Source organism: Dama dama, chromosome 20 (genome assembly GCF_033118175.1).
Source record: "Dama dama isolate Ldn47 chromosome 20, ASM3311817v1, whole genome shotgun sequence".
Classification (NCBI taxonomy): Eukaryota; Metazoa; Chordata; class Mammalia; order Artiodactyla; family Cervidae; genus Dama; species Dama dama.
Window position 1 is genome coordinate 83304012 of NC_083700.1, and position 135349 is coordinate 83439360.

The 135349-nt window shown below is 40.4% G+C and overlaps 3 protein-coding genes across 10 annotated transcripts; all 3 read left to right on the forward strand.

The window, feature by feature from the left end:
* The first annotated feature begins 1148 nt into the window (after positions 1-1148).
* LOC133041274 (cytochrome P450 2J2-like) lies at positions 1149-27407 on the forward strand. Of its 4 annotated transcripts, XM_061121737.1 has the most exons (9): positions 1171-1447; positions 7333-7495; positions 9992-10141; positions 10529-10689; positions 13236-13412; positions 15092-15233; positions 15580-15767; positions 18482-18620; positions 26896-27407. In XM_061121737.1, the coding sequence occupies exons 1-9, from the start codon at positions 1238-1240 to the stop codon at positions 27072-27074; spliced, it is 1509 nt and encodes a 502-aa protein (XP_060977720.1). In that variant the 5' UTR covers positions 1171-1237; the 3' UTR covers positions 27075-27407. The 4 variants fall into 4 exon arrangements, with proteins under 4 accessions (XP_060977721.1, XP_060977723.1, XP_060977722.1 ...); XM_061121738.1 differs by lacking the exon at positions 13236-13412 and having other exon boundaries at positions 1149-1447; XM_061121740.1 differs by lacking the exons at positions 18482-18620; positions 26896-27407 and adding an exon at positions 16305-16471 and having other exon boundaries at positions 1169-1447.
* A 7471-nt stretch (positions 27408-34878) lies between these two features.
* On the forward strand, positions 34879-71231 carry LOC133041275 (cytochrome P450 2J2-like). 3 transcript variants are annotated; one of them, XR_009689208.1, is made up of 10 exons: positions 34882-35181; positions 39579-39741; positions 42226-42375; positions 42763-42923; positions 46454-46630; positions 61730-61871; positions 62220-62407; positions 65087-65225; positions 67457-67579; positions 70719-70796. XR_009689208.1 is itself a non-coding variant. In XM_061121741.1 (9 exons), exons 1-9 carry the CDS (start codon positions 34972-34974, stop codon positions 70895-70897), a joined length of 1509 nt encoding a protein of 502 aa, XP_060977724.1. In that variant the 5' UTR covers positions 34883-34971; the 3' UTR covers positions 70898-71231. The 3 variants fall into 3 exon arrangements, 2 of the variants coding, with proteins under 2 accessions (XP_060977725.1, XP_060977724.1); XM_061121741.1 differs by lacking the exon at positions 67457-67579 and having other exon boundaries at positions 34883-35181; positions 70719-71231; XM_061121742.1 differs by lacking the exons at positions 46454-46630; positions 67457-67579 and having other exon boundaries at positions 34879-35181; positions 70719-71231.
* A 25513-nt stretch (positions 71232-96744) lies between these two features.
* Positions 96745-133349, forward strand: LOC133041278 (cytochrome P450 2J2-like). 3 transcript variants are annotated; one of them, XR_009689209.1, is made up of 10 exons: positions 96747-97046; positions 101444-101606; positions 104024-104173; positions 104561-104721; positions 106944-107120; positions 123833-123974; positions 124321-124508; positions 127206-127344; positions 129575-129703; positions 132837-132962. XR_009689209.1 is itself a non-coding variant. In XM_061121743.1 (9 exons), the coding sequence occupies exons 1-9, from the start codon at positions 96837-96839 to the stop codon at positions 133013-133015; spliced, it is 1509 nt and encodes a 502-aa protein (XP_060977726.1). In that variant the 5' UTR covers positions 96748-96836; the 3' UTR covers positions 133016-133349. The 3 variants fall into 3 exon arrangements, 2 of the variants coding, with proteins under 2 accessions (XP_060977727.1, XP_060977726.1); XM_061121743.1 differs by lacking the exon at positions 129575-129703 and having other exon boundaries at positions 96748-97046; positions 132837-133349; XM_061121744.1 differs by lacking the exons at positions 106944-107120; positions 129575-129703 and having other exon boundaries at positions 96745-97046; positions 132837-133349.
* The last annotated feature ends 2000 nt before the right edge of the window (positions 133350-135349 follow it).

The window sequence follows — 135349 nt, forward strand, 5'->3', positions numbered from 1 at the left end:
CAGATAGGTGAGGTGCCTATCAAAGGAATCATTTCAGTGAGCCCAGATTCTTGCATCTTCCCATATATAGAAAAGCGCTAAATTCCTTAACTTGAGATATCTGGTTTTACTTTAATTAACAATAATCTTTTGCCATTCAGACTACCTGTTCCCCCACCAACTCCTCTGAGCAGTTCTCTCACTGTTACTTGAAATGCTGCCACCCTAGCTGGTGACTGCAGTCATGAAATAAAAAGATGCTTGCTCCTTGGAAGAAAAGCTATGACCAAACTAGACAGCATATTAAAAAGCAGAGACATTACTTTGCTGACAAAGGTCCGTCTAGTCAAGGCTATGGTTTTTCCATTGGTCATGTATGGATGTAAGAGTTGGACTATAAAGAAAGCTGAGCTCCAAAGAATTGATTCTTTTGAACTGTGGTGTTGGAGAAGACTTGAGAGTCCCTTGGACTGCAAGGAGATCCAACCAGTCAATCCTAAAGGAAATCAGTCCTGAATACTCAATGGAAGGACTGATGCTGAAGCTGAAACTCTTAATACTTTGGCCACCTGATGTGAAGAACTGACTCCTTGGACAAGACCCTTATGTTGGGAAAGATTAAAGGCAGGAGCAGAAGGGGATGACAGAGGATGAGATGCTTGGATGGCATCACCAACTCAGTGGACATGATATGAGCAAGTTCTGGGCGCTGGTGATGGACAGGGAGGCCTGGCATGCTGCAGTCCATGGGGTCACAAAGAGTCGGACACAACTGAGCAACTGAAATGAACTGAACTGATTTGACGTCCTAAACTTTTCATGGAATAAAACATAACTCTCCCTGTTTAGGTTGTGAGTATTCTTTCAGTGCACACAAAAAACCTCCCAGCCTAGCCTTCTCTCAGATCCAAGTATGTTCTCCAGGGAATCCCATACCTGACATCTAGTGGGTAGCAGGCAGGCTGGGCTCCAGCCCAGAGAAGGACAGATACAGGTGGGGGAAAGTTGGGGCGAGGGGAGGAGGAGGCAGGACCTCGGGAAGAACAAGGAGAGGTAAGGTGGACCCGTGCCACCTGGAGCCAGGGGTGGGGCTTAGCTGAGCTCTGGGGGAAGGGAAGAGCAGTGGTGGGAGGAGGGAAGGGCGGGGTGAGACAGTAGGATGGGGCGGGGCCTGGGAACACGGCTGAGAGCCCAGAGGCACAGAGCCTCGGGGACTTTCGCCGCTCAGAGCACAGAAGAGGGACAAGACGTCGCAGCCATGTTGGAGGTACTGGGCTCCCTGGCGGCGGCCCTCTGGGCGGCTGTCCGTCCTGGCACTCTCCTCCTGGGGGCTGCCGCTTTTCTCTTCATTGCTGATTTCCTCAAAAGGCGGCGTCCAAAAAACTTCCCGCCAGGGCCTGCGGGCCTGCCCTTTGTAGGCAACTCGCTCCAGCTGGACCCTGAGAAGGTGCACCTGACGCTTCAGCAGGTAGGACTGGGTGAAGGTGTCGGAACCGCGACCTGACCCTACCTGCAGGACAAGGGCCATTCCGGGTACCGAGGACCGGAGCACGGGGGTTTCTGAAGCTAAATCGGGAAGCGGGTACACCCTGCTTTGAGCTTCTCTTTCCTCACCATCAACCGGAATGATTCCAGGTGCGCTTTCTAGGGGTGAACTATTGTTAACTGTTTACTATTTAAGTGTCCCGACACGATCTGTTTTGGGGGAGGTAGGGGATGCAGGTTTATTGTACAAAACAAAAAGTGTTTCTTGATCCATATAGCTGGTGGAAAAAAGTGTAAATATTGAACTGTAACTCTCATCTGAAGCCTCACATACTTCCAGGAGCTTAAACGTCTACGTATTTTCTCTCATGTCAGGGATCCTTGGATAGAATATGCTTCAGAATCCCCTCTATATGCTCACTAAATGTTTTTGACTGACCAAGTGACTCTTTGTCTCTTCTGTTTCTTTTATTAGAGTCTGGAGTGTGACAGACACATGTTTTAAAGTCATTTCAAAAAAATAGTAATAAAATAAAGTCATTTTGTTGTGTCTGGTTACATACTACTGGGACATTCTATTTATAGTGTGATCACTTGTCTTTTCAATAATTTTATTCTTGATGTGGGTATGGGTGAGTGCTATACTTCCCCTCTTGGAGGTTCCGTTTTCCATCTGTAAAATGAGGATGTATGTGCATGTGCTTAGTGGCCCAGTCATATCCAGCTCTTTATAATCCCGTAGACTGTAGCTCACCAGTGTCCTCTGTCCGTGAGATTCTTTTCAGGCAAGAATACTGGAGTGGGCTGCCATTTCCTTCAGGGGATCTTTCAGAATTGGGGATTGAACCCGAGTCTCCTTTGCCTCCTGCATTGCAGGTGGACTCTACCTGCTGAGCCATCCCTACCTAAATCCTCATGATTTTTCAACTGCATTGCTTCCATCCACACAAGGACAGAGTTCCTCATCTTCAGGTTCCTCCATCTGCAATTCACTCTCACTAAAGTATTCATTTAAAAATGTCATCCTCTGCCTAGATTTTCTTAGTGCTTTCTGCTGCTTCCTAGAGTTCATATTCCTTAGGGAGCCACATGGATCCCTTCTTGTAGCCTCTTTCCACTTTATAGTCATCTCCCATCAAGGCTCCCTAACTGTGGCCGTTCTGAATTCCTTAAAACTCACTTCATCACTCAACACTGTCTCAAGAATCAACTGCCTCCCTGCCTCTCAGCACAGGCACCTTCCTGACTGACAACACTGTGGTAAGTGGTTGTGATGATTAAATAAAAGTAATGCTCAGTGTTAAAATAGCTTATAGTTGGTGCTCAAAAAAGAATAGTTCTGGTTCCCTAGAAATTCCTGGAACACTTCCAACACAAGCCTATATTACAAACTCAAGTTCAGATGGAGATGGCTTCATCACTTTCTGGGAGAAACAGCCAATTGGTTGCACCAAGTGATAGGATGAGTATATAGAATTTTAAAGCTAAGATGCCAAGATTCTAAACCTGTGCCTTTCTTTAAGAATTGTGCTGTTTAATTTCCAAGTTTTGGAAGATCTTCCTGATTTCTTTCTGTTAATGATTTACAGTTGGCATTCATTAGGGTCAGAGGATATATACTGTATTTCAACTTTGAACTGATATAAAAAGATTGGTTTTATGACCTAAAATGGAGTCCATGCATACTTGAAATAATGTCTTCTGCTATTGTTGTTGGAGCATTCTGTACTATATATCAGATAGACTTGAAGAGGTGAGTGTATTGTTTAGTGCTTCTATACCTTTGTTGATTTTTTATCTGCTAATTCTGTCAATTATTAGGAGAGGCATGTTAAAGTTTCCAACTGTAATTAGAAGTTTATGTGTCAAATCAGTTCTGATAGTTTTACTTTATATATTTGGCAGCTCTTTTTATTTGGCTCATGCCCATTAAAATTGTTATGTTATCTTGGTGAATTGGCTCTTTAGTTATTATATGTTCTTCTTCATCCCTGATGATTTTCTTTGCCTGAATGTTATCTGATATAATATAGCTACACCAGCTCTCTTTTAATTAGGATTTGCATACTATATGCTTCTCCATTCGTTCACTTTTAACCTACTTATATGATTATACTTGAAATGAGTTTTTATATAGAACATATAGGTGGGTCATGTTTTCATTGTGCCAATATCTCTTTTAATTGGTGAATCTAGATCATTTGTATTTAGTGTAACTTTTGATGTCTGAGGGATTCCCTGGTAGCTCAGCTCTCCTGCAATGCTGGAGACCCTGGTTTGATGCCTGGATCAGGAAGATCCCCTGGAGAAGGGAAAGGCTACCTACTCTGGTATTCTGGCCTGGAGAATTTCATGGACTGTATAGTCCATGGAGTCACAAAGAGTTGGACAGGATTGAGAAACTTTCACTTTGATGTGTGAACACTTAACTATGCCATTTTACTATTCACTTTCTATTTTTCACAGTTTTTTGTTCCTCTGTTTCTCCTCTCTGGTCTTCCTGTGGGTCACTTGAACATTTTTAAGAATTCCTTTCTAATTTAACTGTAGTATTTTTAGTACATTTCTTTGTTTGGTGCTTTAAGTGTTTGCTCTAAAGTTTACGTGCTATGCATGCACAGCTTATTGTATCATCTGAGGTTATTTCTCCATTTTAAGGCTAAGGAAACTGAAAGCTAAGTGATTTGCCTAAGTTACTCAACACTGAAAATGGCCAAAGAAGGACTTGATTCTTAATGTGGTCACTACTTATGCTACTTGACTTTTCATGATATAGTTAGCAGATAATTGATTTGTCCAGGGTTGCACTTATCCAACAGGCGTTTAGGAAGTGCTTATCATATGACAGGTATAATACAAGAAGAGTATATGGTGAAATGTGTGGTATAAATTTTTGGTAACCAAATGAGATGTCATTAGGTGGGTTCATTGTGAATGGGAATCCATGGGGATACCCTCCATAGAATGTTGAAATAAATTTGGCTGAACTTGAACAGAGACAAGTGGCTCTGTGGAGTAAAGTGGACAGGAGATTTTAAATTGGAGAAGCGACTTGAGCTAAAACAAAATAAGAAGGCAGTGAAGAAACAGGCTGATTTGTTTAGCATGATTTTTCCCATTTTCTCAACATTCTCTACCATAGCTGTCTGGCTTATTATAGAACATTTATGTGAATAAGAAAAATTTCTTATTGGACTAAGAAGGGAAAATGGTAGATAAGGTGGTTAAATGCACTGTGAGGGTTTATATAGAGTTGCTTGTAACAAAAAGATTCCAAAATACAGTGGTGTAAAAAAGATTGAAATTTATTTGTCTCTCACAAGTAGGTTGAGATGTAGGCAGGAAGACCAGGATAGGAAGACTGCTTTGCTTCACAAGGTCATCTAAAACTACAGTGCTTTTGTCTTGTTGCTCTGGTCCTGCAACAGTGTCATGTGCAAGTTCTGTTCCATGAAAAGGGGAAAGTGAGAGGTGGAGAGAAGCAACTTTCCTTTAAGAACACGACCCAGAAGATGCACACGTCACCACTACTCACGTCCCATTGGATTCACGTGAAATTAAGTGAGGGGTAATGTGACCAGTTAATCATTAGGGAGTTCCATCACTCGGCAGAAGAGAGAATCTGGCCATGCTTTCTTTAAGGATAAGACATACAGAGCAAATTAGAAACAGTCCTACTTTATGCCCATCAGCTATGCACTATATCTCTGTGCCTCTTTTTCTAAAAACTGGGCATACATTATAGAGTTGTTATAAGAACCAAATTAGTTAGGATTATCAGCTTACTGCCAGGGTGCCTAGCATACAGTTGATGCTCAGTTTATATATCTAACTCCCTCCCCCTCTCTTCAAACATTTATAGTAACCAATTCAAGAAAAAAAAAAGTTTTTGATTGCAAATGAGGCATCACTTCTCTGGCCTGATTGCTGCATGGGCTCCCTTCATACACTCACTGGCCACTTCCCCTCCATTTCTTTGTCAATATCTTACAAGAAATCTTTTGCTAAAATACACTCCCAAACATATCAATAAAAATACATAATTTTATTATTAACCTTAGTATTATGATTACTAACCCCAGAATCCTAAAGATGACAATTTGTAAGAGCCCTCATTTTATATATTTGGAAACTGAGACAGAGAGAAGTTAAATAACTTGACCAAGTATCACATAGAAAATAACCAGTGGAAGCTGGATACAAAGGGATTTGTATGCCTTCAAAATCCAAGTACTAAGCGCTCACCTTCCCTCTCCTATTCAATTTTTAATTGCAAACAAAACAAGATATAAAGTGTTTCACTTGACATTAAGACATTCTCGGTCTAGCTTATAGTACGTTTCCGGCCTTGTATTCCATCTCCCTACACAAGTGAGAGGTATTCTTTCCAGGAACCTATCCTAGCCCCAGGACCCTTATGTGTGTGTGACACACCCAGACACTCTTCCTTTCACTCGCACTCTCTCTCTCTCCTCTCACTGCCCCTTTACTCTCATTCTCAGTTTATTGCTGTCACATTCAGTAAACTCTAAGTTCCCCAGTGCTATTTCAGCTTTATGTCTTTGTCCTTAAATCTTACAAATACCTCCAGTCCTTATATCTTTGTCACTTTGGCTAAGTTACTTCTCCATGACTCATTTTCCTTAGTAAAACATGAATAATATCATTACTGCCATAGGGTGGATGGACGAGTGGTTAAGAAAATGAGCTTCCACTGCAGGACCCACAGCTGTGTGGTGCAGTCAAAAAAAGATAATCTTGGTCTAGCTTCCCTAGTAGGGAATGCACACCGTCATAGGATGGTGTGAGGGAAATGAGACAAAAGGTGGAAGGTGGTTAACGTGGCTGCCAGTGGATGTGGTTGTCTGTGGCCACCAGCGCCTTCCTCCTGTACATTAGCCCTTTGCTCTCTCCTGTCTGCCCCCTTGAGCCACTGCACTTACGCTGCTTTTCTCACTGAGCCCATTCATTCCCCAGAGTCTAGAGTGGCTGTCTGCCAGTATCAGAAAACAAACTGTCTTTCCCATTGCTATTCTCTTTCTTCCTCACAGAAATTTTCTTTCCCCTTTTTTGGGGCTGTAGAGAGCACACTGCCCTGCTTGTGAGATTTTAGTTCCCCGTCCAGGGTTAAACCTGTGTCCGTGGAACTGAAAGTCCAAGTCCTGACCACTGGACAGCCAGGGAATTACCCCTCCCAGAAACTGTAAGCGAAAAATCATTTTCTCCCTCTTATAATGGGGAGTGGAGGCTCCAAAAAAAAGTGAAACAACTTTCCCGATCTCACAGCTAGCCAACCATAGAGTTAACATGGCTCCAGCTAGTGAGCTCTTTTCTATGACTGGTCCTAGCCCTGTAATGACTTTTTTTGCCACCTAGAACCTGATGAAGAAGGGGACACTGTCTTGTGGTTAAACAGATATGATTTTCTATGAGGTCCATACTTTCTACACCAGACATTCACTAAACATATCTCTTCCTTCTCTGGTGAGTCACATGGGCTGAATTCTCTCCCTTCACTAGACTCCAAGATGCTTGAGGTTAGAGACCTTGCTTATTTTATTGTATCCTTATGCCTTATTCTCAGGATACATATGCTCACTCAATCCAAGTAAGATGAACGTATGTATGAGTATTTATAATTTTAATGTCTACATCCTGTAGTGGATTGAACTGAAGTCAAGTTGACAGCAAGAGAAATGGAAACAAGCAGAAATATTTCCAAGAGCCCAAGGTACACACACACACACACACACACACACACACACACACGATTCCCCTCAATATAATCTCCCGCAGCTCTACATACCCTCCATTCCAGGACGCACAGACATGTGCATGTATAACTGTGACTCTTCTACTATTTTTCAGTTTGTGAAGAAATATGGGAATGTTTTTAGCTTGGATTTTGGTACATTTCCTTCTGTTCTTGTAACTGGATTACCCTTAATTAAAGAAGCACTTGTCCACCAAGGCCAAAACTTTTCCAACCGCCCCGTAATGCCTCTCCAAGAGCATATCTTTAACAACAAAGGTAAGTTCTTACATTGGTTAGCATATGTTTCATATTCTTATGGTCTGCAGAAAGTGTCTCGAACAATCCCAGGGACCAAGCTCCCCATAAGGAACCTGAGTGCCCACATTTCCCTGTTGAAGGCACTCCCTCAGGACACCTGGCAGAGTCAGCTCTAATGTCAGGGATTTGGAAGAAGCGACATCACCTGCATGAACTCACTCTGGATGCTTTGATAAATGAGTATCCTCATCACTCAGTGATGTGATGTGTTGTTCAAGCAGAGAAAAGGCAATGCGTCCTCAGGCTCTCTTTCTGCTTTCCCACTCAGATCTCTTCCCCTAGAAAACGATGTGGATCAGCTTGTTCCTGTTGATTAAGTGATTCCCTTCTTGCCTCCAGTTCCTTATGCTCTATTATTAAGGCTGTGCCCCAAAGGTATCTCAAGCCTTCTATCTATGTTAAAAGAGTTTGGCATGAATACTTAGCATGGTCACTAAATTAACTTACATTTTCAAAAAACTAAATGAAAAACTTAAATCTATACTTCTACAAAAACACCATTTTTTCAGGTATTTCTCAATCCCTCTTTAAAATACTTCACCCATTATACTACATCCATTCACTCGATCATCTGCCATGAGAACCTAGGACTAGAGGCGCCAGTGACAGAGTAGTGAGTAAAACAGAAAAAAATTATTGATTTTTGTGTAATTTACATGCTATTAAGAGAGACAGTATCAAGTACTAAAATTTAACACCTCAGTTTTATGAAGATAAGAGCAGGGTTCACTTAGTATGGGTATCAAATCTGGTCCTGAGACTCAATAAAAGCTATTTTAAGTAAATAACAAATAATAAAATGAAGAAGCAATCCACTAGAGGGAATAGAATACGAAAAGTTTCTAAGATGGGAAAAAGGACAGTGAACTGAAGAATTGAAAGGTATCCAATGTTAGAAGAACAGAGTTTAAATGGAGATAATTAAATGAAGATGAAGATGCTAAGTTTGGCCAAAAAGAGTTCATGTTTAAGGATATAGTTTTTTATCCTAATCACAATGCAGGCTTCTGAATGTTTAAGTAGTAAAAGGAATCAATATACTTACATGGTAAGTTTTAAAGACTTCTCTAAGCTTCAGTGTCAAGAATGGATTAAAAGGACCAAAAGACTATTGTAGAATTTTAAGGGAGAAGAGGTGGTGGCCTGAACTAGGGAGGTGGCAAGAAATGGCAGTCCAGTAGATTACACTAGGAGAGTGACTGTGAAGACAAGTTGATTTAAGCTATTCAGGAGGCATATTCAATAGGACATGATGACCTAGATGGATGGAGAATGAGGTAGACACCCAAATGGGTAGGTAAAGGGAAAAAGGAAGATGTGGAGGAGAAAAAGGTGTTCGTTGGCCTGGGTGGTGAGTTGTATGGAGCAAATCATTAACTGAGTCATGAATATGCTGAGTGTGAAGCCAAGAGAGTCAAGCAGAAAATTGGTTACAAGTCTGCAGCTGAGGCACAGATATAGACATTCACATCAGTAGATGTCATTTGAAATATTTGGAGTTGCTAAGATTTAGTAAAAATGGAGGATAAGGGTAAGAAGAGAAGAGGCTTTGACCCAAGCTTGAAAAGGTCCATCATTTCAAAATCTGATAGGAGATAAGTTAACTGAAGGTGTGATGATTTCTGTGAAGTCAGAGAATTAGCAAAAGAGTCTGGAGAGCGTGGTGTCCTGAGCACCACTGGAAAAGAGTGTTTCAAGAAAAAAAACATCTCATGCTGTTGACACATCAACATGAGGCTGAAAAGGATCCTGGACTGAACAGCAGGGAGGGCCACTTCACTAAGGTGGTGGAAGTGAAAGGGAGATATTGGAAGGAGTGGAAGAGTGTACTGGAATGAAGAACTGAGAGGGTGGTGGTCTCCCCTGTGTTATAAAATAAATGAAGTTCTCTGCACCCCTCATGATGGATTTTTTATCCTTTGCCTGTGATTTTCTTTCTGCACACCATTCACAATTCTTTATTTTCTTGGGTGATTCATCTATCTTTTTAGATCTTTAAGCACTTTCTCCTTATGAGTTTTCATTTTGTCTAGTCAATTAGTGCATGCTTAGTATGTAGCATAACAAATATAGTATGTGACAAGTAATCAAAGCATGGGCATTGGAGTCAGGCAGACTTGAAAATGAATGCCTATTCTGCTGCTCCACCTCTGTGACCTTGCAGAGTGTACTTTTATCTCCTGTGCCTCAATTTTCTCATCAACAAAATTGGGGTGCTGGTTTGGCAGTAGTGATATATATAGAAGTATATCAGAGAGTAAGTACTAAATCCCAGAATGCATTAAAAATACTGTCACCAGCATTGCAAGCAATCAGTAAATTCAACCCATTATATCAAGTGCTTTGAAATTATTTCTCTGAATAATTTCAAGCACCTTAAAGCCCTTTTTCTTCCTTTTGATACATCACGGGTCTTGTTGGCTTTTTTGCATAATGTTGGCTTTCTTTTCCCAGGCTTGATCATGTCCAGTGGCCACATATGGAAGGAACAAAGAAGGTTTGCCCTGACAACTCTTAGGAACTTTGGTTTAGGAAAGAAGAGCTTAGAGGAACGCATTCAAGAGGAGGCCACCTACCTCATCCAGACGATAAGAGAGGAGAATGGTGAGCATATCATAGGACAGGTGCAGGGACCGTGGCTCATACATTCATTAACCAGATGTTCATCAGTGCCTACCTGCCTTTCCTGAGCCCAGAATTGTGTAGGGTGCTGAGGGGATAACAGGGAACAGCTAACCATGACCTGCCCCTGTGTGGCTCATGAATTAAGAAAAAGATTGGTATTAAACACGTTATTGGTTTTAAATACTGGTCGTCAGTTTGACTTCCCAGGCATTGACAGAATACTTGTTAGACCCTGGGGTTGTCAAACCCTGGGGTCACAGTCTCAGAAGTGGTCTGTAGTCGATGTGTCATATGTCACACAGAGTAGAATCTCTGTAAAATAGAAACAATCCTATCTGAAGTCTCCATCTCTTCTTCCTCCTCCAGGACAGCCTTTCGACCCTCACTTCACAATCAACAATGCCGTTTCCAATATTATTTGCTCCATCACCTTCGGGGAGCGGTTTGATTACCAGGATGATCAGTTCCAGGAGCTGCTGAGGCTGCTGGACGAGGTCTTAAGTCTGCACACATCAGTGTGCTGCCAGGTAAGGCAGTTGTCACTTTCTATCTTGCATAAAGACATTAGGCTAATGTCTGTCACAGATTAGATGGGGTCTTCCTTTTCTTTGTAGCTAAAAGATAACCTTTTGAAATTGACTTCGGCACAAACTTGTTTGAAATCAATCTGTTGACTTTAATGATTATAATATTGTCAGATATTTACTATTGATAAATAACATTACTAACATTTGTGTAAAGTACAGTACTTTACATGACTTACAGGGATACACTACATTCTTTACCTTAAAAAACAGAATACTGCCATCACTATTGAGTCCCTTCTGTCAATGTCCCTCCCTAGTCCCACACCTCTGTGATCCTCAGATGTATGCTTCTGTGCCTGGCTCTAACTCAGCTCATTGTTTTGAAATTTGTTTATTGGGTCTTCTTATTTACTCTGTGTAGTTTTCCTCTGCATGCAGGTGCCGCTGATTGTTATTCTCTTGAATAATGCTTGCAGATTTATTGAACATATGAGGGATTTCTAATTTGAGGATGTTATGAATAAAGCTGCCATGAACATTCCTGTTTTATTGTTCATGTTGACACATCCACTCATTTCTGTTGCATATGCACCTGTATGTAAAAATCCTTAATGGTTTCCACCTGTTGGTCTATTTCCATGCCCATCCACACTTGTTACTACCAGTTTTCTAACTGTCTAGGATATTGATTTAAGGGATTCAACCCTCACCCTGTCCTTGGTAGTCCCCGCTGTCTCCTTTTGTCCTGCTAGGGTTTTAAGTCTGTCAAAAGCTCTGCTATCTGCTTGGTCTCTCAGCCCCTTTTGTTTATTTGGAAGGCACTGTTAGGGGAAAATCAGCCCTAAGTGTTGGGGTAAACCCTTGTGTATGTAAAGGAGGATTTACTTGTAATCATTTTTAACAAGTAACATTGCCTGGAGATTTTTGAACCCATCTCACCTAACCTGGTGAATCCTGGCACAGAAAATGGACATAATGAGTGTGAACTACTATGATGATTATTGTCAGTATTATTTTTGAACAACATTTCTTATTGTCACTTCTAATCATGGTAACCCCTCCATTCAGTAATTCCATTTTCTTCCTTACTATTAAGACAAAACTTAGGAAGTCTGGGACCTCAGTGAGCATGTGTTGACTATTCCCAGGGAAAAGAAATTCCTGAGAAGGTTGGATGAGGCAGTGAGGCAGGGGGTAATATGCATTTTTTAGAGACCCAAAATAGATCAGTCAGTAAGACTGACAATTGCATATACTTTATTTCAGTCAATTTTTGCAACAACCCTTTAAAGATGAAATGGAGCATCCTAAAGTATGCAAGTAGATATGGGAATGCTTAAGCATATTCACATAGTGATCCACTGGCTGTGTGTTAAGTGTGGAATAGATCTCATGTGATTGAGTAAGGAAAATAACCATGGTGCCCCAGTGGCAGCAGATTATACTAAGCCCGGACAAATTACATCGTCATCTTCATTATTGTCATTATTACCATTGTTATTATTCCCAAAGCCTTATAGCTAGAAAGCAGTAGAGCTAGTATTCAAAGGCATGTATGTTTCATTTTAAGTCTAGGCAATTTTCCATTATGTTGGGCTGTTTTCTATCAGATATTTTTAGGGAAAATATATCCAAAATACACTTAATTTTATTAAAAATGTCTTAGCCACATGAAGAATACATCATAATGGTAAGATAGATAAACACATATCTATGTTTAACATAACTAACTAGCTAGCTAGAAAGAGGTGTTTCATACACAAAGATATATACACACATATTAGAGGAAAATATCATGAAGAAATATAAAATAAGGGAATGGGAAGAGGTTCCAGAAGTACTGCATTATAGGATTATCAGGTAAAATATCTCCAAGCAAGAGCCAGCCTGAATGAAATGAAAGGCTAGGATTATACAAATTCCAGAGGAAGACCAATCTTCGTTGAAGGAATAGTGAATGGAAAAGACTAAACATTGTCATTCTTGATGTTGTCACAGAGACCAATGGAGCTGAACTAAGAGAGAGTAAGATGGTAGCGAGTGATAGCAGAAGAGGGGACAGAAGTGGAAGAGGCCAGCTCATGTAGAGCTCCAGGCCAGGAGAATAATGTAGAATTTGTCTAAATGTCATGGAAAGTCATTGGAGGATTGAAAGATAAATAGTGGAATGATCTGATTAAACTGTTAAATGATCTCTCCGGCAGCTCAGTGGAAAATAGACTGGGAAAGGGGTTGAGGAGAGAATCAGGGAAATTGTTGGGAGGCCTTAAAGAATCTAGGTAAGAAATGCTGGGGCTTTGTCCTAGAATGACAAACACATGGAGCACTGAGAAGTGGTCTGAATATGGTTCTATTTTGGATGGAGTGTTGAAATGCTTTGCCAGAGGGGAAAGAAAAGGGGTGTGACAGAGAGGATGAGTCAAGGGTGACTCCAAGGGTTAATGTAAGCAAAGAAAATACATATAGAGATACAATGGTTTCCTTGTCTTCAAAAGCAGAAAATGGGTACCTCCTTGTCTCCATGACTCTTTTGTTTTCTCCATCAGCTCTACAATGTCTTTCCAAGGATAATGAATTTCCTTCCGGGTCCCCACCAAACCCTCTTTAGTAATTTGGAGAAACTGAAAATATTTGTTGCCAAAATGATTGAAAACCACAAGAGAGACTGGAATCCTGCTGATGCAAGAGACTTCATTGATGCTTATCTCCAGGAAATAGAAAAGGTGAAGGAACCTGAGTGTTTTCCTGAGTAGTGTTCTTAAAGAGCAAATGAGGTGATTCTGATATCTTATTGCTGCTGTCAGAGATCACCACAAACTTGGTGGCTTAAAACACCAACATTTATCAAGTCAAGGTTGGGGCAGGCTGGCTCTTTTGAGGCTCTAGGGCAGAATCCACTGATGGGCTTTTCCAGCATCTAGAGGCTGCCTGTACCCCTGAACTCACGCCCCTTTCCTCAGTCTTCAAAGCCATTGATGTAATGTCTTCTTTTCCACTGTCCTCACATCTTCTCTTAATTTGCTCCTTGTCTCCTCTTATACTCTTCTGATTACAATGGGCACGCTAGGATAATCCATATCAAGATCCTTAATTTCATGATATCTACAAAGTTCCATCTGTCAAAAAACATTTACCCGTTCCAGAGATTAGGACATGGACATTTTTGTGGGTCATTATTCAGCCTAGCACAAGGTTGGAAAAATAGAGACACTATTTCAGAGTATAGAAATATCAATAGCTCAGAATTGATGATACATTTGAAATAAAGATATTGGTTTAAGAGTATTCAGCTTGAGGTCTTTGGAAAGCCCACATATACTGCCTTTTGATAGTCTATTTCTATCCTCTACCCATATCTGAAAGACCTGTACACAACAGGGAAAAGAAGCATTGTTTCATTATTACTTGTACCAATGTCCAGTCCCCTACCCCTTCCCCAGTTCCCCAGTGCAAGTATAAGTGAAGCTGAGTCAGATGCCAAAGGTTAGTCTCAAGTGGAGGACTTTTGCCTTCCTCCCTCCTCCCTATTTCATGCACTTTCAAATGTTGTTTATGAGATGCAGGGAAAAGGCCAAATTAGATATAGATCCTTTAACATATTAAGTCCTGAGGTTAATACTCATCATTGCATCAGTGTCATCGTTTTTGACTCATTTTCAACTTTTAGAGTTGAAAGAATGGTGAATTTTTTTTTTCTGTCTCCTCTCTTATTTCACCTTATTGTTATACCATTAATAGAAGTATTGATTCCTCCTGAGAGGAGGAGACTTCACTTGTTACAAGGTGTGCAGGCACACAGAGGAACACTGACACATTGAAGCTCCTATAGCAAAGTGGTGAAGATGCTGGAGTGCCATGAGGAATGATTGTTGGAATCAGAGAAGTTTAACCTAAGGAGGATGTTAATGGGGAATCGTGAGAATTGTACTTTAGAGAAATTCATTTTATTCTTTCTGGTATCAATACAAACATTTGTTGAGGATTTCTTATATGACCTTTGCATCTCACATAGTTCATAATGCCAATTGAGGAGTGAATATTGAACACAGAGTGTTTGAGAGGTTTAGTAACTTGGTCAAGTTGTACATATAGTGAAAGGTGTGGCTAATATTGGAATGCAAATATTATTATATTTCCAATATAATAATAGATTCTCCCAAAATATGGAAATAAAAAGATTCTCTCAATTTTCATCCATCTAAGGTGACAAAAGCTTCCAGCACTTGGAGCACGAAGATGCTAATGATACTGCAATAATAAGCCTCTACATGCTGAGATGGTCAAAGGAAAAGTCATTTCTCTTAGGGGAATCTCTCCTCCTATGTTCTCTCTAGGGTGAAGCCTTCTATGTTGTGGCAACTAAGAACCATCTGGATAAGCCAATAATCACTGTATTTTCTAGCATAAGGGTGATGCTGCTTCAAGTTTCCGTGAAGAAAACCTCATCTACAACACCCTGGACCTCTTCTTTGCTGGAACAGAGACAACTTCAACCACCCTGCGCTGGGGGCTGCTCTACATGGCCCTGAACCCCGAAATCCAAGGTGAGCTCATTAGTGGATGGGCCTAGGCCAGGTCAGTATGCTTCCATAAATTAGTTCATCTATGTCTCAATATTCCTCAAGGGCATGTTGATTCACCCTCACTAATGAGAGGAACCTGAGGCTCACACAGCTTTAGGAACTCGCAGCAGGAATGTGGTTGAGCAAGAGTTTTCCACCTAATTTGTCTCACACCAGGGCCCACTTCCCACTCTCAACCTCCATGAGAAGCTAGTCTGGAGAGCCTAAGATAGCCATTTTGATGCTGGTTATTTCATTCCTTAACTCAACCAGACTCAAGGAGAGTTATGGAAAAACAGAATAATAGAACCACCTCTGCTTTTTTCAGAAAAAGTCCAAGCTGAGATTGACAGGGTGCTCGGCCAATCACAACAGCCAAGCACAGCCGCGCGAGAGTCCATGCCGTACACCAACGCTGTCATCCACGAGGTGCTGCGAATGGGGAACATCATCCCTGTGAACGTGCCCCGGCAGGTGGCAGTGGACACCACCCTGGCCGGATACCACCTGCCCAAGGTAATTAGGGGCTCACACCAACAGCCTCAGATCTCCAAGCTCGTATTTGTAAATGATGGGAATCTCAATGGCAAATGTGATGTGTTTTCTTGTCTTAGGGAAACGCTTAATTGGAGAGGGAGATATATTACCACTAATGTAATTCTAGATATTTTTCTTTACATGGGGTCTTTAGAATATTAGTTCAAATAAATGTTAATAGTCGTTCTAGAGGAGAAGGGGGATTCCTACGTCAAACATGTTCAGACAAAGGCTGGCTTTTCTCTGCTATGAGATTTCTCATTCTTTTTACTACCTGACGTGCATTGTTAATTCTTGTGGGGAAACTGCAGGCAGCAATTCTCAGTCAGACTTTGCCATGAGGTCCTTTTCTTTGCCATGGGAGAGCTTTTCACAGGATAGGGATCTGCCAGACTTATTTTGGATAATTCTGTTTCAAAATCCTGGGGGTTTAGAATGTTGAAATATGAGAGACAGTTGAAATCTCCTGGGCCAACATCACATTAAACTGGTGTTTCTAACATAATATCCCCACAGGTATTGCTTCCAGCCTTGACTTACAGTCTCTTGATGGGACTACCTCACAAGGGAATCAATCCAAGCCTGTGCACATTGAATATCCAAAAGGAGTGAAAGAACGAATGGTTTTTAAGCAGTGACCATGTACTATGGACTATATAGGTTCTTTCAACTTAATCAGTCCTCAGAATAATTCTTTTTTTTTTTTAAACAAATTTATAATGAAGGCTCAGAGCTGATTGATCTTGTATAAAATCTCTGGTGTACAAAGTGACAAGAGTTGAGTTAAAGAAATAGATGTGTTCTGGGCCCCAGGCTCATCTTTTTTGTACTATGCCATGTTTTCTCCACAGGAGTTGCTCTATTTTGCTTTAAAAGAAGCTCCTTAAATTGTTCTCAGTAAATTGTCTCTCAGGACCCTGTTAAGTTCCCTGTCCTCACAAAGGCAGTTCTGTGCTCTACCAATCACTCTTAGGATCTCAGCAATCAGCTCTCCTGTCCTCACAAGTGCCCTCTCTGCACACCGCACATTCACAGTTTTGCTTTCTCAACACCTTAGTCCATTTCCATAGATCCATTTCAGTTTGTCTGAGTCCCTCAGAGTGTGTCGAACCTGGTGTTGATTTCGAGATAAAACCAGAAGAGCCTCTGCTTTAGTCTCACCTAGGTCATGGTCCCTGCAGCTCTTGGAGAAGCAGCTATTCCTGCAGCGATTTCATTAACTATTTTCTTGCTGATTGACCATCTTATGGATGAATTCTGAGGTCTAGGTGATATTACAGGTGATCTTCACATATTCATAGCAAGTCATTTAGCTCCGGAGAACCATCCTAGCTCAAGAGATTGGTTTTGTAAGATTTTTTTTTTTTTTTCTGATGTACTGTTCTGCAAGACCCTTACCCACTGAGTGGGCAACTTGCAAGCTGGAGAACAATTATACTACAGAAGTTCTGCCACAGGAGTGAAAGTCCTGAGCCCCAAGGCAATCTTCCCAGCCTGAGGGTCTGGCATCAGGAGGATCCCCCGAGCATCTGGCTTTGACTGTCACCAGCCTTTTATTGTAGGAAGCATCAACTCTACTCTTGGGTCATGTGCACACTGAGACCCATGGAAAAATAGCAGTGACCTCATAAGAGTCTGGACCAGATCTACCTACTAATATTGGAAGGTCTCCTGCAGAGGCAGGGGGCAGCTGGGGCTCATGGCAGGGACAAAGACCCTGGCACTGGCAGGTCTAGTGAGTAGTCACTGGCATGAAGATGCCCAGAGGCCACCAAGCAAAAAGGTATGGGAACAAGTGGTATGATAGAGAAACTGAAAAAGGCTTGATGTAGTGGGAGTGTAGGCAGAAGGACTGTGACTCAGATAGAGGGCTGGTGATATGTCCTTAATCTGAGTGATGAGAACTATTTGGATGGTTTTTATCAAGTTCCAGGAGTGTTGGGTGGATAGGAGTGACATAACTAAATCATGTCCAGAGCTAACTCTGCTTTCAGTGTGTGAAGCACTTTGAAGCGGGGAGAGGATATAGAGTTGTAGTTAGGCCTACTTTAGGAGTGTGGACAACCAAGGTGGTATCTTGGACCAGGCAGTGGGGGGAAATAACATGGAGGTGATATAATCAAGAGGAATTTCAAGGAAAATTGACCTCCTGGAAAAGGATAGAATTAAGGTGGAATGAAGTAAAGAGGGGCGTTAAGGAGGACTCTTGGGTTTCTTGCTGTAAGCTAGGAAGGATAGTGGTTCTTTCCACTGGGTGACCTGATTCTATTATTAAACCTTCTCTGGAATGTGTGAGATAATGGAGGGAAGAGAATGGGAGAAACAGATGAATGAGACATTTTTCATGTTGGGGAGGCTGCCATATTTACCACTTCACTGAGCAACTGGGTTGATTTTGGTCCAGAAGTGCCTGCCCACTGTCACATTATTCTCTCATCAATGCACATACCTTCCCATTCTGCACTGAGTAGTCACATTTTGCTGATAAAATTCCCAGCAGACAATTCCAGTCCATCATTGTAAGCTGTCCCGTGGCAAAGAGCAGGGTCCTAGGGGTTGAGCTCAGCAGGTACAGGGGTGGGGAGGCTGAAGAAGTTCAATCAGCCTTGATGTGGGAGCCCGCGGGACGGCTGCCCCTCGGCACACATCTGTCGTGTGTGTCGTGTCTTGCATGAGTCTCCTGATTTCTCCAGGGCACCGTGGTCATGACCAACCTGACTGCACTGCACAGGGACCCCGCAGAGTGGGCCACCCCTGACACCTTCAATCCAGAGCATTTCTTGGAAAATGGACAGTTTAAGAAAAGGGAATCCTTTCTGCCTTTTTCAATAGGTGAGTATCTGGAAATAGGAGTGGGGGAACCCAGAGTTCTTCTCTCAGCCCTTCCCTCCTCTTCTTGTGATGCCTTGCTTTAGTTGGCATGTCTCTAGATAGCCCTGCCTAGCGTGACTCACTCTTGCTGTGGGTGCATTGCAGGTTTCCCTGGGTTAAGCATCACCAGGATTCATTCTCTTACCTCCTAAGCCCTGGCTTGACTCTGATGGAGATTTCAGCTTTAAATTGTTCAGTCCCCAGGAACTTTTGGGAGAGGAACTTTGCCTTTGCCTGTTACCCACAAGAGAAGGTTGGGCACTTGCCATCTTTATAGAACTTAAAGTGTTTCAAGATCTTTTTAGTGCCTCCCACTCACAAAAACATAAAGCTAATTGCTAAGAAAGGGGTAGGGGAGGTTCCAGTAAAGGGACTGCTTCCTTATCACTATGGGCATTACAAGTGACTCTAGGTGCCATGGGCTTAAGTAGATGAGATTCTATCTATACGTTCTTCCTGAAGCAGTCCTTTTACTTTTTTAAATGAGATGGTTTGATAGCATTACCAACTCTATGGACATGAGTTTGAACAAACTCTGAGAGATGGTGAAGTACAGAGAAGTCTGTGTAGTGCAGTACATGGGGTTGCAAAGAGTCAGACACAACTTAGTGACTGAATAACAGCAATCCTTTACAAATCTAGTTAATACATTTACATGGTGTATAACTTGAAGTATATGAAAGAGAATGCAGAGCAAACTCTTTCTCTCATGTTTCCCAGCCAGCCAGTTCCAAAGGGGTGTTTTACTCATAACTTTGTGAAATGAGGAAGGAAAAATCTTATATATACCAGGTAATGAGTTAAGTATATTGCTGAGATCATTTTAAATAATTTCCAAAATCCTTAATTCTATAAATGTTTTCTGAGTACCTATTATATGTCAATTATGCAGCCTTGAGAATATGACAATGATTAGGTAGAAAAAAACCAGTCCAACTTTTATGGACCATGTGTTCTACCTTTAAGTTACAAGGTCCAAATTTCAGTCACCACACTGGGGATAAGGGATAAAGCTTAACAGGGTCAACTATGGTATCTATAGTCATAAAGCTCATGGAGCAGAGGTTGAACTCAGTGTTGACCAGGTTTATCAAATAAAGCCTATGCACTTCCTAGAAATGTCTCCCAAGAAAGTAACTAAATGCTACAGTGAGTAAATGCTCTGAATTTCACAACAGTTTTCTTATCATTAAGTTAAATTAAATATACATTGACTTTTTGTAGCAGTATAATCTAATTGATCATGCCACAAAGGCACAGAAAGGGAGGGACTGGAAATTGACCCCATGTAGGCATGATACAGAGCCCAGGCTTTTCTGCTATAGGGTGCTGTCCTGCGTGTATTTGGACTGATTCCAATTAGATCTTCTGTCTTTCTTTCTCTGGTTCTATGTCACCTTTGCTCACTTGGACAAGTCACTTTTTATATGAAAGCAGACATGAGATGTAGGAAAACCTTCCAGACTTCTTGTCTGCCTTGGTGTGTACTAAGTCGCTTCAGTCATGTCTGACTCTTTGCAACCCTAAGGGCTATAGCCTGCCAGGCTCCTCTGTCCATGGGATTCTCCAGGCAAGAATACTGGATGGATTGCCATGCCCTCCTCCAGGGAATCTTCCCAACCCAGGGTTTGAACCCATGTCTTCTAAGTCTACTGCATTGGCAGGTGGATTCTTATCACTAGTGCCACCTGGGAAGCCTAGACTTCCTGCCTACAAGATCTTTATGTTTCTTATTATAGTAAGGAGTTTCAGCTGTTTTATCTTAAATGTTATAATTTTTCTTGCTTCACTGTATTTTTTGTTAGAGTTGAAACACCTCCTTCCTATTACAGATTTCATTTTCAAGCAAATTATTTTATTTTATACTTACAGCAACCCAATTATTAACAGTTAGGAAAACGATTAGTATCTCCTTTCTCAATGAAAGGAAATTAGGATTAAGAGAAAGTTATTTCTCATCCAAGGTAGTGTGCCCAAGGAATTGGCATAAAAGGGCCGAAGACTCGAGTTTCTGGTTTCTTTTAAATTTTTGTTGAAGTATAATTGATTTACAATATTGTATTAGTTTCAGATGTACAGCAAAGTGATTTAGTTATGTGCTTAGATGCTCAGTCATGTCCGACTCTTTGTGACCCCATGGACTACAGCCCACCAGGCTCCTCTGTCCATGGGGATTCTCCAGGCAAGAATACTAGAGTAGGTTGCCATGCTCTCCCTCTGCCAGTGGGTCTTCCCAAACCCACGGATCAAACCCAGGTCTCCCACTTTGCAGACAGATTCTCTACTGACTGAACCACCAGGAAAGCCCAAGAATACTGGAGTGGGTAACCTATCCCTTCTCCAGGGGATCTTCCTGATCCAAGAATCAAACTAGGGTCTCCTGCATTGCAGACAGATTCTTTACCAGCTGAGCTACTGACTCACATGGTAAAGATTTAGTTATAGATAATATATATCTTTTTCTTTCTAGGTTTCACCTTACTGGTTATTACAAAATATTGAGTATAGTTCCCTATGCTATACAGTAGGTCCTTGTTGGTTATATATGTAGTTCTAATCTAGTGCTCTCCCTAACACACTTAGAAATTTCCTACTTAAAGGCCCTTCCATTTTAAGATTCACTAAATTCATATCATATGTATCAATTATTACATTGCTGCATTACAAAGATGGCAAACTCAATGACTTAGAACAATAAGTGTATATTATTGCTCACAAGGCTACAGTTGAACTGAGAGCTCCACTGTTCTTAGCTGGGCTCTCTTGCCCATTTGGGAGGTCAGTTGGCTGAAGGCTGATCTAGGATGACATCAGCTGGGACAATAGGGCTCTTTTCCAAGTTTCCTTCTCTAGCAAGCTATCCCATCTGATGTACATGTAGAAGACAAGACCCCAGGAGGGAAGAAAGCACACAGTGCCTCCCAAGGGCCAGGCTGGGAACTGGTGACCATCACTCCCACTGCATTCTTTTGCCCAAGCAGGTCATACTGTGAGCCCCAATTCAAGGGAAAGGGAAAATAGCACAATTTTTATGGGAAGGGTTATGAAATCACATTGCAAATGATGGGGGTACCGGGAGAGGGGGGAAATTGGAGCCAGTATTGCAGTCAGGTGATCTCACTATCTTTCTTTCTGCCCAAGAAGAGTGATTCAGACCAAGCTAGCAATTTGGGGATTCCCTCAACTGTGACTAAATGAGGACTAGCTAAACAGAACAGGAAATAGAAACCAGAAAAATCCACTGACTTAAAGTGTCAACACTGCTGTCAGGTTTATTCCCACCATACTCCCATATTTAGGGCTCAGTTGCTTTGCCTCATACTTGATCCAGCACTTTATAAAGAAAGCTTCCCTGAAGGAATGGGGTGTGAAAAGCACCCTCCCTTCTCTTGGAAAGGTCAGGTGTGGAGTTAGGAGATATGCACAGTTGGGGAGATTACAAAGGTATTATGCAAACATATATTTTCTTTTCTTCATTTAAGTTTTCCCTTTTGATCCAATAAAGCAGCAGATATCTTCATGAAAGGCAAGAGTCTGAGTCCTCAATTTTCAGAAATATCACTGAATCATGGAGATATGATTAGGAAGATAGTCTCTCAAAAACCCTAGATCAGTCCTCTCATTTCTAGTAACTGGCCTGGTTAGTTGGTGATGGTGAGGTAGTGCATGCACCAAGAAGAAAGTCCGTGTTTCCCATAATCCAGGATGAAGCCTTGAAATAAGGTAGTCCTTCTTTTCATGACTTATAAATCAAACTCAAATCTCCTGTTTTACTGGTATCCTTGAAGAACCATATATTGTGCTTAGGAGAGCAATTATTTTACCAGTTTGAATAGTGAAAATTGTATATGTCGATGAAAATAAGCTATTTACTCAAAGTCCAGAGCTGGTTACTGATGGAACCAGTAATGTAACCCTGGATCCTGACTCCAAGGGTCCACTTTTATCCCACTATATGGATTATTCTAGGAGAATTTTGGGTATTTATAATAAAGCTGACTTGATTCCATCTAAACAAATTTTCTCATTTGCTGAAATTTAAGCCAATTCTTCATTTTTTCTGTTCAGTTCAGTTGCTCAGTCATGTCCGACTCTTTGCAACCTCACGGACTGCAACATGCCATGCCTCCCTGTCCATCACCAACTCCCAGAGTTCACTCAAACTCATGTCCATTGAGTCGGTGATGCCATCCAAACATGTCATCCTCTGTTGTCCCCTCTGGTCCCACTTTCAAACTTTCCCAGCATCAGGGTCTTTTCAAATGAGTCAGTTCTTTGCATCAGGTGGCCAAAGTAATGGAGCTTCAGCATCAGTCCTTCCAATGAATATTCACGACTGATTTCCTTTAGGATATACTGGTTGGATCTCCTTGCAGTCCAAGGGACTCTCAAGAGCCTTCTCCAACACCACAATTCAAAAGTATCAATTCTTCAGTGCTCAGCTCTCTTTATAGTCCATCTCTCATATCCATACATGACTACTGGAAAAACCATAGCTTTGACTAGATGGACCTTTGTTGGCAAAGTAATGTTTCTGCTTTTTAATATGCTATTTAGGTTGGTCATAGCTTTTCTCCCAAGGAGTAAGTGTCTTTTAATTTCATGGCTGTAGTCACCATCTGCAGTGATTTTGGAGCCCCCAAAAATAAAGTCAGACACTGTTTCCACTGTTTCCCCATCTATTTGCCCAGAAGTGATGGGACCAGATGCCATGATCTTAGTTTTTCGAATGTTGAGCTTTAAGACAACTTTTTCACTCTCTTCTTTCACTTTCATCAAGAGGCTCTTTAGTTCTTCTTCACTTTCTGCCATAAGGGTGGTGTCATCTGCATATCTGAGGTTATTGATATTTCTCCTGGCAATCTTGATTCCAGCTTGTGCTTCATCCAGCCTAGCATTTCTCTGCATATTAAGTTAAATAAGCAGAGTGACAATATACAGCCTTGACATACTCCTTTCCCGATTTGGAACCAGTCTGTTTTTCCATGTCCAGTTCTAACTCTTGCTTCCTGACCTGCATACAGATTTCTCAGGAGGCAGGTCAGGTAGTCTTGTATTCCCATCTCTTTCAGAATTTTCCACAGTTTATTGTGATGCACACAGTCAAAGGCTTTGGCATAGTCAATAAAGCAGAAGTAGATATTTTTCTGGACTCTCTTGCTTTTTTGATGATCCAATGGATATTGGCAATTTGATCTCTGGTTCCTCTGCCTTTTCTCAATCCAGCTTGAACATTTGGATGTTCATGATTCACGTATTGTTGAAGCCTGGCTTGGAGAATTTTGAGCATTACTTTGCGAGCATTTGAGATGAGTGAAATTGTGCAGTAGTTTGAATATTCTTTGGCATTGCCTTTTTGGGGGATTGGAATGAAAACTGACCTTTTCCAGCCCTGTGGCCCCTGCTGAGTTTTCCCAATTTGCTGGCTTGTTGAGTTCAGCACTTTCACAGCATCATCTTTTAGGATTTCAAATAGCTCAACTGGAATTCCATCACCTCCACTTGCTTTGTTCATAGTGATGCTTCCTTAGGCCCACTTGACTTTGCATTCCAGGATGTCTGGCTCTAGGTGAGTGATCTCACCATCATGATTATCTGGGTCATGAAGATCTTTTTAATATACTTCTTCTGTGTATTCTTGCCACCTCTACTTAATATCTTCTGCTTCAGTTAGGTCCCTACCATTTCTGTCCTTTATTGTGCCCATCTTTACATGAAAAGTTCTCTTGGTATCTATGATTTTCTTGAAGAGATATCTGGTCTTTCCCATTCTGTTGTTTTCCTCTGTTTCTTTGCATTGATACTTGAGGCTTTCTTATCTCTCCTTGCTATTCTTTGAAATTCTGTATTCAAATGGGTATATCTTTCCTTATCTCCTTTGCCTTTTGCTTCTGTTCTTTTCATAGCTATTTGTAAGGCCTTCTCAGACAACCATTTTGCCTTTTTGCATTTCTTTTTCTTGGGGATGGTCTTGATCCCTGCCTCTTGTACAATGTCATGAACCTCCATCCATAGTTCTTCAGACACTCTGTCTATCACATCTAATGCCTTGAATCTATTTGCCACTTCCACTGTATAATCATAAGGGACTTGATATAGGTCATACCTGAATGGTCTAGTGGTTTTCCCTACTTTCTTCAATTTAAGTCTGAATTTGGCAATAAAGAGTTCATGATCTGAGCCACAGTCAGCTCCCGGTCTTGTTTTTGCTGACTGCATAGAGCTTCTCCATCTTTAGCTACAAAGAATATAATCAGTCTGATTCTGGTATTGACTCTCTGGTGATGTCCATGTGTAGAGTCTTCTCTTGCATTGTTGTAAGAGGGTGTTTGCTATGACCAGTGCGTTCTCTTAGTAAAAGTCTATTAACCTTTGCCCTGCTTCATTTTGTACTCCAAGGCCAAATTTGCCTGTTACTCTGGGTATTTCTTGACTTCCTGCTTTTGCCTTCCAGTCCCCTATAAGGAAAAGAACATCCTTTTTGGGTGTTAGTTCTAGAAGGTCTTGTAGGTCTTCATAGAACCATTCAACTTTAGCTTCTTCAGCATTACTGGTTGGGGCATAGACTTGGATTACTGTGATATTGAGTGGTTTGCCTTGGAAACAAACAGAGATCATTCTGTCATTTATGAGATTGCATCCAAGTACTGCATTTCAGACTCTTTTGTTGACCATGATGGGTACTCCATTTCTTCTAAGGGATTCCTGCCCACAGTAGTAGATATAATGGTCATCTGAGTTAATTTCACCCATTCCAGTCCATTTAGTTTGCTGATTCCTAAAATGTTGTCATTCACTCTTGCCACCTCCTGTTTGACCACTTCTAATTTGCCTGGATTCATGGACCTAACATTCCAGGTTCCTATGCAATATTGCTCTTTACAGCATCAGACTTTACTTCTATCACCAGTCATATCCACAACTGGGTGTTGTTTTTGGTTTGGCTCCATCTCTTCATTCTATCTGGAGTTATTTCTCCACTTTTCTCCAGTAGCATATGCACCTACCGACCTGGGGAGTTCATCTTTCAGTGTCTTATCTTTTTGCCTTTTCATACTGTTCATGGGGTTCTCAAGGCAAGAATACTGAAGGGGTTTGCCATTCCCTTCTCCAGGGGACCATGTTTTGTCAGAACTCTCCACCATGTCCTGTCTGTCTTCAGTGGCCCTACACAGCATGGCTCATAGGCTTGAGTTAGACAAGGCTGTGGTCCATGTGATCAGATTGGTTAGTTTTTTGTGATTGTGGTTTTCAGTCTATCTGAAACTCTAATTTTATTTCCTCAACAACTGGTTACAGGCAGATGACAAAATAGAGGCATACTGCATTAACCATTTTCTAAGAATATTTCATTACATGGGGAAGCAAAATGTAGCAAAAGTCATGCTCAGAACTAACGTCAGAGGATAATCCCACTGATGGTGTCCAGGAGAATCTTTATTGAGATAGTGAGGAACTATGTCAGATGTTAACAGGGGTTTTTCTGGATTTGGGGATTAAAATATGTTTTAATATTTTTATACTTTTCACACATTTTTTATTTTTCATTTTTGCTGTGAACATATACTGATTAGGGAGAAAGTGATCTATTAAAACACCCATAAGAGAGATGATGATAAAGCCTATTGTGGGGTGGTGTTGCCCAAGTTGGGGAAGAAGGCATCATGAAGAGGAGAGGCTGGGGGAAGCCTGGAGCAGGTAAACACAGGTGGGATGAGTTGAGGTTGGCCCTGCATGGGGAACCCTGGCAGGGAGATTCCCGGTCATGATGAAGGGAAACTTGACATAGGGAAAAGGTGCTTCATACTTGAGAAACCTTGCTTTGACATTTACTTTCTTTTAATTTTCAACAATTTCTTTTTTAAATTGAGAGAGGTAAACACAGAGTTTTGCTTTTGTCTGCTTTTGTCCTTATCGTTTGCTAATGGATTTTTGTAAGACTTTTGGCTCGACCACATTTATAGGTCAACCTTGGCCGCTCACTTGTTTCATCCACAGCCTGCACCTTCACTGTTGCTGAACCATCTGACCCCTGAAGGCACTGGAGTGTGTCATTGTGGAATGATCTCTCCGGGCTTAGGTTACGCCAGGTGGTTGTGATCAAAAAAGCTGAGTGCATACAGGCCCAGGGCCAGGGAGGCCTGCCGTTTGCTCAGGTTTTGCAAGATGTGTTGGAAGATTTCAGTCCTTGCTGGCACAGACCACCTGAGCAGGTACTCATATTTTTGTCTTTCAGGAAAGCGGATGTGCCTTGGAGAACAGTTGGCCAGAACTGAGTTGTTTATTTTCTTTACTTCACTTCTACAAAAATTTACCTTCAGGCCTCCCGAGAATGAAAAGTTGAGCCTGAAGTTCAGAGTGAGCTTGACCCTTGCCCCAGTCAGCCACCAGCTCTGTGCTGTTCCTCGGGGCTGAAGTATTGGGGTGGGGGTGTGAAGGAAAGCAGGAAGAATGAGCTTTCCCACACCACCCCAAGGCAGGGCACCTGCTCAGAAGTGAGGGGACAGCATCCAGTGCCTCTAGGTACATCACAGAAACTAGACTCAGAGAAAACTGGAACCAAACCCCAGCTTTGCCATCTCCAGTGAGGCCTTGAGCAAATCAGTTATGTTGTGAGTGATTTCATTTTCATTCAGAAGATTCAAGGTGGACAATGATTCCATCTCTAAAGGAAAAGCTACTATAAAGATCAGAGGAAATAATGGACTTTAAGTGGCTTGGAAACCATAAAGCACATCATAAAAGTCATACCTGTGATCTGCCTCCTCCCTACTTCCTTCCTTAGCTAGGTTTTGCTTCTGGTCTGTTGAGATGGCCTGGGTCAAAGAGGTGCCACATGGTAGATAAGAGTTAGAAGTTGGGCCTGGGACAGCCATGGAGGTCAGCCAGAAAGGCCCTCACACTTGGTAGCCCTGGGCAAGCTTATCCTGCTTCTCCTCAGACTGACCCCTGGGAAGTAGCAGGGCAGGTGGATTCCTGATTTGTCGGCAGGTTTCTACGGAGAAACAGTTTATCTGGTTTATCTAAGGAAGCACTACCTTGGACACCAGAGCCAAGAAGAATGTCACCACAATAACCAAACATGGAAATCAGGGTAGGGGAAACAAATGTGGAAATATTTGCTGCCATTACTGTGCCTCCTTACCTTAAATCCTCTCATGCATTTACTCCAAGCCCCATGACTGGTGTTAACAACATGGTGGTTGTGATCTTTTTGTATATATTGATTGTCAGCTTTTGATTGACAAGTATTCCCAGCCTAAACACAACTGATGAGCTCTGGTAAAGTATAGTATAGGAGGAAACAGAAATGCCAGAATCCTGTTAGCCCTCCTGTGTGTGGTCACTGAGGGGAGAAAATAACATCAACGGAAAGCCAGGTGCCACTGAGAGTCCCTGGAGTTTGGATGCCAGCCTCATGCAGACAAATAACACACCTAGTAAAATGGACTAATACTTATAGAAGGTTATTTTTCTCAAGTGTTACAATTAAGAAATTTAAATATCTCAGAACAAAAGGCACTTGATGAGGTGGGCCTTTCGTCCCTGCCGCCTGGGATTCAGAGAAAGGCTAAATCATGGCACCGTTAGAATCACAAATAGGAAGAGAAAGCAAGAGAGAGGGAGTGAGAGAGTCTGGCTGGAGCTAGCCTGAGCCTGTCAGAGTCAAGAGTAAGTCTGGGAGAAATGGTTGCGTGTCCTGAAGGGCAGGGAGATGATTTGCTCTAGAGTAGAAAATGAGAACCCCAGCTGCCCACCAGAGTGCACTTTCTCTGTATCCTCTTGAAAAGTTGCATCTCTAGAAAACACCCTAAATGATATTTCTGAAATGAAACCAATCAAACCAGACCTTGAACTTGCTGAGCATCTGAGCCCTTGTCATCCACTCTGTTTTTCTGCTGTCAGATCATCCTCATAGGAGACTGAAAATTGGCCAAAATACTTTCCCTTATCTACTCAGTCTCAACTGTTAAATGAACTCTGTTGAGTCATCTCCAAGGTCCATTCATGCTCTGCTGTGCATGTTGCGTGATTTACTAGAATCATGTTTACTAGAGTCAGTAGGGCAGACATTTACCTACTCCCTGTGGAATCAATGGAAAACTCCTGGACACTCATCCTGCCCTAATAGAGGCAGTGGGACCCAGACTCAAGTAACATGTGATCACAATTAACCAGAAAGCTACAGGACACAGGGCTGGGAGTAGCTGAATTTCTGAACTTGCAAAATGTCTCCTTTTTTCCTCAAAGCTCATATTTCAGAGACCCTTAAATATGAATTCTCTACTGTAAAAGCATTACATGAGGATTTTGTTTTCTGTCCTTTTGTAACTCTCTTATTCTCATCTATTTTGGAAGCTCCAGGTCATCTTTCCCTCTTCCTTTGTGTATATATCTGACACCTAGTGTGCCAGCATAGGACATGTTCTGTGACATCGTGGATGAGATGCAGATTTTACTGGAAAGCACCCAGGCTGTGAATATTCCCTTCACCCTTGTCCTCCCCTAGAGACACTGACATGCACAGGCTGCTGTGTTATTTAAAGTCAGGTTGGAGGCTGGCCTTTTACAAGGAGACGAGGAGCAGGGCACTCAGGTTACCCTGAGTTGCATAGAAACATACTCAGGTCAGGCATGACTGGAGGACATGCACCACAGAGGGGGCCCAGCAGAGGAGCCACTTCCCAGGCCCCTGTGTGTTTACAGACAGGAGGCAGGAGCTGGCAGATGACTAAGAAACAAGGCCAGTGTCCTAGGTGAGTTTCTATGTTTGCCCTGGGAACCTGAGAGCCTATGTCCATGACAAGCTCTTCTCCCTGTGATCTAACTCAAACTTGCTTATGGCTAAGCTACCAAGAAGGAAGGAGGCGAGCACTGAGAATGAGTGTCCAAGGACATCGGTCCATGTCAATCATCCCAAATTCCAATGTATTTTCTCTTCTTAGCAAGATAACACTACTATGTTGCAAATTCCCACCCCCTCCTTCTTATAAGAGATTCAAGTCAATGCCTCCAGGAAGCCAATTATTGTTCATATTTAACATATTTTGTTTAATATATTAAATATTCATATATAATCAATTAGATTTCAATTATATAGTATATAAACATATTTTATTGTGAATAAATATAAATGTAATATATATATTAAATCAAGTAACAGTTTACTTTGCATATAATACCTTAAAGTATATCTATAGTCTTAGAAAAGTACAGCTTGCCAATAATGAACCAGGAAGAAATAGAAATTATGAACATGCCAGTCACAAGCACTGAAATTGAAACTGTGATCTAATAACAAACAAAAACCCAGGGCGAGATGGCTTCATAGGCAATTTCTATCAAACGTTTAGAGGAGAGCTAACATATATCCTCCTCAAATTCTTCCAAAAACACTGCAGAGTGAGAAACACTCCCAAACTCATTCTATTAATATAAGGCCACCATCACCCTGGTACCAAACCAAGACAAGGATACCACCAAAAAAGAAAATTACAGGTCAATATCACTGATAAACATAGTTGTAAAATATTCTCAATAAAATACTAGCAAACAAAATCCAACAGCACATTAAAAGGATCATATACCATAATCAAGAGGGGTTTATCCCAGAGATGCATGGATTCTTCAATCAATGTGATACACCATATTAAAAATCTGAAACATAAAAACCATATAATTTCAACAGATGCAGAAAAAGCTTTTGACAAAATTCAACATCCATTTATGATAGCAACTCTCCAGATAAAAACTCTCCAGGGCATAAGAGCAACCTACCTCAACATAATAAAGGCCATACATGACAAACAAACCCACAGGAAACATTATTCTCAGAGGAAAAAAACTGAAAGCATTTCCTGTTAGATCAGAAATAAGACAATGGTGCCCACTCTCATCACTATTATTCAATATAGTTTTGGAAGTCCTAGCAATGGGAAGCAGGGGGGAAAATGATATAAGAGAAATCCAGATAGAAAAAGAAGTAAAACTCTAACTGGTGGCAGGTGACATGACACTATACACAGAAAATCCCAAAGATACCATCAGAAAATTACTAGAATTAATCAATGAATTTAGTAACATCACAGGATATAAAATTAAACACAGAAATCCCTTGCAGACCTATAGACCAACAATGAAAAATCAGAATGAAATTGAGGAAACAATCCCAATCACCATTGCAACAAAAAGAAGAAAATATCTAAGAATAAACCTAAGGAGACAAAAGACATGTTTGCAGAAAATTATAAGACACTGATGAAAGAAATAAAAGATGACGTAAACAGATGGAGATATATAGCATGTTCTTGGATCAGAAGACTCAACATTGTGAAAACAACTATACTACCCAAAGCAATCTACAGATTTAATGCAGTCGTTTTTTACAGAACTAGAATAAAATTTTACCATTTGTGTAGAAACACAAAAGACTAGAAATACCCAAAGCAATCTTAAGAAAGAAAAATTGAGCTGGAGGAATCAGGCTCCCTGACTTCAGATTATATTACAAAGCTCAGTCATCATTATAGAATGGCACAAAAACAGAAACATAGATCAATGAAACAAGATAGAAAGCTCCAAGATAAACCCACTATGGGCACCTTAACTTTGACAATGGAGGCAAGAATATACAATGGAGAAAAGACAGACTCTTCACTAAGTGGTGCCAGGAAAACTGGACAGCTACATATAACAGAATGAAACTAGGACACTTCCTAACACCATACACAAAAATAAACTCAAACTGAATTAAAGATCTAAGTATAAGGCCAGAAGCTATAAATTTTTTTAGAGGAAAAGCTAGATAGAACACTCTTTGACATAAATAGCAGCAAGATCCTTTTTGACCCATCTCATAGACTGATGGAAATAGAAATGGAATCGAATCATACTTAAAAGCTTTTGCACAACAAAGGAAACTATAAGCAAGATGAAAAGACAACCCTCAGAATGGGAGAAAATAATTGTAAATGAAGCAACTGACAAAGGATTAATCTCCAAAATATACAATCAACTCATGCAACTCAATATCAGAGAAACAAGCAACCCAATCCAAAAAAAAAAAAAGGACAAAATACCTAAACAGACATTTATCCAAAGAAGACATACAGAGGGCAAATAAACACATGAAATAAATGCTCAACATTGCTCATTATTAGAAAAATGTAAGTCAAAAGTACAATGAGGTGTCACCTAACACTGGTCAGAATGGCCATCAAAAAATCTACAGAAAATGAATTCTGGAGAAGATGTGGAGAAAAGTGAACCCTCTTGCACTGTTGGTGGGAATGTAAATTAATACAACCACTAGGAGAACAATATAGACATTCCTTAAAAAAACTAGGAATAAAATTACCATATGACTTAAAACTCAAATTCAAAAAGCTAAGATCATGGCATCTGGTCCCATCCCGTCATGACAAAAAGATTGGGAAAAATGGAAAGAGTGACATTTATTTTCTTGGGCTCCAAAATCACTGTGGACATTGACTACAGCCATGAAATTAAAGACGCTTGCTCTTCAAAAGAAAAACTATGACAAACCCTGACAGCGTATTAAAAAGTAGAGACGATATTTTACCAAGAAAGTCCGTATAGTCAAGCTATCAAAGCTATAGTTTTTCCAGTATTCATGTATGGATGTGAGATTTGCACCATAATGAATGCGAAATACTGAAGAATTGATGCTTTTGAGCTGTGGTGTTGAAGACTCTTAGAAGTCCCTTGGACTGCAAAGAGATCACATCAGTCAATCCTAAAGGAAATCAACCCAGAATATTCATTGGAAGGACTGATGCTGAAGCAGAAGGTCCAATACTTTGGCCAACAGAAGTGAAGAGTTGACTCTTTGGAAAAGACCCTGATGCTGGGAAAGATTGAGGATGGGAGGAGAAGAGGACAACAGAAGATGAGAAGTTCAGGTGGCATCACTGACTCTGTGAACATGAGTTTGAGCAAACTCTGGGTGATAGTGAAGGACAGGGGAGTATGGTGTGCTGCTGTCCATGGAGTCAGAAAGAGTCAGACATGATTTAGTGACTGAACAGCAACAATGACCCATCAATCCCACTCGTGAGCATATACCCTGAAAAAACATAATTCAAAAAGATGTATGTATCCTAGTGTTCACTGTAGCACTATTTACAATAGCCAGGATGAGGAAACAATCTAGATGTTCATCAACAAATGAATCGTAAAGAAGTTGGGGTACATGTATACAGTGGAATATTACTCAGCCATTAAGAGGAATAAATTTGATTCAGCTGAAATGAGGTGGATGAACCTGAAGCCTGTCATACAGACTGCAGTAAGTTAGACAGAGAAACACAAATATCCTATATTCATGCATGTATATGGAATCTATAAAAACAACACTGATAAACCTATTTGCAGAGCACAGATAAACACACAGATGTGGAGAATGGACTTGTGGACACCGTTGAGGAAAGGAAGGGTGGGACAAATTGAGGGAGAAGTATTGAAATGAATACACTACCATGTATAAAATAAATAGCTAGTGGGAAGCTGCTGGATAACACCGGGAGCACAGCCAGTGCTCTGTGACAACCCAGAAGGGGAGGCGGGGAACTCAAGAGGGAAGCGATATGTGTATACTCCTGGCCGATTCATAGAAAAAGCAGGAGAGTTCCACTGCTTTTGTGACTACGCCAAAGCCCCTTTGTGTGAATCACAACAATCTGTGGGAAATTCGTCAAGAGATGGGACTACCAGACCACCTTACCTACCTCCTGAGAAATCTGTATGCAGGTCAAGAAGCAACAGTTAGAATTGGACATGGAACAATGAACTGTTTCCAAATTGGGAAAGGAGTATGTCAAGACTATATATTTTCACCCTGCTTATTTAACTTCTATGCAGAGTACATCATGTGAAATGCCAGACTGGACGAAGCACAAGCTGGAATCAAGATTGCCAGAAGAAATATCAGTAACCTCAGATATACACATGACACCAGCCTTATGGCAGAAAGTGAAGAGGAACTGAGGAGTCTCTTGATGAAGGTGAAAGAGGAGAGTGAAAAAGTTGACTTAAAACTCAACATTCAAAAAACTAAGATCATGGCATCCCGTTCCATTACTCCAAGGCAGATAGATGGGGAAACAGTGGAAACAGCAAGGGACTTTATTTTCTTGGGATTGAAAATCACTGTAGATGGTGACTGCAGCCATGAAAGGAAAAGACACTTGCTCCTTGGAAGAAAAGCTATGACCAACGTAGACAGCATATTAAAAGGCAGAGACATTACTTTGTCAACAAAGGTCTGTCTAGTCAAAGCTATGGTTTCTCCAGTAGACCATATATGGACATGTCTACTGTGGACATGTAGACATGTGAGAGCAGGACCATAAAGAAAGCTGAGTGCCGAAAAATTGATGCTTTTGAACTGTGGTGTTGGTGAAAACTCTTGGGAGTCCCTTGGACTGAAAGGAGATCAAGCCTGTCAATCTTAAAGGAAATCAATCCTGAGTATTCATTGGAAGGACTGATGCTGACGCTGAAGCTCCAATACTTTGCAGAAAAGCACTAAACTCCTTAACTTGAGATATCTGGTTTTCCTTTAATTAACAAAAATCTTTTGCCATTCAGACGACCTGCCCTTTGTTGCAAGACTGCTGCATAATCTGGTTCCTGCCCACACCACACTGCTGCTGCTGCTTAGTCGCTTCAGTCGCGTCCAACTCTGTGCGACCCCATAGACAGCAGCCCACCAGGCTTCTCTGTCCCTGGGATTCTCCAGGCAAGAATACTGGAGTGGGTTGCCATTACCCATCCCCCAAATCATCCCCATCCTCCGAGAAGTTCTTTCAGGGTTAGTTGAGATGCTGTCTCCCAGGCTTGAAGTCCTAAAATTCGCATGGAATAAAACTTAACTATCAATGTTAAGGCTGTGAATATTCTTTAGTCAGAAATAAAAAACCTCCCAGCCTGGCCTTTTCTGACATCCAGGCAGGTTCACCAGGGAATCCCATGCTTGACATCTAGTGGGTAGCAGGCAGGCTGGGCTCCAGCCCAGAGAACAGACTCAGGTCGGGGAAAGTCGGAGAGAAGGGAGGAGGAGGCAGGACCTGAGGAAGGGCGAGGAGGGGTAAGGTGGACCGGTTCCACAGGGAGCCCGGGGTGGGGCTTAGCGGAGCGCTGGCGGAAGGGAAGAGCAGTGTGGGAGGAGGGAAGGGCGGGGTGAGACGGTAGGGTGGGGCGGGGCCTGGGAACCCGGCTGAGCGCACAGACGCACAGATCCTCAGGGGCTTGTGCCTCTCTAAGGACAGAAGGGAAACCAGACATCGCAGTGATGCTGGAGGCCCTGAGCTCCCTGGCGTCGACCCTCTGGGCCGCGCTCCGTCCTGGCACCGTCCTGCTGGGGACACTCGCCTTTCTCTTCTTTGTTGATTTCATCAAAAGGCGGCATCCAAAGAACTACCCGCCGGGCCCCCCACGCCTGCCCTTCGTAGGCAATTTGTTCCAGCTGGACCCTGAGAAGGCGCACCTGACCATTCAGCAGGTAGGAGCGAGCGAAGCTGTCAGGGCCACGTCTTGACCCTGACCTGCAGGACAAGGGCCATTCCGGGAACCGAGGACAGGAGATTGAGGGGGCGCTGAGGTTAAATCGGAAACCCGGTACACCGGACGTTGAACTTCTCTTTCCTCACCATCAACTGGAATGATTCCAGCTGTGCTTTCTAGGGGTGAACTATTGTTAACTGTTTACTATTAAAGAATCCGACTCCATGCGCTTTGGGGGAGGGAAGGGCAGCTGGTTTGATGTGCAAAGCAAAACTTGCTTCTCAGTCCTTCTAGCTGATAGAAGTGTAAATATTGAACTACAGCACTCATCTGAAGTCTCATATGCTGCCAGGAGCTTGGTTATCTGCATAATTTCTCTCCTGTTAGGGATATTTGGATAGAGTATGGGTCAGAACCCCCTCTGCATGCTCAGTAAATGTTTTTGACTGACTAGGTGACCCTGTGCCTTCTCTTCAGTTTCTTTTGTTAGAGCCTTGAGGGTGACAGATATAATACATTTGTAAGTCATTTAGTTGTGTCTTGTTACATATTACTGGGACATTCAATTTATAGTATGATAATTTTGTCTTTTTAATAATTTTATCCTTGGTAGGGAGCGGGGGGACGCTATACTTCCCCTGTTGGAGGTTCCCTATTCTAAGTGTAAAATGAGGATGTGTGTGTGTGTGCCTAGTAGCTCAGTCCTGCCTCTCTCTTTGTGACCCCATGAGTGGTAGACTGCAAGGGTCCTCTATCCATGGGATTTTTTCAAGCAAAAGTGGAGTGGGTTGCCATTTCCTTCTCCAGGGGATCTTTCAGACCCAGAGATCGAGCCCGAGTCTCCTGTGTCTCCTGCACTACAGGTGGACTCTTTACCTGCTGAGCAATCACCACCTAAATCTTCATCATTTTTCAACCACATTGCTTCCATCCCCACAAGGACAGAGCCCCTCACTTTCAGGCTCCTCCATAAACAGTCCGCTCTCACTAAAGTATTCAATTAAAAATGTCATTAAGTAGCGTTAAGTGATGTGATTCGTATATAGAATTTTAAAGCTAAAATGCTAGGATCCTGAATCTGTGCCTTTCTTTAAGAAATGTGTTTTTTAATTTCTAAGTATTAGAAGATTTTCTGTTCTTTCTGTTAATGATTTACAGTTGGCGTTCATTAGGGTCAGAAGACATATACTATATGATTTCAACTTTGAACAAATATGCAAAGGTTGGCTTTATGACCCATGATAGACACTTTAAAAAAAGAAATTCTTCTGCTGTTGCTGTGTGGAGCGTTCTGCACTATATGTCAGTTAGGCTTGAAAAGATGAGTGTGTTGTTTAGTGCTTCCATACCCTTGCTGACTCCTTATCTACATATTCTATCGATTACTAGGAGGGGCATGTTAACTTTCCAACTATAATTAGAGGTTTATTTCTGTGTTTGGTCAGTTCTGGTAGTTTTACTTTATTTATTTGGCAGCTCTTTTACTTGGCTTATGCACATTAAAGTTGTTATGTCATTTTGGGGAATTGGGTCTTTAATTATTACATAATGTCATTCTTTATCCCTGATGATTTTCTTTGCCTGAACTTTATTTGATATAATATAGCCACGCCAGCTGTCTTTTGATTAGTGTTTGTGTAGCACATGCTTCCCCATTTTTTCACTTTTGACCTACTGATATGATTATACTTGAAATGAGCTTATATAATAACATATAAGTGACTCAGTGTTTCATTCTACCATTATCTCTTTTAATTGGTGAATCTAGATCATTTGTATATAGTGTAATTTTTGATGTGTAAACACTTAAGTCTGCCATTTTACTATTTTCTATTTTTCACTTTGTTTTTTGTTCCTCTATTTCTCCTTTCTCCTATGGGTCACACAAATATTTTTTAAGAATTCCTTTTTAATTTATCCATAGTTTTTTTTTTTTTTAGTACATCTCTTTATATTGTGCTTTAAGTGCTTGCTGTAAACCTTCTATGCTATGCAATCATTCAGTTCAGTCACTCAGTCATGTCTAACTCTGCAACCCCATGGACTGCAGCAGGCCAGGCTTCCCTGTCCCTCACCAATCCCGGAGCTTGCTCAAACTCATGTCCATCGAGTCAAAAACTAAGTGATTTGCCTAAATTATTCAAAATTGACAATGGCCAAACAAGGACTTGAAACTTACATCTGGTCCTTACTTATGCTACTTTTCATGATATAGGTAGCAGGTAATTGATTGTTCAGGATTTCATTTATCCAGCAGGCATTTATGACATACTTATCAAATGACAGCATAATACAAGAGAGTGTGTGATGAATGTGTGGTATAAATTTTTGGTAACCAAGTGAGATGTCATTAGGTGGTTCACTGTGAATAGGAAACCTTGGGGGATAACCTCTATAGAATCCTGAAATAAATTTGACTGAACTTGGACAGAATGGTAGGCGAGTGGTTGTGTGGAGTAAAGTGGACAGGAGATTTTTAAACTGGAGAAGTGACATGAGCTGAAAGAAAGTGAGAAGGCAGTGAAGAAACTGGCTGATCTGTTTGGCATGATGAGAACCTTCCTAATTTCCCATGCCCCATTTTCTAAATATTTTCTACCATAGCTGTCTGGCTTATTATAGAATCATTTATGTGAATAAGAAAAAAATCTTATTGGACCATGATAGGGAAATGGTATCACTCTCTGGCCATTTCCCCTCTATTTCTTTGTCAATATCTTACAAGAATTACTTGCTAAAATACACTCTAAATATATCAATATAATACATAATTTTATTATTAATTTTAGTGTTATGATTACTAACACCAGAATCCCAATGATGAGATTTGTAACAGCCCTCGTTTTATACCTTTGGAAACTGAGACAGAGGGAAGTTATATAGCTTAACCAAATATAACATAGACAGTAACCAGTGGAAGCTGGATACAAAGCAATTTGTTTGCCTTCCAAATCCAAGTTCTTAAGCACTCACCTTTTGCCATTAAGACATTCTTGGTCTAGTTCTAGCACCTTTCCGACACTGTATCCCAACTCCCTACACAGGTGAGATGTACTCTCTCCAGGCACCGTTCCTAGCCCTGGGTCCTAGGTGTCTGTGACACACCCACACTCTTCCCCTCATTAGTGCTCGCTCTCTCCTCTCGCTGCCCCATTGCTCTCATTCTCAGTTTATCGCTGTCACATCCAGTAAACTCTAAGTTCCCAGTGCTATTTCAGCTTTATGTCTTTGTCCTTAAATCTCACAAATACCTCCAGTCCCATATATCTCTGTCACCTTGGCTAAGTTACTTCTCCATGACTCACTTTCCTTACCAAAACCTGGATAATATCATTACTGCCATAGGGTGGTGTGAGGGAAATGAGACAAAAGGTGGAAGGTGGTTAACGTGGCTGCCAGTGGATGTGGTTGTCCGTGGCCACCAGTGCCTTCCTCCTGTACATCAGCCCTTTGCTCTCTCCTGTTGCCCCCTTGAGCAACTGCACCTATGCTGCTTTTCTCACGGAGCCCATTCATTCCCCAGAGTCTAGAGTGGCTGTCTGCCAGTATCAGAAAACAAACTGCCTTTCCTATTGTTGTTCTCATTCTTCCTCACAGAAACTTTTTCCCCTTTTTCAGGGGGTGTAGAGAGCACACTGCCCTGCTTGTGAGATTTTAGCTCCCCGTCCAGGATTAAACCTGGGTCCATGGCACTGAAAGTCCAAGTCCTGTCCGCTGGACAGCCAGGGAATTACCCCTCCATGAACTGTAAGGGAAGAATAATTTTCTCCCTCTTATAGCTGGGGAGCAAGGATCCAAAAAAATGAAACAACTTTCCCGATCTCACAGCTAGCCAACCATAGAGTTAACATGGCTCCAGCTAGTGAGCTCTTTTCTATGCCTGGTCCTAGCCCTGTAATGAATTTTTTGCCACCTAGAACCTGTTGAAGAAAGGGACACTGTCTTGTGGTTAAACAGATATGATTTACTATGATGTCCATGCTTTCTACCCTGGATATTCTTAAACATATCTCTGCCTTCTCTGGTGAGTCACATGGGCTGTATTCTCTCCCTTCACTAGACTCTAAGATGCTTGAGGTTAGAGACCTTGCTTATTTTATTGTATTTTTATGCCTTATTCTCAGGATACATGTGCTTACTAAATCCAAGTAAGATGAACGTATGGTTGAGTACTTATAATGAATGTGTGTCCTGTAGTGGATTGAACTGAAGTCTAGTTGAGACCAAGAGAAATGGAAACAGGCATAAATAGTTCCAACAGCCCAAGGTACAAACATAAACACACAAACACACGCAAACTCCCCTCAATATAGGCTGCCCCAGCTCCACATACCCTCCATGCCAGGATACATAGAGATGTGCATATGTAACTATGACTCTTCTACTATTTTTCAGCTTGTGAAGAAATATGGGAATGTTTTTAACTTGGATTTGGGGTTATTTCCTTCCGTTCTTTTAACTGGATTGCCCTTAATTAAAGAAGCCCTTGTCCACCAAGGCCAAAACTTTTCCAACCGCACTGTAATGCCACTCCAAGAGCGTTTGATAAACAAAAAAGGTAAGTTCTTACATTGGTAAGCGTGTGTTTGATATTCTTGTGGTCTGTGAAAATATGTCCAACAACCCCAGGGAACAAGCTCCTCATAAGGAACCTGAGTGCCTGCATTTTCCTGTTGAAGGTCCTCCCTCAGGGCACCTGGCAGAGTCAGCCCTAATGTCAGGGATTGGGGGAAGTAGCATCAGCTGCATGAACTCAGTCTTGATAAATAAGTATCCTCATCACTCAGTGATGTGATGTGTTGTTCAAGCAGAGAAAAGGCAATGCGCCCTCAGGCTCTCTTTCTGCTTTCCCACTCAGATCTCTTACCCTAGAAAACAGATGTGGATCAGCTTATTCCTATTGATTAAGTGATCCCTTCTTGCCGCCAGTTCCTTATGCTCTATTATTAAGGCTGTGCCCCAAAGGTATCTCAAGCCTTCTATCTATGTTAAAAGAGTTTGGCATGAATACTTAGAATGGTCACTAAATAAACTTACGTTTTCAAAATTCTAAATGAAAAACTTAAATCTATACTTCTAACAAGATACCGTATTTTCAGGTATTTCTCAATTCTGCTTTGAAATAGTTCACCCATTATTTTACTTTCATTTACTCAATTATCTGCCATGTGAACCTAGCGAGACTAGGCACCAGTGACAGAGTAGTGAGTAGAACAGAAAAAATTCTTGATTTTTCTGGAATCTACATGCTGTTAAGAAAAACAGTATCAAGTAAGCTAGTAATTTAAGTCCTCAGTGTTATGAAGTTAAGACTAGGGTTCACTTAGTATGGGTATCAAATCTGGTCCTGAGACTCAGGAAAAGCTATTGTAAGTAAATGACAAGTAATAAAGTGAAGAAGCAATCCAGCAGAGGGAATAGAATATGAAAAGTTTCTGAGGTAGTAAGGACAGTGAACTGAGGAATTGAAAGGTATCCAGTATGGGTAGAACAGAGATTAAATGGAGATAATTAAATGAAGATAAAGATGCTAAGTTTGGCCGAAAAGAGTTCATGTTTAAGGATGTTGCTTTTATCCTAGTAACAATGGAGACTCCTGAATGGTTTAAGTAGAAAAAGAAATCATTGTATTTACATGCTACGTTTTAAAGATTTCTGTAAGCTATAATGTAAAGAATGGAATAAAGAGAGTAAGAGACTATTGTAGCGTTTTAGGTGAGAAAAGGTGGTGGCCTGGATAGGGAGGTGTCAAGAAATAGCAGTTCATTAGGTTAGACCAGGAGACTGACTGTGAAAATACATGGATTTAGGCTATTCAGGAGGCATACCCAATAGGACATGATGATCTAGACAGAGGGAGAATGAGGTAGACACCCAAATGAGTACGTAAAGGAAAGAAGGAGGATATGGAGAAGGACAAGGTGTTGGCTGGCCTGGGTGGGGAGTTGTATGGAGCAAATCATGAATATGCTGAGTATAAAGCCAACAGAGTCAAGCAGACAATTGGTTACATGTCTGCAATGGAGGCACAGATATAGATGTTCACATCAGTAGATGTTATTTGAAATATTTGGAGCTGATGAGATTTCACAGAAATGGAGGACAAGGGTAAGAAGAGAAGAGGCTTTGACCCAAGCTTGAAAAGGTCCATCATTTCAAAATTTGATAGGAGATAAGTTAACTGAAGGTATGATGATTTCTGTGAAGTCAGAGAAATAGCAGAAGAGTCTGGAGAGCATGGTGTCCTGAACACCACTGGAAAAGAGTGTGTCAAGAAAAAAGCATCTCATGCTGTTAACACATCAACATGAGGCTGAGAAGGATCCTGGACTGAACAGCAGGGAGGGCCACTTTACTGAGGTGGTGGAAGTGAAAGGGAGATATTGGAAGGAGTGGAAGAGTGTACTGGAATGAAGAATTGAGAGGGTGGTGGTCTCACCTGTGTTAAAAAATAAATGAAGTTCTCTGCACCCCTCATGATGGATTTTTTATCCTTTGCCTGTGATTTTCTTTCTGCACACTATTCACAATTCTTTGTTTTCTTGGGTGATTCATCTTTTTTTTAAAAGATATTTAAACTCTTTCTCCTTATGAGTTTTGATTTTGTCTAGTCCATTAGTGCATACTTAGTATGTAGCATAACAAATACTTAAATACAGTATGTGACAAGTAATCAAAGCATGGGCATTGGAGTTAGGCAGACTTGAAAATGAATGCCTGTTTAACTCTTCCAAGTGTGTAACCTTGTAGGATGTAGTTTTATCTCCTGCACCTCATTTTTCTCATCAAAAAACTGGGGGGGCTGATTTTACAGCAATGATTTCATCAGAGAGTTTCTGTGAATACTAAATCCAAGAATTCATTAAAAATGCTAATGTGCACAGCATTGCAAGCAATCAGTAAATTCAAGCCATTATATCCTTGCTTCGGGACTATTTCTCTGATTAGTTTTCAAGTACCTTACAGCCCTTTTTCTTCCCTTAATCTGATACATCATGGGTCTTGTTGGCTTTCTTTCATAATCTTGGCTTTCTTTCCCCAGGCTTGATCATGTCCAGTGGCCAGTTATGGAAGGAGCAAAGAAGATTTGCCCTGACAACTCTTAGGAACTTTGGTTTAGGAAAGAAGAGCTTAGAGGAACGCATTCAGGAGGAGGCCTCCTACCTCATCCAGACGATAAGAGAGGAGAATGGTGAGCATGTCATAAGACAGGTGCAGGGACCGTGGCTCATATATTCACTAAACAGAGGTTCCTCAGTGCCTACCTGCCTTTCCTGAGCCCAGTATTGTGTAGGGCTCTGAGGGAATAACAGGGAATAGCTAACCATGACCTACCCCCATGTAGCTCATGAATTAAGAAAAAGATCGGTATTAAACACGTTATTGGTTTTAAATACTGGTCGTCAGTTTGACTTCCCAGGCATTGACAGAATACTTGTTAGACCCTGGGGTTGTCAGACCCTGGGGTCACAGTCTCAGAAGTGGTCTGTAGTCGGCGTGTCTTATGTCACATAGAGTAGAATCTCTGTAAAATAGAAACAATCCTACACGAAGGCTCCATCTCTTCTTCCTCCTCCAGGACAGCCTTTCGATCCTCACTTCACAATCAACAATGCCGTTTCCAATATTATTTGCTCCATCACCTTCGGGGAGCGGTTTGATTACCAGGATGATCAGTTCCAGGAGCTGCTGAGGCTGCTGGATGAGATCTTAAATCTGCAGACATCAGTGTGCTGCCAGGTGAGGCAGTTGTCACTTCCTATCTTTCATAAAGACTTTAGGCTGATGTCCATCACAGATTAGATTGGGTCTTCCTTTCCTTTTAACAAATGTAGCCTTTTGAAATTGACTTCAGCATAAACTTGTTTGAAATCAATCTGTTGACTTTAGTGTTTTTGATGCTTATTCTGTTGTTCATGTGGACACATCCACTCATTTCTCTTGCATATTCACCTGTTTGTAAGAATCCTTAAAGATTTCCATGTGTTGCACTATTTCCATGCCCATCCACACTTGTTATTACCAGTTTCCCTTAATTTGTGGGATATGGGTTTAAGGCATTAAACACTCACCCCATCCTTGGTAGTCCCTGCCATCTCCTTTTGTCCTGCTAGAGTTTTAAGTCTGTCAAAAGCTCTGCTCATCTGCTTGGTCTCTTAGTCTCTCTTTTTTATTTGGAAGATACTTCCAGGGGAACATCAGCCCCAAGTGTTGAGGTAAACTCTTGTATACATAAAGGAAGATTTACTTGTAATCATTTTCAACAAGCAACGCTGCCTGGAGTTTGATGGACCCATCTCACCCAAACTCGTAAAGCAGTTAGCATGATTCCTGGCACATTAAAGGAACATAATGAATATGAGCTACTAGGATTACTTTTGTCAGTATTACTTTTGAATAGCATTCCTTATTGTCACTTCTAATCATGCTAAACCCAAGCCCCCATTCAGTACTTCCATTTTCTTCCATCCTATTAAGACAGAACCTAGGAAGTTTGGGACCTCAGTGAACATGTGTCGACTATTCCCAGGGAAAAGAAATTCTGGGGAAGGTTGGATGAGGCAGTGAGACAGGGGGTAATATGCATTTTTTTAGAGATCCAAAATAGATCGGGCAGTTTAACTGACAATTTCATGCACTTTATTTCAGTCAGTTTTTTACAACAGTCCTTTAAAGATGAAATGGAGCATCCTGATGTGTGCAAGTAGATATGGGAATGCTTAAGCAAATCCACATAGTGATCCCCTGGCTGTGTGTTAAGCGTGGAATAGATCTCATGTGATTGAGTGATGAAAATAACCCTGGTGCCTCAATGGCAGTGGGTTACACTAAGTCCTGCAGATTACACGATTATCTTCATTATTGTCATTAATATCATTATTATTCTTCCCAAAGCCTTGTAGCTAGAAAGCGATAGAACTAACAGTCAAAGGCATGTATGCTTCATGTTACACCTAGGCAATTTTCCATTATGTTAGGCTATCCGTTTTCTACCAGATATTTTTAGTGAAAATATATCCAAAATCCACTTAATTTTATTTAAAATGTCTTATTCACATGAAGAATACAATCATAATGCACAGATAGTCAAACACGTGTCTATGTTTAACCTAACTAGCTACCTAGCTAGAAACAGGTGTTTTATGCACACACAAAGATATATACACACATAGTAGAGAAAAATGCCATGAAAAAAATAATAAAATAGGGGAATGGAAAGAGGTTCCAGAAGTACTGCATTATAGGATTACCAGGTAAGATATCTCCAAGCAAGTGCCACTTGAGCCAACCTGGACGAAACAAAGGCTAGAGTTATACAATTTCCAGAGGAAGACCAATCTTCATTGAAGGAATAGCAAATGCAAAAGACTGAAAGAATGCTCAAAGTACGCACTATTGCACTCATCTCACATGCTAGTAAAGTAATGCTCAAAATTCTCCAAGCCAGGCTTCAGCAATACGTGAACCATGAACTTCCAGATGTTCAAGCTGGTTTTAGAAATGGCAGAGGAACCAGAGATCAAATTGCCAACATGCACTGGATCATCAAAAAAGCAAGAGAGTTCCAGAAAAACATCTATTTCTGCTTTATTGACTATGCCAAAACCTTTGACTGTGTGGATCACAATAAACTGTGGAAAATTCTGAAAGAGATGGGCATACCAGACCACCTGACCTGCCTCTTGAGAAACCTGTATGCAGGTCAGGAAGCACAGTTAGAAGTGGACATGGAACAACAGACTGGTTCCAAATAGGAAAAGGAGTACATCAAGGCTGTATATTGTCACCCTGCTTATTTAACTTCTATGCAGAGTACATCATGAGAAACACTGGGCTGTAGGAAGCACAAGCTGGAATCAAGATTGCCAGGAGAAATATCAATAACCTCAGATATGCAGATGACACCACCCTTATGGCAGAAAGTGAAGATGAACTAAAAAGCCTCTTGATGAAGGTGAAAGAGGAGAGTGAAAAAGTTGGCTTGAAGCTTAACATTCAGAAAACTAAAATCATGGCATCTGGCCCCATCACCTCATGGGAAATACATGGGGAGACAGTGGAAACAGTGTCAGAGGTTTTTTTTGTTTTGTTTTGTTTTGTTTTTTGCTCCAAAATCACTGCAGATGGTGACTGCAGCCATGGAATTAAAAGCTGCTTACTCCTTGGAAGGAAATTTATGACCAACCTAGACAGCATGTTAAAAAGCAGAGACATTACTTTGCCAGCAATGGTCTGTCTGGTCAAGGTTATGGTTTTTCAGTGGTCATGTATGGATGTGAGAGTTGGTCTGTGAACAAAGCTGAGCTCCGAAAAATTGATGCTTTTGAACTATGGTGTTGGAGAAGACTCTTGAGAGGTCCTTGGATTGCAAGGAGATCCAACCAGTCAATCCTAAAGGAGATCAGTCCTGGGTGTTCATTGGAAGGACTGATGCTGAAGCTGAAACTCCAGGGCTTTGGCCACCTCATGTGAAGAGTTGACTCATTGGAAAAGACCCTGATGCTGGGAGGGATTGGGGGCAGGAGGAGAAGGGGATGAGAGAGGATGAGATGGCTGGATGGCATCATCGACTCAATGGGCATGGGTTTGTGTAAACTCCAGGAGTTGGTGATGGACAGGGAGGCCTGGTGTGCTGCGATTCATGGGGTCGCAAATAGTCAGACACAGCTCAACGACTGAACTGAACTGAAACATTATCATTCTTGATGTTGTCACAGAGGCCAATGGAGCTGAACTAAGAGAGAGTAAGATGGCAGCGAGTGATAGCAGAAGAGGGGACAGGAGTGGAAGAGGCCAGCTCCTGTAGAGCTCCAGGCCAGGAGAATGATGTAGAATTTGTCTAAATGTCATGGAAAATCTTTGCAGGATTGAAAGATAAATAGTGGAATGATCTGATTAAATTGTTAAATGATCTCTCTGCCAGCTCAGTGGAAAATAGACTGGGAAAGGGGTTGAGTAGAGAATCAGGGAAATTGTTGGGAGGCCTTAAAGCATCTAGGTGAGAAATGTTGGGGCTTTGTCCTAGAATGACAAAACATGGAGTACTGAGAAGTGGTCTGAAGATGGTTCTATTTTGGATGGAGTGCTGAAATGCTTTGCCAGAGGGGAAAGAAGAGTGGTATGACAGAGAAGATGAGTCAAGGGTGATCCCAAGGGTTGAGTGTTAGAAAAAAAAAAAAAAAATGTATAAAAATACAATGGTTTCCTTGTCTTCAAAAGTAGAAATCTGGTACCCTCTTGTCTTCAAGACTTTTTGTTTTCTCCATCAGCTCTACAATATCTTTCCAAGGATAATGAATTTCCTTCCGGGTCCACACCGAACACTCTTTAGTCATGTGGAGAAAATGAAGATGTTCGTTGCCCGTATGATTGAAAACCACAAGAGAGACTGGAATCCTGCTGAAGCAAGGGACTTCATTGATGCTTATCTCCAGGAAATAGAAAAGGTGAGGGAACCTAGGTGTTTTCCTGAGTAGTGTTCTTAGAGAGCGAATGAGGCAATTCTGACATCTTATTGCTGCTGTAAGAAATCACCACAAACTTGGTGGCTTAAAACAACCAACATTTATCAAGTCAAGGTGGGGGCAGGGCTGGCTCTTTCCAGGCTTTAGGGCAGAATCCATTGATGGGAATTTCCAGAGCCTAAAAGCTACCTGTACCCCTGAATTTACGCCCCTTTCCTCCATCTTCAGAGCCATCAGTATAGTTTTTTCTCTTCCACCATCCTCATGTATTCTCTCAATGTGCTCCTTGCCTCCTCTTACAGAGACTCTTCTGATTATAATGGGTTCAGTAGGATAATCCATATCAAAATCATTAATTTCATCACATCAACAAAATTCTATCTGTCAAAAAATATTTACCAGTTCCAGAGATCAGAATATGAGCATCTTTGTGAGTCATTATTCAGCCTACCACAGGGTTGGAAAAATAGAGACACTATTTCAGAGTGTGCTGCTGCTACTAAGTCACTTCAGTCGTGTCTGACTCTTTGCGACCCCATAGACAGCAGTCCACCAGGCTCCTCCGTCCCTGGGATTCTCCAGGCAAGAACACTGGAGTGGGTTTCCATTTCCTTCTCCAATGCGTGAAAGTGAAGTCGCTCAGTTGTGTCTGACTCTTCACAACCCCATGGACTGTAACCCACCAGGCTCCTCTGTCCATGGGATTTTCCAGGCAAGAGTACTGGAGTGGGGTGCCATTTCCTTCCCCTATTTCAGAGTGTAGGGATATCATTAACTCAGAATACAGATATATTCAAAATAAAGATATTGGTTTAAGAGTATTTGCCTTGCGGTCTTTCAGTTCAGTTCAGTTGCTCAGTTGTGTCCAACTCTTTGTGACCTCATGGGCTGCAGTATGCCAGACTTCCTTGTACAACACCAGTTCCCGTAGCTTAAACTCATATCCATCGAGTCGGTGATGCTATCCAACCATCTCATCCTCTTTTGTCCCCTTCTGCTCCCGCCTTTAATCTTTCCCAATATCAGGGTCTTTTCAGATGAGTCAGTTCTTCACATCGGATGGCCAAAGTATTGGAGCTTTAGCTTCAGCATCAGTCCTTCCAATGAATATTCAGGACTGATTTCCTTTAGTATTGACTGGTTTGATCTTGCAGTCCAAGGAACTCTCAAGCGTCTTTTCCAATACCACAGTGCCACAGTACCAGTTCTTTGGCCCTCAGCTTTCTTTATGGTCCAACTCTCACACCCATACATGACTACTGGAAAAACCATAGCTTTGACTAAATGGATCTTTGTCGGCAAAGTAATGTCTCTGCTTTTTAATATGCTGTCTAGGTTGGTCACAGCTTTTAATCCAAGGAGCAAGCATCTTACTTTTTTTTTGCACATGGCTGCAGTCACCATCTGCAGTGATTTGGAACCCCAAGAAATGAAGTTTGTCACTGTTTCCATTGTTTTGCCATCTATTTGCCATGAAGTGATGGGACCAGGTCCCATAATCTTCACTTTTTGAATGTTGACTTTTAAGCCAGGCTTTTCACTCTTCTTTCACCTTCATCAAGAGGCTCTTCAGTTCCTCTTTGCTTTCTGCCATAAGAGTGATATCATCTGCATATCTGAGGTTATTGATATTTCTCCCAGCAATCTTGATTCCAGCTTGTGCTTCATCCAGCCCAGCATTTTGCATGATGTAATCTAAATATAATTTAAATCAGCAGGGTGACAATATACAGCCTTGAGAAGCTCCTTTTCCAATTTGGAAACAGTCTGTTGTTCCATGTCCCGTTCTAAATGTTGTTTCTTGACCTGCATACAGATTTCTCAGGAGGCAGGTAAGGTGTCTGGTATTATCATATCTGTGAGAATTTTCAACGGTTTGTTGTGATCTGCACAGTCAAAGGCTTTGGCGTAGTCAATAAAGCAGATGTAGATACTTTTCTGGAACCCTCTTGCTTTTTTTTAAAATGAATCCACCATAGTTACACATATATCTCCTCCCTTTTGAACCTCCCTTCCATCTCCCTCCCCATCCCACACCTCTTGGTTGATACAGAGCCCCTGTTTGAGTTTCCTGAGCCACATAGCAAATTCCCATTGGCTATCTATTTTAAATATGGTAATATAAGTTTCCATGTTACTCTTTCCATAGATCTCATCCTCTCTTCCCCTCTCCCCGTGTCCATAAGTCTATTCTCTATGTCAGTTTCTCCACTGCTGCCCTGTAAATAAATTCTTCAGTACCATTTTTTCTAGATTCCGTATATATGTATTAGAATATGATATTTATCTTTCTCTTTCTGACTTACTTCACTCTGTATAATTGGTTCTAGGTTCATCCACCTCATTGGAACTGACTCAAATGCATTCCTTTTTATGGTTGAGTGATAGTCCATTGTGTATATATACATGACTTCTTTATCCATTTGTCTGTAGATAGATATGTAGTTTGTTCCATGTTTAGCTATTGTAAATAGTGCTGCAATAAACAATGAGATACATGTGTCTTTTTCAATTTTTGTTTCCTCAGGGTATATGCCTAGGAATGGGATTGCTGGGTCATATGGTGGATTTATTCCTAGCTTATTAAGGAATCTGCATACCATCTTCCAAAGTAACTGTATCAATTTACATTCCCGCCAACAGTGCAAGAGTGTTCCCTTTTCTCCATACCCTCTCCAGCATTTATTCTTTGTAGACTTTATGATGATGGCCATTCTGACTGATATGAAGTGATATCTCATTGTAGTTTTGATTTGCATTTCTCTAATAATGAGAAATGTTAAGCATCTTTTCATGTGTTTTTTATCCATCTGTATGTCTTCTTTGGAGAAATGTCTGTTTAGGTCTTTTTCCTGCTTTTTGATTGGGTTGTTTGTTTTTCTGGCTTTGAGTTGTATGACCTGCTTGTATATCATGAAAATTAATCCTTTGTCATTTGTTTCATTTGCTATTATTTTCTCCTATTCTGAGGGTTGTCTTTTCACCTCGCTTATAGTTTCCTTTTCTGTGCAAAAGTTTAATCAGGTCCCACTTGTTTACTTTTGTTTTTATTTCTGTTGCTCTAGGAGGTGGGTTCCAGAGGATCTTGCTTTGAGTTACATCATTGAGTGTTCTGCATATGTTTTCCTCTAAGAGTTTTATAGTTTCTGGTCTTACGATCAGGTCTTTAATCCATTTTGAGTTTATCTTTTTGTATGATTTCAGGAAGTGTTCTAATTTCATTCTTTTACATGTAGCTGTCCAGATTTTGCAGCACCACTTATTGAAGAGGCTGTCTTTGCCCCCATTGTATATTCATGCCTCCTTTGTTAAATAAGGTACCCAGGTGTGCGTGGGTTTATTTCTGGGCTTTCTATCTTGCTCCATTGGTCTATATTTCTTTTTTGAGCCAGTACCATCTTTTCTTGATGACTGTAGCTTTGTAGCATAATCTGAAGTCAGGAAGGGTGATTCCTCCAGCTCCATTCTTACTTCTCAAGATTGCTTTGGCAATTTGGGGTCTTTGTGTTTCCATATGAATTTGTTCTGGTTCTGTGAAAAATGTCTCTGGCAACTTGATAGGGATCACATTGAATCTGTAGATTGCATTTGGTAGTATAGTCATTTTCATAATATTGCTTATTCCTACCCAGGAAGATGAACTATCTCTGCATCTATTTATGTTGTCTTTGATTTCTTTCATTAGTGTCTTATAATTTTCTGTGCACAGTTCTTATGTCTCCTTAGGTAAGTTTATTCCTTGATATTTAATTCTTTTTGCTGCAGTGGTAAGTGGGACTGAGTCCTTAATTTCTGTTTCTGATTCTTCATTGTTAGTATATAGAAATGCAAGTGATTTCTGTGTATTGATTTTGTGTCCTGCAACTTTGCTAAATTCACTGATTAGCTATAGTAATTTTCTGATACTATCTTTTGGGTTTTCTATGTACAGTGTCATGTCATCTGCAAACAGTGAGAGCTTTTCTTCTTTTCTGATCTGGATTCCTTTTGTTTCCTTTTCTTCTCTGATTGCAGTAACTAGGACTTCTGGAATGATATTGAATAATAGTGGTGAAAGTGGACACCCTTGTCTTGTTCCTGATCTTAAGGGGAATACTTTCAGTTTTTTGACATTGAGTATAATGTTTGCTATAGTCTTAAAATTTATGGCCTTTGCTATTTTGAGGTAGGTTCCTTCTATGCCAATTTTTGAACCATTTTAATCTCAAATGATTTTTTTTAAATCATAAAAAGAAACACCTGGAGTAACAGGCAAATTTGGCCTTGGAGTATGGAATGAATCAGGGCAAAGGCTAATAGAGTTTCGTCAAGAGAACGCACTGGTCATAGCAGACACCTTCTTCCAACAACACAAGAGAAGACTCTACACATGGAAATCACCAGATGGTCGACACTGAAATCAGATTGACTATATTCTTTGCAGCCAAAGATGGAGAAACTCTATACAGTCAGCAAAAACAAGACCGGGAGCTGACTATGGCTCAGATCATGAACTCCTTATTGCCAAATTCAGACTTAAACTGAAGAAAGTAGGGAAAACCACTAGACCATTCAGGTATAACCTAAATCAAATCCCTTATGACTATACAGTTGAAATGAGAAATAGATTTAAGGGACTAGATCTCATAGACAGAGAGCCTGATGAACTATGGACGGAGGTTCGTGACATTGTACAAGAGATAGAGATCAAGACCATCCCCATGGAAAAGAAATGCAAAAAGGCAAAATCGTTGTCTGAGGAGGCCTTACAAACAGCTGTGAAAGGAAGAGAAGCAAAAAGCAAAGAAGAAAAGGAAAGATATTCCCATTTGAATGCAGAGTTCCAGAGAATAGCCAGGAGAGATAAGAAAGCCTTCCTCAGTGATCAATGCAAAGAAATAGAGGAAAACAACAGAATGGGAAAGACTAGAGATCTCTTCAAGAAAATTAGAGATATGAAGGGAACATTTCACACAAAGATGGGTTTGATAAAGGACAGGAATGGTATGGACCTAACAGAAGCAGAAGATATTAAGAAGAGGTGGCAAGAATACACAGAAGAACTGTACAAAAAAGATCTTCATGACCCAGATAATCACGATGGTGTGATTCCTCACCTAGAGCCAGTCATCCTAGAATGTGAAGTCAAGTGGGCCTTAGAAAGCATCACTACGAACAAAGCTAGCGGATGTGATGGAATTCCAGTTGAGCTATTTCACATCCTGAAAGATGATGCTGTGAAAGTGCTGCACTCAATATGCCAGCAAATCTGGAAAATTCAGCAGTGGCCACAAGACTGGAAAAGGTCAGTTTTCATTCCAAAACCTAACAAAGGCAATCCCAAAGAATGCTCAAACTACCACACAATTGCCCTGCTCTCACATGGTAGTAAAGTAATGCTCAAAATTCTCCAAGCCAGGCTTCAGCAATACGTGAACCATGAACATCCAGATGTTCAAGCTGGTTTTAGAAATGGCAGAGGAACCAGAGATCAAATTGCCAACATCCACTGGATCATCAAAAAAGCAAGAGAGTTCCAGAAAAACATCTATTTCTGCTTTATTGACTATGCCAAAGCCTTTGACTGTGTGGATCACAATAAACTGTGGAAAATTCTGAAAGAGATGGGCATACCAGACCACCTGACCTGCCTCTTGAGAAACCTGTATGCAGGTCAGGAAGCACAGTTAGAAGTGGACATGGAACAACAGACTGGTTCCAAATAGGAAAAGGAGTACATCAAGGCTGTATATTGTCACCCTGCTTATTTAACTTCTATGCAGAGTACATCATGAGAAACACTGGGCTGTAGGAAGCACAAGCTGGAATCAAGATTGCCAGGAGAAATATCAATAACCTCAGATATGCAGATGACACCACCCTTATGGCAGAAAGTGAAGATGAACTAAAAAGCCTCTTGATGAAGGTGAAAGAGGAGAGTGAAAAAGTTGGCTTGAAGCTTAACATTCAGAAAACTAAGATCATGGCATCTGGTCCCATCACTTCACAGAAAATAGATGGGGAGACAGTGGAAACAGTCAGAGTTTATTTTGGGGGGCCCCAAGATCACTGCAGATGGTGATCATAGCCATGAAATTAAAAGCCGCTTACTCTTTGGAAGGAAAGTTATTACCAAACTAGATAGTATATTAAAAAGCAGAGACATTACTTTGCCAACAAAGATCCATCTGGTCAAGGCTATGGTTTTTCCAGTGGTCATGTATGGATGTGAGAGTTGGACTGTGAGGAAAGCTGAGCACTGAAAAATTGATGCTTTTGAACTGTGGTGTTGGAGAAGACTCCTGAGCGTCCCTTCGACTGCAAGGAGATCCACCCAGTCCATCCTAAAGGAGGTCAGTCCTGGGTGTTCATTTCAGCTGAAGCTGAAACTCCAGTACTTTGGCCACCTCATGTGAAGAGTTGACTCATTGGAAAAGACCCTGATGCTGGGTGGGATTGAGGGCAGGAGGAGAAGGGGACAACAGAGGATGAGATGGCTGGATGGCATCACCGACTCAATGGGCATGAGTTTGAGTAAACTCTGGGTGTTGGTGATGGACAGGCAGGCCTGGCGTGCTGCGCTTCATGGGGTGTCAATGAGTCAGACACGACTGAGCGACTGAACTGAACTTAACTGAATCATATATGGGTGCTGTATTTTATCAAAATCTTTTTCTGCATCTATTTAAATGATATGGTTTTTATCTTTCAATTTGTTAATATGGTATATTACATTGAATGATTTCAGTATATTGTAGAATCCTTACATCGCTGGAATAAACCCAACTTTATCATGATGTATGAGCTTTTTGATGTGTTGCTAAATTCTGTTGCTAAAATTTTGTTGAGGATTTTTGCATCTATGTTCATCATTGATGCTGGCCTGTAGTTTTCTTTTCTTGTGTTGTCTTTGCCTGGTTTGGTATCAGGGTGATGATGGCCTCGTTGAATGAGTTTGGAAGTGTTCCTTCCTCTGCAATTTTTGGAAAGAGTTTTAGAAGGACAGGCAATAGGTTTTCTCTAAATGTTTGATAGAATTCTCCTGTGAAGACATCTGGTCCTGGGCTTTTGTTTTTTCGGGAAATTTTTGATCACAGCTTCAATTTCAGTGGTTGTATTTGGGTTGTTCATAATTTCTATTTCTTGCTGGTTCAGTATTTGAAGATGGAACTTTTCTAAGAATCTGTCCATTTCTTCCAGGTTATCCATTTTATTGCCATAGAGTTGTTCATAATAGTCTCTTATGATCCTTTGTATTACTGCACTGTCTGTTGTAACCTCTTCTTTTTCATTTCTAATTTTGTTGATTTGATTCTTCTCTTTTTCCTTGAAGAGTCTGGACAAAGCTTTGTCAATTTTGTTTATCTTCTCAAAACCAGCTTTTAGTTTTATTAATCTTTACTATTGTTTCTTTCATTTCTTTTTCATTTATTTCTGCTTGGATCTTTATGGTTTCTTTCCTTCTACTAATTTTCAGATTTTTGTTTTGTTTTGTTTTTCTTTTCCTAGTTGTTTTAGGTGTAAAATAGGTTGTCTATTTGATGTTTTTCTTGTTTCTTGAGGTAGGATTCTATTGCTATAAACTTCCTCTTAGTTTATGGGATGCTTTTGCTGCATTCCATAGGTTTTGAGTTGTCGTGTTTTCATTGTCATTTGTTTCTAGAAATTTTTTTATTTCCCTTTTGATTTCTTCAGTATCCTGTTGGTTATTTAGAAATGTATTGTTTAATCTCCAAGTGTTTGTGTTTCTTACATTTTTTTCTTGTATTTGATATCTAGTCTCATAGAATTGTAGTCGGAGAAGATGCTTGATATGATTTCAATTTCTTAAATTCACTGAGGTTTGATTTGTGACCCAAGATGTGGTCTGTCCTGGTGAATGTTCCATGTGTACCTGAGAAGGTGTATTCTTCTGCATTTGGATGGAATGTCCTGAAGATATGAATGACATCCATATCATCTAATGTATCATTTAAGACTTGTGTTTCCTTATTAATTTTCTGTTTTGATGATCTGTCTATTGGTGTGAGTGGGGTGTTAAAGTCTCCTACTATTATTGTGCTACTGTCAATTTCTCCTTATGTCTGTTAGTGTCTGTCTTATGTATTGAGGTGCTCCTATGTTGGGTACATAGATATTTACAATTGTTATCTCTTCCTCTTGACTGTTCCCTTGATCATTATGTAGTGTCCTTCCTTATCTCTTGTAATCTTCTTCATTTTAAGGTCTGTTTTGCCTGTTATGAGGATTACTGCTCTGGCTTTCTTTTGCTTCCCATTTGCAAGGAGTATATTTTTCCATCCTTTCACTTTCAGTCTATATGTGTCTTTAGATCTAAAGTAGTTTTCTTGTAGACAGCATATATATGGGTCTTGTTATTGTATCCATTCAGCCAGTCAGTGTCTTTTGGTTGGAGTATTTAATCCATGTACATTTAAAGTAATTATTGATATATATGTTCCTATTGCTATTTTCTTAATTGTTTGGGGTTTGACTTTGTAGATCTTTTTCTTCTCTTGTATTTCTTGACTATATAAGTCCCTTTAACATTTGCTGTAAAGCTGGTTTGGTGGTACTGAATTCTCTTAACTTTTGCTTGTCTGAAAAGCTTTTTATCTCTCCATCAATTTTGAATGAGATCCTTGCTGAGTACAGTAATCTTGGTTGTAGATTTTTCCCTTTCAGTACTTTGAATATATCCTGCTGTTCCCTTCTGGCCTGCAGTTTCTGCTGAAAGATCAGCTACTAAGCAGATGGGGTTTCCCTTGTATGTTACTTGTTGCTTTTCCCTTACTACTTTTAATATTCTTTCTTTGTGTTTAGTCTTTGTTAGTTTGATTAGTATGTGTCTTGGTGTGGGTCTCCTTGGGTTTATCGTAAATGGGACTCTTTGTGCCTCTTGGAATTGACTATTTCCTCTTCCATGTTGGGGAAATTTTCAACTATAATCTCTTCAAAAATTTTCTCATACCCTTTCTTTATCTGTTCTTCTTCTGGGACCCCTATAATTCGAATGTTGGGATGTTTGTTATTGTCTCAGAGGTCTCAGGGACTATTCTCAGTTCGTTTCATTCTTTTTACTTTATTCTGTTCTTTAGAAGTTATTTCCACAATTTTGTCTCCCAGCTCACTGATTCCTTTTTCTGCTCAGATATTCTGATATTGATTCCTTCTAGAGTATTTTTAATTTTAGTAATTGTGTTGTTTGTCTCTTTTTGCTTATTCCTTAATTCTTCTAGGTCTTTGTTAATTGATTCTTGCATTTTCTCCATTTTGTTTTCAAGGTTTTTGATCATCCTTACTATCATTATTCTGAATTCTTTTTCAGGTAGTTTGCCTATTTCCTCTTCATTTATTTGGACTTCTGTGCTTCTAGTCTGTTCCTTCATTTGCATAGTGTTTCTCTGCCCTTTCATTATTTTTTTTTTTAACTTATTGTGTTTGAGGGCTCCTTTTCTCAGGCTTCAAGGTTGAATTATTTCTTCTTTTTGGTTTCTGCCCTCCTAAGGTTGGTCCTGTGGTTTGTGTAAGCTTTGTATAGGATGGGATTTGTGCTGAGTTTTTTGTTTGTTTGTTTTTCCTCAGATGGGCAAGGCTGAGTGAGGCGGTAATCCTTTCTGCTGGTGATTGGGTTTGTATTGTTTTGTTTGTTGTTTAGATGAAGCATCCTGCCCAGGGTGCTACTGGTGGTTGAGTGATGCCATATTTTGTATTCAAGTGGCTTCCTTTGTGTGAGTTCTCACTATCTGATACTCCCTGGGGTTAGTTCTCTGGTAGTCTAGGATCCTGGAGTCAGTGCTTTCACTCCAAAGGCTCAGGGCTTGATCTCTGGTCATGAACAAAAATTCCACAAGTGGTTTGCTATGGTTAATATTAAGTGAGATTAACACAAATACTGCAAACCAAGAAACCAAAGATGAACCCCTGACAAATGGTGGTTACAAAATCAGGTAAATAATAAATAAAATAACAGAATATACACATATACCCATAAGTAAAGTCAAAACAGTCCAACAAAAATCAAGTAGAGTAGATTGACCAGGTGAACAAAGGAAATAAAAAATTATATTTACCAGTTAAGAACAAAACTAAAGCACAAACTGGAAAACAAAACTAAGTCAAGGTGCAAATAAAGCACTGAAAGCAAAAGTAACAAATATGTTGAGAGAAAAGTAAAGAAAGAAAGAATAGATATGCAAAGTTAAATAGACATGGATGCAGAAGATTTATATACATTAAAGATTAACTGCAAAAGGAAAGAAGAGTAGGAAAGGCAAACCAATGAGTAAATGTAGAAAAATATACAGTAGGTTTAAAAAATTAAAATTATAAAGAAGAGAAGAGAAAAAAGAAAAAAAACAAGATTAAAAAAATGAAGAAGAAAGAAAAAGGAAAACTCCACAGAACTGCAAAAGCCCAATATAGAGGCAGAGGTTTATAACAACAGTAAAAAGTGTCACTGAATACTCACACAGACACACACACACACACACACACACACACACACACACACACACCCATAAGCAAAATCAAAACAGTCCAACAAAAATAAAGTACAAAATTAATAGATTAACCTGGTGAACAAAGGAAACCAAAAATTATATCTACCAGTTAAGAATAAAACTAACTAAAGCACAAACTGGAAAAGAAAACAAAAGCAAGGTGCCAATTGGGGAATAAAGCAATGAAAATGAAACTAACAAATATACTGAGAGGAAAGGAAAGGATGTAAAGAAAGAAAGAATAGATATGTGAAGTTAAATAGAGGTAGATAAAGAAGATTTATATACATTAAAGATTAACTGCAAGGGGGAAAGAACAGTAGGAAAAGAAAACAAAGGAATAAATGTAGAAAAATAATAATAGATTTAAAAAGTCAAAAATTAAAATTAAAGAGAAAATTGTAAAAAAGGAAAACTCCACAGAACTGTGAAAGCCCAACATAGAGGCAGAGGTTCATAACAACAATAAAAAGTGTGACTGAGAAAAAATAAAGCTCAAAAGCTTAATTAGATTTCATAGTGTCAATAAAATCAACAACTACAACAGAAATGGGGGGGGGGGGTAGGGAGGGGAGAAAAAAAATCCAAAAGAATCTACAGAACAAAACACAAGAATAATAAAGGTTTTCCTTGAGTCACTGCTGTCAGAGTCCTTTCCCTCACTGGGAGTCACAGTCCACCTCACCTCCACAGGATGCCCTCCAACACTGTGCTGATCTCTGACCTGCTGTGGGGGCAGCTCAGGTTCTAATCTGGTCCTACTCCTGTGTGTTCTTCCCTCCAATGTCCACAGCTATTGGAACTAGTGCATTTTCTTCTGTGTGAGCTCTCAGTGTCCTTTTATATATTCCATAGACACAGAGTCTGCCTAGTTGATCCTGTGGGTTTAATCTGCAGCTTGTACAGCTGGTGGGAAGGTTTTGGGTCTTCTTCCTTAGCCACACTGCCCCTGGGTTTCAATTGTGGTTTTATTCCCACCTCTGCATGTGGCTCATCCACCATTCACTGGGGTTTGCTTCTGAGGCTGCCCTGGAGGACTTGGATTTGCCCTTGTGAGAGCCAGCTGCTTGGGTCGCAGGGGTTCTGGCAGCACCAGGTACTCAGAGGAGTTGTCAGCTAGGGCAGCAGGAAATATAGTCCTCTAGAAGGGTATGACAACCAGTATTGGCCAATGTGCTTCAGTATTCTTACCTGGAGAAGCCCCCCAACAGAGAAGCCTGCCAGGCCACAGTCTACAGGGTCGCAAAGAGTTGGACATGAATGAAGTGATCCTGTTTGCATAGATGCAAGACTTTTCTTTTTTTTTTTTTTTTTGGCCTGTGGCAGCTCTGCCCCAGTGAGAGCTGAGCGTGAAGGTGGCGCAGCTTGTGGGGACCCTGGCAGCACCAAGTGTGTGGGGACATGGACTGCCTCCATCTCAGGAGTTATGGCCCTCTCAGAGTCTTTTTCAAGCCTCTTGTAGCTGGTGCTCCGAAGGCCTCTTTGGCCAGCCTTGCTCTGTAGATCTGCCCATTCAGGCACTCAGAGGGCCCCCTCACCTGCGGTCCTTTTCTGTTGTTGGGCACGTGAGGCACACAGAGGGGCCCACCTGGCTGGGGTCCTACTCTGTAGATCCGCGCATCAGGCACTTAAACAGGCACCCTGGGTAGGGTCCTACTCTGTAGTTCAGTGTCTCAGGCATTTGATGGGCCAGCCTCTCTACTGTTCAGCTGGGGATGCTGGTATGTGAGGAAAGAGAGAGGCTATGGTGATGGCTTTGCTTTCATGGCTGCCCGGGTTTTCTCCACAGGCATTTCCCACCATAATCTTCTTGTTCACATTCCCTCGATCTGTCTCTCTGTAATCAACAGCAGCCCTCACCCTGGGATTGCTCCACAATCCCTAAACTCCATCTCCCAGCCGTTGCAGCTTCCAGGGGAACTGTGTCCCTGTCCAGGGTATGTATGGCTGCAGCAAGGACTGTCTGGTTCTCATTCCATTTAGGCTGCCACAGATCAGCTGTTTCACTCTCAGCCTTAAATGTTTCTCCTCTGACTCAGACAATTGCCCCAATGTGGGGATCAGACCCCTGCTTCAGTTCCCCCACAGGCTAAGAGCAGGTCCAGTCCTACTGACACTCCTCTTTTTTCCCCTCATTCCCTCATCCTACTGAGTTCTGCATGGTTCTGTATATTGTTTTCTGCTGGTCAGGTCCTCCTGTCCACTCTCAACTGGTATTCTACATGCACATCTGTGTCTGAAGGTATATTCCTGATGTATCTGTGGAGAAAGATGTACTCCATGTCCACCTACTCCTCTGCCATCTTATTCTCTTCCTCAAGCTTCCGTGAGGTTTCTTTAAAGAGAACCATAAAGGTGTGTGTCATGAGCTCTTCAAAGCATTTTGCCTGTGGATTGGAGCTTACAGATGTCCCCTGCCAGTTCCCAGCTAGGGGTGGGACGGTGCTGCATTGAGCTCCTCATAAGCGCCCCCGGTCTTGCTGATCTACTCAGAAGTGGTCAGTGTGATTGGTCTCTCTTGCTGTTTTGATGATCCAACAGATGTTGGCAATTTGATCTCTAGTTCCTCTGTCTTTTCTAAATCTGGAACATCTGGAAGTTCTTGGTTCACGTACTATTGAAGCCTTGCTTGGAGAATTTTGAGCATTACTTTGCTAGTGTGTGAGATGAGTGCAATTGTGCAGTAGTTTGACATTCTTTGGCATTGCCTTTCTTGGGGATCGGAATGAGAACTGACCTTTTCCAGTCCTATGACCATGGCTGAGTTGTCCAAATTTGCTGACATATTGAGTGCAGCACTTTAACAGCATCATCTTTTAGGATATGAAATGGCTCAACTGGAATTCCATCACCTCACTAGCTTTGTTCATAGTGATGCTTCCTAAGGCCCACTTAACTTCACATTCCAGGATGTCCGGCTCTTCGTGAGTGATAACACCATCATGGTTATCTGGGTCATGAAGATCATTTTTGTATAGTTCTTGTGGGCATTCTTGCTACCTCTTCATAATATCTTCTTCTTCTGTTAGGTCCATACCATTTCTGTCCTTTATTGTGCCCATCTTTGCATGAAATGTTCCCATGGTATCTTTAATTTTCTTGAGGAGATCTCTAGTCTTTCCCATTCTATTGTTTTCCTCTATTTCTTTGCACTGATCACTTAGGAAGGCTTTCTTATCTCTCCTATCTGTTCTTTGGGAACTCTGTATTCAGATGCATATAGCTTTCCTTTTCTCCTTTGCCTTTAGCCACTCTTCTTTTCTCAGCTACTTGAAAGGCCTCCTCAGACAACCATTTTGCCTTTTTGCATTTCCATTTATTGATCACCGCCTCCTATACAATATCATGAACCTCATCCATAGTTCTTCAGGCACTTTATCAGATCTAATCCCTTGAATCTATTTGTCACTTCCACTGTATAATCATAAGGTATTTGATTTAGGTCATACCTGAATGGTCTAGTGGTTTTCCCTACTTTCTTCAATTGAGGTCTTGGAAAGCCCAAATACTGCCTTTTCAGTCTAATGCTCTGCCCGTATCTGAAAGACCTGTACACAGTAAGAAAAAGAAGCATTGTTTCATTAATACCCATACCAAAGTCCAATCCACTACCCCTTTCCCAGTTCCCCAGTGCAGAGCACAAGCAAACATGAGTCAGATGTCAAAGGTGAGCCTCAAGTGGAGGACTTTTGCCTTCCTCCATCCTCCCTATTTCATGCACTTTCAAATGTTATTTGTAAGATGCGTGGAAAAGGCCAAATAGGTTACATGTCCTTTAACATAGTAAGCCCTCTGGTTAATACTCATCACTGCATCAGTGTCATCATTTTTGACTCATTTTCAACTCTTGCAGTTGAAATAACTGTGCATTTTTCTCTGCCTCCTGTTTCACTTTATTATTATACCATTAATAGAGGCATTGATTTCTCCTGAGAGGAAGCGATTTCACTTGTTATAAGGTGTGCAGGTGTGCGACCACACACAGAGGAACACTGACACTTTGAAGCTTCTGTAGGGAGCTGGTGAAGATGCTGAAGTGCCATGAGGAATGTCTGTTGGAATCAGGGAATTTTAACCTAAAAAGGAGGATGTTAATGAGAAATTATGAAAACTGTTGTAGTTCAGAGAAATTCATTGTATTCTTTATGATGACAGTACAAACATTTGTTGAGAATTTCTTATATGACCTTTCCATCTCACACAGTTCATCATGCCAATTGAAGGATGAGTATTGAACATAGTTTGAAAGGTTTAGTAACTTGGTCAAGTCATACACATAGTGAATGGTGTGGCTAGTATTGGAACCCAAATATTATTATATTTCCAATATAATAATATACTATTATAATAATAAATAATAGACTCTCCCAAAATGTGGAAGTAAAGAGGATGTCTCAAATTTCACCCATCCAAGGTGACAAGTGGGGCAGGAGTATGCTAATGATACTGCAATAATAAGCCTCTGCCTGCTGAGATGGTCAAAGGAAAAGTCATTTCTCTTGAGGGAATCTCTCCTCCCATGTTCTCACTAGGATGAAGCCACCTATGTTGTGGCAACTAAGAACCATCTGGCTAAACCAATAATCACTGTATTTTCTAGCATAAGGGCGATGCTGCTTCAAGTTTCCGTGAAGAAAACCTCATCTACAACACCCTGGACCTCTTCTTTGCTGGAACAGAGACAACTTCAACTACCCTGCGCTGGGGGCTGCTCTACATGGCCCTGAACCCCGAAATCCAAGGTGAGCTCATTAGTGGATGGGCCTACGCCAGGTCAGTATGCTTACATAAATTAGTTCATCTATGTCTCAATATTCCTCAAGGGCATGTTGATTCACCCTCACTAATAAGAGGAACCTGAGGCTCACACAGCTTTAGGAACTCGCAGCAGGAATGTGGTTGAGCAAGAGTTTTCCACCTAATTTGTCTCACACCAGAGCCCACTTCCCACTCTCATGCCTCAGCTGAGAAGCTAGTCTGGAGAGCCTAAGATAGCCATTTTGATGCTGGTTATTTCATTCCTTAACTCAACCAGACTCAAGGAGAGTTATGGAAAAACAGAATAATAGAACCACCTCTGCTTTTTTCAGAAAAAGTCCAAGCTGAGATTGACAGGGTGCTCGGCCAATCACAACAGCCAAGCACAGCCGCGCGGGAGTCCATGCCCTACACCAACGCTGTCATCCACGAGGTGCTGCGAATGGGGAACATCATCCCTCTGAACGTGCCCCGGGAGGTGGCAGTGGACACCACCCTGGCCGGATACCACCTGCCCAAGGTAATAAGGCCCCACTCGTAGCCTCACGTCCCCAAGCTCATATTTTAAATGGTGGTTTCTCACCTGGACAAGTGACGTGTTTTCTTGTCTTAGCGAAATACGTCCATGGGGAGAGAGAGATATAATTACTAACCTAATACTGGATATTTTTCTCCATGTGGGGTCTTCAGAACATTATCAAATCAATGGTAATTGGTGTTCTGAAGGAGAACGGAAATTCCTACGTCAAGCACGTTCAGGCAAAGGCTGAATTTTCCCTGCTGTGAAATTTCTTATTTTTTTACTGCGTGATGTGCAGGCAGCAATTCTCCGTCAGCCTTTGCCATGAAGTCCTTTTCTTTGTCACGGGAGGGCTTCTGATAGGATAGTGACTTGCCAGATTTATTTTTGGAAAATTCTGCTTCACAATCCTGGGGCTATAGAATGTTAAAATATGAGGGAGAGTTGAGACCTCCTGGGCCATCACATTAAACAGGTGTTTCTAATGTAATATCCCCACAGGTATTGCCTTGACTTACAGTCCCTTGATGGGACTACCTCACAAGAGGATCAATCCAAATCTGTGCACATTAAATATCGTAAAAGGAGAGAACTAATGAATGCTTTTTAAGGAGGGTTATGTACTATGAACTATACAGATTCTTTCAAAATGTCTTAATTCTCAATCATTCTCATTTTACGAATATACATCAAGACTCAGAGCTGTTTGATCTTGTATAAGATCCCTTGGCTACAAAGATCCCAACAAGAGTTGGGTTAAAGAACTAGAAGTGTTCTGATGCCCAGGTTCATCTTTTTTGTACTACACCATGTTCTCGCGCAGGAGTTGCTTCATTTGACTTGTTTCCAAGAGTCTTCCTGCAACTGTTCTCAGCAGGGCCCTGTTAAATTCCCTCTCCTCAAAAGGCAGTCCTGCTCTCTCTCTGCCCATCACTCCTAGGATCTCAGCAAACAGCTATCCTCTGCAAGATAGTGTCTCACCTGAACACTGCAAATATACAGTACCTTGCTTTCTCGCCACCTTGGTCTATTTCTGTGGATCCATTCCAATCTGATTCCCTCTGTGTATTGAACCTGGTGTTGATCTCAAGGCAAAACTGGAAGGAAAGAGCCCCTTTGGAAGCTCACCTTGGTCATGGTCCCTGCAGCCCTAGGAGAAAAAGCGATTCCTGCAGCGATTGCATTTATTATTTTCTTGCTGATTGACCATTTTATGGGTGAAGTCTGAGGTCTACATGATATTACAGGTGATCTTCACATATTCATAGCCATTCAGTTAGCTCCAGAGAACCATGGGAGCTCAACAGACTGGTTCTGCAAGATTTTTTTTTTTTCCTGATGTAGTATTCTGTGAGGACTAGAACAAATCCCTGGGTGGGGAACTTGCAACTGGAAAACAATTACAATATAGAAATTCTGCCCACAAGAGTGAAAGTCCTGAGCCCCAAGGCAGTCTTCCCATCCTGGGAGTCTGGCAACACGAGGAGGAGCCCCGAGGAATCTGGCTTTGAATGCCAGCAGCTTTTGATTGCACGAATTCCACAGCACTAGAGGAAACATCAGCTCCACTCTTGGGTCATACGCTCACTAGCACCCAGGGAAAAATAGCAGTGACCTCATAAGAGACTGGACCAGACCTACATACTAATATTGGAAGGTCTCCTGCAGAGGCAAGGGGCAACTGGGGCTCATGGCAGGGACAAATACCCTGGCACCAGCAGGTCTAGTGAGGATCCCAGAGGCCACCATGCAGAAATGTATGGGAACAAGTGGTATGACCAAGAAACTGAAAGACGCTTGATATAGTGGGAGTGCAGGCAGAAGGACCATGACTCAGATAGAGGCAGGTAATGTGTCCTTAATATAAGAGTGCTGGGAAATATTGGAGTATATCCATCAAGTGCCAGATGTAGTGGGTGGATAGCAGTGACATAACCAAATCATGTCCAAAGTTAACTCTGCTTTCTGTGTGTGAAGCACTATGAAGGTGGGAGAGGATATAGAGTTGTAGTTAGGCCTACTGTAGGAGTGTGGACAACCAAGGTAGTACCTTGGACCAGGAAGTGGAGGACATAACATGGAGGTGATAGAATCAAGAGGAATTTCAAGGAAAATTGACCAACCTGGTTGAAGGATGGGAGACAATAGGGGGGACTCCTGGGTTTCTTGCTGTGTACCAGGAAGGACAGTGGTTCCTCCCACTGGGTGACCTGATTCTATCATTTAATCTTCTGTGGAATGTGCTCAATAATGAAGGGAAGAGAGTTGGAGAATCTTAGATGAATGAGACATTTTTCATGATGGAGAAGCTGCCATGCCACTGAGCAACTGGGTTGATTTTGGTCCAGAACTGCCTGCCCACTGTCACATTCTTCTCTTACTGATGCATACACCTTCCCTCCCATGTTCTACACTGACAAGTCCCTGAAGAGATCCATTCTGCACGCGAGTAGTCACACTTCCCTGACACAGTTACCAGCAGACAGTTTCAGTCCACCAGTGTAAGCTGTCCCGTGGCAGAGAGCATGGCCGGCCTCAGAAGATGGTGAGCTGGGGAGGCTGAGGGAGTTCAGAATGCTGTCGGCCCTGGACCCCAGGCTGTGGGAGCTGGGGGACTGCCGCCCCTCTGCACACCTGTGTTGAGTGATGTCTTGCATGAGTCACTTCTGTCTTCTCCAGGGCACCATGGTCATGACTAACCTGACTGCACTGCACAAAGACCCCGCAGAGTGGGCCACCCCTGACACCTTCAATCCAGAGCATTTTCTGGAGAATGGACAGTTTAAGAAAAGGGAATCCTTTATGCCTTTTTCAATAGGTGAGTAACAAGAAATAGGAGCATGGGGATCGAGTTCCTCTCTCTGCCCTCCCCTACTCTTGTGCTTGTGATGCTTTGCTTTAGTTGGAATGTCTCCAGATAGCCCTGCCCAGCATGACTCACTCTTGCATTGTTTGCACCCCAAGGTTCCCTAGGCTGTGCCTCACCAAGACTCATGCCCTTACTTCCTAAGCCCTGGCTTGACTCTGATGGAGATTTCAGCTTCAAGTTCTTCTCTCGCCAGAAACTTGGGGATAGGAGTTTAGCCTCTCCCTGTTACCCACAAAGAAGATTGGACACTCACCACCTTTATTGAGCTTTAAATGTTCTGAGATCTTTTTAGTGCCTCCAACTCACAAAAACATAAAGCTAATTGCTGAGAAAGGGATGGGGGAGGCTGCTTCCTTAGCACTGTGGGCATCACAAGTGATTCTAAGTACCATGGACTTAAGTAGATGAGATTCTACTCTGTTAAGTTCTTCCTGAAGAGGTCCTTTTGCCTTTTTAAATGAGATGGTTAGATAAGCTTCACCGATTCAAGGGAGGTGAGTTTGAGCAAACTCCCAGAGATAGTGAAAGGGAAGTACACAGGGAAGCCTGGTGTACTGCAGTATGTGGGGTCACAAAGAGTCAGACACAACTTAGTGACTGAACAACAACGACCCTTTACAAATCTAGGTGATATATTGATGTGGTGCGTAACTTGAAATATGAATGAGAATGCAGAGAAAACTCTTTCTTTCTTGTTTCTCAGCCAGCCAGTTGGGTGTAGTTGGGTGTTTTACTCATAATATTGTGAAATGAGTAAGAAAAATTTTTTTTTGTATACCAGATAAAGAGTTAGTTATGTTGCTGAGATCATTTCAAATTGTTTCCTCAGTCCTTATATTTATAAATGTTTCCTGAGCACCTATTATGTCTCAATTATGCAACCCTGTGAATATGACAATGATTAGGTAGAAAAAAAACCAGTGCAACTCTCATGGACCATGTGTTCTAGTTTAACGTTACAAGGTTCAAATTCCAATCACCACACTGGGGATAAGGCTCAAAAGTGGAGCTTAGCAGGGCCACCTATGGGATCTACAGTCTTAAAGCTCACAGGACACAACTAGAACGGCAGGGTTGACCAGGTTTATCAAATACAAAAGCCTGTGCTGTTCCTAGCAGTGTCTCCCCAAAAAAGTAACTAAATGCTACAGTAAGTTGACACTTGAAATTCATAATAGTTTTCTTATCATTGCTCCTGCTGCTGCTAAGTCACTTCAGTCCTGTCCAATTCTGTGTGTCCCCATAGATGGCAGCCCACCAGGCTCCTCTGTCCCTGGGATTCTCCAGGCAAGAATACTGGAGTGGGTTGCCATTTCCTTCTCCAGTGCATGCATACATGCATGCATGCTAAGTCACTTCAGTCATGTCCGACTCTGTGTGACCCTATGGACTGCAGCCCACCAGGCTCCTCTGTCCACGGGATTCTCCAGACAAGAATACTGGAGTGGGTTGCCATTTCCTTCTCCTTTTCTATCATTGTTAAATTAAATATAGACTGACTTTCTGTGACAGTATAGTTTTGCTGATCATGCCACAAAGGCACAGAAAGGAAGGGACTGGAATTTGAACCCACGTAGGAGTGATTCATAGCCCAGGCTTTCCTGCTTTAGAACACTGTCCTGCGTGTATCTGAACTCATTCTGATTAGATCTTCTGTGTCTTTCTTCCTCTGGTTCTATGCTACCTTTGCTCACACTGGACAAGTAACTTTCTAATATGAAAGCAGACGTGAGATGTAGGAAAACCTCTAGTCTTCCTGTGTGCAAGAGCTTTATATTTCCTATCACAGTACAAGTTTCAGCTGTTTTATTTTAACTATTATAATTATTCTTGCTTCACTGTTTTGTTGTTGTTGTTATTGAGAGTTGTAACATGTCCTTTTAATTACGTATTTCATTTGCAAATTATTTTATTTTATACTTACAGCAACCCAGCTATTAAGTTAGAAAAGCAATTAGTAGCTCCTTTCTCAGTGAAAGGAAGTAGGAATTAAGAGAAAGTTTTTTCTCATCCAAGGTCATGTGCCCAAGGAATCTGCTTAAAAGGGCCCAAAACTCAAGTTTCTGGTTTCTTTTTTTAAATTTTTGTTGAAGTATAGTTGATTTACAATATTGTATTAGTTTTAGGTGTACTGCAAACTGATTCAATTATACATACATATATATATCTTTGCTTTCTAGGTTTTTTCCCCTTATAGTGAAAGAGAGTGAAGTCGCTCAGTCATATCTGACTCTTTGTGACCCCATGGACTGTAGCGTACCAGGCTCCTCCGTCCATAGAATTTTCCAGGCAAGAGTACTGGGGTGAGTTGCCATTTCCTTCTCCAGGGGATCTTCCTGACACAGGGATCAAACCCAGGTCTCCCGAATTGCAGACAGACACTTTACCAATGGAGTCACCATTACAAAATATTGAGCATAGTTCCCTGTGCGCTATAGTAGGTCCTTGTTGGTTATATATTAAGTTCTAATCTATTGCTCTTGCAAACATAATTAGATCGTTATTCATTTTCCTACTTAACGGCCCTTCCATCTAAAGACTCACCAAAGTTAGAGCATATGTATCTATTGCTATATTGCAACATTACAAAGATAGAAAACTCCGTGACTTAAAATAAATAAGTGTGTATTATTGCTCACAACTCTACAATTGAGCTGAGGGCTTCATGTTTCTTAACTGGGCTCTCTTGCCCATTTGGGAGGTCAGTTGGCTGAAGGCTGATCTAGGATGACCTCAGCTGGGACAATGGGACTCTTTCCCAAGTTTCCTCCTCCAGCATTCTAGTATAGCTGGTGTACCTGTGGAAGATAAGACCGCAGGAGGGAAAAAAAGCACACAGTGCCTCCCAAGGGTCAGGGTGGGAACTGGCGACCATCACTCCCACTGCATTCCTGTGTCCATGCAGGTCATGCTGTGAGCCCCAGTTCAAGGGGAAGGGAAAATAGCATAGTTTTTGTGGAAGAGCTATGAAGTCACATTGCCAGTGTTGCAGGTTCAGGGAAAGGGGGGAGATTGGAGCCAGTGTTGCAATCAAGTGATCTATCTGTCTTTCTGCCGGAGAAGACTGATTCAGACAAAGCAAACAATTTGGGGATTCCCTCAGCTGTGACTAAATGAAGCCTAGCTAAACAGAACAGGAAATAGAAACTAGAAAAATCCACTGACTTAAAATGTCAACACTGCTGTCAAGTTTACTCCCACCATACTCCTGTCTTTGGGGCCCCATTTCTTTGTCTCATTCTTGATCCAGCCCTTTGTAAAGAAAGCTTCTTTAAAGGAATGGGGTGTGGAGAGATCCCTCCCTTCTCTTGGAAAGGTGATCAGATGTGAAATTAGGATACATGCACAGTCCCAGGTGGCTCGTATGGAAAAGAATCCACCTGCAATGTGGGAGACCTGGGTTTGATCCCTGGGTCGGGAAGATCTCCTGGAGAAGGGCATGGCGACCCACTCCAGTATTCTTGCCTGGAGAATCCCCTGGACAGAGGAGTCTGGTGGGCTACAGTCCATGGGATCACAAAGAGTTGGACACAGCTGAGCCACTAACAGGGCAGATGACAAAGGTATTATTGCAAACTTATTTTCGTATCTTCATTTAAGTTCTTCTCTTTTGATTCAACAAAGCAGCAGGCATATTCATGAAAGGCAAGAGGCTGAGTCTTCAGTTTTCAAAAACATCATTGAATCATGGAGATAAGATAGAGAGATCTTTTCTCAAAAAGTCTAAGTCAATTCTTTCATTTCTACTGGGGTAACTGACCTGATTAGTGATTTCCAGTTAGTGCAAGCACCAAAGAGAAGGTCCACGTTTCCAGGATGAAGCCTTGAAATAAGGTAGCCCTCCTTTTCATGATTTGTAAATCAAATTCATATCTCTTGTTTTAATGGTATCATTGACCAGCCATACAGTATAGTTAGGAGAGAAATTATTTCACAAGCTTGGCAAGAAAGAACTGTTTAAATCAGGAAGAATAATCTATTTACTCAGAGCCCAGAGCTGGCTACTGATGTAATAAATACTGTAACCCTGGATCCTGACTCTATGGGCCCAACTTTATCCCAATACCTGGATTTTTCTAGGAGAATCCTGAGTATTTCCAAAATAGCTTATTTGGTGCTGTTTGAACAAATTTCCTCATTTGCTGCAATTTTAGCCAATTTCCCCATTTTTTTATTAGCGATCGGTAAGAGATCAGAATGAGGGGAACAGAGATTATTCGACATGTAGTGGTGAGAAACGCGGGCACAATTATATAAAAATTACATAATTCTGAAGCATATTTTGATTTATTAAATACATTTGCAGATGTTCTCTAATCTTATTTCCTCAACAACTTATTTAATCACAAAGTCATGTCCAACTCTTGCGACCCCATGGACTGTAACATGACAGGCTCCTCTGTCCATGGCATTTCCCAGGCAAGAATACTCCAGTGGGTTGCCATTTTCTTCTCCAGGCGACCTTCCCCACCCAGAGATCGAATTTGCATCACTTATGTCTCCTGTCTCTCCTACATTGCAGGCTGATTCTTTACAGCTGAGCCCAAAAAAACACAACTGTAATTGCACTGGGAAATACAAAGTAGCAAAAGTTACACCCAGAATTAACTACAGAGGGTAATCTCAGTGACAGTGTGCCAGAGAATCTTTACAGAGATAGTGAGGAACTATGTCAAATGTTAACAAGGGTTTCTTTTTGGATTTGGGGATTACAAACATCTTTTAATGTCTTTATACTTTTTACACATTTTTTTTTCATTTTTGCAGTTAAACATGTACTACTTAGGGAGAAAGTAAGTTATTAAAACACCCTCAAGAGAGATGATGGTAGAGACCAGTGTGGGGTGTTATAGCCCAAGTGGGGGCAGAGGGTGCCATGAAGGGGTGGGGCTAGGCTGGGGGAAGCCTGAAGCAGCTGACGCACAGCTGGGATGAGATGGGGTCGGCCCTGCACAGGGAGCCCTGGCAGGGAGGTTGCCAGTCATGAAGGAGGGAAACGACACAGGGAAAAGGTGCCTCACACTTGAGAAATCTGCTTTGACACATACTTTCTTTTTCTTTTCAATAATTTTTTTGAAAATTGAAAGAGATAAACACAGAGTTTTGCTTTTGTCTGCTTTTGCCCTTTGCTAATGGATTTTTCTAAGACTTCTGGCGCGACCACATTTATAGGTCAACCTTGGCCCTCACTTGTTTCATCTGAACCCTGCACCTTCACCCTTGCTCACCTGTCTGACCCTGAAGGCACTGAATGTGTGATTGTGGAATGAGCTTGGAGGGCTTCTGTTACCCCAGGTGGTTGTGATCAACGAAGCTGAGTACAGAGAGGCCCAGGGCCAGGCAGGCCTGCCCTTGGCTCAGGTTTTGCAAGATGTGGTGGAAGGTTTCTGTCCTTGCTGGCACAGACCACCTAAGCAGCTAACTCATATTTTTGTCTTTCAGGAAAGCGGATGTGCCTTGGAGAACAGTTGGCCAGGACTGAGTTGTTTATTTTTTTTTCCTCACTTCTGCAAAAATTTACCTTTAGGCCACCAGAGAACGAGAAGTTGAGCCTGAAGTTCAGAGTTAGCTTGACTCTTGCCCCAGCCAGCCACAGGCTCTGTGCTGTTCCTCGAGGCTGAAGTTGTTGGGGCGGGGAGAGTGAAGGAAAGCAGGAAGAATAGGCCTTCCCCCTTCAAGGCACGGGGCCTGCTCAGAAATGAGGGAACAGCATCCAGTGACTCTAGGACAGATCATAGGAACCAGACACAGAGGAAACTGCATTCAAGCTTTACCGTCTCCAGTGGGACCTTGTAGAAGCAAGTTCAGTTGTGAGTGATTCCATTTTCATCCAGAAGATTTAAAGTGGACAATGATTCCTTCTCCAAAGGAAAAATTGCTGTAAATATCAGAGGAAAGAATGGATTTTAAGTGGTTTGGAAATCATAAAGCACATCATAAAAGTCACAGCTCTGATCTGCCTCCTTCTGTGTCCTTCCTTAAACGAGGACTTGCGTCTGGCCTGTTGAGATGGCCTGGGTCAAAGTGGTGCCAAATGGTGGTAAGAGTTAGAAGTTGGGCCTGAGGCAGCTACTGACCTAGGCCAGAAAGGCTCTTACACTTGGTAGCACTGAGCAAGCTTATCCTGCTTCTCCCTCAGACTGGCCCCCGGCAAGTCAGCAGGGCAGGTAAATTCCTGATTGACATACAGGGTTCTGTGGAGAAGCAATTTCTCTGGTTTACCCAAGGAAACACTGCCTTGGCCTTGGACACCAGAGCTAAGAGGAATGTGACCAAAATAAACTAAACCTGGAAGGCAGATCTGGAGAACAAATGTGGAAATGTTTTCTGTCTTTTATGTGCCTCTTTACCTTAAATCCCCTCTTGGGTATTTATTCCCAAGCCCCATGTTGGGTTAATGATGTGGTGGGTGTGATCTTTTCTTGAAAACTGATTGTCAGCTTTTGATTAAGTGGTCCCAGCCTTAACACAATTGATGAGCATTTTGCAGTGTGTGTTATAGGAAGAACCTTTTTTAAATGTGTATATCTGTGATAAATTTTTGCTTTGCCATTACCATCTATGGACAGAGGAGCCTGGCAGGCTACAATCTGTGGGGTCGCAGAGAGTCGGACACGACTGAGCGATTAATACACACATACACTACCATAAAGTTTTTGATTAGCAATCGATATAGCTGTAGATCAGCAACTTAGAGCAATCATATATATATTGCTTCCTGATCTCTTAATTCCGAATGCATTTTAAACACCATGCATTTCTACTCTCTTCCCCTCCTCACTGTTTTTGTATCATATTTTACATCTAATTGCTTGTGTATCTCTACACTGCTTTTTGTGGATGCAAGTGATTTTACTACCTTGTGAAAGTCACTCAGTTGTGTCCGATTCTTTGCAACCCCATGGACTGTGCAATCCAGGGAATTCTCCAGGCCAGAATACCGGAGTGGGTAGCCTTTCCTTTCTCCAGGGCATCTTCCCAACCCAGTGATTGAACTCAGGTCTCCCGCTTTGCAGGCGGATTCTTTATCAGCTGAGCTACCAGGGAAGCCCAATCATGAACTTTTTTCTTTACTATCTTAGTCTTTTAACCTACTCACCAGTTTAGGGTTGGATAGTTTCCGACCTTTACTCTGTTTGCCTTTACCATACTTTATTGTTTCTATTTGTTTTCTTTTTATTCTGCCTACAGAAGTTCCTTTAGGATTTGCTGTAAAGTTAGTTTGGTGCTGAATTCTTTTAAATTTTGCTTTTGATTTCTCCATTAAATCTGAACATGAGCCTTTCTGAGTATTCTTAGTTGCAGGTTTTCCCCTCTCATCACCTTAAATGTAACATGCCACTCCATTCTGACCTGCAGTTTCTGCTGAAAAATCAACTGATGATTTTATGGGAATTTCCTTGTATTTTATTTGTTGCTTTCCCCTTGTTGCTGTTAACATTCCCTTTTCATTTTTTTTAAATTTTGATTACAATGTGTATGTGTGTTCCTTCTTGAGTTAATCCAGTATCGGACTCTCTGGAATTTCTGAACTTGTTGACTGTTTGCTTTCCCAGGCTAGGGAATATTTTCAGTTATTATCTTTTCAAATATTTTCTGAGGTTCTTTCTCTCTTCTGTTACCCTTATGGGACCCCTATAATGTGAATATTACAGTTGATGTTGTCCCAGAGGTCTCTTAAATTGCTCCTTTTCTTTATTCTGTTCCATAGCAGTGATTTCCACTACTCTGTCTTACAGCTCACTGATCCAGTCTTTTGCATCATCTGCCCAACTATTCATTCCTTGTAGTGTTATTTTTCACTTCAGTTATTATATTCTTCAACTCTGCTTTTTTGTTCTTTATATTTTCTAAGTATTTTTTAAACCTCTAAGTTCTCACTCTGAATGTGAGAATGTGCATACATTCTCTTCCTGAGTTCTTTGATCACCTTTACGCTCATTACTCTGAACTTTTTCTCAGGTAGGCTGCCTGTCTCTACATCACTTGGTTCTTCTGTGATTTTATCTTGTTCCTTTGTCCCATATGTATTCCCCTGCCACCACTTTAGTTTTTATTTGTATGTGGTAGGTTTATTATGCTTTTCAATCTTGGAGATGTGACCCTCTGTAAGAGATGTCCTATGCATCTGAGCAGAGCCCTCCCCTCTCATCACCCAAGGGTCAGGGACAAATTGGTCCCAGGACAGGGTATGGTGTACATGGTGGTTAACATGGGACTTATATAAAATATAGTTGTAACAGGCTATTTAAGATGATAACAGCTTCACTTACAAACAAAGGTTTTTTCTCTCCTCCCCCATTATATGGTAATGGCGCAACTTACATCTGTTTATATTGTGTATCCATTAATTAATCTTTTATACTGGAATGAAAAAAGATTTCCCACCATTATAATAGTAATATGGAATTCTGTTTTTGTCTATATATTTACATTTATCGATGAGTTTCATAATTTCTTATGCTCTTATGTTGTTTAATATCCTTCAGCTTTTATCTGAGAAAGTCTTTTGTTTCCTCTTTATTTTTGAAGGACAGCTTTGTCAGATATAGTATTCTTGGCTAGCAGTTTCCCGCCCCCCCACCACCCCCCGCCCCGCGCAGCATTTTAAATATATTATCACACTCCATTCTAGAGGACAAGATTTCTGATGAAAAATCTGCTTCTAGTTTCATGGGGCTTCCCTTGTACGTAACAAGTCACTTTCTCTTTTGTTTCAAAATTCTGTGCTTAACCTTTTAATAATTTGATTATAATGTGTCTTGGTATGGGGCTTATTTTATTTGGTATCCTTTAGGATTCATGGACATGAATGGCGGTTTCTTCTCCCAGGTGTGTGAAGTTTTCAGCTATTCTTTTTTTGAATAAACTTTCCTCCCCTTTCTCTCCCCTCCTGTGCAGCTCCACTGTGTTTAGTTGCTCAGTCATGTCTGACTCTTTGAGACCCATAGACTGTAGCCCACCAGGCACCTCTGTCCATGGGGATTCTCCAGGCAAGAACACTGGTGTGGGTTTCCATACCGTCCTCCAGGGAATCTTCCCGACCCAGGAATCAAACCGGGGTCTTCCACGTTGCAGGCAGATTCTTTACCAACTGAGGTACCAGGGAAGCCAGAGATATCTAGAGTAGAACTGTCCAATAGGATTTTCTTTGATGATGGTAATGTTCTTAATCTGCACTGTCCCTCAGGCACATGGCATTCGAGATAAGGAGTGGAGGGGGAAGAACTAGGGAAAGCATGCCCTTTCTTTTACTAGGCACCCATCACTATTATTCACATCTCTTTGGCCAGAACATAGTTAAATGGCCCACCCAGTTTTACAAGGTAATCTGCTGTGCTGTGCTGAGTCGCATCTGACTCTTTGTGACCCCACAGACGGCAGCCCTCCACAGGCTCCTCTGTCCATAGAATTTCCCAGGCAAGAAGACTGGAGTGGGTTGCCCTTTCCTCCTCCAGAAGATCTTCCCGATCCAGGATCAAACATGCACTCCTGCATTAACAGGCAGATTCTTTACCACTGCCCCTGGAAAGCCCCACAAAGGAATTTGGCAAGTAGTTAATCCATACCTCCTTCCCATGCCTCCCCCTTGGTAAGTGTAACAAGCTAAAGTATGGGGTTCTGTGACTAAAGAAAGAACAGAGGAATGAATATTAAAGGACAGTCAGATTTTGCACACAAACTCTAGTGTCCATGATAATGCGAACTGGGGACAAATATGATACACCAAAACTCCCTTTTACACATCTTCTCATTCACTAAAACATTCAAATGAAAAACAAAATTAGAATGAATGCAATTATTTTTTCTTTACCAGTCTAAATATTTAAGTTTTTTATTTAAAGCAGCAAATAAATGTGCACTTGTACCCACTAAAAATACACATCAGACACAGAATCAGAAAGTTTATTTACTTAAAACATCTGACAACTATCATATTGGACAATCATTTATTTAAAATAATATCCTAAATACTTACAAAAATAAATCCTGTATCACTTCTATTTTTTAAGTGTCAAAGTCTTTGCCATTGAAAATAGAAAGAACCTTTTATAAACTAAAAATTACATTTAAGATACATCAAGTTTAATAACTGCCCACTATTTTCTTTATGGTTGTGCTTTACAAATTTACCTCTTTGCAATGTACAGGTTCACGATATGAATGTATGCATAAAACCACATACACACATTTTTACATAGGAATGTTATTCATTAAATACACATACAGAGAATGAGTTTCCTCATCTGTGAAATGGTAATAATACCTGGCAAGTATTCTAAGGGTTGGTTGTGAGGATGTAAACTGCCTGACACATGGTGAATGGCAAAAATTGTAGTTTTTTTCCCCTGGCCACCCTAACTTACCTAAGAAAGTTAAAATAAATATTTCACAGGTTAAACACCCCACACTGCCTGGCAGGCTACAGTCCATGGCGTCGCAAACAGTTGGACATGACTGAGAGACTAACACTTTCACTTTTTCTTCCCACATAATCTAGTTATGATAGTGTCTATTTTATAAATTCTTCAAATGACACTAGCAATTGAAAAATGTAGGAGTTCGGGATTGTGAGCAGGCAGGTTGATTCTTTTACCATGTTTTTCTTTTCACATTTTGGTGACAGTGCTGAACATTCAGTTGCATCAGGGTTTTTATTTTTTATAAACAAAATCAGAAAATGGTATTAATAACCTTTTACAATAAAATCCTTCCCCTCTCACATTTGAAATGACGTTATCAGTTTTCCTTACATATGAGCTTCCAACTTCTGCTTTAGTTTGCTGGACTATAAAAATTAGAAAAAGTTGCTGTAAGATAACTATTGTGACAAAGGGAAGTCTTCCAGACATCAAAATCTCTTTACCTCCTTTTGAAGATGGATTATATAAAATAACAAATGTTTTAAAAACTTTTATTTCTAATAACATACTTTCAAAACATAAAATTTTAGGTATATTTTTACTTCAAAGAAGAAATGAAAGAGAACAGAAAATTAAATTAGGAATAGTGCAAGAGTAGAAAGGAAAATGCTTCGTATTTCTAAATATAATGAAAGTAAAATTTGAAGTGGAAGAAAAATAGCAAATGCAAGCTGAATGTGATATATTGAGGAGTATCAAACATTTAAAAATCTAAAGAATTATGCATCTAAAATATAAAATTTAGATTTTAGACCTTCACTGAAGAACAGACTTAAAAAATTATATTATTATCTCTATAAAAAACCTTACCGTTAAATGCAAACACTTCTAATATTAACATCAAAATGAAGCAACTGTATTTTGTTAAAAAAAAAAAATTTAAAACACAAAATTTCCTCTTTTAAAGAACAGGAATTTAAGTGCCAATAGTAGTTTGGTATCATCTACCAAATAGATAGAAAAGTTTAAAATATATAATCTGAAATGAATTTTTGTTACCAATAATTTTTTGTTGTTGTTTTTGGCTGAACCACACTGCATGCAGGGTCTTAATTTCCTGACCAGGAACTGAACCTGTGCCCTTTGCAGTGGAAACATGGAGTCTTAACCAGTGGACCACCAGGAAAGCTCTCCAATAATTTTTTTATAGTGATAAATTTTAAATCTTTAAAACACTGTGGTCCAAAATGTACTATCCCAAAATGATCCCATTTTTAAAATATTCTCTATTGTGGCTTAAAAATATTTGTATTAGAGAGGTACAATACCGTATATATGCACATATGAGATGCCGCCATGCATGAGACAATTTCTATTTTCCAAGCCCCCAGGGAAGAAAGAGAAAATCATATAAAGCATACAAAAGACAGAAAGGAAACTCAACCCTTTCAATCTTTCTTTTCATCTTATTTACTCTCACTCCATAGTTTTCTCCCCCATCAATACAGGTATGTCACCTAACATTCTATCCAATCAAAACCTATCTAACACACCCTATCTTTTTGTTGTTGTTGTTTTAGTTAAATACGTTCTCCCTCAATTATTACTTCTTCTTCTCTCTGCACAGACATCAAACTAGGGAAACACTGCTATGTCTACTCAGTTACACTGTTTGATCTCTTTTAGGTTCTCTGATCTCTATACCCTCACAATTATTGACCATAAAACCATTAGAAATGGCACGGCCATGAGTCTGTATGAAAGGAAGAATTAAGGGGCAATGTACTTCAAGACTGCTTTTAAATTTCTATCCTTTGGAGGCTGGTGTGACCTACTATTTCCTGAGTGGTCTTTTGGCAGAAATCACTTTCTCACTCTCTCTTTTCCTCAATTCTGACTGCTAATTACTCTTATTAGGGTTTTACTCAAGCCAGTCCTGTAGGGATCCCAGCACTACTGTGAAGGTTCAATTGTAGCATGCTATCATGCTACAGGAATTACATAAATCTAAGGGGTGGCTGTTGAAGAACAGCAGATGCATATCACTTTCCAATCCATATTACTGATTTATAGGCTCCAAATTGGCAAAGTCACTGCATCTATTATGCAGATATATACAGTATTGAAGGGTACCCCCAATAATGAGGGTATTATTTTCAAATATAAGATTAATTTGGGCATCAGGACCAATTAGAGAGAGTCCACACCAAACAGAAGTATCATAATTTTTAAGTTACTTACACTTTCGCCTTCAGACTTGGAGCCTTGCTCTTGTAAAGACTTCTAGAGGTCCTCAATCTGCTGCTGCAACTCTCGGATTCGCTCTTTGCTCAGCCTATTATAAGATGGGTTACACGTGTTTATTTGTACTGAAAGCCAAAGTAGTTAAGGATTCCTGCATGTGTGCTAAGTTGCTTCAGGCAAGTACAACTCTTTGTGACCCTATGGACTATAGTCTGCCAGGCTCCTCTGTCCACTGGGATTCTCCAGGCAAGAATACTGGAGACGGTTGCCATGCTCCCGCCTAGGTGATCTTCCCCACCCAGGGATCAAACCCACATCTCCTGCATTGCAGGAGGATTCTTTACCTGCTGAGCCTCCAGGGAAGCCAGGTGCATTTATGCAATTTAACTCCCAGAGTATGCATTTAATAGCAACAACCAAAGCTGAACTACCTGTGGCTAGATATAAAATATAGTATAGTAAACTACTTTCAAGGACCTATTCCTTTAAAAAAGATATTTTTATCCTAAAAGCATATATGTCCACATTTAAAAGTTTAAGGTACTTAATGAGTCTGTGGCAAAAGCATGACATTTCTGCAGTGAACTCCCTGGAATAAAAATTATAAAACTAGCTCAGTTTTCCTTCAGTTGTATTTTTAATGAATGGAAACTAGGTTTCCGTTTCTTGTTTCAGATTTCACAGGGTATTGCAAGAAAAGGAAGGCCACCATTTTCCAACCATTCCTTCATGACTTGAGAGACGGGCACTAGCAAGTAGTGCAGCCTTTTAACTTGGCAAAACCTCTTAGTCATTCCTCTACTGAAGCTGCCAGCAAGACAGTATCTGTCTTTCTCTTCATATATATGACAAAACACCCCCTGCCCACTATACTACTACATTTCCCATTGTTATATATATTACATAATGTAATGATTACCTATTCACATGTCTATCTTCCTATGTTAAAAGCTAAAACTTAGCATCTCCAGTGCTGATACTGAATTATATAAATTAGCAATATTTAATGGTCTCTTCAGGTTTCCCTCGTGGCTCAGCTGGTAAAGAATCCGCCTGCAATGCAGGAGACCTGGGTTCGATCCCTGGGTTGGGAAGATCCCCTGGAGTAGGGAAAGGCTACCCACTCCCGTATTCTGGCCTGGAGAATTCCATGGACTGTATAGCCCACGGGGTCACAAAGAGTCGGACACGACTGAGTGAATTTCACTTTCAATAGTCTCTTCAGGAAGCTAAAATGCTATTTTTCTTTTAACTACAGTTGATGTAATAGTACACGTACAAGTTGACAGACAAGGTTCAAGTGTCAAAAATTCCTAGTGATCTCTCAGATCCAATAAAGGTATGTCAAACAAATCCAAATACTTTTATTGCCAGTATGCTATTTGTAAGACGCAGGATAGCAATAGTGGTAACAGCACAGACTCTGAAGTCTGATTGACAGAAGGTTCAAATGCAGGATCCAGAACTCACTGGCTGTGTGATATGAGCAAGTTTCTTAATGTCCTTACACCCTCCGTTTCCTTGTTCATAAAATGAGATGATCATAGTTACTACTTCATAGAGTTATTATAAGAATTTATGAATTAATATCAAGAGCTTAGAAGCTCACTGGTAAGCACATGTTGTTGTTGTAGTATAGTCACTATGTCGTGTCTGACTCTTTGTGACCCCATGAAATGTGGCCCTGCCAGGCTCCTCTGTTCATGAGATTTCCAAGGGATCTTCCCGACCCAAGGTTCAAATCCACATCTCCCACATTGGCAGGTGGGTTCTTTACCAATGAGCCACCAGGAAAGCCCAAGCACCACATAAACATTATTTTTTAAAAATATTTATAAAATTTAAGCACCTCACTGATATCAAATAAATACACCATTTGTTTTAAACACATTATCTGTAATCTTCACTACAACCTGCAAACAGGTGCCATCTGCAACTAATATCTGAGAATACTAAGTGTGAATTTAAGTAAACGCCCAGTTAAGTAAAGGTGGCATTCAAGTTTGATTCCATAGTCTATGAACCATCTGTGCACGGGACTGCAGTTGAAACCCAGATTGCCATTTATTCATTTGTTAAGTTTTCTGTCATTTGTGAAGACATATGAGTGAAATTCAAGAGGAAGCAAACTGCTTAACAAAGTCTGCTAGGAATAATGGGTAGTGAGAGATGAAAAACCAAAAACTGAAACTCCCACAAATCCTAATTATTTGAACTACAATGACATCTTCCACTTCTGTGAATCAAGACTCTGAGGTTAGGCAGTGAAATGGCGATGGTTGTCGTTATGAAGGAGGGCATCAGTCACCTCTGCTCCGTCTCCAGTTCATTCATCTTGCAGTGCTTCTGTTCCAGCTGCTCCTGAAGCTCCTCAATATTCTCATTCTCAGTACCTTCCTGCTGTAATCGAAGCATCTTATTTTCATGTTGCAGTCGAATGAACACCTCCCTGATTTTAATAATCGAAATTTCTTTTTAAATTTTTTAAATATGAGTTTAAAAAATTCTTTAGCTTTTACAAAAGAAAATTTCTATCTACTCAACAGCTGTCACTTTGAAATGTTACTAAAGCCTTCTAGAAGTTTTTCTTTTAAAAAAAATGCACACTGTAAGACTATGTCTCAAAAAACAAATAGTAAATTTTTAAAGGTACAAGATTACAGATCAATAAATGTTTATTATGCAACTCTCTAAGAGATAATATGAATCATTTTTCCTTGATAATTTAGAAACTATTCACATTAAAGTAATATACAGCACATCCTTAGAAAATATATGAAGAAAAAGCAATAGATTTAAGAAATTACAGTCTGCCTAAAATTTTTAAATATACTTTTATGCTAATGACTGTCTTTAGAATTTGGTTTCTAGAAAAAATTTTATTAAAGTATATACACATATATTTTTTAATGCAAATGATAGGAATGGTGTTAAATGAAAAATAATGCTGCTGCCCTCCTAAATCCCATTACCCAAAAGCAACTAATTTCAATTAATCTCAATTTCTGTTCTTCTGAATGCCAGCATGATAACTTTAAAAATATAGGCTCATAGGACTACTTTTAAATGATTAATATCACTGGATATTACTAACTAAAAAGTACAAGTTAATTTCCAGCCCAGCTTGTAAGGAGCTCTATCTTAACAGCAAAAAACTGAACAAAGTGAAAATCAACAACTTATAAAAACTATGAAAAATGCAAGAATTAAGCCACAAAAGGCCACATATTTTATGGTTCCATAAATGGGAAATGTCTGTAATAAGGAAATCCACAGAGATAAAGAGTAGATTTCTGGTTACCTGGAGCTGGCATTGGAGGGGAGGCAGGAATGGGTATCTTTTGGGGAGGATGAAAACGTTCTGGAATTAGATAGCAATGATGGTTGCACAACTCTGTGACTACATTAAAAAGTACCAGACTGCACATTTATAAATGCATGAATTATATCTCAGTAATAAAGAGTAGGATTTGAAGTAATTAATAACTAAAACTGTTGCCACATAAAGGAAAAGAAGACCATAAAAATACCAGAAAAGTCAAATAACCAGAAGTAAACACAGCAGTAAAATACCAAAATAAAAGTTGGGTCAAGAAGAACCTCTAAAATGTGTATTTTAACTCTGGTTTACTTGTCCTGCAATTGACAGATCATCTACTTTCTTTCACTGCTGGGAATTTGAAAACTATGTATTAGAAAGGTTTTCCAGAGTTTAAGAAAGGAAATTCCTGTCCATTAAATAACAGTCATTTTAAAATGATACCAAAGAGTTTAAGGATAGAAAAATAAGTTCTACACAATAAAGGCCATATTACAAAAAGCCAGAATATGTTATTCAGCTAGTAAGTGAAATTTTATTTATGGTAAATTTTTAAACTGCTATAGTAGAAATAACAGCATGATTTAGAAAGTATAAGCAGATGAGACGAGGTATTTTCAAGCTCTATGATTCATAAAATGAAAAATAAATACTTAGAAAATTATGAAAAGAATTCACATTTCTAATATTAAGTATGGATTGTCAATTGATAAAAACAAATTTACCCATATTCCACTGGCATAATCTCGGCAGCAAGATTCTCATAACTTTTTGTAACAGATGCATCTAAACAATATCAGCAACAAAAAAATAGATTAACGCCTCATTATATCTACCATTAAAAAACCTTTTCTAAATGCAACAAAATCCACCTGCTTGGTTTAGGTGATCCTGTTGCACTTGTGAACATCGGAGCTCTTCATTTGTTTCTTTCAGAGTGTCACGCTGTTCTATTAGTCTCTAAAAAAGAATTATTTATATAAGCAAAATATTTAATTCTGTCCAAAGGTAGTGTACTTTATACTTAAGATCATTTATCTTAATATGTTAATTTGATAATTGTTCCCTACTTAGTTAAAAATGACAATGTTTTAGTTTTGGTGCTGAGGGGTAATTTTCTCTTGTGTAAATCACATAAATAACAAGATTTTATACAACACAAAGCTTGTGATTTTCCCAGTAGGTAGCTTACCTTTGAGCCAAATGAATTAATTATACAACAGAGTACAAAAATGTAACTGTAGAGTAATAAAAGCACGTGGACTTTGGAGGATAGAGCATGGCTTGAATTCAGTTTTACTATTTCCAGTTGTATTATTTAAGGCAAGCTACTGACTCTTTGCCATTAGATCTTTATCATCAAAACAGGGACACTGATTCATAAGCCCCTGAAAGGTGTTCTGAGTAGTGAATGAGAAGTTTGTCTAATATCTAGAACACTGTCTGGTGTGTAAGAGATGCGAGAAACTTGTTATTTCCTTCAATTACTGTAAACAGCATACTGGAAGTATGAATCTGTGGAAAAACACTATTTCCCAGGGATAGTATGCTAGGACTTCATGTCATTAGCTATTTCACTTTACTGGACTGGATGCCAGACTGGATGAAGCCAAGCTGGAATCAAGATTGCCATGAGAAATATTCATAACCTCAGATATGCAGATGACACTACCCTTGTGGCAGAAAGTGAAGAGGAACTAAAGAGCCTCTTCATGAAGGTGAAAGAGGAGAATGAAAAAGCTGGCTTAAAACTCTACATTCAAAGGGTGAAGATTCTGGCATCCAGTCCCATCACATCATGCAAATAGATGGGGAAATAATGGAAACAGTGACAGACTTTATTTTCTCAGGCACCAAAATCACTGTAAATGGTGACTGCAGCCATAAAACTGAAAGATGCTTGCTCCTTGGAAGAAAAGCTATGACAAACCTAAACAGTATATTAAAAAGCAGAGACATTATTTTACTGACAAAGGTCCATATAGTCAAAGCTATGGTTTTTCCAGAGGTCATGTATGGTTTTGACAGTTGGACGATAAAGAAAGTTGAATGCTGAAGAATTGATGCCTTTGAACTGTGGTGTTGGAGAAAACTCTTGGAGTTTTTCTTGGAGAGTCACTTGGACTGGAAGGAGATCAAACCAGTCAATCCTAAAGGAAATCTGGCCAGAATATTCATTGGAAGGACTGATGCTGAAGCTGAAGCTCCAATACTATGGCCACCTGATGTGAAGAACTGACTCACTGGAAAAGACCCGGATCCTGGGAAATAATGAAGGCAGGAGGAGAAGGGGACAACAGAGGATGAAATGGTTGGATGGCATCACTGAATCAATGGACATAAGTTTGAACAAGATTCAGAAGTTGGTGATGGACAGGGAAGCCTGGTGTGCTACAGTGCATGGGGTCACTAAAAGGTGTACACGACCAAGCCACTGAACTGAACTCGTTTTATTTTACAGCTGACAGTCAATGACAAATTTCTACACTCTGGAAAAAAGGCTCAGGTTTAAATGATTTTTCCAGAACCTGAGAAGTAACATAAAATTGTATTTTAAATGTTACTATACTTCAAATCAATAAATAAAACCCTATTAGGTCCATTATGTGGCTCAAATCAACTTAACAGCAAATTGGTAACTGATTCCAAGGGTCCTTAGGCCAGCATGTACAGATGCTCTAGGGATCTCTGAACACTACTGAATAACTACAGTCAGGCATCAGGACCCCTATAAATCTGTTCCTTCATAAATGCAATGTGAACACTAGCAATTTGTCAAAATCAACTTTTCAAAAAGTATGAAGATTAATCAAAGGTCTGCCATGATCTGAGGAACACTTATTAAAGAAAATGTGCTAAACCTCAGAACAGTGAGCTTTTTGTTCTTTTAACTATCCTGATTACTATCACCCTCTCCCCAACCCTGGAGTAGCCTTGAGTAGCTTTGAAAAGCAGAGGTTACCACCACCTGGAGGGGCTGACTAGCTATGAAACTCTTCTTAAAAAGCCCCATGCTCAGAACACTATCACTATTTGATGTGTCCAGCAGCACCTTGGAGAAATCCCAATCATGCTTTTCATTATTTGAGCTAATTTGGTGCTTGCTGTGCAGGAAAATATTCCTCAGGCATCTGTAAAAAAAAAATCATCAGCAATTGCTTTCATTATAGCAGCTGAAGGCATGATGCCGGTTAAGGCAAACAAGACTCTTGCCAAAAATTTACCAGGAAGAGCTGAGAAACATGATATCCATAGAGGAGGTTAAAAGTCCTGATATATGGAGACCCAGGAGGTCAGCTACGCACAGAGCTGTGCGCATGCCCAGAAATAACCCGAGAGGACGCCAATGTCTCAGCTCTGGAAAAACTTGAAGCATAAAGGCAAAGGCAGAGTTGTAAAGTTTCTAAGAATTGAAGATGTTTTCCAAAATAAATACGCATTGAGTCCTTTGGCAAAGATTGGGAGATCTATGGAAACAGCTGACAAATCATTAACTGATTGCAATGGTTATTGAGCAGAGAATTTAGTGACTGCACATTACAAAGGGAAAAAAAAAAAAACTTTATAGAATTAGTCCAAAAGAGTCACTAAAAAACCAGCAAAAACAAAAACCCTGAGGTTGGGGGAAAATCTGATTTCCAGAGTTGAAACACATTATTATTTTAAAGGTCATAACACTGTACACAAAAATAAACTCAAACTGAATTAAAGACCTAAATGTAAGGCCAGAAACTATAAATTTTTTAGAGGAAAAGCTAGATAGAACACTCTTTGACATAAATAGCAGCAAGATCCTTTTTGACCCATCTCATTCAGTTCAGTTCAGTTCAGTCACTCACTCATGTTCAACTCTTTGTGACCCCATGAATTGCAGCATGCCAGGCCTCCCTGTCCATCACCAACGCCCGGACATCACAAACACATGTCCATCAAGTTGGTGATGCCATCCAGCCATCTCATCCTCTATTGTCCCCTTCTCCTCCTGCCACCAATGCCTCCCAACATCAGGGACTTTTCCAATGAGTCAACTCTTCGCATCAGGTGTCCAAAGTATTGGAGTTTCAGCTTCAGCCTCAGTCCTTCCAATGAATACCCAGGACTGATCTCCTTTACATGGACTGGTTGGATCTCCTTGCAGTCCAAGGGACTCTCAAGAGCCATCTCTAATACCACGGTTCAAAATCATCAATTCCTTGGTGCTCGGCTTTCTTCACAGTCCAACTCTCACATCCATACCTGACCACTGGAAAAACTATAGGCTTGACTAGATGGACCTTTGTTGGCAGTATAATGTCTCTGCTTTTTAATATGCTATCTAGTTTGGTCATAACTTTCCTTCCAAGGAGTGAGCGTCTTTTAATTTCATGGCTGTAATCATCCATCTCATAGACTGATGGAAATAGAAATGGAATCTAATCATACTTAAAAGCTTTTGCACAACAAAGGAAATTATAAGCAAGATGAAAAGACAACCCTCAGAATGGGAGAAAATAATTGTAAATGAAGCAACTGACAAAGATTACTCTCCAAAATATACAATCAACTCATGCAACTCAATATCAGAAAAACAAGCAACCCAATCAAAAAATATATATATGTGGGCAAAATACTTAAACAGACATTTATCCAAGAAGACATTGGATGGCAAAGAAACACATGAAATAAATGCTCTACATTGCTCATTATTAGAAAAACGCAAATCAAAAGTACAATGAGGTGTCACCTAACACTGGTCAGAATGGCCATCATCAAAAAATCTACAAAAAATAAATGCTGGAGAGGATGTGGAGAAAAGTGAACCTTCTTGCACTGTTGGTGGGAATGTAAATTAATATAACCACTAGGAGAACAATATGGACATTTGTTACAAAACTAGGAATAAAACTACTATATAACTTAAAATTCAACATTCAAAAAACTAAGATCATGGCATCTGGTCCCATCACATCATGACAAAAAGATGGGGAAAAATGGAAAGACTGACATTTATTTTCTTGGGCTCCAAAATCACTGTGGACATTGACTACAGCCATGAAATTGCAGATGCTTGCTCTTCCAAAGAAAAACTATGACAAACCCTGACAGCATATTAACCAGCAGAGATGATATTTTACCAAGAAAATCCATATAGTCAAGCTATCAAAGCTATGGTTTTTCCAGTATTCATGTATGGATGTGAGATTTGCACCATAATGAATGCTGAATACTGAAGAACTGATGCTTTTGAACTGTGGTGTTGAAGACTCTTAAGAGTCCCTTGGACTGCAAAGAGATGAAATCAGTCAATCCTAAAGGAAATCAATCCAGAATATTCACTGGAAGGACTGATGCTGAAGCAGAAGGTCCAATACTTTGGTCAACAGAAGGGATTGAGGACGGGAGGAGAAGAGGACAACAGAAGATGAGAAGTTCAGGTGGCATCACTGACTCTGTGAACATGAGTTTGAGCAAACTCTGGGTGATAGTGAAGGACAGGGGAGTATGGTGTGCTGCTGTCCATGGAGTCAGAAAGAGTCAGACATGATTTAGTGACTGAACAGCAACAATGACCCATCAATCCCACTCGTGAGCATATACCCTGAAAAAACATAATTCAAAAAGACATGTGTATCCTAGTGTTCACTGTAGCACTATTTACAATAGCCAGGATGAGGAAACAATCTAGATGTTCATCAACAAATGATGGTAAAGAAGTTGGGGTACATGTATACAGTGGAATATTACTCAGCCATTAAGAGGAATAAATTTGATTCAGCTGAAATGAGGTGGATGAACCTGAAGCCTGTCATACAGACTGCAGTAAGTCAGACAGGGAAACACAGATATCCTATCTTCATGCATATATATGGAATCTACAAAAAACAACACTGATAAACCTATTTGCAGAGTACAGATAAACACGCAGATGTAGAGAATGGACTTGTGGACACCGTTGAGGGAGGCAAGGGTGGGACAAGTTGAGAAAGTGATATTGAAATGAATACACTACCATGTATAAAATAAATAGCTAGTGGGAAGCTGCTGGATAACACCGGGAGCCCAGGCAGTGCTCTGTGACAACCCAGAAGGGGAGGCGGGGAACTCAAGAGGGAAGCGATATGTGTATACTCCTGGCCGATTCATAGAAAAAAGCAAGAGAGTTCCAGAAAACATCTACTTCTGCTTTACTGACTACACCAAAGCCCCTTTGCATGAATCACAACAATCTGTGGAAAATTCTTCAAGAGATGGGACTACCAGACCACCTTACCTGCCTCCTGAGAAATCTGTATGCAGGTCAAGAAGCAACAGTTAGAACTGGACATGCAACAATGAACTGTTTCCAAATTGGGAAAGGAGTATGTCAAGACTATATATTTTTACCCTGCTTATTTAAGTTCTATGCAGAGTACATCATGTGAAATGCCAGGATGGATTGAAGTGCGAGCTGGAATCAAGATTGTTGGAAGAAATATCAATAACCTCAGATATGCAGATGACACCAGCCTTATGGCAGAAAGTGAAGAGGAACTGAGGAGCCTCTTGATGAAGGTGAAAGAGGAGAGTGAAAAAGTTGACTTAAAACTCAACATTCAAAAAACTAAGATCATGGCATCCTGTTCCATTACTCCAAGGCAGATAGATGGGGGAACAATGGAAACAGCAAGGGACTTTATTTTCTTGGGATTGAAAATCACTGTAGATGGTGACTGCAGCCATGAAAGGAAAAGACACTTGCTCCTTGGAAGAAAAGCTATGACCAACCTAGACAGCATATTAAAAGGCAGAGACATTACTTTGTCAACAAAGGTCTGTCTAGTCAAAGCTATGGTTTCTCCAGTAGACCATATATGGACATGTCTACTGTGGACATGTAGACATGTGAGAGCAGGACCATAAAGAAAGCTGAGTGCCGAAAAATTGATGCTTTTGAACTGTGGTGTTGGTGAAAACTCTTGAGAGTCCCTTGGACTGAAAGGAGATCAAACCTGTCAATCCTAAAGAAATCAATCCTGAGTATTCATTGGAAGGACTGATGCTGACACTGAAGCCCCAATACTTTGGCCACCTGATGCAAAGAACTGGCTCATTTGAAAAGATTCTGATGCTGGGAAAGATTGAAGGCAGGAGGAGAATGGAATGACAGAGGATGAGATGGTTGGATGGATGGCATCACTGACTCAATGCACATGATTTTGAGGGAGTTCCAGGAGTTGGTGATGGATACGGAAGCCTAATGTGCTGCAGTCCATGGTGTCACAAAGAGTCGGACATGACTGAGCAACAACTGAACCAAGCTGATGGCTGATTCATGTTGTTGTCTGACAGAAACCAACACAACATTGTAAAGCAATTATGCTCTAATTAAAAATAAATTTTTTTTAAAAAGTGTTATTGTGAGCTTTATGATTTCTCAGATAAAGCCTCTAGTTATTTCTACTTTTTTTCTAGGCCATTTGATTTCTTCCTCACTGGGTTTCACAGAGCAATTACTGTCCTTCCTATAGACTACAGGAAGAGGAAGTTCCTAACAACAGTTACCTGAACAGTTACTCTCTGAAAGAAATACGGCATGCACTTCCTCTAATTTTCAAAAGTGCACTTGCAGATAAGTAAGATTTTTTAAATCTTAATGAAGTCTAAATTAGTTATTTTGCTTCATAGTTCATGCTTTTGGAGTTTATCAAAAATCATTGACAAGAGCTGAAGGTCATCTTGGCATTTTCCTATGTTATCTTCTTGGAGTTTTAGCTTTGAATTTTATATGTAGGTCTGTGATCCATTTTGAGTCAACTTTTGTGAGAAATGTAAGATCTGTGTCCAGATTCCTATTTGCATAAAGATGTCCAGTGTTCCAGCACCACTTGTATGAATATTACCCTTTTTCCATTGAACTGCATTTGCTCCTTTGTCAAAGGACTAAATTTTCTATTACTGGGATCTTTATTCTTTTCTAATGACCTATATGGAGAAGGAAATAGCAACACACTGGAGAATCCCATGGACAGAGGAGCCTCATGGGCTATAGTTCATGGGGTCGCAAAGAGTCGGACATGACCGAGTGACTAAACAACAACAACACAACAACAATGGCCTATATGTCTTCTTCCACCAATACCACATGCCCTGATATATGCAGCTTAATAGTAAATCTTGAAATCAATGGTATCAGTCCCCCAACATTGTTCTGTTCCTTCAATTTTGTGTTTACTATTCTAGGTTTTTGCCTTTCTATATAAACTTTAGAATCAGATTGACAATTTTGTTTTACAGATTTACAGAGAAAAACACGAGTGAAAAGTAGAGAGTTCCCATATACCCATTCTTTATTCCTCACACATTTTTCTCCTATTATTACTATTTTGCATTGGAAAGTAAGTTTTTAATCTCAAACTACAATTGTTCATTGCTGGTACTTAAGAAAGAAATTAACTTTTCTGTGTTAAGCCTTTTTTTCATGAATGCTTTTGTAATATAATTCAAGTCTCTATCCTACAACCTTGCTATCACTGCTTACTAGTTCCAGGAGACATTTTGTTAATTCTTTGCTATTGTCTACATAGACATTTTGTTCTTTCCTTTGTAATCTAAATACAGCTTTTGTTTCCTGTTCTTTGTCATAGTGTATTAGCTAGAACTACAGGTACAATGTTGAATAAGATGGTCAAAGAGGCCATGTGTACCTTTTTACTGATCTTATAGAGAAAGCACTTGGTTTCTCAACTTTCACTATGGTGTTAGCCATGAGTATTTTGTAGATAATATTTTTCAACTTGAGGAAGTTTCCCTCTATTCTTCATTAGCCAAAAATTTTTATTGTGAATGGATGTTGGAATTTGTGAAATACTTTTTCTGCATTTATTGATTTGTTGTTCAATCACTAAGTCATGTCTGACTCTTCGTGAACCCATTAATTGTAGCTTGCTAGGCTTCCCTGTCCTTCACTCCCTCCCGGAGTTTGCTCAAACTCATGTCCATTGAATCAGGGATGCCATCCAACCATCTCATCTTCTGCTGTCCCCTTCTCCTTTTGCCTTCAATCTTTCCCATCATCAGGACTTTTCAGTGAGTCAGCTCTTTGCATCAGGTAGCCAAAGTATTGGAGCTTCTGCTTCAGCGTCAGTCCTTCCAAAGAATATTCAGGATTGCTTTCCTTTAGGATTGACAGTTTGATCTCCTTGCTCTTCAAGGGACTCTCAAGTGTCTTCTCCAGCACCACAGTTCAAAAGCATCAATTCTTTGGCACTCTGCCTTCTTTATGGTTCAACTCTCACATCCATACATGACTACAGGAAAATCCATGGCTCTGACTACTCAGACCTTTGTCAGCAAAGTGATGTCTCTGCTTTTTCATACACTGTCTAGGTTTGTCAAAGCTGTTCTTCCAAGGAGTATCTTTTAATTTCTTAGCTTCAGTCACAATCCCTCAGTGATATGGAGCCCAAGAAAATAAAATCTGTCACTGTTCCAATTTTTCTCCATCTATTTGCCATGAAGTAATGGAACCAGATGCCATGATCATAATTTTTTTTGACTTACCAAATGGAAAATTTATTTTAGTAGCTCTCCTGAGATATAACCGACAAATTTAAATACATACATTTAGGGCGTACAGTTTGATAAGTTTTGACATACATACCCATGAGACAATAACAGAAATCAAAGTAGTGAACATTTTCAGCAACTTCAAATATTTCCTTACACCTATTTGTACTTTTTATAGTTTCTATAAATGAATTGCATAGTAAGTACTCTGTATTGTGTGGATTATTTCACTGAGCATAATTTGAGATTCATCCATTTTGTGGTATGCAGCCACAGTACTGCTGCTGCTGCTGTCAAGTCGCTTCAGTCGTGTCCGACTCTGTGCGACCCCAGAGACGGCAGCCCACCAGGCTCCCCCGTCCCTGGGATTCTCCAGGCAAGAACACTGGAGTGGGTCGCCATTTCCTTCTCCACATGATCATAATTTTGAATGTTGAGTTTTAAGCCAGCTTTTTCACTCTCCTCTTTCACCCTCATCAAGAGACTCTTTAGTTCCTCTTAGTTTTCTGCCATTATAGTAGTGTCATCTAAAGATAGAATCCATTAATAGAATCACATATTTTTCTTTAGCCTGTTGATGTGATGAAGATACATTAATTCAATTTCAAATATGGAGTCCACTTTGCATGTTAAATACGGAGTCCACTTTGCATGTCTAGCAGAGAAGCCCTCTTGATCATGGTGTATACTGCTTTGTATATATCTCTGGATTTGGTTTACCAATACCAGTTTGAAGATTTTTGCAATTATGTTCACGAGAAATACTGATTTTCCTTCTCCTGATGTCTTTGATAGTTTTTTTTAAATTAGTGTTATGCCAGTCTCAAGGACTGAATTTTAAAGTATTCTCTATGCTTTGATTTTGTGGAATAGATTGTAGCAAGTTACTGTAATTTGTTTCTTAAAGTTTAGTACAATATATCTTTGAAAGTTTCTGGATCTGTGTTTTCACTTTTGTACATTTATTAATGATTTATTTTTTCTCTTTAATAGATACAAGGCTACTGAGATCTCTTTTTCTCCTTGTGTGAGTTTTTGCAGACTGGGTCATTCAATGAGTTGGCCCACTTCATCTATGTTTTCAAATGTGTGGGCACAGAGTTATTCATAACATTTCTTTCTTATACTGTCCATGAGATGAATAGTGATGGCACTTGTTCATTTATGATAATAACTAACACCCTCCCTCTTTTCTTAGTTAACTTGGCTAGATGTTTGCCAATTTTCAAAAACAATTTTTCTTAACTTTCGCTTTTGTTCATTTTTCTATTGTTTTCCTATTTTCAGTTTAATTTATTGCTGCACTGATTTTTATTATTTATCTTCTTGTCCTTTCTTTGGATTTAATTTTCTGTTCTTTTTCTAGAATCTAGAAGGTTAGATTGTTTATTTTAGTCTTCTTTTCTTTCTAATATATGCATTCAATGGTATAAATTTTCCTCAAATCACTGTTTTCACTGTATCCACACAAATTGATAAGCTTTGTTTTCACTTGTTCAAAGATATTTTTTATTTTTTGGAGATTTCTTCTTTGAGCCATGTTTATTTCTGTGTGTTATTCAAGAGTCAGGTAGTTTGAAGTTTTCTACCTCCTATTCCTTTATTGATTTCTAGTGAACTCTGCTTTGTTATGAAAGCAAAATTTGTGTGATTTCTATAATGATATTTGATAAAGTATGTTGGGTATTAGAATGTGGCCTCTTTCTTGAATGTTGTACATGAGCTTGAGAAGAAGACGCATGCTGCTCTTGCTGGGCGGTAAGTTCTATGTATATAAGTTGGATCCAGGTAACTGATAATGCTGCATGGTTCAGCTTTGCTTTTATTTGTTTTCTGCCTCTTTCTCTGTCCATTGATAGTAGAGGGATATTCAAGTCTCTAATTATAATGGTAAAGCCATCTATTTTTCCCTGCAGTTCCATCAGTTTGCCTGCACGTATTTTAAGCTCCACTGTTAGGTGTATACACATTATAGAATTGCTATGTTTTCTTGGAGAATTGACCCTTTATCATTATGTAATGCCCTTTTGCAGTTAATTAACATTTCCCTTGCTCTGATATCAGTAATTAACACAGTTACTCCAGTTTTCTTTTGATTGGTGTTAGCATGATAGATCTTCCTCCAACCCTTTAATTTCAATCTATCTGTGTCTCCATATTTAAAGTCAGTCTATCCTAGACAATGTACAGTTGGATTTCTGTGTGTGTGTGTGTGTAATCAAAAACAAATAACAGGAGATCTACCTGGCTTATAAAATTTTAAGTGTACAGTAAAGCACCAGCTATGGGGTCCCATGGTGTAATGATTAGTGCTCTGGACTCTGAATCCAGCAATCTGGCTTCCCTGGTGGCTCAGATGGTAAACAGTCTGCCTGCAATGCAGGAGACCCAAGTTCAATCCCTGGGTCAGGAAGACGCCCTCGAGGAGGAAATGGCAACCCACTCCAGTAACTTGCCTGGAGAATTCCATGGACAGAGGAAGCTGATGGGCTACAGTCCATAGAGTCACAAAGAGCTGGACATGACTGAGGGATTAACACACACTTTCAAGCGTATAGTACCGTAAGTGTTAACGCTAAGCACTGAGTTTCACACATGAACTCTAGAAACTTTCCATCTCACATGGCTGGAACTCTCTTCCCATGGGACAGAAAATTTTCATTTTCTCCTTCCTCCAGTCCCTGGAAACCACTACTGTGGGCAAATTGGGAGACTTGTGCACCATTGGTAAGAATGTAAAATGGTGCAGCCACTACAGAAAACAGTATAGAGATTCCTTAAAATTAAAAATAGATCTCCCCTATGATCCACTAGTGCGGTTACTGGACATTTATCCACAAGAAGGGAAATCAGAATCTTGAAGAGATATTTTCATTTCACAAAACCAATATTCATAATAACCAAGAGGTGGATATAAGCTAAATACCCATTAATGAATGAATGGATAATGAAAATGTGGACTATACATACAATGAAATATTCTTCTGCCAATAAGAAGAAAGAAATCTTTTCAAATTCTAGAAATAGATGAACCTTGAGAACTTTATGCCAAGTGAAATAAGCCAGCCACAGAAAGACAAATATTACATGATTTCACTTCTCTCAGTTATCTTATAGACAGCTCATAGACAAAAGTGTGAGGTGTCCAAGGTTGTGTTGACTATTCAGAGTCTTTGAGCTTTCATATAGATATTGTATTTTCTATTTCTGTAAAAAATCCCTTTAGGATTTTGATAGGAATTGTATTGACTAACATGAGCAATTTAATAATATTAAGTCTTTCAGTTTTGAACATGAGATATCTTTCCATATCTGCATCTTCTTCAATTTTGCTGAGCAATATCTTACATTTTCAATGTATAAGTCCTTTGCCTTCTTGCTTAAGTTATTCCTAAGTATCTTGTTCTTTTTGATGCTGAGCTAATACTATCTCTGTGTACAGATGACATTGTTTTAATATGTGTGTGTGTGTGTGTGTGTGTGTATTCATGCTCATGCATGTCTGACTCTTTGTGACACCATAGACTGTAGCCGACTGTGCTCCTCTGTCCAAGGAATTTTTCAGGCATCTGCCATTTCCTTTTCCAGGGGATCTTCCAGACCCAGTGATGGACCTGGGTCTATTTGTGTCTCCTACATTGGCAGTCAATTCTTGCCCACTGCACCAAATGGGAAACCCATAGTAATATCTAGAAGACCCTAAAGATTACATGTACACAAAAACTGTTAGAAATAATAAATGAATTCAGCAAAGTCTCAGGATTCAACACCTACAAAAATAGTGTTTCTGTATTTTAATAATGAAGCATCTGCAAGGAGTCTTGGTCTTTTTTTTTTAATGGACTCTGATAAACATTTTTTAAATTAATGTGTTCAGAATATGAATTTTTTTCAGAATATTAATATTTAATGTGGTTATTGATACAGATTATCTACCATAGTCATTACTGTTTTCTATTCATTGCGATTAATTTTTGTTTCTTTTTTGTCTTTCACTCTTTTTCCTCTCTTCTTCGGTTTTAACTATGTATCTTGTATAACTCCATTCTCTCCTCTGTCTTAGCATGTTGATTATATTTCTTTTTTAAAACTTCAGTTGTTGACTTACAGTTCACAGTCTACATTTCCAACTAATTCAAATCTAGCTTCAAGTAGTACTACACTGCTTAATTCAAAGTTCAAGGACCTTAATGGAATGTTCCTAATCCCTTCCTTCTGTTCAGCCAACATTGCATCTTTCATATCACTTATCTATATGATAAAATCACCAAATACACTGTTGCTATTTCTCCTGTTAGCACACACTGTTATCAGCCCTAATAAGAAAAAGCAGGTTTAAATATAACTTTATTTTTTCTCTAGTGTTCTTTATTTAGATCTGCATTTCTGACCTATATATCTTTCCTTCTTTCTAAAGACCTAAACATTATTGTAAGGCAGGTCTACTAGCAACAAATTGCGTCAAACTTCATTTGCAAAGTTGTTTCAGTTCAGTTTTGTTCAGTTCAGTTGCTCAGTCGTGTCTAAATCTTTGTGACCCCATGAATTGCAGCACGCCAGGCCTCCCTGTCCATCACCAACTCCAGGAGTTTACCCAAACTCACGTCCATCGAGTCGGTGATGCCATCCAGCCATCTCATCCTCTGTAGTCCCCTTCTCCTCCTGCCCCCAATCCTTCCCAGCAGCAGGGTCTTTTCCAATGTGTCAACTCTTCACATGAGGTGACCAAAGTATTGAAGTTTCAGCTTCAACATTTACTTTTCCTTAACTGCTAGATGGAACAAAGAATCTGCATCTGCACATTTTTTCACTGAAGCAGTTTGTGTGGAGAGTTCAGTGCTTTGTTGTACAGTAGCTCACAAGAAACATCAGATGATGCTGTTTTTCTGATGGTTCACCAGGCTAGGTTCCAATCCTTTCGTGAAAAGTTGATAGAAAAATAGGAAGCTCAAGTGCCTGTGGATCTCTCTGAGATACAACAAAACCATAAACCTTAGAGCCCCCTTGGTCTCGGAATGACAGGCTCTCTAAATAGAGCAAAAGAAAGAACAAACCAACTGAAGAGAAACAGGATATTTCCTGTCATATCACTAAACAAGGGATGTCAGTCAAAGTCATCAGCGATTGCAGCCACTGCAGGTGGTGAGCTGATGAGCCTTGAGGGAACCCAGGAAAGAAAGAATATTTGCCATCTAGCAGCCTCAGACTGCAGCCACTCCCTATGTTGAGCCCTAAGGAAACTCAGGATGTGAGGACACTGGATACTAGCCCCAGATAGGTGAGGTTCCTATCAAAGGAATGATTTCAGTGAGCCCAGACTCTTGCATCTTCCCATACATAGAAAAGCGCTAAATTCCTTAACTTGAGATATCTGGTTTTCCTTTAATTAACAAAAATCTTTTGCCATTCAGACGACCTGCCCTTTGTTGCAAGACTTCTGCATAATCTGGTTCCTGCCCACACCACACTGCTGCTGCTGCTAAGTCGCTTCAGTGGTGTCCAACTCTGTGCCACCCCATAGACAGCAGGCTCCTCTGTCCCTGGGATTCTCCAGGCAAGAATACTGGAGTGGGTTGCCATTACCCACATCCCAAATCATCCCCCCTCCTCTGAGAAGTTCTTTCAGGGTTAGTTGAGATGCTGTCTCCCAGGCTTGAAGTCCTAAAATTCTGATGGAATAAAACTTAACTCTCAACGTAAAGGCTGTGACTATTCTTTAGACAGAAATAAAAAACCTCCCAGCCTGGCCTTTTCTGACATCCAGGCAGGTTCACCAGGGAATCCCATGCTTGACATCTAGTGGGTAGCAAGCAGGCTGGGCTCCAGCCCAGAGAATAGACTCAGGTCGGGGAAAGTCGGAGAGAAGGGAGGAGGAGGCAGGACCTGAGGAAGGGCGAGGAGGGGTAAGGTGGACCCGGTTCCACAGGGAGCCCGGGGTGGGGCTTAGCGGAGCGCTGGGGGAAGGGAAGAGCAGTGTGGGAGGAGGGAAGGGCGGGGTGAGACGGTAGGGTGGGGCGGGGCCTGGGAACCCGGCTGAGCGCACAGACGCACAGATCCTCAGGGGCTTGTGCCTCTCTAAGGACAGAAGGGAAACCAGACATCGCAGTGATGCTGGAGGCCCTGAGCTCCCTGGCGTCGACCCTCTGGGCCGCGCTCCGTCCTGGCACCGTCCTGCTGGGGACACTCGCCTTTCTCTTCTTTGTTGATTTCATCAAAAGTCGGCGTCCAAAGAACTACCCGCCGGGCCCCCCACGCCTGCCCTTCGTAGGCAATTTTTTCCAGATGGACCTTGAGAAGGCGCACCTGACCATTCAGCAGGTAGGAGAGGGCGAAGGTGTCAGGGCCACGACTTGACCCTGACCTGCAGGACAAGGGCCATTCCGGGTACCGAGGACAGGAGATTGAGGGGGCGCTGAGGTTAAATCGGAAACCCGGTACACCCGACGTTGAACTTCTCTTTCCTCACCATCAACTGGCATGATTCCAGCTGTGCTTTCTAGGGGTGAACTATTGTTAACTGTTTACTATTAAAGAATCCGACTCCATGCCCTTTGGGGGGGGAGGGAGGAGCTGCAGGTTTAATGTACAAAGCAAAACTTGCTTCTCAGTCCATCTAACTGATGGAAAGAAGTGTAAATATTGAACTGCAGCACTCATCTGAAGTCTCATATGTTTCCAGGAGCTTGGTTATCTGCATAATTTCTCTCCTGTTAGGGATATTTGGATAGAGTATGGGTCAGAACCCCCTCTGCATGCTCAGTAAATGTTTTTGACTGACTAGGTGACCCTGTGCCTTCTCTTCAGTTTCTTTTGTTAGAGCCTTGAGGGTGACAGATATAATACATTTGTAAGTCATTTAGTTGTGTCTTGTTACATATTACTGGGACATTCAATTTATAGTATGATAATTTTGTCTTTTTAATAATTTTATCCTTGGTAGGGGGCGGGGGGACGCTATACTTCCCCTGTTGGAGGTTCCCTATTCTAAGTGTAAAATGAGGATGTGTGTGTGTGTGCCTAGTAGCTCAGTCCTGCCTCTCTCTTTGTGACCCCATGAGTGGTAGCCTGCAAGGGTCCTCTATCCATGGGATTTTTTCAAGCAAAAGTGGAGTGGGTTGCCATTTCCTTCTCCAGGGGATCTTTCAGACCCAGGGATCGAGCCCGAGTCTCCTGTGTCTCCTGCACTACAGGTGGACTCTTTACCTGCTGAGCAATCACCACCTAAATCTTCATCATTTTTCAACCACATTGCTTCCATCCCCACAAGGACAGAGCCCCTCACTTTCAGGCTCCTCCATAAACAGTCCGCTCTCACTAAAGTATTCATTTAAAAATGTCATTAAGTAGCATTAAGTGATGTGATTCGTATATAGAATTTTAAAGCTAAAATGCTAGGATCCTGAATCTGTGCCTTTCTTTAAGAAATGTGTTTTTTAATTTCTAAGTATTAGAAGATTTTCTGTTCTTTCTGTTAATGATTTACAGTTGGCGTTCATTAGGGTCAGAAGACATATTCTATATGATTTCAACTTTGAACAAATATGCAAAGGTTGGTTTTATGACCCGTGATAGACACTTTAAAAAAAAATTCTGTTATTGCTGTGTGGAGCATTCTGTACTATATGTCAGTTAGGCTTGAAAAGATGAGTGTGTTGTTTAGCGCTTCCATACCCTTGCTGACTCCTTATCTACTCATTCTATCGATTACTAGGAGGGGCTTGTTAAGTTTCCAACTATAATTAGAGGTTTATTTCTGTGTTTGGTCAGTTCTGGTAGTTTCACTTTGTTTATTTGTCTCATGCACATTAAAATTGTTATGTCATCTTGGTGAATTGGCTCTTTAATTATTACATAATGTCATTCTTTATCCCTGATGATTTTCTTTGCCTGAACTTTATTTGATATAATATAGCCACGCCAGCTGTCTTTTGATTAGTGTTTGTGTAGCACATGCTTCCCCATTTTTTCACTTTTGACCTACTGATATGATTATACTTGAAATGAGCTTATATAATAACATATAAGTGACTCAATGTTTCATTCTACCATTATCTCTTTTAATTGGTGAATCTAGATCATTTGTATATAGTGTAATTTTTGATGTGTAAACACTTAAGTCTGCCATTTTACTATTTTCTATTTTTCACTTTGTTTTTTGTTCCTCTATTTCTCCTTTCTCCTATGGGTCACACAAATATTTTTTAAGAATTCCTTTTTAATTTATCCATAGTTTTTTTTTTAGTACATCTCTTTATATTGTGCTTTAAGTGCTTGCTGTAAACCTTCTATGCTATGCAATCATTCGGTTCAGTCAGTCATGTCTAACTCTGCAACCCCATGGACTGCAGCAGGCCAGGCTTCCCTGTCCCTCACCAATCCCGGAGCTTGCTCAAACTCATGTCCATCGAGTCAAAAACTAAGTGATTTGCCTAAATTATTCAAAATTGACAATGGCCAAACAAGGACTTGAAACTTACATCTGGTCCTTACTTATGCTACTTTTCATGATATAGGTAGCAGGTAATTGATTGTTCAGGATTTCATTTATCCAACAGGCATTTATGACATACTTATCAAATGACAGCATAATACAAGAGAGTGTGTGATGAATGTGTGGTATAAATTTTTGGTAACCAAGTGAGATGTCATTAGGTGGTTCACTGTGAATAGGAAACCTTGGGGATAACCTCTATAGAATCCTGAAATAAATTTGACTGAACTTGGACAGAATGGTAGGCGAGTGGTTGTGTGGAGTAAAGTGGACAGGAGATTTTTAAATTGGAGAAGTGACATGAGCTGAAAGAAAGTGAGAAGGCAGTGAAGAAACTGGCTGATCTGTTTGGCATGATGAGAACCTTCCTAATTTCCCATGCCCCATTTTCTAAATATTTTCTACCATAGCTGTCTGGCTTATTATAGAATCATTTATGTGAATAAGAAAAAAATCTTATTGGACCATGATAGGGAAATGGTATCACTCTCTGGCCATTTCCCCTCTATTTCTTTGTCAATATCTTACAAGAATTACTTGCTAAAATACACTCTAAATATATCAATATAATACATAATTTTATTATTAATTTTAGTGTTATGATTACTAACACCAGAATCCCAATGATGAGATTTGTAACAGCCCTCGTTTTATACCTTTGGAAACTGAGACAGAGGGAAGTTATATAGCTTAACCAAATATAACATAGACAGTAACCAGTGGAAGCTGGATACAAAGCAATTTGTTTGCCTTCCAAATCCAAGTTCTTAAGCACTCACCTTTTGCCATTAAGACATTCTTGGTCTAGTTCTAGCACCTTTCCGACACTGTATCCCAACTCCCTACACAGGTGAGATGTATTCTCTCCAGGCACCGTTCCTAGCCCTGGGTCCTAGGTGTCTGTGACACACCCACACTCTTCCCCTCATTAGTGCTCGCTCTCTCCTCTCGCTGCCCCATTGCTCTCATTCTCAGTTTATCGCTGTCACATCCAGTAAACTCTAAGTTCCCAGTGCTATTTCAGCTTTATGTCTTTGTCCTTAAATCTCACAAATACCTCCAGTCCCATATATCTCTGTCACCTTGGCTAAGTTACTTCTCCATGACTCACTTTCCTTACCAAAACCTGGATAATATCATTACTGCCATAGGGTGGTGTGAGGGAAATGAGACAAAAGGTGGAAGGTGGTTAACGTGGCTGCCAGTGGATGTGGTTGTCCGTGGCCACCAGTGCCTTCCTCCTGTACATCAGCCCTTTGCTCTCTCCTGTCTGCCCCCTTCAGCAGCTGCACCTATGCTGCTTTTCTTACTGAGCCCATTCATTCCCCAGAGTCTAGAGTGGCTGTCTGCCAGTATCAGAAAACAAACTGCCTTTCCTATTGTTGTTCTCATTCTTCCTCACAGAAACTCTTTTTCCCCTTTTTCAGGGGGTGTAGAGAGCACACTGCCATGCTTGTGAGATTTTAGCTCCCCGTCCAGGATTAAACCTGGGTCCATGGCACTGAAAGTCCAAGTCCTGTCCACTGGACAGCCAGGGAATTACCCCTCCATGAACTGTAAGCAAAAAATAATTTTCTCCCTCTTATAGCTGGGGAGCAAGGATCCAAAAAAATGAAACAACTTTCCCGATCTCACAGCTAGCCAACCATAGAGTTAACATGGCTCCAGCTAGTGAGCTCTTTTCTATGCCTGGTCCTAGCCCTGTAATGAATTTTTTGCCACCTAGAACCTGATGAAGGGGACACTGTCTTGTGGTTAAACAGATATAATTTACTATGAAGTCCATGTTTTCTACCCCAGACATTCACTAAACACATCTCTGCCTTCTCTGGTGAGTCACATGGGCTGAATTCTCTCCCTTCACTAGACTCTTTAAGATGCTTGAGGTTAGAAACTTTGCTTATTTTATTGTATCTTTATGCCTTACTCTCAGGATACATATGCTCACTCTATCCAAGTATGATGAACATATGGATGAGTATTTATAATGAATGTCTGTGTCCTGTAGTGGATTGAAATGAAGTCTAGTTGAGACCAAGATAAATGAATACAGGCAGAAATATCTCCAACAGCCCAAGGTGTACACACACACACACACACACACACACACACACACACACACACAGATTCCCCTCAATATAATCTCCCGCAGCTCTACATACCCTCCATTCCAGGACGCACAGACATGTGCATGTATAACTGTGACTCTTCTACCATTTTTCAGTTTGTGAAGAAATATGGCAATGTTTTTAGCTTGGATTTTGGTACATTTCCTTCTGTTCTTGTAACTGGATTACCCTTAATTAAAGAAGCACTTGTCCACCAAGGCCAAAACTTTTCCAGCCGCCCCGTAATGCCTCTCCAAGAGCATGTCATAAATAATAAAGGTAAGCTCTTACATTGGTAAGCATATGTTTGATATTCTTGTGGTCTGTGAAAGTATCTCCAACAACCCCAGGGACCAAGCTCCTCATAAGGAACCTAAGTGCCATCACCTGCATGAACTCACTCTGGATGCTTTGATAAATAAGTATCCTCATCACTCAGTGATGTGATGTGTTGTTTAAGCAGAGAAAAGGCAATGCGTCCTCAGGCTCTCCTTCTGCTTTCCCACTCAGATCTCTTCATCTAGAAAACGGATGTGAATCAGCTTGTTCCTGTTGCTTAAGTGATCCCCTTCTTGCCTCCAGTTCCTTATGCTCTATTATTAAGGCTGTGCCCCAAAGGTATCTCAAGCCTTCTATCTATGTTAAAAGAGTTTGGCATGAATACTTAGAATGGTCACTAAATAAACTTACATTTTCAAAAATCTAAATGAATAACTTAAATCTATACTTCTAACAAGACAACATTTTTTCAGGTATTTCTCAATTCTGCTTTGAAATCATTTATCCATTATTTTACATTCATTTACCATGCCGTGTGAACCTAGCCAGACAAGGCACTAGTGAGTAGAACAGAAAAAAATTTTGATTTTTCTGTAATCTACATGCTATTAAGGAAAACAGTATCAAGTAAGCTAATAATTTAATCCCTCAGTGTTATAAAGTTAAGAGCAGTTTCACTTGATACGGGTATTGAGTCTGGTCCTAAGACTCAGGAAAAGCTATTGTAAGTAAATGACAAGTAATAAAGTGAAGAAGCAATCCACCAGAGGGAATAGAATATGAAAAGTTTCTTAGGTAGAAAGGAGGACAGTGAACTGAGGAATTGAAAGGTGTCCAGTGTGAGAAGAACAGAGATTAAATGGAGATAATTAAATAAAGATGAAGATGCTAAGTTTGGCCAAAAAGAGTTCATGTTTAAGGATGTTGCTTTTATCCTAGTAACGATGGTTGCTTTTAACCTAGCAACCTAGTAACAATGGTTTAAGTAGAAAAAGAAATCATCGTATTTACATGCTACATTTTAAAGGCCTCTCTACTGTAATGTAAAGAATAGAATAAAGGGAGTAAGAGACTATTGTAGCATTTTAGGTGAGAGAAGGTCGCCGCCTGGACTAGGGAGGTGTCAAGAAATAGCAGTTCAGTAGGTTAGACCAGGAAACTGACTGTGAAAATACATGGATTTAAGCTATTCAGGAGGCATATCCAATAGGACATGATGACCTAGACAGAGGGAGAATGAGGTAGACACCCAAATGAGTATGTAAAGGAAAGAAGGAGGATATAGAGAAGGACAAGGTGTTGGCTGGCCTGGGTAGGGAGTTGAAAGGAGCAAATCATGAATAAAATCATGAATATGCTGAGTATAAAGCCAAAAGAGTGAAGTAGACAATTGGTTATGTGTCTGGAGCTGAGGCACAGATATAGATGGTCACATCAGTAGTTGTCATTTGAAATATGTGGAGTTGATGAGATTTCACAGAAATTGAGGATAAGGGTAAGAGGAGAAGAGGCTTTGACCCAAGCTTGAAAAGGTCCATCATTTCAAAATTTGATAGAAGATAAGTTAACTGAAGGTATGATGATTTCTGTGAAGTCAGAGAAATAGCAGAAGAGTCTGGAGAGCGTGGTGTCCTGAGCACCACTGGGAAAGAGTGTGTCAAGAAAAAAGCATCTCATGCTGTTGACACATCAACATGAGGCTGAAAAGGATCCTGGACTGAACAGCGGGGAGGGCCACTTCACTAAGGTGGTGGAAGTGAAAGGGAGATATTGAAAGGAGTGGAAGAGTGTACTGGAATGAAGAATTGAGAGGGTGGTGGTCTCCCCTGTGTTATAAAATAAATGAAGTTCTCTGCACCCTTCATGATGGATATTTTTATCCTTTGCCTGTGATTTTCTTTCTGCACACCATTCACAATTCTTTGTTTTCTTGGGTGATTCATCTATCTTGTAAAGATATTTAAGCACTTTCTCCTTATGAGTTTTGATTTTGTCTAGTCCTTTAGTGCATGCTTAGTATGTAGCATAACAAATACTTAAATATAGTATGTGACAAGTAATCAAAGCATGGGCATTGGAGTCAGGCTGACTTGAAAATGAATGCCTGTTCTGCAGCTCCAACTCTGTAACTTTGCAGATTGTACTTTTATCTCCTGTGCCTCATTTTTCTCATCAAAAAACTGGGGGGCTGGTTTAACAGTAATAATTTCATCAGAGTTTCTGTGAGTTCTAAATCCCAGAATGCATTAAAAATGCTAATGTGCACAGCATTGCAAGCAATCAGTAAATTCAAGCCTTGCTTAGGCACTGTTTCTCTGAATAGTTTTCAAGTACCTTACAGCCCTTTTTCTTCCCTTAATCTGATGCATCATGGGTCTTGTTGGCTTTCTTTCCTAATCTTGGCTTTCTTTTCCCAGGCTTGATCATGTCCAGTGGCCAGTTATGGAAGGAACAAAGAAGATTTGCCCTGACAACTCTTAGGAACTTTGGTTTAGGAAAGAAGAGCTTAGAGGAACGCATTCAGGAGGAGGCCACCTACCTCATCCAGATGATAAGAGAGGAGAATGGTGAGCATGTCATAAGACAGGTGCAGGGACCGTGGCTCATATATTCACTAACCAGATGTTCCTCAGTGCCTACCTGCCTGTCCCTAGCCCAGTATTGTGTAGGGCTCTGAGGGAATAACAGGGAACATCTAACCATGACCTGCCCCTGTGTGGCTCATGAATTAAGAAAAAGATCAGTGTTAAACACATTATTGGTTTTAAATACTGGTCATCAGTTTGACTTCCCAGGCATTGACAGAATACTTGTTAGACCCTGGGGTTGTCAGACCCTGGGGTCACAGTCTCAGAAGTGGTCTGTAGTCGATGTGTCATATGTCACACAGAGTAGAATCTCTGTAAAATAGAAACAATCCTACACGAAGGCTCCATCTCTTCTTCTTCCTCCAGGACAGCCTTTTGACCCTCACTTCACAATCAACAATGCCGTTTCCAATATTATTTGCTCCATCACCTTCGGGGAGCGGTTTGATTACCAGGATGATCAGTTCCAGGAGCTCCTGAGGCTGCTGGATGAGATCTTAAATCTGCAGACATCAGTGTGCTGCCAGGTGAGGCAGTTGTCACCTCCTATCTTTCATAAAGACTTTAGGCTGATGTCCATCACAGATTAGATTGGGTCTTCCTTTCCTTTTAACTAATTTTAACTAAGCCTTTTGAAATTGACTTCAGCATAAACTTGTTTGAAATCAATCTGTTGACTTTAGTGATTTTGATGCTTATTCTGTTGTTCATGTGGACACATCCACTCATTTCTCTTGCATATTCACCTGTTTGTAAGAATCCTTAAAGATGTCCACATGTTGCACTGTTTCCATGCCCATCCACACTTGTTATTACCAGTTTCCTAAATTTGTAGGACATGGATATAAGGCATTAAACATTCACCCCATCCTTGGTAGTCCTTGCCATCTCCTTTTGTCCTGCTAGAGTTTTAAGTCTGTCAAAACTCTATTCATCTGCCTGGTCTCTTAGTCTCTTTTTTTTATTTGGAAGATACTTCCAGGGGAAAATCAGCCCCAAGTGTTGAGGTAAACTCTTGTATACATAAAGGAAGATTTACTTGTAATCATTTTCAACAAGCAACACTGCCTGGAGTTTGATGGACCCATCTCACCCAAACTCATAAAGCAGTTAGCATGATTCCTGGCACATTAAAGGAACATAATGAATATGAGCTACTAGGATTACTGTTGTCAGTATTACTTTTGAATAGCATTCCTTATTGTTACTTCTAATCATGCTAAACCCAAGCCCCCATTCAGTACTTCCATTTTATTCCATCCTATTAAGACAGAACCTAGGAAGTTTGGGACCTCAGTGAGCATGTGTCGACCATTCCCAGGGAAAAGAAATTCTGGGGAAGGTTGGATGAGGCTGTGAGACGGGGGTAATATGCAGTTTTTAGAGATCCAAAATAGATCGGGCAGTTTAACTGACAATTTCATGCACTTTATTTCAGTCAGTTTTTTACAACAATCCTTTAAAGATGAAATGGAGCATCTTGATGTGTGCAAGTAGATATGGGAATGCTTAAGCAAATCCACATAGTGATCCCCTGGCTGTGTGTTAAGTGTGGAGTAGATCTCATGTGATTGAGTGATGAAAATAACCCTGGTGCCTCAATGGCAGTGGGTTACACTAAGTCCTGCAGATTACATGATTATCCTCATTATTGACATTAATATCATTATTATTATTCCCAAAGCCTTGTGGCTAGAAAGCGAAAGAACTAACAGTCAAAGTCTTATATGCTTCATTTTACATCTAGGCAATTTTCCATTATGTTTGGCTATCCGTTTTCTACCAGATATTTTTAGTGAAAATATATCCAAAATCCACTTAATTTTATTAAAAATGTCTTATTCACGTGAAGAATACAATAATAATGCACGGATAATCAAACATGCATCTATGTTTAACCTAACTAGCTACCTAGCTAGAAAGAGGTGTTTTATGCACACACAAAGATATATACACACATAGTAGAAGAAAATGCCATGAAAAAGATAATAAAACAAAATAGGGGAGTGGGAAGAGGTTCCAGAAGTACTTCATTATAGGGTTATCAGGTAAGATATCTCCAAGCAAGTGCCACTTGAGCCAACCTGGATGAAACAAAGGCTAGAGATATACAATTTCCAGATGAAGACCAGTCTTCATTGAAGGAATAGCAAATGCAAAGGACTATACGTTATCATTCTTGATGTTTTCACAGAGACCAATGGAGCTGAACTAAGAGAGAGTAAGATGGCAGCGAGTGATAGCAGAAGAGGGGACAGGAGTGGAAGAGGCCAGCTCCTGTAGAGCTCCAGGCCAGGAGAATGATGTAGAATTTGTCTAAATGTCATGGAAAATCTTTGCAGGATTGAAAGATAAATAGTGGAATGATCTGATTAAATTGTTAAGTGATCTCTTTGGCAGCTCAGTGGAAAAATAGACTGGGAAAGGGGTTGAGTAGAGAATCAGGGAAATTGCTGGGAGGCCTTAAAGCATCTAGGTAAGAAATGCTGGGGCTTTGTCCTAGAATGACAAAACATGGAGTACTGAGAAGTGGTCTGAAGATGGTTCTATTTTGGATGGAGTGCTAAAATGCTTTGCCAGAGGGGAAAGAAGAGTGGTGTGACAGAGAAGATGAGTCAAGGGTGATCCCAAGGGTTGAGTGTTAGCAAAAAAAAAAAAAAAACATACAAGAATACAATGGTTTCCTTGTCTTCAAAAGTAGAAATCTGGCACCCCCTTGTCTCCAGGACTGTTTTGTTTTCTCCATCAGCTCTACAATGTCTTTCCAAGGATGATGAATTTCCTTCCGGGTCCACACCAAGCACTCTTTAGTCATATGGAGAAAATGAAGATGTTTGTTGCCCGTATGATTGAAAACCACAAGAGAGACTGGAATCCTGCTGAAGCAAGGGACTTCATTGATGCTTATCTCCAGGAAATAGAAAAGGTGAGGGAACCTAGGTGTTTTCCTGAGTAGAGTTCTTAGAGAGCGAATGGGGCAATTCTGATGTCTATTGCTGCTGTAAGAAATCACCACAAACTTGGTGGCTTAAAACAACCAACATTTATCAAGTCAAAGTGGGGTCAGGGCTGGCTCTTTCCAGGCTTTAGGGCAGAATCCATTGATGGGATTTTCCAGAGCCTAGAAGCTACCTGTACCCCTGAATTTACGCCCCTTTCCTCCATCTTCAGAGCCATCAGTATAGTTTCTTTTCTTTCACCATCCTCATGTATTCTCTCAATGTGCTCCTTGCCTCCTCTTACAGAGACTCTTCTGATTATTATGGGTTCAGCAGGATAAGTGAAAGAAAGTGAAGTCTCTCAGTCGTGTCCAACTGTTTGTGACCCTATGGACTGTAGCCTACCAGGCTTCTCCGTCCATGGGATTTTCTAGGCAAGAATACTGGAGTGGGTTGCCATTTCCTTCTCCAGAGGATCTTCCCAACCCAGGGATCGAACCCTGGTCTCCTGCATTGCAGGCAGCGAGTTTACCCTCTGAGCCACCAGCGAAGCCACATAGTAGGATAATCCATATCAAAATCATTAATTTTGTCATATCAACAAAATTCTATCTGTCAAAAAATATTTACCAGTTCCAGAGATCAGAATATGAGCATCTTTGTGAGTCATTATTCAGCCTACCACAGGGTTGGAAAAATAGAGACACTATTTCAGAGTGTGCTGCTGCTGCTGCTAAGTCACTTCAGTCATGTCTGACCCTGTGCAACCCCCATAGACAGCAGCCCACCAGGCTCCTCCATCCCTGGGATTCTCCAGACAAGAACACTGGGGTGGGTTGCCATTTCCTTCTCCAATGCATGAAAATGAAAAGTGAAAGTGAAGTTGCTGAGTTGTGTCTGACTCTTCACGACCCCATGGACTGTAACCCACCAGCCTCCTCTGTCCGTGGGATTTTCCAGGCAAGAGTACTGGAGTGGGGTGCCATTTCCTTCCCCTATTTCAGAGTGTAGGGATGTCATTAACTAGGAATACAGATATATTCAAAATAAAGATACTGATTTAAGAGTATTTGGCTTGAAGTCTTTCAGTTCAGTTCTGTCACTCAGTTGTGTCCGACTCTTTCTGACCTCATGGACAGCAGTATGCCAGACTTCCCTGTACAACACCAGTTCCCGTGGCTTAATCAAACTCATATCCATTGAGTCGGTGATGCTATCCAACCATCTCATCCTCTTTTGTCCCCTCTGCTCCTGCCTTTAATCTTTCCCAGCATCAGGGTCTTTTCAGATGAGTCAGTTCTTCGCATCGGATAGACAAATTGTTGGAGCTTTATTTTCAGCATCAGTCCTTCCAATGAATATCAGAACTGATTTCCTTTAATATTGACTGGTTTGATCTTGCAGTCCAAGGGACTCTCAAGAGTCTTTTCCAACACCACAGTGCAACAGCATCAGTTCTTTGGCACTCAGCTTTCTTTGTGGTCCAACTCTCACATCCATACATGACTACTGGAAAAACCATAGCTTTGACTAAATGGATCTTTGTTGGCAAAGTAATGTCTCTGCTTTTTAATATGCTGTCTAGGTTGGTCATAGCTTTTCATCCAAGGAGCAAGCATCTTACTTTTTTTGCAGATGGCTGCAGTCATCATCTGCAGTAATTTGGAACTCCAACAAATGAAGTTTGTCACTGTTTCCATTGTTTCACCATCTATTTGCCATGAAATGATGAGACCAGGTCCCATAATCTTCATTTTTTGAATGTTGACTTTTAAGCCAGGTTTTTCACTCCTCTTTCACCTTCATCAAGAGGCTCTTCAGTTCCTCTTTGCTTTCTGCCATAAGAGTGATATCATCTGCATATCTGAGGTTATTGATATTTCTCCCAGCAATCTTGTTTCCAGCTTGTGCTTCATCCAGTCGGGCATTTTGCATGATGTAATCTGAATATAATTTAAATCAGCAGGGTGACAATATACAGCCTTGACGCACTCCTTTCCCAATTTGGAAATAGTCTGTTGTTCCGTGTCCTGTTGTAACTGTTGTTTCTTGACCTGCATACAGATTTCTCAGGAGGCAGGTAAGGTGTCTGGTATTATCATCTCTGTGAGAATTTTCGACAGTTTGTTGTGATCTGCACAGTCAAAGGCTTTGGCATAGTCAATAAAGCAGAAATAGATTTCTTTCTGGAACTTTCTGCTTTTTTTTTCATTAATTTGTGTGGTTTTTTTTTTTCTTTTGTATGTTTTTGCTTTCCTTTTTTTTTTTTCATTTATTTTTTATTAGTTGGAGGCTAATTACTTTACAATATTGTAGTGGTTTCTGCCATACGTTGACATGAATCAGCCATAGATTTACATGTGTTCCCCATCCTGATCCCCCTCCCTCCTCCCTCCCCATCCCATCCCTCTGGATCTTCCCAGTGCACCAGCCCTGAGCACTTGTCTCATACATCCAACCTGGGCTGGCGATCTGCTTCACACTTGATAATATACATGTTTCAATACTATTCTCTCAGATCATCCCACTCTCGCCTTCTCCCAGATAGTCCAAAAGTCTGTTCTATACATTTGTGCCTCTTTTTCTGTCCTGCATATAGGGTTATCATTACCATCTTTTAAAATTCCATATATATGCATTAGTATACTGTATTGGTGTTTATCTTTCTGGCTTACTTCACTCTGTATAATGGGCTCCAGTTTCATCCATCTCATTAGAGCTGATTCAAATGAATTCTTTTTAATGGCTGAGTAATAGTCCATTGTGTATATGTACCATAGCTTTCTTATCCATTCATCTGCTGATGGGCATCTAGGTTGCTTCCATGTCCTGGCTATTATAAAGAGTGCTGCGATGAACATTGGGATACACGTGTCTCTTTCAGATCTGGTTTCCTCGGTGTGTATGCCCAGAAGTGGGATTGCTGGGTCATATGGCAGTTCTATTTCCAGTTTTTTAAGGAATCTCCACACTGTTCTCCATAGTGGCTGTACTAGTTTGCTTTCCCACCAACAGTGTAAGAGGGTTCCCTTTTCTCCACACCCTCTCCAGCATTTATTGTTTGTATACTGTTGGATAGCAGCCATTCTGACTGGCATGTAGTGGTACCTCATTGTGGTTTTGATTTGCATTTCTCTGATAATGAGTAATGTTGAGCATCTTTTCATGTGTTTGTTTAGCCATCTGTATGTCTTTTTTGTAGAAATGTCTGTTTAGTTCTCGGGCCCATTTTTTGATTGGGTCATTTATTTTTCTGGAATTTAGCTGCAGGCATTGGTTGTATATTTTTGAGATTAATCCTTTGTTGCTTCGTTTGCTATTATTTTCTCCCATTCTGAAGGCTGTCTTTTCACCTTGCTTATAGTTTCCTTTGTTGTGCAAAAGCTTTTAAGTTTAATTAGATCCCATTTGTTTATTTTTGCTTTTATTTCCAATATTCTGGGAGGTGGGGCATAGAGGATCTTGCTGTGATTTATGTCAGAGGGTGTTTTGCCTATGTTCTCCTCTAGGAATTTTATAGTTTCTGGTCTTATGTTTATATATTTAATCCATTTTGAATTTATTTTTATGTATGGTGTTAGAAAGTGCTCTAGTTTCATTCTTTTACAAGTGTATTTGACCAGTTTTCCCAGCACCACTTGTTAAGGAGGTTGTCTTTTTTCATTGCATATTCTTGCCTCCTTTGTCGACGATAAGGTGTCCATAGGTATGTGGATTTATCTCTGGGCTTTCTGTTTTGTTCCATTGATCTATGTTTCTGTCTTTGTGCCAGTACCATACTGTCTTGATGACTGTGGCTTTGTAGTACAGCCTGAGGTCAGGCAGGTTGATTCCTCCAGTTCCATTCTTCTTTCTCAAGATTGCTTTGGCTATTTGAGGTTTTTTGTATTTCGATACAAACTGTGAAATTATTTGTTCTAGTTCTGTGAAAAATACCGTTGGTAGCTTGAAAGGGATTGCATTGAATCTATAGATTGCTTTGGGTCATATACTCATTTTCACAATATTGATTCTTCCAATCCATGAACACGGTATATTTCTCTACCTATTTGTGTCCTCTTTGATTTCTTTCATCAGTGTTTTACAGTTTTCTGTGTATAGGTCTTTTGTTTCTTTAGGTAGATATACTCCTAAGTATTTTATTCTTTTTGTTGCAGTGGTGAATGGTATTGTTTCCTTCATTTCTCTTTCTGTTTTCTCATTCTTAGTGTATAGGAATGCTAGGGATCTCTGTGTGTTAATTTTATATCCTGCAACTTTACTATATTCATTGATTAGCTCTAGTAATTTTCTGGTAGAGTCTTTAGGGTTTTCTATGTAGAGGATCATGTCATCTGCAAACAGTGAGAATTTTACTTCTTCTTGTCCAATCTGGATTCCTTTTATTTCCTTTTCTGCTCTGATTGCTATGGCCAACACTTCCAAAACTATGTTGAATAGTAGTGGTGAGAGTGGGCACCCTTGTCTTGTTCCTGACTTTAGGGGAAATGCTTTCAATTTTTCACCATTGAGGATAATGTTTGCTGTGGGTTTGTCATATATAGCTTTTATTATGTTGAGGTATGTTCCTTCTATTCCTGCTTTCTGGAGAGTTTTTATCATAAATGGATGTTGAATTTTGTCAGAGGCTTTTTCTGCATCTATTGAGATAATCATATGGTTTTTATCTTTCAATTTGTTAATGTTGTGTATTACATTGATTGACTTGTGGATATTAAAGAATCCTTGCATTCCTGGGATAAAGCCCACTGGGTCATGGTGTATGATCTTTTTAATATGTTGTTGGATTCTGTTTGCTAGAATTTTGTTAAGGATTTTTGCGTCTATGTTCATCAGTGATAATGCCCTGTAGTTTTCTTTTTTTGTGGCATCATTGTCTGGTTTTGGTATTAGGGTGATGGTGGCCTCATGAAATGAGTTTGGAAGTTTACCTTCTTCTGCAATTTTCTGGAAGAGTTTGCATAAGATGGGTGTTAGCGCTTCTCTAAATTTTTGGTAGGATTCAGCTGTGAAGCCCTCCGGTCCTGGGCTTTTGTTTGTTGGAAGATTTCTGATTACAGTTTTGATTTCCGTGCTTGTGATGGGTCTGTTAAGATCTTCTATTTCTTCCTGGTTCAGTTTTGGAAAGTTATACTTTTCTAGGAATTTGTCCATTTCTTCCAAGTTGTCCATTTTATTGGCATAGAGCTGCTGGTAGTAATCTCTTATGATCCTTTATATTTCAGTGTTGTCTGTTGTGATCTCTCCATTTTCATATCTCATTTTGTTGATTTGGTTCTTCTCCCTTTGTTTCTTGATGAGTCTGCCTAACGGTTTGTCAGTTTTATTTACCTTTTCAAAAAACCAGCTTTTAGCTTTGTTGATTTTTGCTATGGTTTCTTTTGTTTCTTTTGCATTTATTTCTGCCCTAATTTTTAAGATTTCTTTCCTTCTGCTAACCCTGGGGTTCTTCATTTCTTCCTTCTCTAGTTGCATTAGGTGTAGAGTTAGGTTATTTATTTGGCTTTTTTCTTGTTTTTTGAGGTAAGCCTGTAATGCTATGAACCTTCCCCTTAGCACTGCTTTTACAGTGTCCCATAGGTTTGAGGTTGCTGTGTTTCCATTTTCATTCGTTTCTATGTATATTTTGATTGCATTTTTTATTTCTTCTATGATTTGATGGTTATTCAAAAGCATGTTATTTAGCCTCCATATGTTTGAATTTTTAATAGTTTTCTTCCTGTAATTGAGATCTAATCTTACTGCATTGTGGTCAGAAAAGATGACTGGAATGATTTCAATTTTTTTGAATTTACCAAGGCTAGATTTATGGCCCAGGATGTGATCTATTCTGGAGAAGGTTCCGTGTGCACTTGAGAAAAAGGTGAAATTTTTGTTTTGGGGTGAAATGTCCTATCGATATCAATTAGGTCTAGCTGGTCCCTTGTGTCATTTAAAGTTTGTGTTTCCTTGTTAATTTTCTGTTTAGTTGATCTATCCATAGGTGTGAGTGGGGCATTAAAGTCACCCACTATCACTGTGGTATTGTTAATTTTCCCCTTTCATGCTTGTTAGCAGTTGCCTTACATATTACAGTGCTCCTATGTTGGGTGCATATATATTTATAATTGTTATATCTTCTTCTTGGATTGAACCTTTGATCATTATGTAGTGTCCCTCTTTGTCTCTTTTCACACACTTTATTTTAAAGTCTATTTTATCTGATATGAATATTGTGACTCCTGCTTTCTTTTGGTCTCCGTTTGTGTGAAATATTTTTTTCCAGCCCTTCACTTTCAGTCTGTATGTGTCCCTTGTTTTGAGGTGGGTCTCTTGTAGAAAGCCTATATAGGGGTCTTCCTTTTGTATCTATTCAGCCAGTCTTTGTCTTTTGATTGGGGCATTCAACCCATTTACCTTTAAGGTAATTATTGATAGGTATGGTCCCATTGCCATTTACTTTGCTGTTTTGGATTCGCGTTTATAGAACCCTTCTGTATTTCCTGTGTAGAGAAGATCCTTTAGCATTTGTTGAAGAGCTGGTTTGGTGGTGCTGAATTCTCTCAGGTTTTGCTTGTCTGTAAAGCTTTTGAATTCTCCTTCATATCTGAATGAGATCCTTGCTGGGTACCGTAATCTGGGCTGTAGGTTATTCTCTTTCATTACTTTAAGTATGTCCTGGCATTCCCTTTCTGGCCTGAAGAGTTTCTGTTGAGAGATGAGCTGTTATCCTTATGGGAATCCCCTTGTATGTTATATGTTGTTTCTCCCTTGCTGCTTTTAATATTTGTTCTTTGTGTTTGATCTTTGTTAATTTGATTAATATGTATCTTAGGGTGTTTTGCCTTGGGTTTATCCTCTTTGGGACTCTCTGGGTTTCTTGGACATGTGTGATTATTTCCTTCCCCATTTCAGGGAAGTTTTCAGCTATTATCTCCTCGAGTATTTTCTCATGGTCTTTCTTTTGTCTTCTTCTTCTGGGACTCCTATGATTTGAATGTTTGGGCATTTCACATTGTCCCAGAGGTCCGTGAGGTTGTCCTCATTTCTTTTGATTCTTTTTTCTTTTTTCCTCTCTGCTTCATTTTCCTCTCTGCTGCAGTAGTGAGTGGGATTGAGTCCTTAATTTCTCTTTCTGATTTTTCATTGTTAGTATATAGAAATGCAAGTGATTTCTATGTATTGATTTTGTGTCCTGCAACTTTGCTAAATTCACTGATTGGCTCTAGTAATTTTCTGATACTATCTTTCAGCTTTTCTATGTCCAGTGTCATGTCATCTGCAAACAGTGAGAGCTTTCCTTCTTCTTTTCTTATCTGAATTCCTTTTGTTTCCTTTCCTTCTCTGATTGCAGTAACTAGGACTTCTGGAATGATATTGAATAATAGTGGTGAAAGTGGACACCTTTGTCTTGTCCCTGATCTTAGGGGGAATACTTTCAGTTTTTCAACATTGAGAATAATGTTTGCTATAGTCTTAAAATTTATGGCCTTTACTATTTTGAGGTAGGTTCTTTCTATGTCCATTTTTGAATGGTTTTAATCATAAAGGATTTTTTTTAATCATAAAAAGAAACACCTGGAGTAACAGGCAAATTTGGCCTTGGAGTATGGAATGAAGCAGGGCAAAGGCTAATAGAGTTCTGCCAAGAGAACACATTGGTCATAGCAAACACCCTCTTCCAACAACAAAAGAGAGGACTCTACACATGGACATCACCAGATGGTCAACACTGAAATCAGATTGATTATATTCTCTGCAGCCAAATATGGAGAAGCTCTATACAGTCAGCGAGAACAAGACTGGGAGCTGACTATGGCTCAGATCATGAACTCCTTATTGCCAAATTCAGACTTAAACTGAAGAAAGTAGGGAAAACCACTAGACCATTAGGTATGACCTAAATCAAATCCCTTATGACTATACAGTAGAAGTGAGAAATAGTTTTAAGGGACTAGATCTGATAGACAGAGAGCCTGATGAACTACGGACGGAGGTTCATGACATTGTACAAGAGACAGGGATCAAGCCCATCCCCATGGAAAAGGAATGCAAAAAGGCAAAATGGTTGTCTGAGAAAGGCCTTACAAATAGATGTGAAAGAGCAGAAGCAAAAAGCAAAAGAGAAAAGGAAAGATATTCCCATTTGAATCCAGAGTTCCAAAGAATAGCAAGGAGAGATAAGAAAGCCTTCCTCAGTGATCAATGCAAAGAAATAGAGGAAAACAACAGAATGAGAAAGACTAGAGATCTGTTCAAGAAAATTAGAGATACCAAGGGAAAATTTCATGCAAAGATGGGTTCGATGAAGGACAGAAATGGTATGGACCTAACAGAAGCAGAAGATACTAAGAAGAGGTGGCAAGAATACACAGAAGCACTGTACAAAAAAGATCTTCATGACCCAGATAATCACGATGGTGTGATCACTCACCTAGAGCCAGACATCCTGGAATGTGAAGTCAGGTGGGCCTTAGAAAGCATCACTATGAACAAAGCTAGTGGAGGTGATGGAATTCCAGTTGAGCTATTTCACATCCTGAAAGACAATGCTGTGAAAGGGCTGCACTCAATATGCCAGCAAATTTGGAAAACTCAGCAGTGGCCCAGGACTGGAAAAGGTCAGTTTTCATTCCAATCCCTATAAAGGCAATCCCAAAGACTACTCAAACTACCGCACAATTGCCCTGATCTCACACACTAGTAAAGTAATGCTCAAAATTCTCCAAGCCAGGCTTCAGCAATACATGAACCATGAACTTCCAGATGTTCAAGCTGGATTTAGAAAAGGCAGAGGAACCAGAGATCAAATTGCCAACATCTGCTGGATCATCGAAAAAGCAAGAGAGTTCCAGAAAAACATCTATTTCTGCTTTATTGACTATGCCAAAGCCTTCGACTGTGTGGATCACAATAAACTGTGGAAAATTCTGAAAGAGATGGGCATACCAGACCACCTGACCTGCCTCTTGAGAAACCTGTATGCAGGTCAGGAAACAACAGAACTGGACATGGAACAACAGACTGGTTCCAAATAGGAAAAGGAGTACATCAAGGCTGTATATTGTCACCCTGCTTATTTAACTTATATGCAGAGTACATCATGAGAAACGCTGGGCTGTTGGAAGCACAAGCTGGAATCAAGATTGCCAGGAGAAATATCAATAACCTCAGATATGCAGATGACACCACCCTTAAGGCATAAAGTGAGGATGAACTAAAAAGCCTCTTGATGAAGGTGAAAGAGGAGAGTGAAAAAGTTGGCTTGAAGCATAACATTCAGAAAACTAAGATCATGGCATCTGGTCCCATCACTTCATGGAAAATAGATGGGGAGACAGTGGAAACAGTGTCAGAGTTTATCTTTTGGGGCTCCAAAATCACTGCAGATGGTGATTGCAGCCATGAAATTAAAAGACGCTCACTCCTTGGAAGGAAAGTTATGACCAACCTAGACAGCATATTAAAAATCAGAGACATTACTTTGCCAACAAAGGTCCGTCTGGTTGAGGCTATGGTTTTTCCAGTGGTCATGTGTGGATGTGAGAGTTGGACTGTGAGGAAAGCTGAGTGCCGAAGAATTGATGCTTTTGAACTGTGGTGTTGCAGAAGGCTCGTGAGAGTCCCTTGGATTGCAAGGAGATCCAACCAGTCCATCCTAAAGGAGATCAGTCCTGGGTATTCTTTGGAAGGACTGATGCTGAAGCTGAAACTCCAATACTTTGGCCACCTGATGCGAAGAGTTGACTCATTGGAAAAGACCCTGATGCTGGGAGGGATTGAGGGCAGGAGGAGAAGGGGACGACAGAGGATGAGATGGCTGGATGGCATCACCGACTCAATGGGCATGAGTTTGAGTAAACTCCGGGAGTTGGTGATGGACAGGGAGGCCTGGCATGCTGCACTTCATGGGTTCATGGAGTCGGACACAACTGAGCAACTGTACTGAACTTAACTGAATCATAAATGGGTGCTGTATTTTATCAAAATCTTTTTCTGCATCTATTGAAATGATATGGTTTTTATCTTTCAATTTGTTAATATGGTACATTACATTGAATGATTTGAGTATATTGAAGGATCCTTACATTGCTGTAATAAACCCAACTTTATCATTATGTATGAGCTTTTTGATGTATTGCTAAATTCTGTTGCTAAATTTTGTTGAGGATTTTTGCATCTATGTTCATCATTGATATTGGCCTGTAGTTTTCTTTTCTTGTGTTGTCTTTGCCTGGTTTTGGTATCAGGGTGATGATGGCCTCGTTGAATGAGTTTGGAAGTGTTCCTTCCTCTGCAATTTTTGGAAAGAGTTTTAGAAGGACAGGCAATAGGTTTTCTCTAAATGTTTGATAGAATTCTCCTGTGAAGACATCTGGTCCTGGGCTTTTGTTTTTTTGGGAAATTTTTGATCACAGCTTCAATTTCAGTGGTTGTATTTGGGTTGTTCATAATTTCTATTTCTTGCTGGTTCAGTATTTGAAGATGGAACTTTTCTAAGAATCTGTCCATTTCTTCCAGGTTATCCATTTTATTGCCATAGAGTTGTTCATAATAGTCTCTTATGATCCTTTGTATTACTGCACTGTCTGTTGTAACCTCTTCTTTTTCATTTCTAATTTTGTTGATTTGATTCTTCTCTTTTTCCTTGAAGAGTCTGGATAAAGCTTTGTCAATTTTGTTTATCTTCTCAAAACCAGTTTTCAGTTTTATTAATCTTTACTATTGTTTCTTTCATTTCTTTTTCATTTATTTCTGCTTGGATCTTTATGGTTTCTTTCCTTCTACTAAGTTTCAGATTTTTGTTTTGTTTTGTTTTCTTTTCCTAGTTGTTTTAGGTGTAAATTAGGTTGTCTATTTGATGTTTTTCTTGTTTCTTGAGGTAGGATTCTATTGCTATAAACTCCCTCTTAGAACTGCTTTTGCTGCATCCCATAGGTTTTGAGTTGTTGTGTTTTCATTGTCATTTGTTTCTAGAAATTTTTTTTATTTCCCTTTTGATTTCTTCAGTATCCTGTTGGTTATTTAGAAATGTATTGTTTAATCTCCAAGTGTTTGTGTTTCTTACATTTTTTTTCTTGTATTTGATATCTAGTCTCATAGAATTGTGGACGGAGAAGATGCTTGATATGATTTCAATTTCTTAAATTCACTGAGGTTTGATTTGTGACCCAAGATGTGGTCTGTCCTGGTGAATGTTCCATGTGTACCTGAGAAGGTGTATTCTTCTGCATTTGGATGGAATGTCCTGAAGATATGAATGACATCCATATCATCTAATGTATCATTTAAGACTTGTGTTTCCTTATTAATTTTCTGTTTTGATGATCTGTCCATTGGTGTGAGTGGGGTGTTAAAGTCTCCTACTATTGTACTACTGTCCATTTCTCCTTATGTCTGTTAGTGTCTGTCTTATGTAATGAGGTGCTCCTATGTTGGGTACATAGATATTTACAGTTGTTATCTCTTCCTCTTGACTGTTCCCTTGATCATTATGTAGTGTCCTTCCTTATCTCTTGTAATCTTCTTCATTTTAAGGTCTGTTTTGCCGATATGAGGATTGCTGCTTCAGCTTTCTTTTGCTTCCCATTTGCAAGGAGTATATTTTTCCATCCTTTCACTTTCAGTCTATATGTCTTTAGATCTGAAGTGGATTTTTTGTAGACAGCATAAATATGGGTCTTGTTTTTGTATCCATTCAGCCAGTCAGTGTCTTTTGGTTGGAGTATTTAATCCATGTACATTTAAAGTAATTATTGATGTATATGTTCCTATTGCCATTTTCTTAATTGTTTGGGGTTTGATTTTGTAGGTCTTTTTCTTCTCTTGTATTTCTTGACTATATAAGTCCCTTTAACATTTGCTGTAAAGCTGGGTTGGTGGTACTGAATTCTCTTAACTTTTGCTTGTCTGAAAAGCTTTTTATCTCTCCATCAATTTTGAATGAGATCCTTGCTGAGTACAGTAATCTTGGTTGTAGATTTTTCCCTTTCAGTACTTTGAATATATCCTGCCGTTCCCTTCTGGCCTGCAGTTTCTGCTGAAAGATCAGCTACTAAGCAGATGGGGTTTCCCTTGTATGTTACTTGTTGCTTTTCCCTTACTGCTTTTAATATTCTTTCTTTGTGTTTAGTCTTTGTTAGTTTGATTAGTATGTGCCTTGGTGTGGGTCTCCTTGGGTTTATCGTAAATGGGACTCTTTGTGCCTCTTGGAATTGACTATTTCCTCTTCCATGTTGGGGAAATTTTCAACTATAATCTCTTCAAAAATTTTCTCATACCCTTTCTTTTTCTATTCTTCTGGGACCCCTATAATTCGAATGTTGGGATGTTTGATATTGTCTCAGAGGTCTCAGAGACTACCCTCAGTTCTTTTCATTCTTTTTACTTTATTCTGTTCTTCAGAAGTTATTTCCACAATTTTGTCTCCCAGCTCACTGATTCATTCTTCTGCTTCAGATATTCTCATATTGATTCCGTCTAGAGTATTTTCAATTTCAGTAATTGTGTTGTTTGTCTCTCTTTGCTTATTCTTTCATTCTTCTGGGTCTTTGTTAATTGATTCTTGCATTTTCTCCATTTTGTTTTCAAGGTTTTTGATCATCTTTACTATCATTATTCTGAATTCTTTTTCAGGTAGTTTGCCTATTTCCTCTTCATTTATTTGGACTTCTGTGCTTCTAGTCTGTTCCTTCATTTGCATAGTGTTTCTCTGCCCTTTCATTATTTTTTTTTTAACTTATTGTGTTTGAGGTCTCCTTTTCTCAGGCTTCAAGGTTGAATTATTTCTTCTTTTTGGTTTCTGCCCTCCTAAGGTTGGTCCTGTGGTTTGTGTAAGCTTTGTATAGGATGGGATTTGTGCTGAGTTTTTTGTTTGTTTGTTTTTCCTCAGATGGACAAGGCTGAGTGAGGCGGTAATCCTTTCTGCTGGTGATTGGGTTTGTATTGTTTTGTTTGTTGTTTAGATGAAGCATCCTGCCCAGGGTGCTACTGGTGGTTGAGTGATGCCATATTTTGTATTCAAGTGGCTTCCTTTGTGTGAGTTCTCACTATCTGATACTCCCTGGGGTTAGTTCTCTGGTAGTCTAGGATCCTGGAGTCAGTGCTTTCACTCCAAAGGCTCAGGGCTTGATCTCTGGTCATGAACAAAAATTCCACAAGTGGTTTGCTATGGTTAATATTAAGTGAGATTAACACAAATACCACAAACCAAGAAACCAAAGATGAACCCCTGACAAATGGTGGTTACAAAATCAGGTAAATGATAATTAAAATAACAGAATATACACATATACCCATAAGTAAAGTCAAAACAGTCCAACAAAAATCAAGTAGAGTAGATTGACCAGGTGAACAAAGGAAATAAAAAATTATATTTACCAGTTAAGAACAAAACTAACTAAAGCACAAACTGGAAAACAAAACTAAGTCAAGGTGCAAATAAAGCACTGAAAGCAAAACTAACAAATATGTTGAGAGAAAAGTAAAGAAAGAAAGAATAGATATGCAAAGTTAAATAGACATGGATGCAGAAGATTTATATACATTAAAGATTAACTGCAAAAGGAAAGAAGAGTAGGAAAGGCAAACCAAGGAATAAATATAGAAAAATACATTGTAGGTTTAAAAAATTAAAAATTAAAATTATAAAGAAGAGAAAAGAAAAAAAAAAGAAGATTTAAAAAAGGAAGAAGAAAGAAAGAAAAAGGAAAACTCCACAGAACTGCAAAAGCCCAATACAGAGGCAGAGGTTTATAGCAACAATAAAAAGTGTCACTGAATACACACACACACACACACACACACAGACAGACACATCTATAAGCAAAATCAAAACAGTCCAACAAATATAAAGTACAAAAATAATAGATTAACATGGCGAAAAAAGGAAATCAAAAATTAAATCTACCAGTTAAGAATAAAAGTAACTAAAGCACAAACTGGAAAACAAAACAAAAGCAAGGTGCCAACTGGGGAATAAAGCATGAAAGTAAAACTAACAAATATGTTGAGAGGAAAGGTAAGGAAGTAAATAAAGAAAGAATCGATATGCAAATTAAATAGAGGTAGATAAAGAAGATTTATATACATTAAAGATTAACTGCAAGGGGAAAAGAACAGTAGGAAAAGCAAACAAAGGAATAAATGTAGAAAAATAATAATAGGTTTAAAAGGTCAAAAATTAAAATTAAAAAAGAGAAAATTTTAAAAAAGCAAAACTCCACAGAACTGTGAAAGCTCAACATAGAGACAAATGTTTATAACATCAATAAAAAGTGTAACTGAGAGAAAAAAAAGCTCAAAAGCTTAATTAGATTTCATAGTGCCAATAAAATAAACAACTACAACAGAAAGGGGGAAAAAAGAAAAAAAAATCCAAAATAATCTATAGAATAAATCAAAACACAAGAATAATAAATGTTTTTCCTGAATCACTGCTGTCAGAGTCCTTCCCCTCGCTGGGAGTCACAGTCCACCTCACCTCCGCAGGATGCCCTCCAACACTGTGCTGATCTTTGAACCTGCTGTGGGGCAGCTCAGATTCTAATCTAAGCTCCTCGCAAGCACCCCATGTCTTGCTGATGTGCTCAGGAGAAGCAGTCAATGTGAATGGTCTCTCTTGCTTTTTTGATGATCCAACAGTTGTTGGCAATTTGATCTCTGGTTCCTCTGTCTTTTCTAAATCCACCTTGAACATCTGGAAGTTCTTGGTTCACATACTATTGAAGCCTCACTTGGAGAATTTTGAGCATTACTTTGCTAGTGTGTGAGATGAGTGCAATTGTGCAGTAGTTTGACATTCTTTGGCATTGCCTTTCTTGGGGATCGGAATGAGAACTGACTTTTTCCAGTCCTATGACCATGGCTGAGTTTTCCAAATTTGCTAACATATTGAGTGCAGCACTTTAACAGCATCATTTTTTTGGATTTGAAATGGCTCCACTGGAATTCTATCCCCTCCACTAGCTTTGTTATTAGTGATACTTCCTAAGCCCCACTTGACTTCACATTCCAGGATGTCTGGCTCTAGGTGAGTGATCACACCATCATGGTTATCTGGGTCATGAAGATCTTTTTTGTATAGTTCTTCTGTGTATTCTTGTCACCTCTTCTTAATATCTTCTGCTTCTGTTATGTCCATACCATTTCTGTCCTTTATTGTGCCCATCTTTGCATGAAATGTTCCCATGGTATCTTTAATTTTCTTGAAGAGATCTCTAGTCTTTCCCATTCTATTGTTTTCCTCTATTTCTTTGCACTGATCACTTAGGAAGGCTTTCTTATCTCTCCTTGCTGTTCTTTGGAACTCTGTGCTCAGATGGATATATCTTTCCTTTTCTCCTTTACATTTAGCCTCTTTTCTTTTCTCAGCTATTTGTAAGGCCTCCTCAGACAATTGTTTTGCCTTTTTGCATTTCCTTTTCTTGATCACTTCCTCCTATACAATGTCATGAACCTCATCCATAGTTCTTCAGGCACTCTATCAGATCTAATCCCTTGAATCTATTTGCCACTTCCACTGTATAATCGTAAGGTATTTGATTTGGGTCATACCTGAATGGTCTAGTGGTTTTCCTTACTTTCTTCAACTGAGGTCTTAGGAAAGCCCAAATACTGCCTTTTAAGTCTAATCTCTATGCTTTGCCCATATATGAAAGACCTTTACACAGCATGAAAAAGAAGCATTGTTTCATTAATACCCATACCAAAGTCCAGTCCATTACCCTTTTCCCAGTTCCCCAGTGCAGAGCACAAGCAAACATGAGTCAGATGTCAAAGGTGAGCTTCAAGTGGAGGACTTTTGCCTTCTTCCATCCTCCCTATTTCATGCACTTTCAAATGTTATTTGTAAGAGGCATGGAAAAGGCCAAATAGGTTACATGTCCTTTAACATAGTAAGCCCTCTGGTTAATACTCATCACTGCATCAGTGTCATCATTTTTGACTCATTTTCAACTCTTGCAGTTGAAATAATTGTGCATTTTTCTCTGCCTCCTATTTCACTTTACTGTTATACCATTAATAGAGGCATTGATTTCTCCTGAGAGGAGATTTCACTTGTTATAAGGTGTGCAGGTGTGCGACCACACACAGAGGAACACGGACACTTTGAAGCTTCTGTAGGGAGCTGGTAAAGATGCTGAAGTGCCATGAGGAATGTCTGTTGGAATCAGGGAATTTTAACCTAAAAAGGAGGATGTTAATGAGAAATTATGAAAACTGTTGTAGTTCAGAGAAATTCATTGTATTCTTTATGATAACAGTACAAACATTTGTTGAGGATTTCTTATATGACCTTTCCATCTCACATAGTTCATCATGCCAATTGAGGGATGAGTATTGAACATAGTTTGAGAGGTTTAGTAACTTGGTCAAGTCATACACATAGTGAATGGTGTGGCTAATATTGGAACCCAAATATTATTATATTTCCAATATAATAATATACTATTATAATAAATAATAGATTCTCCCAAAATGTGGAAGTAAAGAGGATGTCTCAAATTTCACCCATCCAAGGTGACAAGAGATTCCAACACTTGGGGCAGGAGTATGCTAATGATACTGCAATAATAAGCCTCTGCCTGCTGAGATGGTCAAAGCAAAAGTCATTTCTCTTGAGGGAATCTCTCCTCCCATGTTCTCACTAGGATGAAGACTCCTATGTTGTGGCAACTAAGAACCATCTGGATAAACCAATAATCACTGTATTTTCTAGCATAAGGGCGATGCTGCTTCAAGTTTCTGTGAAGAAAACCTCATCTACAACACCCTGGACCTCTTCTTTGCTGGAACAGAGACAACTTCAACCACCCTGCGCTGGGGGCTGCTCTACATGGCCCTGAACCCCGAAATCCAAGGTGAGCTCATTAGTGGATGGGCCTAGGCCAGGTCAGTATGCTTCCATAAATTAGTTCATCTATGTCTCAATATTCCTCAAGGGCATGTTGATTCACCCTCACTAATAAGAGGAACCTGAGGTTCACACAGCTTTAGGAACTCGCAGCAGGAATGTGGTTGAGCAAGAGTTTTCCACCTAATTTGTCTCACACCAGGGCCCACTTCCCACTCTCAACCTCCATGAAAAGCTAGTCTGGAGAGCCTAAGATAGCCATTTTGATGCTGGTTATTTCATTCCTTAACTCAACCAGACTCAAGGAGAGTTATGGAAAAACAGAATAATAGAACCACCTCTGCTTTTTTCAGAAAAAGTCCAAGCTGAGATTGACAGGGTGCTCGGCCAATCACAACAGCCAAGCACAGCCGCGCGAGAGTCCATGCCCTACACCAACGCTGTCATCCACGAGGTGCTGCGAATGGGGAACATCATCCCTCTGAACGTGCCCCGGGAGGTGGCAGTGGACACCACCCTGGCCGGATACCACCTGCCCAAGGTAATAAGGCCCCACTCGTAGCCTCACGTCCCCAAGCTCATATTTTAAATGGTGGTTTCTCACCTGGACAAGTGACGTGTTTTCTTGTCTTAGCGAAACACGTCCATGGGGAGAGAGAGATATAATTACTAACCTAATACTGGATATTTTTCTCCATGTGGGGTCTTCAGAACATTATCAAATCAATGGTAATTGGTGTTCTGAAGGAGAACGGAAACTCCTACGTCAAGCACGTTCAGGCAAAGGCTGAATTTTCTCTGCTGTGAAATTTCTTATTTTTTTACTGCGTGATGTGCAGGCAGCAATTCTCCGTCAGCCTTTGCCATGAAGTCCTTTTCTTTGTCACGGGAGGGCTTCTGATAGGATAGTGACTTGCCAGATTTATTTTTGGAAAATTCTGCTTCACAATCCTGGGGCTATAGAATGTTAAAATATGAGGGAGAGTTGAGACCTCCTGGGCCATCACATTAAACAGGCGTTTCTAACGTAATATCCCCACAGGTATTGCCTTGACTTACAGTCCCTTGATGGGACTACCTCACAAGAGGATCAATCCAAGTCTGTGCACATTAAATATCACAAAAGGAAAGAACTAATGAATGCTTTTTAAGGAGCGGTTATGTACTATGAACTATATAGATTCTTTCAAAATGTCTTAATTCTCAATCATTCTCATTTTACGAATTTACTTCAAGGCTCAGAGGTGTTTAATCTTGTATAAAATCCCTTGGCTACAAAGATCCCAACAAGAGTTGGGTTAAAGAACTAGAAGTGTTCTGATGCCCAGGTTCATCTCTTTTGTACTACACCATGTTCTCGCGCAGGAGTTGCTTCATTTCACTTGTTTCCAAGAGTCTTCCTGCAACTGTTCTCAGCAGGGCCCTATTAAATTCCCTCTCCTCAAAAGGCAGTCCTGCTCTCTCTCTGCCCATCACTCCTAGGATCTCAGCAAACAGCTGTCCTCTGCCGGATAGTGTCTCACCTGAACACTGCAAATATACAGTACCTTGCTTTCTCGCCACCTTGGTCTATTTCTGTGGATCCATTCCAATCTGATTCCCTCTGTGTATTGAACCTGGTGTTGATCTCAAGGCAAAACTGGAAGGAAAGAGCCCCTTTGGAAGCTCGCCTTGGTCATGGTCCCTGCAGCCCTAGGAGAAAAAGCGATTCCTGCAGCGATTGCATTTACTATTTTCTTGCTGATTGACCATTTTATGGGTAAAGTCTGAGGTCTAAATGATATTACAGGTGATCTTCACATATTCATAGCCATTCAGTTAGCTCCAGAGAACCATGGGAGCTCAACAGACTGGTTCTGCAAGATTTTTTTTCCTGATGTAGTATTCTGTGAGTACTAGAACAAATCCCTGGGTGGGGAACTTGCAACTGGAAAACAATTACAATATAGAAATTCTGCCCACAAGAGTGAAAGTCCTGAGCCCCAAGGCAGTCTTCCCATCTTGGGAGTCTGGCAACAGGAGGAGGAGCGCCCAGGAATCTGGCTTTGAATGCCAGCAGCTTTTGATTGCACGAATTCCACAGCAATAGAGGAAACATCAGCTCCACTCTTGGGTCATATGCACACTAGCACCCAGGGACAAATAGCAGTGATCCCATAAGAGACTGGACCAGACCTACGTACTAATATTGGAAGGTCTCCTGCAGAGGCAAGGGGCAACTGGGGCTCATGGCAGGGACAAATACCCTGGCACCAGCAGGTCTAATGAGGATCCCAGAGGCCACCATGCAGAAAGGTATGGGAACAAGTGGTATGACCGAGAAACTGAAAGAGGCTTGATATAGTGGGAGTGCAGGCAGAAGGACCATGACTCAGAGGGCAGGTGATGTGTCCTTAATATAGGAGTGCTGGGAAATATTGGAGTGTATCCATCAAGTGCCAGATGCAGTGGGTGGATAGCAGTGACATAACCAAATCATGTCCAAAGTTAACTCTGCTTTCTGTGTGTGAAGCACTATGAAGGTGGGAGAGGATATAGAGTTGTAGTTAGGCCTACTGTAGGAGTGTGGACAACCAAGGTAGTACCTTGAACCAGGAAGTGGAGGACATAACATGGAGGTGATAGAATCAAGAGGAATTTCAAGGAAAATTGGCCAGCCTGGTTGAAGGATGGGATGAAAGCAGAATGAGGGAAAGGGAGACACTAAGGAGGACTCCTGGGTTTCTTGCTGTGTACCGGGAAGGACAGTGGTTCCTTCCACTGGGTGACCTGATTCTATCATTTAATCTTCTGTGGAATGTGCTCAATAATGAAGGGAAGAGAGTTGGAGAATCTTAGATGAATGAGACATTTTTCATGATGGAGAAGCTGTCATGCCACTGAGCAACTGGGTTGATTTTGGTCCAGAACTACCTGCCCACTGTCACATTCTTCTCTTACTGATGCATACCCCTTCCCTCCCATGTTCTACACTGACAAGTCCCTGAAGAGATCCATTCTGCACGCGAGTAGTCACACTTCCCTGACACAGTTCCCAGCAGACAGTTTCAGTCCACCAGTGTAAGCTGTCCCGTGGCAGAGAGCATGGCCGGCCTCAGAAGGTGGTGAGCTGGGGAGGCTGAGGGAGTTCAGAATGCTGTCGGCCCTGGACCCCAGGCTGTGGGAGCTGGGGGACTGCCGCCCCTCTGCACACCTGTGTTGAGTGATGTCTTGCATGAGTCACTTCTGTCTTCTCCAGGGCACCATGGTCATGACTAACCTGACTGCACTGCACAAAGACCCCGCAGAGTGGGCCACCCCTGACACCTTCAATCCAGAGCATTTTCTGGAGAATGGACAGTTTAAGAAAAGGGAATCCTTTATGCCTTTTTCAATAGGTGAGTAACAAGAAATAGGAGCATGGGGATCGAGTTCCTCTCTCTGCCCTCCCCTACTCTTGTGCTTGTGATGCTTTGCTTTAGTTGGAATGTCTCCAGATAGCCCTGCCCAGCATGACTCACTCTTGCATTGTTTGCACCCCAAGGTTCCCTAGGCTGTGCCTCACCAAGACTCATGCCCTTACTTCCTAAGCCCTGGCTTGACTCTGATGGAGATTTCAGCTTCAAGTTCTTCTCTCGCCAGAAACTTGGGGATAGGAGTTTAGCCTCTCCCTGTTACCCACAAAGAAGATTGGACACTCACCACCTTTATTGAGCTTTAAATGTTCTGAGATCTTTTTAGTGCCTCCAACTCACAAAAACATAAAGCTAATTGCTGAGAAAGGGATGGGGGAGGCTGCTTCCTTAGCACTGTGGGCATCACAAGTGATTCTAAGTACCATGGACTTAAGTAGATGAGATTCTACTCTGTTAAGTTCTTCCTGAAGAGGTCCTTTTGCCTTTTTAAATGAGATGGTTAGATAAGCTTCACCGATTCAAGGGAGGTGAGTTTGAGCAAACTCCCAGAGATAGTGAAAGGGAAGTACACAGGGAAGCCTGGTGTACTGCAGTATGTGGGGTCACAAAGAGTCAGACACAACTTAGTGACTGAACAACAACGACCCTTTACAAATCTAGGTGATATATTGATGTGGTGCGTAACTTGAAATATGAATGAGAATGCAGAGAAAACTCTTTCTTTCTTGTTTCTCAGCCAGCCAGTTGGGTGTAGTTGGGTGTTTTACTCATAATATTGTGAAATGAGTAAGAAAAATTTTTTTTGTATACCAGATAAAGAGTTAGTTATGTTGCTGAGATCATTTCAAATTGTTTCCTCAGTCCTTATATTTATAAATGTTTCCTGAGCACCTATTATGTCTCAATTATGCAACCCTGTGAATATGACAATGATTAGGTAGAAAAAAAACCAGTGCAACTCTCATGGACCATGTGTTCTAGTTTAACGTTACAAGGTTCAAATTCCAATCACCACACTGGGGATAAGGCTCAAAAGTGGAGCTTAGCAGGGCCACCTATGGGATCTACAGTCTTAAAGCTCACAGGACACAACTAGAACGGCAGGGTTGACCAGGTTTATCAAATACAAAAGCCTGTGCTGTTCCTAGCAGTGTCTCCCCAAAAAAGTAACTAAATGCTACAGTAAGTTGACACTTGAAATTCATAATAGTTTTCTTATCATTGCTCCTGCTGCTGCTAAGTCACTTCAGTCCTGTCCAATTCTGTGTGTCCCCATAGATGGCAGCCCACCAGGCTCCTCTGTCCCTGGGATTCTCCAGGCAAGAATACTGGAGTGGGTTGCCATTTCCTTCTCCAGTGCATGCATACATGCATGCATGCTAAGTCACTTCAGTCATGTCCGACTCTGTGTGACCCTATGGACTGCAGCCCACCAGGCTCCTCTGTCCACGGGATTCTCCAGACAAGAATACTGGAGTGGGTTGCCATTTCCTTCTCCTTTTCTATCATTGTTAAATTAAATATAGACTGACTTTCTGTGACAGTATAGTTTTGCTGATCATGCCACAAAGGCACAGAAAGGAAGGGACTGGAATTTGAACCCATGTAGGAGTGATTCATAGCCCAGGCTTTCCTGCTTTAGAACACTGTCCTGCGTGTATCTGAACTCATTCTGATTAGATCTTCTGTGTCTTTCTTCCTCTGGTTCTATGCTACCTTTGCTCACACTGGACAAGTAACTTTCTAATATGAAAGCAGACGTGAGATGTAGGAAAACCTCTAGTCTTCCTGTGTGCAAGAGCTTTATATTTCCTATCACAGTACAAGTTTCAGCTGTTTTATTTTAACTATTATAATTATTCTTGCTTCACTGTTTTGTTGTTGTTGTTATTGAGAGTTGTAACATGTCCTTTTAATTACATATTTCATTTGCAAATTATTTTATTTTATACTTACAGCAACCCAGCTATTAAGTTAGAAAAGCAATTAGTAGCTCCTTTCTCAGTGAAAGGAAGTAGGAATTAAGAGAAAGTTTTTTCTCATCCAAGGTCATGTGCCCAAGGAATCTGCTTAAAAGGGCCCAAAACTCAAGTTTCTGGTTTCTTTTTTTAAATTTTTGTTGAAGTATAGTTGATTTACAATATTGTATTAGTTTTAGGTGTACTGCAAACTGATTCAATTGTACATACATATATATATCTTTGCTTTCTAGGTTTTTTCCCCTTATAGTGAAAGAGAGTGAAGTCGCTCAGTCATATCTCTTTGTGACTCTTTGTGACCCCATGGACTATAGCCTACCAGGCTCCTCCGTCTATAGAATTTTCCAGGCAAGAGTACTGGGGTGAGTTGCCATTTCCTTCTCCAGGGGATCTTCCTGACACAGGGATCAAACCCAGGTCTCCCGCATTGCAGGCAGACGCTTGACCAATGGAGTCACCATTACAAAATATTGAGCATAGTTCCCTGTGCGCTATAGTAGGTCCTTGTTGGTTATATAGTAAGTTCTAATCTATTGCTCTTGCAAACATAATTAGAACGTTATTCATTTTCCTACTTAACGGCCCTTCCATTTAAAGATTCACCAAATTTAGAGCATATGTATCTATTGTTATGTTGCAACATTACAAAGATAGAAAACTCAGTGACTTAAAATAATAAGTGTATATTATGGCTCACAAGTCTACAGTTGAGCTGAGGGCTTCCTGTTTCTCAGCTGGGCTCTCTTGCCCATTTGGGAGGTCAGATGGCTGAAGGCTGATCTAGGATGACCTCAGCTGGGACAATGGGACTCTTTCCCAAGTTTCCTCCTCCAGCAGGCTAGCCTAGCTGGTGTACATGTGAAAGATAAGACCGCAGGAGGGAAAAAAGCACACAGTGCCTCCCAAGGGCCAGGCTGGGAACTGGCGACCATCACTCCCACTGCATTCCTGTGTCCATGCAGGTCATGCTGTGAGCCCCAGTTCAAGGGGAAGGGAAAATAGCACAGGTTTTATGGGAAGAGCTATGAAGTCACATTGCCAGTGTTGCAGGTTCAGGGAAAGGGGGGAGATTGGAGCCAGTGTTGCAATCAAGTGATCTGTCTTTCTGCCGGAGAAGACTGATTCAGACAAAGCAAACAATTTGGGGATTCGCTCAGCTGTGACTAAATGAAGCCTAGCTAAACAGAACAGGAAATAGAAACTAGAAAAATCCACTGACTTAAAATGTCAACACTGCTGTCAAGTTTACTCCCACCATACTCCTGTCTTTGGGGCCCCATTTCTTTGACTCATTCTTGAACCAGCCTTTTGTAAAGAAAGCTTCTTTAAAGGAATGGGGTGTGGAGAGAGCCCTCCCTTCTCTTGGAAAGGTGATCAGATGTGACATTAGGATACATGCACAGTCCCAGGTGGCTCGTATGGAAAAGAATCCACCTGCAATGTGGGAGACCTGGGTTTGATCCCTGGGTCAGGAAGATCTCCTGGAGAAGGGCATGGCGACCCACTCCAGTATTCTTGCCTGGAGAATCCCCTGGACAGAGGAGTCTGGTGGGCTACAGTCCATGGGATCACAAAGAGTTGGACACAGCTGAGCCACTAACAGGGCAGATGACAAAGGTATTATTGCAAACTTATTTTCGTATCTTCATTTAAGTTCTTCTCTTTTGATTCAACAAAGCAGCAGGCATATTCATGAAAGGCAAGAGGCTGAGTCTTCAATTTTCAAAAACATCATTGAATCATGGAGATAAGATAGAGAGATCTTTTCTCAAAAAGTCTAAGTCAATTCTTTCATTTCTACTGGGGTAACTGACCTGATTAGTGATTTCCAGTTAGTGCAAGCACCAAAGAGAAGGTCCACGTTTCCAGGATAAAGCCTTGAAATAAGGTAGCCCTCCTTTTCATGATTTATAAATCAAATTCATATGTCTTGTTTTAATGGTATCATTGACCAGCCATACAGTATAGTTAGGAGAGAAATTATTTCACAAGCTTGGCAAGAAAGAACTGTTTAAATCAGGAAGAATAATCTATTTACTCAGAGCCCAGAGCTGGCTACTGATGTAATAAATACTGTAACCCTGGATCCTGACTCTATGGGCCCAACTTTATCCCAATACCTGGATTTTTCTAGGAGAATCCTGAGTATTTCCAAAATAGCTTATTTGGTGCTGTTTGAACAAATTTCCTCATTTGCTGCAATTTTAGCCAATTTCCCCATTTTTCTATTAGCGATGGGTAAGAGATCAGAATGAGGGGAACAGAGATTATTCGACATGTAGTGGTGAGAAACGCAGGCACAATTATATAAAAATTACATAATCCTGAAGCATATTTTGATTTACTAAATACATTTGCAGATATTCTCTAATCTTATTTCCTCAACAACTTATTTAATCACAAAGTCATGTCCAACTCTTGCGACCCCATGGACTGTAACATGACAGGCTCCTCTGTCCATGGCATTTCCCAGGCAAGAATACTCCAGTGGGTTGCCATTTTCTTCTCCAGGGGACCTTCCCCACCCAGAGATCGAACTTGCATCACTTATGTCTCCTGACTCTCCTACATTGCAGGCTGATTCTTTACAGCTGAGCCCAAAGAAGCACAACTGTAATTGCACTGGGAAATACAAAGTAGCAAAAGTTACACCCAGAATTAACTACAGCGGGTCATGTCAGTGACAGTGTGCAAGAGAATCTTTACAGAGATAGTGAGAAACTATGTCAAATGCTAACAAGTGTTTCTTTTTGGATTTGGGGATTACAAACATCTTTTAATGTCTTTATACTTTTTACACTTATTTTTTTCATTTTTGCAGTTAAATATGTATCACTTAGGGAGAAAGTAAGTTATTAAAACACCCCCAAGAGAGATGATGGTAGAGACCAGTGTGGGGTGTTGTAGCCCAGGTCGGGGCAGAGGGTATCATGAAGCAGGGGGCGGTGCTGGGGGAAGCCTGAAGCAGCTGATGCACAGCTGGGATGAGATGGTGTCGGCCCTGCACAGGGAGCCCTGGCAGGGAGGTTGCCAGTCATGAAGGAGGGAAACGACACAGGGAAAAGGTGCCTCACACTTGAGAAATCTGCTTTGACACATACTTTCTTTTTCTTTTCAATAATTTTTTTGAAAACTGAAAGAGATAAACACAGAGTTTTGCTTTTGTCTGCTTTTGCCCTTTGCTAATGGATTTTTCTAAGACTTCTGGCACGACCACATTTATAGGTCAACCTTGGCCCTCACTTGTTTCATCTGCACCCTGCACCTTCACCCTTGCTCACCTGTCTGACCCTGAAGGCACTGAATGTGTGATTGTGGAATGAGCTTGGAGGGCTTCTGTTACCCCAGGTGGTTGTGATCAACGAAGCTGAGTACAGAGAGGCCCAGGGCCAGGCAGGCCTGCCCTTGGCTCAGGTTTTGCAAGACGAGGTGGAAGATTTCTGTCCTTGCTGGCACAGACCACCTAAGCAGCTAACTCATATTTTTGTCTTTCAGGAAAGCGGATGTGCCTTGGAGAACAGTTGGCCAGGTCTGAGTTGTTTATTTTTTTTTCCTCACTTCTGCAAAAATTTACCTTTAGGCCACCAGAGAACGAGAAGTTGAGCCTGAAGTTCAGGGTTAGCATGACCCTTGCCCCAGCCAGCCACAGGCTCTGTGCTGTTCCTCGAGGCTGAAGTTGTTGGGGCGGGGAGAGTGAAGGAAAGCAGGAAGAATAGGCCTTCCCCCCTCAAGGCACGGGGCCTGCTCAGAAATGAGGGAACAGCATCCAGTGACTCTAGGACAGATCATAGGAACCAGACACAGAGGAAACTGCATTCAAGCTTTACCGTCTCCAGTGGGACCTTGAAGAAACAAGTTACATTGTGAGTGATTCCATTTTCATCCAGAAGATTTAAAGTGGACAATGATTCCTTCTCCAAAGGAAAAATTGCTGTAAATATCAGAGGAAAGAATGGATTTTAAGTGGTTTGGAAATCATAAAGCACATCATAAAAGTCACAGCTCTGATCTGCCTCCTTCTGTGTCCTTCCTTAAACGAGGACTTGCGTCTGGCCTGTTGAGATGGCCTGGGTCAAAGTGGTGCCAAATGGTGGTAAGAGTTAGAAGTTGGGCCTGGAGCAGCCACTGACCTAGGCCAGAAAGGCCCTCACACTTGGTAGCACTGAGCAAGCTTATCCTGCTTCTCCCTCAGACTGGCCCCTAGGAAGTCAGCAGGGTAGGTAAATTCCTGATTGACATACAGGGTTCTATGGAGAAGCAATTTCTCTGGTTTACCCAAGGAAACACTGCCTTGGCCTTGGACACCAGAGCTAAGAGGAATGTGACCAAAATAAACTAAACCTGGAAGGCAGATCTGGAGAACAAATGTGGAAATGTTTTCTGTCTTTTATGTGCCTCTTTACCTTAAATCCCTTCTTGGGTATTTATTCCCAAGCCCCATGTTGGGTTAATGATGTGGTGGGTGTGATCTTTTCTTGAAAACTGATTGTCAGCTTTTGATTAAGTGGTCCCAGCCTTAACACAATTGATGAGCATTCTTGCCGTATGTGTTATGGGAAGAACCTTTTTTTAAATGTGTACATCTATGATAAACTTTTGCTTTGCCATTACCATCCATGGACAGAGGAGCCTGGCAGGCTATAGTCTGTGGGGTCGCAAACAGTTGGACACGACTGAGCGATTAACACACACACACGTTACCATAAAGTTTTTGTATAGCAATCAATATAGCTGTAGATCATCAACTTAGAGCAATCATATATATTGCTTGCTGATCTCTTAATTCCGAATGCATTTTAAACACCATGCATTTCTACTCTCTTCCCCTCCTCACTGTTTTTGCATCATATTTTACATCTAATTGCTTCTGTATCTCTACACTGCTTTTTGTGGATGCAAGTGATTTTACTACCTTGTGAAAGTCACTCAGTTGTGTCCGATTCTTTGCAACCCCATGGACTGTGCAATCCAGGGAATTCTCCAGGCCAGAATACCGGAGTGGGTAGCCTTTCCTTTCTCCAGGGCATCTTCCCAACCCAGGGATCGAACTCAGGTCTCCTGCTTTGCAGGCGGATTCTTTACCAGCTGAGCTACCAGGGAAGCCCAATCATGAACCTTTTTTTTTTTTTTTACTATCTTAGTCTTTTAACCTACTCACCAGTTTAGGATTGGATAGTTTCCGACCTTTACTCTGTTTGCCTTTACCATACTTTATTGTTTCTATTTGTTTTCTTTTTATTCTGCCTACAGAAGTTCCTTTAGGATTTGCTGTAAAGTTAGTTTGGTGCTGAATTCTTTTAAATTTTGCTTTTGATTTCTCCATTAAATCTGAACATGAGCCTTTCTGAGTATTCTTGGTTGCAGGTTTTCCCCTCTCATCACTTTAAATATAACATGCCACTCCCTTCTGACCTGCAGTTTCTGCTGAAAAATCAACTGATGATTTTATGGGAATTTCCTTGTATTTTATTTGTTGCTTTCCCCTTGTTGCTCTTAATATTCTTTTTTTTTCTTTTTTTTTTTTCATTTTGATTACAATGTGTGTGTGTGTTCCTCCTTGAGTTAACCCTGTATAGGACTCTCTGGAATTTCTGAACTTGTTGACTGTTTGCTTTCCCAGGCTAGGGAATATTTTCAGTTATTATCTTTTTAAATATTTTCTGAGGTTCTTTCTCTCTTCTGTTACCTTTATGGGACCCCTATAATGTGAATATTACAGTTGATGTTGTCCTAGAGGTCTCTTAAATTGCTCTTCTTTATTCTGTTCCATAGCAGTGATTTCCACTACTCTGTCTTACAGCTCACTGATCCAGTCTTTTGCATCATCTGCCCAACTATTCATTCCTTGTAGTGTTATTTTTCACTTTAGTTATTATATTCTTCAACTCTGCTTTTTTGTTCTTTATATTTTCTAAGTATTTTTTAAACCTCTAAGTTCTCACTCTGAATGTGAGAATGTGCATACATTCTCTTCCTGAGTTCTTTGATCACCTTTACGCTCATTACTC

Bases quoted from the DNA above. Each gene is read 5' to 3' on its own strand.
- LOC133041274 (XM_061121737.1), top strand. From the start codon at position 1,238: ATGTTGGAGGTACTGGGCTCCCTGGCGGCGGCCCTCTGGGCGGCTGTC. The intron at 1,448-7,332 runs GTAGGACTGGGT...ACTATTTTTCAG, and splicing joins TGCACCTGACGCTTCAGCAG to TTTGTGAAGAAATATGGGAA. The intron at 10,142-10,528 runs GTGAGCATATCA...TTCCTCCTCCAG, and splicing joins GACGATAAGAGAGGAGAATG to GACAGCCTTTCGACCCTCAC.
- LOC133041275 (XM_061121741.1), top strand. From the start codon at position 34,972: ATGCTGGAGGCCCTGAGCTCCCTGGCGTCGACCCTCTGGGCCGCGCTC. The intron at 42,924-46,453 runs GTGAGGCAGTTG...TTTCTCCATCAG, and splicing joins AGACATCAGTGTGCTGCCAG to CTCTACAATATCTTTCCAAG. The intron at 61,872-62,219 runs GTGAGCTCATTA...TGCTTTTTTCAG, and splicing joins CCTGAACCCCGAAATCCAAG to AAAAAGTCCAAGCTGAGATT.
- LOC133041278 (XM_061121743.1), top strand. From the start codon at position 96,837: ATGCTGGAGGCCCTGAGCTCCCTGGCGTCGACCCTCTGGGCCGCGCTC. The intron at 104,174-104,560 runs GTGAGCATGTCA...TTCTTCCTCCAG, and splicing joins GATGATAAGAGAGGAGAATG to GACAGCCTTTTGACCCTCAC. The intron at 104,722-106,943 runs GTGAGGCAGTTG...TTTCTCCATCAG, and splicing joins AGACATCAGTGTGCTGCCAG to CTCTACAATGTCTTTCCAAG.